Below are 144179 nucleotides of genomic sequence, written 5' to 3'. Positions count from 1 at the left end.
TTGTCACCGGTTGGATGGACCCCTTCTGCGTCCACCTTAAATCCCAGAAAGTCCACCTGTGGCACTCCCAGTAAACACTTTTCCCGCTTCACCTTGAGGCCCGCCGTCTGGAAACGGTGCAGGACGGAGCGGAGGCGGTCCTCAAATTCCTCTGGTGTGGGCCCGGCGATCAGTACATCATCGAAGAAGGGGGTGACGCCAGGAATCCCTTTAAGGAGAGAGTCCATTAGATTCTGGAATATGCCTGGTGCCACGCTAATGCCAAATTGCAGCCGCTTTACTCTGAATGCCCCTCTGTGCGTCACAATCGTCTGAGCCTCTGCTGTGGCTTCGTCCACAGGCAACTGTTGATACGCTTGGGCCAAGTCCAGTTTGCCAAAGATTTTTGACCCAGCCAGGGTGGCGAGGACATGGCTGACCACTGGCACTGGGTATGCATGGGCCGTGAGAGCCTTGTTTATGGTGCATTTGTAGTCTGCACAGATGCGGACCGAACAGTTAGGCTTGACGGGTGTGACAATTGGAGTTTCCCAGGGGGCGTTGGGCACCGGCTCCAGCACTCCTTGCTCCACGAGCCGGTCCAATTCCTCGTCTATGCGGGGTTTCAGGGCGAACGGGACCCGGCGGGCCTTGTGCCTGATGGGTCGTACAGCGGGGTCTAGCTGTAGGGCAATGGGGGGTCCTGTATATCGTCCCAATGCCCCATCGAAAACCCCTGGAAACTCTTTGCATATGGCGTCCACGTCCACTTGTAAGCTAGTGCGGTTCACCCCGGTAACGGCTAGCCCCAGAGGTCCAAACCATGCCAGTCCCAGTAAGCTAACGTAGGGGCCCTTAACTACCAGCAAGTCCAATTGTTGCTTTCGCCCTCGATATTGCACCCTGAAGGTCCCCACCCCCATAGTAGGGACCTTACGTTTCTGGAAGTCCCGGAGGGTGAATGGGGCCGGCCTTAGTTTGGGACCCCCATTAGGGCACAGTTCCCTTAATGTTCGGGCCGAGATTATGGATAGAGTTGAACCCGTGTCCAGCTCCATGCGGCATGGGGCTCCCTCTATCTGTACCTCTATATAAATTTTCTCTGTGCTGGGATGGGGCAACTGGAATACCTGGTAGTCCGTGATCTCCGTTGAGTTGCCTTGGTGCATGGTGCCGTGTGACCTGGGGCTCCTGGGTCGGTCATCTGATGCTTGTCGACGGGTGAGTCGAGCCCGACACACCCGGGCGATGTGTCCCAATTTTCTGCACTGCCTGCACTCTGCGTTGCGGAAACAACAGGTCCTCCTCTCGTGGTTCTCCCCGCAGCTTGCACAGTTCCCTCCTTCTCGTCGAGGCTGCTGTGGTGTGTGTGCTGCTTGAGTGCGCCGCTGTACTCGGTGTACTTCCTCCCTGTCAGATTCGGATTCGTCGGTGAGGTCTTCGTGGTAGACCCTCGGTTGGGATGGCGGGGCCGGTCGTGCCTCTTGCGTTGACCTCTCGGCGGCTTCGGTTGCCAGGGCTTCCTCCAGAGCAATCTGGAACGTGAGGTCTTTTTTGGCGTAGAGGCGTCGTTGCAACATCTCGTCCCTCAGGCCACCGACGAGGCGGTCACGAAGCATGTTCTCCAATTCTGAGAAGTTGCATAACCGGGCGGCTTGGCGGAGGGAGGTCACAAACCCAGTTATGGTTTCCCCCGGGGCTTGCCGCTTTGCGTAGAAGGCATTTCGGCAAGCTACCACTGAGGGCTGTGGTGAGAAGTGCTCCTTCAGCCGTTCCATTATTGTTTTGTAAGAGACGGTAGCGACATCTCTAGGTGCAAGGAGAGCCCGGGTGATTTCAAACGTCTCCTCTCCACAGACGCTGAAGAATGTCGCCCTCTTCATGGCATCGTTGGTGACTTCTTTCGCTTGCAGGAGGAAGTTGAAACGGGCGGCGTACCCTTCCCAGTCTCCTGATGCTGGTTTGAATGGCGAGAAGCTGCTGTTGGTTGCCATTCTGGGTTCCTTGGGTCCTGGAGCTGAAGCCTGGATGCACGGTGCGATGCAGCGGTGCAGCAGGTGGCGGTGCTGCGGTGCAGTGCGTGGTGGCGGTCAGCTCAGCAGGATCCCATCCTCGTCGCCAGTGAAATATACTCGGAGTCGAGAGTGAATTTCATGCTCTTTATTCAGCTCATAGTCATCAAGGAGGAGAAGAGAAGACGAATACTCTTTTCCCAAAACCATCTGCTTATATACATTATTTACACAATGGGCCTTGCGTGATTGGCTACTTCAGGGCTACACCTGTGGGCCAATTATATTGTGGATTGACTTCTGCCTGCAGCCTGATTGGCTGCTCCTACAGGCCAATCAGGTAGCAGATTCACTTCTGCCAGCCGCCTGATTGGCTGCTCCAGCAGGCCAATCCGGTTGCGGATTCACTTCCACCTGGAGTTGGATTGGGTAGCTCCCGCTGATTCTGAATCCTATTGTTCTAGGATTCAGCTCAATACATAACACCCAGGCAGGCAGGAATTATGTAGCGTTACAGCTTCTGGGCAAGGCAGACAAAGGAAGTGATCTCACAGAGTTCTCACTAGGAAATTTACAGGAAAGCTCTGTGAGCCGCTGCAGTAACGTCACACACCCAGGTAAACATGCTTAGAAGCTCCTTTTGCACCTTAATAAGAAACACATGGAGGTTGTGCAGGGCGGTTGCATGGCAGGAAGTACGATGGGGGCAGTATATACATTCCCAGACCCCTAAGGATCAGGCTAAAGCCCTGATTGGGGCTAATATTACAGAAGGAGAGATACTCCAAAGGCTGTTGCAATCTGCCCTTCCCCTTGTCATCATGAGATCTGTCAAAAGTCTTACGCTGCCTTGAGGGAAGACCGTTGCTTCTGCCCTATCCCTCTACAAAACGTTACAGAGGAACAACCATTTGATGTCACACAATTTGACGATATGCATGTTTTTATACTATCCAAGATTCTGGCTCACTAGACTCAGTTATTGCAGTTACTGCAACGATGTGTGTACCATTTATTTTGTGTGTGTGTTTTTAGAACACTGTCGCATCAGTATATTCAAAGGCAGCAACTGCTACCAAACAGCTGTTTGCCCCAAGGAAATGAATCGCAACCACACAAAGGTCAGACAAGGATTTTTCCCTCTGCTAGAAACTATGTTCGAGTACAGAAGCATAGCAATTTGCAGTATTTTGCACATTGCCACTTCCTATGCAACTCGAAATTGGGGAGAGGGGCTGAAGAAAACACAGCTATTATAAAATATTCCAAGTGGGAGCTAAAGTGGCAGTTGTATATTCTTAATTGCCTCAAGACTCCTGGTGCTGCAAATTCTCTATTCGCTGTCTGATACTTCTGTTTCATAAGCTGTTCTTAAGGCACTCACAGATGTTCTAATCAGGGATGGTAAAGGAAATGCAACTCAAAATAACTATTTTTGTTGGGGGTACTTTTAGTTGGAAGTGGTTGCAAAATGCTGTTGCACAGTGATAGCTCTGACTCTGCTAACTGCTAGCTGATTCTGCTGGTTGTTTTTGCCACCCATCTGTCTCAAGAGACAATGGAGTGTGCCTCTGGGGGTGAAGTCAAATGGCTGGGTTAGCAGCACCAGAGTGACCTCCCCAGGGCACAAGGCCGGGCAGTGTGTATGGGGGTCCTGAGCTGCCCAGATGACAAGACCCTTCTCTCGGCCTCACTGACGTGGTCCAAAGTAAATCAGAGCAATACGTTTGTCACCAGCTGGGCTGTAGAAGTTGCCATAAGGAGGTGTTCAAGGTGTCATCCAACTGTCTTGGGGACTCCACTCCAGATTTGTGTAGAGCAGGCATCCCCAAACTAAGCCCTCCAGATGTTTTGGGACTACAACTCCCATGATCCCTAGCTAACAGGACCAGTAGTCAGGGATGATGGGAATTGTAGTCTTAAAACATCTGGAGGGCCGAGTTTGGGGGTGCCTGGTGTAGGGTTTACTCCTTAGCCTTTTCTTCTCCCAAATATATCCCACAAGGCAGCGGAGGTTTAGGATCAGAGTTTTCCTTCGCCTAGATGAGCTACTCTGCTTACTCTACCATGATTAGCAATGGTAGGGGTGGGGTTTTCCCTTCCTGAAACTCTAGATCATAAGTGACCATAACGATGATTAGGACTATGGACTCAGCTAAAGAAAATGTGTCACTAGATGGCACTGTGGAGTATTTCACCAACGTGATTTCCCAATATGAGGTTTACAACAGGTTTTGCTGAAATGGTTTTTTGACGTGTCTAGATCCAGCCCTGCTCTGATCCACCTGCAAAGATGCTGCTATCAGAACACCCCTAGCCCCTAAGTCCATTGAGCGTGCAAGGACTTCATAAATTCTTTTCACTCTTGGGTGTCCCCAAGCCAAAAACATTTCCAAACATTCCAGCATGCTCCCACTGAAATCCCATGACTAAGTCTGCAACAAAATGGTGCAGCGTATGCTCACCACCTAGCAGAGGAAGCTCTTGCTCAGTGTTCCAGCCAGCCTTGATTTCCTCCAACATCATCCATTCAGCTATCACCCCCAAACAGTTCTATGTGTGTCCCACCCCCCAATTTCCAACAGACATGCTATTATGCAGCTATTGAACCTGCCAACCCTCAATGAAGTTTTTTTGAGAGTTTTCTCCTTGGGTTGTACCTTGCCCTTTTTTAAACCCTGGAGTTCCCCCAATATCCAAGCTACTGAAATTTATCCTACTGTTTATGAGAAACGTTCTGAGATTCCTCCAGTAGAATTCTGGGAACATGTGCATGAAATCTGTGCAACAAAATATTCACAAATATATTGATATAGAGGGGGAAATAGCTGACTGCTTTTATTGTATAATAACTACAGCATGCTACCCTCACAAACCTGGTTGTATCATAATTTAACTTCTTAGCAAGAGGCACTGGGAACGTATTTCGTTATTCCAAAACTGCTCCAGATAGTAGCAGTACCATCAGAGGAAACAAAAAATCAGGAGAACAGCTCCTCCCAGAGGCATCCTCAAATAAACAAAGGACCTTATAAATAGGATGGTGGGGGGTGGCATCATTTTTACTGTGAAGCCACTAGATGACAGACAGGCAGACAAATAGAGAAAGTGGTGATAGGTGCTTCAAAAGGAGTGGGTTATAGGTTCTGCTATAAGCCCGTGTCCTCAAAGCAGGCAGGAAGAGTTAACTGTTCATTCTCAGCCAGGAGAAATGGCTTCTGCAGAGGCAGCTGAACTTGGGAGGCAGGATCTCTCCCATCAGTTCCTCAGCACCCCCCCCCTTCTTCCAATTTTTTTTTAAAGCCCACTTCAAGCTGATTCAAAAGGTCACTCAAAGACAGGTCCGCTGCCACAGATGAGGGCATCAGGTGGGCTGGATGCGGGGGGGGGGCTTCATTTCCAGCATTCTCTCTCATTCCCCCCCCCTCAGCCCAAAATCCTTCACATACTCGATCTACCACTACTTGCTCAGCAAAGACTAAGGTCCCTCTCCCCTCCTTGTGCTGTCTGTGTGGCGACCATAACAGAAGGAAAGGGTAGCATCCAATTACAATTGATATCTAATATTCCTGGTGTCCAGTCAAAGCTGAGTATGAGCTATACAAAGAGCTGAAAGTCACATTTCTACAGGTATATTGTGGGCAACCAAAGCAGGCATTGGCAGGTGTACCAATGAACATTGCATCGACAAACCTGGCCTCTTGATCCCAGCCATAACAGCTGGTGAAATTGAGCCAAGGAGGGTTGATCAGGTGTTTCCAGGGAACTGTAAATGCTTCCTTGCATGAAGCAAGGATGTAGTAGTGCAGCCATGACTGAAAAAGCCAGCCCTATACGCAATTGATTGCAACAACTATTGCCCCATCATAAATACTGCCTTCCTGGAGAAATTGATTGCGACGGAACCAACTGCAGACATTTCTGGATGAGACTGATTGTCTGGATCCATGGATTCAGGACTGCATTGTGAGAGGGAAATGAGCAAGGGAAATTATCCACTTCACACCAGAAGACGTGTGTGTTTAAGTGATTTTGATGAAATATATGCTTGGCCTTTTTGGACACCACATTCCTAACTTAAACTCTTGATCTCAAGGTCATGGGTTCGAGCCCCACATTGGGCGAAAGATCCCTGCATTGCAGGGGGCTGAACTAGACAATCTTCACGGTCCTATCCAATTCTACAAGTTATCGTCCTGCTGCAGTGGTACCTGTTTATCTACTTGCACTGGTGTGCTTTCGAACTGCTACATTGGCAGGAGCTGGGACAGGGCAACGGGAGCTCACCCCGCCGTGTGGATTCGAACCGCCAACCTTCTGATCAGCAAGCCCAAGAGGCTCAGTAGTTGAGACAACAGCGCCAGCCGCATCCCAACATTACATAAGAACTGAGCCACCAACAGACTATTTCCAGCAGCTACAGTCACTCGGGATACTGAATAGCACTTTTAGGCTACATAAGAAAACTCTTTGATGCTGCTGAATCCATCAACCAAAATCTAAGGGGCTGAAGTGTCCATATTTCCCTTGCTTCTTTTGATCTGGACCTACTCCACACACATCTGTTTCCTGCCACCACATCCCCTTTGGCAACCCCACACGAGTACAGAACTGAAGCGGGTGGTTCATATAAAGTACAAGTAGATTGGCCTCACAACACGCAAGGTGTATTTCAGTCTGTTTCAAAACGCTGCCTCGATGAACTTCAATGTCGTGCTTTTTTTTTTGCTGAACCACAGTGCCACCCAGCGGTGCAAAGGCAGACTTTCCATATCGTGAATACCTTCTTTTTGAGATGTGTGTAGAATTCAAGTGTATGCCTGCCCAAAGCATTAACATGCAAGAGCGTTCAAGGCAGATCTGTATACAAAAATTGAAACTCCTCACCAAAATAGATTTCCCAAGCCACAATTTAATAAAGCAACAGATAGTAAAAGCAAGAAGAATCTAAAACGCTTCTTTTGCATCATGGGCAGGAGAAGTTTTAGGAACCGATATGCAGCTGAGGCTCATGCATGCGTACTTAGAAATATTTCACTGAGTTTAACGGGACTTGCATCCAGGGAAGTGTGCATTGGGTTACAGCCTGAGACTGCATTCTTAAGCGAACTTACTAGGGAGTAACAGCCTGTGGACACAGTGGGACCAACCTCTGAGTAAATATGCATAGGATGTTTGCTTATTTAATATATTTACATATTCTGCGTAATACTTAATATAGTCTCAAAGCAGTTTACCAAAAAAAAAACAAATACAACAATGAAAAACAAATACAGTAATGGAACTGTGAAACGACAATGCAATGCAATACAATCTCCCAAAATGAAAACATAGCAGCACATTGTGAAACATGTTTAGGGCCATCGATTCCACAGCCTGCCCACAAACTGCAACCCTTGGCCCACTAACAAATACACACGTCGCATCCTAATGCCGCCTCGTATCTGCACAATATAGTATAGTCGTACCTTGGATCTTGAACGCCTTGCGACTCAAACATTTTGGCTCCCGAAAACCACAAACCCGGAAGTGAGTGTTCCGGTTTGCGAATGTCCTTTGGAACCCGAACATCCAACGCAGCTTCCGATTGGCTGCAGGAGCTTCCTGCAGCCAATCGGAAGCTGCGCCTTGGTTTCTGAACAATGTTAGTCCTACTCAGAGTAAATCCACTAGAAGGCGCGCCCTCCACCCCCATCCGTTCAGCCCGGACACTGACATCCAGCTCCAAAGGCTTCTGGTGGTTCCCTCACTGACAGAAGTGAAGCTACAAGAAACCAGGCAGAGGGCCTTCTCGGTAGTGGCGCCTGCCCTGTGGAATGCCCTCCCATCAGATGTCAAGGAGATGAGTAACAACCTTTAGAAGACATCTGAAGGCAGCCCTGTATAGGGAAGCCTTTTAATGTGTAATGTTTTATTATGTTTTTATATATGTTGGAAGCCGCCCAGAGTGGCTGCAGCAACAAAGTCAGATGGGGGGGGCACAATTTAACAACAACAACAACAATATTGCCATGAACCTTGCAAAAGCACTTTCACCATCATTGCTTTAAGGAACACCTGGGACTGTTTAGCAGGTGTCATTAACTTGCTTGCTTACTTCTCATTCTGGGCCGTGTTCTCTTATCTTGCCTTCGCCAGCCTTAATCAGCACTTCTGCAAAGCGCAATCCGCATCAAGCAGCCTGATTGTGCTGAACAACTTATTGACGGACACAAGGAAAGAAAAGTTAAGCAGAGGACGGCTACAGTGTCCTAATGAACGGACGTGGCATCGGACTGGCTGTGATGCAAAATGACCTGTACACAAAAGCCCATCAGAATCCAGCTTTCCATTAACGGCACTGTGGGAAAATTCTCATGCACCCATTAACATTCAGTGGAGGAAACGGGTTATGCCTATCTCATTAATCACTTGGCGCAACAGAAGTAATTTCCGTGAATGCTACTTTGACATCAGCAGATCATTACCCTATAACAAGAAGCTACTCAATCGTCATTGCATCTCGGCTGTATAAGTAATTGGAAGTGAAGTGGCTATTGTGAAATTGTTTTGAGGCACCACATGATTGACATAAATATTTGCTCATTATGGCTCGTTCTCATTATGTTCCATCTAAAGCTGCGGTCGCAGCATCACTGAGTGTTGCTTTAAATCAAGTCTAACTGTTTGGTTAAGCTGGTGGCAGCATGATTAAGGCGAGCAGCTGCGAATGGGAAGGACGACGCATGGATAAATCAGGGGTGGGGGACCCAAAGGCCATATCCCTTTGTGGACAAGTATATCGAGGCTTATTCCCAATGGTGGGAGGGACCAGAAAGCCAAGTGGGAGGAGCAACAGTTGTGACTCCTCCCTTTGTACAGACAGGCTACGTTCTAGCCTCATAAAAGTCACGTGTTTTCTACACGTGAATGTCCCACTCTGCTTCACATTACTCTATCCTCCATCCAGACAAACGATAAGCCATAAATCAAGGGCACAGTCCAGCCGGGCAAAAGTACGGCAGGGTCAGTGACGGTTGTGGCTACAATCTCCTTCCAACCCACTTCTGAAGGAGTGTAACTTCTACAAGAGCACAGGGCACCAGATCACAATAAATGCAAGGGGGAAAATCACTGTCACAAAGGGACATAAATCATCTGCACATACTCAGGAACACTTCACCCAAATGTCCTGGCACTCTCTCATGGGGGCCAGAGAGTTTGTAAACAAAATGTGGCATGCCACAGCTTGCACATGCTCAGAATCGCAAGACTACCATTCAGGCCATTGTATCTGGTGTGGGGGAGAGAGTCCCTTGTGGCTTTGTATATCTTCTGAATGGGACTGGATCCTCTACATTCAAGAAGGCTACAGGTACTACAGTTAGAAAAATTATCTCTGGTGCTTATATTGTTCCAATAGATAACGCTTTCAATACCTGGCTATTATCTGACATCATCCAAGCAAGCTAAATCTAAGGAGGTGTTTAATTTTAGTTTAATTTTCATTGCATTTTACACAGAAGGTGCATTTATCTGATTTATATCTACACTAATAAACATTTTTACCCCCCTGCCTTGTGGGGGCCTTCTTCAGGACAAGAAAAGGCCAAGGAGTAAACCCTACACAAATCTGGAGTAGAGCCCCTGAGATGCATAGGTGGCATCTTGTAGGCCTCCTTCTGGCAACTCTTGAACCCAAGCTGGTGCCAAATGCATCGCTCTGCTTTCCTTTGGACCACATCAGTGAAACCAAGAGGGGGGGCTTGCCATTCGGGCAGCACAGGACCTCCATACACACTTCCCCCGAGAGGGCCTTCTCGGTAGTGGTGCCCACCCTGTGGAACGCCCTCCCACCAGATGTCAAGGAAATAAAAAACTATCTGACTTTTAGAAGACATCTGAAGGCAGCCTTGCTTAGGGAAGTTTTTAATGTTTGATGCTTTATTGTATTTTTAATATTTTGTGGGAAGCCACCCAGAGCGGTAGGGGTATAAATAAATTGTTGTTGTGTTTGTTGCTGAGTTTTTAGAATTACCCTCACAGAGCTACAATTTCCAGAGTTCCCTGTGAAGAGGGGATGGCTGCTGAGCCACTCTGAGAATTGCAGCTCCTCTGTGATCAAATTGTAAAAACAACGCTTCTGCGCGGGAGCTCTGTCCCTGAGCTGGCCTCCTCTTCATAAAACAAATGCACAATTCCCAGACTTCGAACTAGCAAGACTGGACTGCAGCCCTAAGATGGCTTGGGATAGCTCTCGCTCCAAATGGGGAGCTGGAGTTCTAGATTTTCACCATGCATGCCAGATCTCAGAAATACCGGCTTGTGAGTGCTCCAATTGGAGAACAGCCTTTACTAAAGGTGTCATGGGCTTTGAAGACGTTCAAACTCAGGGCAAAAAAGAGAAACATGCTAAGAGGAAGGCACGCTTGGCAAACCCTCACCATGATCAAATCCCACCTAGAAATCTATGTTCCCACTGTGGAAGGACGTATGCATCCAGAATTGGCCTCCGCCATTACTTACGGACTCACTGCTAAGAGTTAGACCGTGTTCATGGCAGACAATCTTACTCAGCCACAAGTGATCACCAAAGAGAGAAGCAGAGTAATACAGTGGTACCTCAGGTTTAATACTTAATTGGTTCCGGAAGTCTGTACTTAGCCTGAAGCATACTTAACCTGAAGTGAACTTTCCCATTGAAAGTAATGGAAAGTGGATTAATCCGTTCCAGACGATGAAAAACACCCCCTAAAACAGCAATTTAACACGAATTTTACTGTCTAACGAGACCATTGATCCATAAAATGAAGGCAATAATCAATGTACTGTACTATAAAATAAATAAGACAGTATTGTAGATGAAGAATATTAACATTTACAGTGGTACCTCGGGTTAAGTACTTAATTGGTTCCGGGGTGCCATTTGTACCCCAAAAAGTACTTAACCCGAGTGGCGATAGCGCACGTGCATGAAGCACCGAAAGAGCACTTCTGCGCATGCACAAAGCACACAGGTCGCTTCTGCGCATGCGCACGCGGCAGAACCTGGAAGTAAACACTTCCGGGTCTGCGGAGTACTTAACCTGAAAGTGCTCAACCTGAAGCATACTTAACCCGATGTATGACTGTAAAAGGCATAGGGCTGAGCCAGTTTCACAGTCAGAAATCAAGGTCAGAGATTGGGATTCTCTGCCATGAAGCAATGTTGATGTGTAGATCGTAGCAAGGGGAAAGAGCCAGTCACAGTTTTCCTGAGATTTTCAGGTAATCCTTTCTCATTTGTCTGACAGTGACACCCGTGCCATTGCTCAAAATTTTGACGGCAAAACTTGGCACAGGAACAAAATTATGTACTTGATTCTCCCCCACCACCAAAAAAAAAGTGATCACTCCGTCAACCCACTTAGCACCTTATTAACCTTTACCTTCAAGCTGTCCATATGCTCCACACATTTTGCCATATGGTGCATGTGAAATGAACATTTCTCAACTGTAAATTTTACACACACACACACACACACACACACACACACACACACACACACAATACTCTCCTGCTCTGGAGGGTAGGATTCGAACCAATAGATTCAAGCTACAAGAAAAGAGATTCCGACTAAACATCAGGAAGAACTTTCTGACAGCCAGAGCTGTTTGACAGTGTAATGGTCTCTCTCAGAAGGTTGTGGACACTCCTTCCTTGGGAGTTTTTTTAAAGCAGAGGTTGCATGGCCATCTGTCCTGAATGCTTTAGCTGAGATTCCTGCATTGCAGGGGGTTGGACTAGATGACCCTCGGGGTCCCTTCCAACTCTACAGTTCTTTGGTTCTACTTTTTAGAATCATACAGATGTACAGCAAATTCCCCCTTTGCAGAGGAGGAACTGAGACTGAGAGGCACATTTATACTAAGCAATTCCATGAATTCATGGCTGAGTCCAACAGGGGAGCCTGGGGGACATGGGTGCTCTACATCTACTTATGCACATCTGGACATGCAGCTCAGTCGAAAAAAAGAGCTCCTGTGCATCAGTGTCCCCATTCACTTCAATGGAGGGGCAGCTCCTCATGTGAATCCCTTTCTGAACACTAAGCTGCCTGCTCAGTTGAAGTAAATGAAGTTCTTGCAAGGGCTGGTCTGGGACATTTTGCTGCCTGGGGTGGAGCAGTGAATGATCCCCACCCCAACCCACAAAGTGCATATCACCCAAAACTGGTCAAGTTGTTTTAGCACTTGAGACAGAAAATCTCCCCTCCTTGGCAACATAAAGCAAATAATAAATACTTTACTATTTACTGTCCTTTCATCACTGTTCTGGTCCCCATCAGTTTCGCATGTGTTCATTCTAGTACTTTTATTTCTATTTCATTCTTATGTCCGTTGCCTACCGAGTTTCTGCATCCATCTGTGAATTTATTTAAATTGCATGCAAAAAGCTCACAAGTTCTTGTACATGTTTTAACATAAAATAGTCACTTTTGGCATGTATTTTACCCTAGGACCAAGGGCGTACCCACCATGCGGCAAGTTAGGGCAGCTGCCCTACTCTAGAAGCAGGGCTGGTGGGCAGAGGCGGAGCACAGCCCGGCGGAGCGCGAGTTCGCCATTCCCGCCGCACCGCGCCGCACCCTCCCTCCAGCTCCCCGGCGCACCCTCAGGCAAGGCCAAGCGCGGCGGGGAACCAGGGAGCGCGGCGCGGTGGGCGGGAACGCCGAACTCGCGCTCCGCTGGGCTGGGCTCCGCCTCCGCCCACCAGCCCTGCTGCTAGGGAGGGGCACAGCCCGGCGGAGCGCGAGTTCACCGTTCCCGCCCGCCGCGCTGCGCCCTCCCTCCAGCTCCCCGTCGCGCCCTCTGGCAAGGCCAAGCGCGGCGGGGAACCAGAGAGCGTGGCGCGGCGGGCAGGAACGCTGAACTCGCGCTCCGCTGGGCTGGGCTCCGCCTCCTCCCACCAGCCCTGCTGCTAGGGAGGGGCACAGCCCGGCGGAGCGCGAGTTCGCCGTTCCCGCCCGCCGCGCTGCGCGGCGGGCGGGAACGCTGAACTCGCGCTCCGCTGGGCTGGGCTCCGCCTCCGCCCACCAGCCCTGCTTCTAGGGAGGGGCACAGCCCGGCGGAGCACGAGTTCGCTGTTCCCGCCCACTTTGTGGCCCCTCCCCTTCCGTGCCTTGGCCCCTCCCCTTGCCCCCCCCTAGTTTTGATCCTGGGTACGCCCATGCCTAGGACACTCATTTCTGTATGCAACAAAACAAAACAAAACATTTCCCAATGCATCTTGGTTTGTTTTTGACGCAGTGAGGTTTTGACTGATTTTGTATTCATTTTAATGCAAATTAATAGTTCCATATTACAGAGTAATATCCAACTTTGGCTGTGTACGCACTTCAAAGCTCGTTTGAAGCACCTTCTGTCCCTCAAAGAACTCTAGGTGCTGTAGTTTATACCTCACGGTTACAAATTCCCAGCATGCCAAAATAACCTACAGCGTCCAGAATTCTTTGAGGGAGAGAATGTGTTTTAAAGGTACCGTGTGTGCCTAGCCCAAGTTGACAAACTGGAATCAATGCACTTCTACCCATTGATTTCAAGGAATCTATTCGTGAGTATGACAAACAATGATCACCTTCTGTACTTTGTTAGCTAAACTGGGCCTCTCACATCGTAAGTTGGCAATTGTGTGATATGCTCAACAAAGAAAATAATAAACATTAACATGGGTAGGAGTATCTCCTGGTGTTTTTAAAAGGGAGCGCAAACCTGATTCTAGAAATCTTCAGAGACTAATCTTCTCTGAACTCAGTTGCACTAAAAAAAACAATTAATACTTAGCAGAATTAAATCACTCTACATGTGCTGTATTGATACATTATGCTCTGGTTCCCTTATATATATTTTTTGCGTAAAAATGCTGATGATGATAAAAATAGGGAAGAAATCTGGGCATGTGATTCTCAATTTGATAATGTTCCAAACCAAGAAGCTCAGTGCTGCCACTAGATGGTAGTACTTCAGAACTGCCACTAGATGGCAGTACTTCAGAACATTGCAGGAACATACCAGGGCAATAGGACCAATGCAAAATTCCTGTTCTTTTCAGTGGCTGCAGCACATTGTTGTAATCTGAAGGGTTAAGGGTGCAGTCAATGTCTACATGAAAGAGGCTGCCACATAGCATCCTGCTCTAATGCAAAAAAAAAAGAACTAAAAAGTATGCCAAGTATATCCGTCCTCTGCTCCACAATTAGGCTTTATTTATTTCGAATTGATGTCACATATTTAGAGGCAAATATTCCTACTGCCAGGGGTGGAGCAAGGTGGGGGTGGTCCTCCCGGGGTGTCACCTCTGAGGGGGGGGTGACAAAACGCTGTGTAGCACTCAACATCTGTGAGAGATGCTGTGGCATTGGCGCGCAAAGGATTCCCCCTGCCAAAATGGTCCCCCTCAGCTGTAGGGCGGCAGGCAGACTCCTCGTCGCAAGGCACACAATCTTTCCCCAAAACAGCTCAACAGCTTTGGTGAATCCAGTGGGTAGATCACTGCCAGATTTTTTTTTTATAGTTGGGAGTAGATCGCTGTCTCTTGGGACATGCCTGCTATAAATAAAATAACACAAGCTAAAACACAATCCATCCTGTAGATTTAAGAATCTATCCACAGTCGCCTACTTGTTTTCAGAGGCCCAGAATCCACATTCCTTTGTAAGAAAATATGAAATAGAGTCAAACATTTTTGCAGGCAAAAAAAATTCAATGGGGGTGGGGATTGACAAAGAAATTTTCTGCACCGGGTACCACCTGACCTTGCTACGCCACTGCTTCCTGCCTCGGGATCCTCTCCAACCCTCAAAGTTCACCCCACCCTGACAACCTGTGCCATGCATCCCCAAACTTCGGCCCTCCATCTTCCCCGACCACTGGTACTGTTAGCTAGGGATCATGGGAGTTGTAGGCCAAAACATCTGGAGGGCCGAAGTTTGGGGGTGACCCTGTTTTCATCAGAGAAATGTTGTAAGGTGTGCACAAGAGGAAGTATTGGGGCTAGTGCAATCTGTTGAGTAACCAGCCATCAGAACCATGCTGGCTTCTCTTGCCCAATTGATTCTGCTAGCACAACTAGTACACCACCAAGTGACTTTAACTTAGCGCTACACGGAATTCCTCCCTTAATTTTCACGGAGGCTCTCACTGAAGCTCTTCTTGATCGCTGTGAAACTATGAAGTTGGGCACTTTCTTGGTGCATGTGCAAAGCTGTGAAATACAAACCTTTGAGTATACTGTACTGTTCTAACCCTCTACTTCCCCAAATGAGGGTGAGGGATTTCACTCACTCACATACCCAAATGGGATGTGTGGTTTTGAAGGTTCAGAAATTCTTCCCCCCAACTATAATATACAATTTTGACCTCAATCCTTTCGAGAACTTGGCAAACACTCCAAAAGGGTTGCCTCAATATCAGTCATGGATTGTTTCAGTGATAGAGGTTAGAGTTCAACCATAGCGGTGCGCTGCAGTCCGTAAACACTAGAATCTCATTACGCGAGGTAATCTGTTTGAATAAAGAGAAGTTAAATCTATCCCTAAGTCACCATATCTGGGGTTTTCCCCGACATTACGAAAGCTGCCAGAAAACATGCCAGACAGTAAACACTGTCAGATTCTCTGCTAGTTAATTGGCACATCAATTTATCTTTCTAATCACCATCCACATTCTTTTCAATGTTTCCTGTTTTACATCGTAACTTCATTTGTGAATAAAGCTCTTCAAAGAAAGCATTTAGCTTGGAAGATCACAGGTCAAATTAGAGGTACAATTCAATCTTCCATATCAATCTCTTCCATTCAGATTAAAGCAGCAAGAGTCTGACCTTCCGTATGAAGTTCAATTGAATGCCAATAATAAAAGAGAAGAAAATGCCTAATGTCCCAGGCAGAGGCAGATTTAGGGCAGCGCGACTGGTTCTGCCACGCTGGGCGCCAAGCCTAGGGGGTGTCGCAGGATGTTGCAACAAAGATGTAGTGAATTGAGCAGAATGGAAAATGAGAGAGGGTGCCAAATTTTGGGCTCGCACAGGGCTTCCCTGAAATTTGAAAGACCAAAGTCTGCCTCTGTCCCAGGGGCTAAACAGCATCTGACACTATACAGTATGCTGTTGGGAGTTTCATTCCCCGTGTGCATTAGAAAATACACCAGGGAGATAGATAAGAGGTAGCTGATTTTCAACAACTGGGAAGGGGGAGAGTTATCCCTTCCATTCACAATGCTGATCTTGATGAAAATGGCTAATGGAATTAGGAAAAATGGTTCCACTGGCCTTGATGGGAGTCCCCCTTTGCCCACTTAAAGCCATCGTATTGGCCCGAATATAAGCCGCACCTTTAAAATTCATTGGGGGGGAGACAATACCCGAATATAAGCCACTCCCTTAAAATTCCGCAGGCACTCACACCTGTTCAGTTTTACCATACGTCTGTTTCAGCAGTGATATCATAAAAGCCAATTTTTGTAAGGTCGCAAATTTAAGCTGTACTTTAACTTTTCACAGTCAGAATTTGGAAAAGAAAAAAAAGTGTGGCTCATATTCCAGCCAATACGGTAATACGGTAGGCAGCATTAGGTGTCAGGACTGAGGCTGGAGTGGGAAGAGTTAAGCACAACCCCTGATATCTGTTATTGCTTAAAAGTGTCTTGTCCAGCTGAACCCCATTCTCACTAATGCCTATATCCCTTGGGGATGGGAAAGGAGAATACTATTGATTTATATATCATATGTATTCACACATACACAAGCAAGCAGGCAGTACTCCAAATGAATTCTGAGCAAAGAGGCTTTGAATTGAATAAGAGAGATTCCAGAACACGCACGCTCAAGTCAGAGATGGAGACCGTCAGACCACCTGCCCAGTGCATGCTGGGCCATCTGCTACTTGCCTGTCTTACACCTGTGCTTCCTTCTCCAAGGGAGTCTGGCCTCCTAGAGGGGACAAGGCTTGACACAGCAATTTCCCGCTAGCTGCCTCCTGCTTACATCAGCTTGCATAGGTTTTCCTGGGGGCAAGGGCTGAATAGCAATGCCAACTTGGAAATTGTGATCTCTCCTGGTAGAACCACCCCTTCAGTACCCCTATGGGTGCCCTTTTTGTTCTTGATCAGTGTTACTTGGCAGGTGGGTTGATCGTGTAGCTATGGATGTGGTTTAGGGTCCCTCCAGACATTCGTTTTATTGTGCATTTGCGTGTTCAGACTCAGAGACCTCCCCCCAAATAAAAACACATTTGACTCAAATTTTAGTTTTGGTTTTTGGCAGGATTTAGGCCAGAACCTTATTGATTACAGAAAAGTGAGTGGTTGCATAGGCTCTAGTTCGACTAACTCCCTGCACCCTTGCAGGTAGCTCTGACCCAGAGCTCTACCACAGGTCAGCCATGGGTGAACACCTGAGGCAGGTGAAAAGCCTGGGAACAGACTCTTTTCACTCCCCAGACCAGGGGTCAGCAACCATTTTCAGCCATGGGCCAGTGCACCGTCCCTCAGACCATGCGGTGGGCCGGACTATATTTTGAAAGGGGAAAAGGAACGAATTCCTTTGCCCCACAAATAACCCAGAGATGCATTTCAAATAAACGCACACATTCTACTCATATAAAAACACCAGGCAAGCCCCACAAATAACCCAGAAATGCATTTTAAATAAAAGGACATATTCCACTCATGTAAAAACACGCTGATTCCTGGACCGTCCGCGGGCTGGATTGAGAAGGCGATTGGGCCGCATCCGGCCCACGGGCCTGAGGTTGCCTACCCCTGCCCCAGATGCTCCCCTGGACTCAGGCATGGGCACAACCCCCTTTCGGGGGTTGACAAAACCAAGTTAAGTCTCTGGATTCCTTTAACGGAATACCCTTCACATAGGAATGGTGAGACCATTCTCTCATCCCTATCACATGAACCAGTGCCTATCCAAATTGTTATGCGGCAGGCGAAACCCAAATGGCCACAGCCAATCAGCCAAGTTGGGAAAATTCCTGCCATGCCCCTGTCCCAATGACAGATGACACACGGCGGCATAAAGCAAGGTCAATCGCAAAAATGCCCTAAAATTAGGGAGAGGTGGGAGGGTGTTCCAATGCACGAGCCAAAAGAGGAAGCTCTGGGACATGTGCAAGGGATTATATAGGTCCCTCGATCCGTTTAGACTGCACCCCATTGGCCAGATTAAGCCCAGAAACGAGGGACCTACCAATCAGGTGTTGTACTGGTAGCTATCCAATAGACCCACCCACAACCAGGTGGTCAGTCTCCAGGTCTCACTGCAACACGTGCCCTCTTTTAGGGAGGACACAATTTATCATGATTTGTGTTCCTGGTGATCTCAGGGTGATCTTGCTTTCGATACTGTTTCCGCCTGCGAAAGTGGGCAGACTTGCTTTGTTCCCAGTTGCTGCAGGCCCCATAGTTTCCTGCTGAAAATTTCATACCACAAATGTTCCACGCTGTGGGTGGGTGTGGGTTTTGTTTCACTATAGCACAAGAGAGACCTCCTCCAACAACAATAATAATAATGCAGTAATACAGGGGAAGTAGTACAGAGCAACAATTAAAGCAGAATGTGTCCACCATCAATGCATTATTTTTGAGTCAATGATATGTTGCAGAATACACCTATAACCAAAAAAAAAAAAACTGTTGCGGAAAACAAATTAAACAATTCACATCCCACAGGTTTTTTTAGTCTTATTAAGTATGTTTTATACTTCAGCACAGCTGCTAGTAATATTCTAAATCCTGCGAAGAAAATTGAACCGAGGATCCTTTGGATGAACTCGAATTGAACTGTGAGCTGAACCTGAAAGCAAACTAGTTCATTTTGCAAAGGGACAAATCTGAATTTGGTTCAGTTCTTTTTGGGACGTGTCAAAGTTGAACTAGAACTAGTTCCTTTTTTGAATGAACTTTCCAAGCTCCGCAATGTTTTTAAACAATAAACTCATTTCTAATGGCAAGGGTGAAAGAGAAATAAATATCCACTAACAACCTCATGCTATTTATCAATTTGTACTGTAAATGGTAGCAAACAAACAAGCAAAACCAGTGTGTGTGTCTTTGTGCTGCGGCAGCTAAAGTACTATACTATACTTGGCAAGTAGGGCAGCAGACCCCAGCTGTGTCCCAATTGCCATTAAAAAAGCAACAACCACCTTTAATAAAAATGAAAGGGGGGAATCTAAATAGCAATTCCAACAGAAAGGAAGAGAGAACTTACAATACATAGAATATTATCGCTGAATAGAAGGAGAGAGAATGACTGCCATACCCAGGAGTCATGACTGCTTTTATGTGGAAACTTATGTTCGTCTGCCTGATGCTTTTTACCTCAGAGCACAGGGAGAATTTTAAAATTAAATTAAGAAACTGTTTGGCCATCGCATCAGCCATAACAAAACAATAATATCAATACAAAATAAAAAAAACCTAAGAATGAGGCATAAAAGAACCAGGATTGGATAAGCAAGATGCAAATTATTGAAATATAATACACCGTATTTGACCAAACTGCGGGAGGCAGTGGAAGACAGGAGTGCCTGGCGTGCTCTGGTCCATGGGGTCACGAAGAGTCGGACACAACTAAACGACTAAACAACAACAATACACCGTTAGGCACCAGGCAAAAACATTCCTCTGTAACCAGGCCTTGGGCGGATTGACATGTTTATACTGTACTGTATTATGTATTTTTTGTTTTTATATTGTGATTTTATGTTGTGAACCGCCCCGAGACCTGTGGGTATAGGGGTGTGTGTGTGTGTGTGTGTGCGCACACACACACACACACACACACACACACACTGTATATTCCTGCGTATAAGACTACTTTTTAACCCAGGAAAATCTTCTCAAAAGTCGGGGGTCGTCTTATACGCTGGGTCGTATTCCTTATACGGCAAGTATATCCCAAATTCTATATTTTAACTGGAAAAGTTGGGGGTCGTCTTATACGCCCAGTCGTCTTATACGCCGGAATATACGGTGTATATATATATTGCTGCCAGAAGCGCCATTTGGCCTAGTGCCTCAGGCTCAAAGGGGGCCTCAAATTATGACACTTGTTAACTTTTTGGCATTCAATAAGTCTCACAACTTGCCTTTATGCACACCAGGCCAAAATGTGACAGAAACCTCCAAATTCAGAAATCACAGCTGTAATTTTAATAGAGAGAGACAGATTCCAACAAAGGTTACCTAGAAGAGCAGAGCTTCCTAATTTATTATTATTATTATTATTAGCAGCGGCAGCACTACTACTTTAACACAGCACAAACTTAATAGAAGCAGGTGGCCTTTTTCTCCCCTCCCTTGACACCTGAAACTCTGAATCCAGAGGTTTTTAATGTCTGATGTTTTAATATGTTTTACATGTACTGTAAGCCACCCAGAGTGGCTGGGGCAACCCAGCCAGATGGGTGGGGCATAAATAATAAAATTATTTTTATTACCCTCCTCAGGGGTCGCATAACTCCATACCCTCCAACATTTCTCCAATGAAAATAGGGACATCCCTAAGGAAAAAGCAGGACATTTCAGGTTCAAATGAGAAACCAGGACGGCTTCTGTAAATCCGGGACTGTCTCCGGAAAATAGGGACACTTGGAGAGTCTTAAAATGTATAGTGTGAATGCAGCCTCTGTTACTCCAGAAAGGCTTCAAGTGCCTTCAGCAAACTTACATCTGGCCTAGAGAAAACAAGCTACATGCCAGCTGGCTGTTTGTTGCTTTTTTGGGATAATTTCACTATCTTTTTTTAAACATCCCAATTAGGAGTCTTAAAAGATTCCTGAAGAATCCTAGAGAGCATGTTGACAGGTAACAAAGACATGAATAAAGCATAACCCTGTAGGTTAACAATATTATCAATTTGGAATTAGCGCCAAGCGCTGTGACAACAGCCAGCAATTAATTCATAATTACTCAGATTGCCATAGAAACTGGACCTGCATCCCAGAAATTATCTGTAATGCCTCACTTCAAACATTCAAGCGTAGTCTGTAATTTACATAGTAATTACAAAGATAGTAAAAATAAATAAAAAACCACAGAAATATTATCAAGTCCGGATAAACCTGTAGCATGACTAAGATAAAGACAAACTAAACAAAAAAAAAAGCATGGGAACTCTCTTTGTGAATCTGGGAGCAGCTTTTCTCCCTGCGTCAGAACGATCTGCAAGAATGTGTTGTCATTGTCTGCCATGTGTATCTATCGCTTGCCATAGAGCAGTATTTGAAAACTTAATTCAAATATTTAAAGACTCTTAATCTTCCGCCCACTCTATCAAAGCTTAATGCCATGATTCAGCTGTCTAATACACCACTGAAAGCCTTTGGGACGTTCCTATTTTCGCCAGATAAATGTTGGGAGAGGATGAGCTTAACGTTTTGCATTTGCAGGCAAAGATTCTGTGAGCAGAGGACTGTGCTGGGGAAGGCTCAGAGCTTGTTAGCAGAGAAGGTGCTTGGCATGCAGAAGGAATCGGGTGCAATCCCTGGGCATCTCCAGGGAGCTGGAACCCTAGAGAGCAGCTGCCAGTCAGAGTAGAGAACACTGAGCTAGACAGATCAAGGCTCTGACTTGATATAGGCCAGCTCCCTTTGTATATATGCTTATCTTCTGGAACAGAAAGTGCATTTCTTTGGGCAGGAGACAATATGAAAGCCCTGGAGGGGTGGAGGTATTTGGATCATGTCTTGAGATGGCAGTCTAAACTCACTTATTTTGTATAGCAAAGGGATGCTTTATCAGCCCAAGGGCAAGATTTTCACATGGGTAACCTTCTGGACGCAGGTGGTGCTGTGGGTTAAACCACAGAGCCTAGAGCTTGCCGATAAGAAGGTCGGCGGTTCGAATCCCTGCAATGGGGTGAGCTCCCGTTGCTTGGTCCCAGCTCCTGCCCACCTAGCAGTTCGAAAGCACGTCAAAGTGCAAGTAGATAAATAGGTACCGCTACAGCGGGAAGGTAAACGGCGTTTCCGTGTGCTGCTCTGGTTCGCCAGAAGCGGCTTTGTCTTGCTGGCCACATGACCTGGAAGCTGTACGCCAGCTCCCTCGGCCAATAATGCGAGATGAGCGCCGCAACCCCAGAGTCGGTCACGACTGGACCTAATGGTCAGGGGTCCCTTTACCTTTACCTTTAACCTTCTGGGTAACCAGGATTTTTTAAAATTACTTTTTTAGTGAAAAGCTTCATTTAATTTTTAATACAATATTATGCTGCTCTGCTTTAAAAAAAATCAATCTGAGTTCTTCAGTACTCTAAAGATGGTCTTCTGGAAGGCTATTATATTATTATAATTGTTGTTATTGTTAGTGTTACAGTCATATCTTGGAAGTCGAACGGAATCTGTTCCAGAAATCTGTTCGACTTCCAAAACATCCAGAAACCAAAGTGTGGCTTTCGATTAGCTGCAGGAGTGCCCTGCAGCCAATCGGAAGCCGTGGAAGCCGTGACAGACGTTTGGCTTCCGAAAATCGTTCGAAAACCGGAACACTCACTTCCAGGTTTCAATCGTTTGGGAGCCGATTTGTTCAGGAGCCAAAGCATTCAAGAGCCAAGGTACGACTGTATTATTATTATTATTATTATTATTATTATTATTATTATTTTGTACCCCACTCATCTGACTGGGTTACCCCTACCCCTGGGGGCACCCTCCATCCACAAACAGCCTTTCCAGGAAGCTTTTGATTGTTTAATGAACATTTAATAATCTTAAACATTAACTTACACTATTCTAAGTAAGAGAAAAAGATGAACACTCACTCACTCACTCATACATGAATATTTAATCAAAGTTCTATCCTCGCCTGGCAAAAGTGGCAGTAAAATATACCCGGCTTTCACAGGGGGACAAATAATTTTTACATACTGGGCAGGGTGAAACACGCCAACTAGAAATTATTATTTTTATAGCATGCCCCTACATTTCATCTTCCAATCTAAACAGGAAACAGATCCTCTGAGAACACATAAAAACTGCTTGGTTGTTGACAATTGAAATTCAACACTAAACCATTGTTATAGGAATTCTAAGTCTCTCATTCATTATATATATATGTTCATAAATTTACAATATATACGTAAGTATATAAACCATGTGTCTGAAATAGTACAGGAGAGCAATCCTGAAACCATTTTGACTCGCCCAGTGACCTCAAATATTCCTCTGCAGTAAGGAAGGAAATGGGGACAGCCTTCCCATTGTCTTTTTGCTTACAAATCTTGTCTTTAGGGCATATTTGTGTATGAATAGGGTGAGCTTGTGACCTGGATTCAGGAACTATTTAGCATCTCAAAAGGAATGGCCAGGCTGCCCAGGTAAAGCAATCAAGTGACCATTATCAGTATCCTGCCAGACAGGATTTCTGTTGTAGACCGCCCCCTGTGATGTATTTCTGCTGTAGACCGCCTCCTTCTGTGATGTATGTATGATGTTTTTGGGGGTGGTCTTGAGCTACAGGGTGGGCAATTTCAAAAGTCTATATAAGGACTTGCACACCATTGTTCTGGGTTCCTCCTCCCTCCTGCATGTGGTGAGTGAGGAATCTGTTGCAAGAGTTAATAAAGATCAGGCTTACTAGCTGCCTTGCTTCTCAATATTCTCTGGATGGCCTCTGTTATTTTCTCCTTCCAATAGGGGACATACGTAAGGACTCTATACGGGCTCTTGGATACCCCATAAGGGAAAAAGGAGCAGTATTTTCTTATAACACCATGGTTACTTCCTGATTTCCATGGAAAATATACAATGCCAAAATCAATTAAGGACTCTCAAAAGACAAGATTTGCCTGTTGATAGATAGGTTTCATATAAGAAATAAGGCACTCCAAAATGAGATTTTGCCTGGATTATCCAGACCACAAGCTAGGATCTGTCTCTCTCTTTACACGTACCTTGAATTTACCACAAGCAAAGGCAACATGTTAAAAAAAACCAGCCAAGCATATCTTTCTCAGTTGAAGGCAAATTGCATGCTTTGCTTCTCTTAATAGCCATTATGTAGTTGTGTAAAACAATTGCTTCTAAGTACAAATGACTGTGTAGTTACATACTGATTACCAACAGCAACTTGTGCTTCTATAGCAAATGCCGCCGGGAGGGAAGGGGATCTGCTCTCATAACTCCCATAGAGCAGTGGGATTACCAACGAGTTTCAGAATCAACAAAACCTAATGCCTGGCATTTCTGAGTTGGATCAACTTAATTTCCCAGGAAGCAATACTCCAAGTCCCCTCGGCTGCAGGCGGCATTATAGAAAGTCTTTGAACTGGGAATCACACTGTGGTTAAGGCTGTCTAGAGAGGAGGAGAAGTAAAGGGGAACCTCAAATATGTAAATGGGAAAACAAATACTATACAGAATAATCGACAATGGTCTGAGATTGCATTTTCTAGTTTACACTGGTTAGCTATAGCATACGGACAGAAGTCCATAACTTTCTAATTGTGTCACCCTTGTTCTTTCTTTTCTACACTCTTAGCACACTTGACACACTTCCTGGTCTATGCCTATCAGCCGTGTGTGTCATTGGAAGCCGATTTTGTGTCTCTGCAGATCTACAAATGGCTTGGTGCACAGAAAGTTTAACATGACATTAGACTTGCTCTTTCTTCAGAAAAATTAGAATATGCAATGATTATAGTAATCAATGCCTTTACTATATTTTTTGTTCTCCCCACCTCTCAAATTGGCTCTGGGAAGTTGGGGAGAACAGTGCTTGGGTGAGAACAGCAGAGACAGTTCAGCAAAAATATCGGTACTTGTGCTGGTGCAGCACTGAATTCCTCCCTCTGAATTCATTTACAAACAAAAAGACTGAGCGTAGGTGAAGACATCCAATTTTAAAACTCCAGTGGAGAGCCCATTGGCCCATATCAGATGTCTAGAGAGTGGCACCCCGGCACCCCCTTGCAATGTTAACTAACAGAGCCCACCACCAAACTCTGCACTCTGTGTCTCTTTGTTTCCTTTGACAGATGCTCACACACCTAACTCGCCCCTTCCCTCTAGCTGGTAACAGTGGGAATGGTAAGGATGAGTTATCTTCCTCAACCATCTCTTAGCCTTCCCAAGCCACTCACGGTTTAATTTCTCTTAACAGACAAACTTGCCCGGCAACTTCTGTTAAGGGAGTCTCTCTCTAGCCGTACGTCTTGCTCCATTAAACCTCTCCTGCCCAAACCCCATTTCCGCAAGGGTATTGCTGTGCTTGAGAGGCCTGACTGAGCATTTCCTGTTCTCCAGCACCACTTAGTCACAGCAGAGAAAAAGCAGGTGTTTGGGGTCCTTGCATGAACACTAACCCCCAGTGGCTGTGACTTTGTCACTTTCTGGGAGAGAGTCATCTGCCGGCGCAACACTTTGAGGGATAGCTTTTCACCATCAAAAGAAGCCCCATGTGCTTACTTTCACACTGGTGCAGACCAAGATAGGTTATGTGCAGCTACAGCAGTTTGAGTGGTTTAGGACCTTGCCATGAAAGTAGGCATATTACACATTCCACTTTGAAGTACAATTGAGACAGGGGATGAATAAGCAAACGTCAACATTTTCTGCTCCCAGTTCCGTCAGAATTCTCCAACATCCCTGCCTGCCATTACGGAAGACGCAAGGCCTTTTCAGTGGTGGCCCCTCAATATCTGAAATTCTTCCTCTGAGAAGCCCTCTGTTTGGCAGTTTTTAGATGGATCCTGGAAACTTTCTTTCCTCCCATCAAGCCTTTTTAAAAAGAAGGAAGGAAGGTTCTGTGTCTGGTTCACTATTTTAAAAAATCTGGTGCACTTTCATGGATAACAGCATTATTTAACAATAACAACAATACAGTAAGGGGGGGTGTAATCCCCCCCAAAAAAGAAGGCTCACAGTCAAGTGTCTGAACCACTCCTTTATCTTCCCTGTGCAATAGATAAAATAAATATAGCTAAAGTGTATTTACAAAGCAGAAATTTTGCATTAAGCATTGTTCAGTAGACAAAGAGAAGGTGGATTGTGGCAGGAAAAAAGGCATCCAAGATACACTTCCCGGCTCTTTAATACGTCCCCTTCTCCTAATCTATTCTAAGGAAAACATGGCATGTGGTTGGTGCCATAAATAGGTCACGGAAGCAAGATGCGTACATGGCATACATGGATGGTACATGCTGTTCTTTTGCCTGCTGTCCAGGAGTAATTGGCTACTTGGAGACAGAAGGATCCCTTGGAATTTGCAGGGGAAATGTGAAGGCTTAGCCAGCAACAGAAGGAAAGCGCACGATGTGAGTCAGTTCCTCATTCAGCTCTAAAATAAATGGGGATGGAGTAGCACTTCCAGGGATGTCCAACCAGTAGATCGTGATCTCCCAGTAGATCCCCAGCTGATCCTGGTAGATCACGGGATCCTTATCATGTACAAAAAGTTAAACTCTTTGTAATCCTCCCCTCAAAAAGCTCAACAACTCTGGGCAATCCACCCACCCCACGCAGGCTCCTCCTCCCTCCAATGACAATCGGTAGATCACTGCCAGTGTTTTTATACTGGGAGTAGATCACAGTCTCTTGGGAGTTGGATATGCCTGCAAGCGCTACAGAAGGACCCTCCAGAGGCTGAAACAAAACATCCCTTCTGTGACAATTCCTCCAGAAAACAAGGACAATGGGGGAGGATTCTTTTAGGTGTCTTCTAAGACTGTGGGTTAAACCACAGAGCCTAGGGCTTGCCGATCAGAAGGTCGGCGGTTCAAATCCCCGCAACAGGGTGAGCTCCTGTTGCTCAGTCCCAGTTCCTGCCAATAGGTACCACTACAGCGGGAAGGTAAACGGCATTTCGTTGTGCTGCTCTGGTTCGCCAGAAGCAACTTTGTCATGCTGGCCACATGACCTGGAAGCTGTATGCTGGCTCCCTTGGCCAATACACACAAGATGAGCGCCGCAACCCCAGAGTCGGTCACGACTGGACCTCGTGGTCAGGGGTCCCTTTACCTTTTAAGACTAAGGAATTTGTCGGTATAAGCAGTGCTATTTTTCTAGAACAAAGAGGTGCTGGAACTCACCACGAATGCCTCCCTTGTTCTCTTATAATAGCAATTATGCCCATAACTGAGTTCCGGCGAGTTCTGGCTGGGAAAAAAAGCCCTGGATATAAGGCATACTTTTAACAAGTGATGCTAGTCACACATGCTTGTCGCATACAAACACGATTCAAATGAAACAGTACCCGAAACTCTGGCTCACCAAGGCTGCAACACAACTACTTCTTTCCTCCCTGGTCCTTTTTTTTTAGTCACACACTGCCCTGTGCTAAGCAAAGGTTTGAGTTTTGGCTACAGCCCATGGTTAGCGAGAAGAGAGCTCAACTATGAGCGTTCAGATGGCACACTAAGCCAAATCTTGGCTTGGCTCGGCTCGGCCCAGCTCAGCACACTGTGGCCGCGAAAAAGGAATGGAGAGGGGCAAAGCGGCTGTGAGTTTCTCTCCTAGAGCCCACACATTGGTGCAGTCTTGCTAAGTCATCATCTAGTGATAATTTGAATTACCCAGTCATGTGAAAAGTAAACTAAGTGCAATAATATTACATATACAGAGAGAGGGATGTGCTGTCATAACAGCAGGGGTGAGATGATGGCTGCCAGCCACCTGTGACGTAATTTGATGTAATGTTATGCTGCAGGGGCCGCAGTGGCGCCCGGAAGCCCCGGAAATCACATCCGAGGCCTTGGAAGTCACATTGGAGGCTCTGCAGTAGGGGGGCCGAGCACCAACAATATTTTTGGTGGATGCCTGGGCCCCCAGGGTCCCATATAGTTGCCACCAGTGCCAACACACCCTCAAGTCCTGCCTGAATTGCATTTCCTCCGCAGAATATCATGTGTTGCCACATGTAGGACTGCCATATTTCATAAAGTCGAAACCAGGACACCCCAAAACTTGTTGAGCTTTCTATAGGAAAACCCTAAAGTTGATTTCTCAGTTTACTTGTGAAAGATCAAGGACAAACTGCTACATTCCGGAAATTCCCCAGGACATCACTTCCACCTTGGAAATCCCAGTAATGTCCAGGAAAATCCCGGACGTATGGCAGCTGAGACATGTGGCATTAGCTTCCTTGGTGCAGTAACTGCCCATCAAGCTGGCTTGACCTTACATCAAAGTTGGCCAAAACAGTGGTGTTGGCTGTTGACCTTGACACTTCCCGATCACTACCATGTTCATGCACCAAAGAGGTGACATATCAAGACAATAAAGGACTACCACAATTTAGCAATATTACAATGGCACCCACTTTCCAGCACTGGGACACGTCTTTCCAGGTTTAGGGTGTTTTGCAGAGGATGAGCAGCTTCCAACTCAGCAAAGACACAATGGAATCCAGGCCATTCGTGTACCATGCTAATTAAATACCAAGGGTAGCATAACTGAAAAGGCCAGGCATAACTGAAGGCTTCAGCAGAATGGGCCTCAATGATTTAGCAAACAGCTCTGGGTGTTTTTCAGAGATGAATCTTCACGGCTAAGGCTGCGTCAGGCCAAACGCACACAAAACTTCGGTGAATTATGAGGCTTACACTCGTGTAGGTGCAAAACAGGCTTCTAAGAGGGGAGTTTCTATGTAATAAATACTGTTCTCCTTGGCGGAGACTCGTTTATCTGTCCCAGGCAGAAAAGAAAGGCCATTGTCCTCTCCGAAAAACGCTACACTGAGAGAAATCCACAGCACTAATTGAGCGAAAGCCCACCGGCAGGGTGTAAATATGAACAGCTTGGAACTATAATTATTTGCATTTTAGATTCCTCCATGAGAATGTCATTCAATAAAACCTTGACACAGCAATTCATAATAGTCTCAACAATCAGAACGTCGGTTTAACCTACCAACCTCCTGGTTGTACTAAAGATTGATTGTGCGTTGACTCGGCTACCGTGCAGCTATCAGTCTAAAATATCAAACCAGACCTGCTTGGCATTCAGAGTGGATTTCAGCACCAGGGCTCAATTTCCCCACCATTTTCATAGGGGATTTATGGGGGCACAGAGGCATGCCCAGGCATAAATGATGGTGAGATGTTCACTGACGTTCACTGTTGTGTCACACTGAGCACACTAGCATGGATGAAATTCATAATCTGTCATTTCCTTAATATTCCACTTTGAGAGCCACTGCAATATAGAACCAGGGTTCAAATCCCTGTGAGGTAAGTCAGGCTGAGACACAGTGATTGACTCAAGGAGAACTTCATGACTGAGTGGGGACAAATTATTACATAATTACCTGTAGATCCGATAAATATACTTCAGTTTTTTGTATACCGCTTCAAGATACCTTCCATATATTAATCAATATATTACGCAGTATAAAAACTAAATAATCAATCAATCTCCTCAAAGGTGATGGCAAGTTAATGGGCAATGGCAACCATGGCAAAGAGTGGATCCCATCCAGGGAAGGCAAGCCATTGGGGGGAAATTTGCCCAAGGGCTCCCCAAATCCTGATGCAACCACTGCCATTTTCCCAGGATTTTTTTAGTTAAGAACAGTCTTCACTGAAGGCAGTGTCAACTGCACACTGTCTTGGCGATTGAAGGGATGCAATTTCATATTGCAGCAATCAAGGCAATGATCTGCTAGATGAGAATGTACAAAAAAGCTGAGCACACAAAGATGACCCAGGTAAGGCTTAGGGCAGCGATTACACCAACTTCAAGTGTTACTTTTTAAAATGTCGATTTACTGAGAGTTATCACTCGCTCTCAGCCTGAAGGTTGAGAGCAGATCGTTTTTTAAAATACTAAAATCCTCTTCCGACAGAATAAGATCCAATCGCATTACAATACCATCAAAAGCCCTTAGCTCTCCGCAGGCTGAACCCTGACCTACCTAAGCCAGCTCAAATACATACAACCTGCGATGCTTCCAAAAGATGTTCTGGCACATCCTTTGGCAAACTGCATCAGAGATGGAATACCTGTCACTCACACCGGGAAGGGTAGAACCGAAGAAAGCTAACTGATCTGGAGATGGAGCTTTGGTCTCCTTTGAGGAATTATAACATCCAGGTGGAAGAATTTTGAGCAGGTATGTTCAGGGGGAGGGTTGGTATCTCACTGGACAGAGAACTTATTTTGCATGCTGAAGATAACTCAGTCCTTAGGATTTCCTGTTTAAAAGATGCATGGAAGTGAGTGCTCATTCACCACAGACCTTGGAGAACCGCTGCTATTTGAAGTATACGCTGCATTTTTTTGTGCTACACATGGGTTAGTGTGTATATAGCCTACATAAACACCTACAGCCTCCTCTGTTCAGACCAGAAGGGTTGAGTGGGTGTCTAATCCTGATATCCAGTGAAATGTGGTCATGCCTGAAGGCCTTTGTAATAAAGGCTGAGCCAGTGGAAACAGGAACTGAGTGGGAAGAGCAAACTATCTGTTGTGGAAATATATACTGAGACTTTTTGCAGGTGCAGTTGGAGTTACTAGTGCATGGATCATTTTTTTGGCTATCCCTGGTGTTTTTTAAAAAATAGTTTTTATAATGGATTGTTTTAATGATAAAGGATGGTCCAGATGAAATGCCTTGCTTTATTTTATTCATCAGCGCTGCTGAATTTCGTCTCTAAACTACTAAACTTGCCATGCCAGTCAACACTGTGTGCTCATTAGCTTTTAGGAGACGCAAAATTTCTTTTTTAAAATAAAAATATTTTTTATTAATTTTGCACAGTAAAAAGAACATACATAACATATCTACTCCCTTCTTCCACCCCACCCCCCACGAACCCCCTCCTGCCACGAGGGAGATCCATGCAAGTGGATAGTCGAAGGCAGTCCATTTTATAATTGGATTAGTCCCCTCCCCCCTCTCTCTCCCCCCCCCCAAGAGCCCCCTTCTAGGAGACACAAAATTTCAAGACAGTTTCTCAAGACTTGTTTGTCTTTCTAATTTCCCAAGCAAAGCCCAGACCTGGGACCCCACTCCTCCCCCATCGATTCTTGGCAACAAGACTACCTATGCAAGAGATGTACACGATTTTACCCTAGCAGCTCCTTTTGAACTGATTGAAGCGTGAATTGAACAAAAGCCAGCCGAGCCTTTGAGGTTAATGTCAACAAGGCCATTGAGTTCTGTTTTCCGCCCTTCAGAAGGACGCAAGCAAAAGCCTAATAGGTTTGTTTTCTTCTATTAATTCTACCCAGGCTGTCTTTGCTTTCTGGAGAGATGGAAGAACACCCAACTGCTGGACTAGAAGGGAGCAGCAGCAATGTACTCTCGGTGTCACGCCTTACAAATGCATCCCTTGCTGTGAGAGTAACAAATGAGTTTGTTTTGTTGCACATGGCAGAACCAGGACAAAGCAGAAAGAACCATCCAAAAATATTTTCTTTTCTTTCTCTTTCTTTTGTTGCTCAAATCTACTGCTGGTGTAAAAAAAAAACATAACTGCAATAAATCACAGAACATAAAACGTATTGTCCAAGGCTCTTTTTTGAAACCTTTTTTTCACTTATATGAATTAATTAAGTGCTTTTAATTATCTCACTATCCTTCCTGGAGTTAAGCACATACTAACCAGCCTTGCCCTTGAGTGATCAACAATATTGAGGCCAGTGTGGTTAACTCAATGCTTTTTCATTTTCTCTGTCACTTGTTTTTCTCTATTTAAAAAAACAACCCCAAAAGAGAAGAGAGAAAATTCAGAAGAACAAATTACTAATTCAAAATCAGAGCACCTTGCAAGACTGTGGCTTATCTGAGACAACATGCTGAACAAGGAAGAAAGGGGTGGTGTTTGAACTGGCTAAACCATAGCTTGTGTTCAGCCAGCAAACCAGAATTGCAAGCCTTGGGTTGAAGTAGATTTGCAAACAAATGGTGTTGAGATAATGGTGGTTTAGTGCCACAGTGTAACGTTGTCATTAGGAGAACAAGTCCCGAACAAAATTGGTCTAAATCTCAACAGAGATATGAACTCTTTGAGTGGACACAGTCAAGCCACCTACAGAACAATCCTAAACCCACTCACCTTAGAAAAAGCCCATTGAACTGAATGAGACTTTCTTCTACACAAACTTTTATAGGTAAAAAGGTAAAGGACCCCTGGACGGTTAAGTCGAGTCAAATTTGGCTATGGGGTGCAGTGTTCATCTCCACTTTCAGGTCGAGGGAGCTGGCGTTTGTCCACAGGCCGCTTTTCCGGGTCATGTGGCCAGCAGGACTAATTCGCCTCTGGAGCAACGGAACACCATGACGAGTGCAAGAGTGCACAGAAACACCATTTGCCTTCCCACCGCAGGGGTAGCTATTTATCTACTTGCACTGGCATGCTTTTGAACTGCTGGCTTGGCAGGAGCTGGGACAGAGCAATGGGATCTCACCCCGTCAAGGGGTTTCGAACTGCTGACAAACTTGTATATCACCATGCAATCAACATCAGCCTATTTCAAAGCTTTTACAAGGACTACATAGATTATATGTAGTTAGGGAAAGTCTGACATAATTACTATATCTTAATAGAAAGGAACATCACCATCATCTGTGGTTTATATTACATTACCATGCAATGCAATAATCTCACAACGAACGACTCGCTTTATGTTTGACCCGAGGATTCTCCACTTATTTGCCTAGATGAAATATGATTTAAACATTACTGCAAATGACACAAATCTCTCTCCCCCCCCTTTTTTTAAAAAAGAAGTTGTTCATTAAATTGAAAGCGGCAAGGCAGGTCATACCACTCTCCTCTGATTCCTTGCGAAAAGAGAAATTTCAGAGTGTGCTATCAGTACAAGGAGACATAGGGAGACATATGTCCAATTAAAAGTGCTTAAGCACTCTGTTATCTTAGCAGAATTCTAAATTTAGATAATGCGATAGTGCACTGCCGAACTTCAGTACAGCTGGAAATAGCCCATGGCAAAACAAATGTTAGAGCAGAGTAATTAGAAAAAAAAGCCAGTACTGTACAGTAATATATTTTCCATTTTCCTTCCTTATCATGACTATTGCTACAAAATAATGCAAATGGAGCTGTACTAAACGAAGCTTAAACTAGACAACCACCTCGCTCAAGTTGGGCAGGAGAAACTTTCTTCTGGAACGCAATTGGAAATGGAACATAAGCAATTTCAAGCCCCCATGAAAATAATATGGCAGCTCTCAGCTGCTGCTAAAATGGGGCAAGGGGAGGATCATAGAACTGTAGAATTGTAGAGTTAGAAGGGACCCTGAGGGTCATCTACAGTAGATCCAAGGATGTTTTATGCAACAGCTGCATGCAAGCTCTGTGATATTAGCTCAGGAAATATTCTCAAGGGAGGACCTGAAGAGCATGGCACATGTATTTGACAAGAGCAGAGGCCCTCAGATCACAAATGCTTTTTCAAAATGTGTTTCCATGCAGATTTTAGAATTGCACAGGGCTTTTTTTTTTAGCCAGAACTCACTGGAACTCAGTTCTGGCACCTCTGGGGAGGGCACCATTGCCATTATAGGAGAACAAGGGAGGCGTTCATGGTGAGTTCTGGCACCTCTTTTTCTAGAAAAATAACACTGGAATTGCAAAATAGAAAGGGACCACAAGGGTCAACTGGTCCATCCCTCTACAATGCAGAAATCTTTTTGCCAATGTGGGGCTCAAAACCATGACTCTTGAGATTAAGAGTCTCATGCTCTACTACTGACTGAGCTATCCGAACTTTGACAAACACACCCTCCTTTGCCAGCAAAGAGCAGCTATTTTTGTCTGGCGAGTTAGAATTCCCTAAGGACAAATGACGACATGGGTCAGGCAAACCTCATAATGCATACGATCTGGCCAATTGCCTTGTAATTAGGGATGTAGGGAGGCAGCGATTTCTAGCCCTTCCTGAGTCCCTTGCAATCAGTGTTGTTTCTGTTCTGCTGCAGTTCAGCTTCCACTAAAATGTTTATCATTCATCTCGCTTTCCACTCTTACCATAAACCTATGTAATTAATGAGGTAACTAATTACATAATTAACTTCAGTGCATCTGAACGAAAGGGAAATGTCAAAAAATGCAGAAAACATAATTATGTATCATTCGAGGATCATAAAAACTAATAGCGAATACCAGTCATACCTTGGTTCTCAAACAGAATGCATTCCGGGAGTCCGTTTGACTCCCGGAACTGTTTGGAAACCAAGGCTCCTGCAGCCGATCGGAAGCTACCAAAGCCGCACCAGACGTTCGGCTTCCGAAAATCATTCGAAAACTGGAACACTCACTTCCGGTTCTCGGTTGTTCGGGAGCCAAAATGTACAAGTTCCAAGGCGTTCGGCAACCAAGGTACAATTGTATTTGCTTGTGTTCCACACCTTGGGATGAACATTGGGATTTCCACGGCCATTTCTGTTCCCGTTGGAATGCTCCAATATCTCTATTGTAATACAGTTGATTGGTTTCCCCTGCTCTAGGAAATAGACTCCCTAGACACCCCTAGATGTTTACTACCATTGAACAGGAGTGACAGCCACATTAGAAGAGGTGGGAGAACTTACATTCCATGTATGAAGGTCATTGTGAAAACCGGAACCTCTGTGTTTATTTTTAGTGAATAAACAAATGAACCAGGACGCTGGGAATCACATCATATCTACCAATATTTCCAGTTCTGCACGAGCCTTAACAAAGCAAACAGAACTGTGGCATCTGCAGGATTGCGTTCAGCCTCTGAATGTAAAACCGAGTATATTTAAATAGGTACTTTATAGCTACTAAGAGGCATGGACAGCAGAGCTTACCAAGCTGAATTATGTATGCACTTCATTATATGTTAATACGCTTTAAAAATTAATAACTTTTTCATTTTGTAGAAGAGAGGCTGTGCCGCCCAGATATTTCAGTTGAGAACAGAGAAGCCATGCTCAACTTCCAAATGTGCCGTTCATTTTGCTTCTAATCATTGTTGCAGCCATTTGGAGACCCTGGTGTCTTTCAACAACAAACATGTTATGTGTATTAGTAAAAGGCTGTTTACGAACATCTTTAAACACCCATGTACTCATGTTTGGGAAAGCTGATTTGCCCAGACTGTTGGGGGGGGCAGTGCATTTTTCTATGTTTTTAACTTCAGCCTTTACATATTTGATGCATAAAGGCTTGCCACAGCAACTGCAGTGTGTAATGCAGCTGTAGGTGATGTCAGATACCACAGATGTGATGCTACAAGTCAGGTTATAACAATCTAGGTTAGTTGATTGCTGCTGTCAGAAGCGAGCCCGCAGTAAATCACACAGAGTAGGTGGAGTTAACTCTTTCTGAGAAGAAACAAGGGCTGTTCAGGGGTGCCAGGCCTAATGAGCGCAGCAACTTTTCTCTGTACATCTTGCCCCTTACAAGGCAGTTGCAGAGAATATAGGTTCCCTCAGCTGCCTAAGTCTCCACTTCTCCAGGGTTTCCCCCAAGGAATCAGACTACACAGGTGTGCCTGCCTTTGCTCCTCCATGTCTCTCCTGGTCTTAGGAGACCAGTGGGAGGGGAGCTTGTTGTGGTAGAAGCAGGAGATCCCTGCACTTTTTCACCAGCCTTACTCATCTCTGCCTCTTGGCCTCCCTCTTCCCCATCCTTTGCTTCTGCCTCTGGTTCTGGACTGCTCTCTGCCACAGCCTCTTCCTGCTCACTAAACCCTGGTACTGCTTCAGCTTCCGACACGTCCTCCTCACAGTCTTCTCCCTCTCACCATTGTCCCACCACCAATCCATGGACTCTGACCCTTCTACCCTTGGGGATCCCCAGCTGGTTCCTCTTACCACTCCTCTGCATCCAACTACTGTAGTCCATGTCAGTTACTGGGATGACGCTATTGGTCTGACCAAACATTAAAAGCTATTATATGCTGAATAGGGGAGCTTCCCAATTATCTGTTTGTCGATCTTGCAAAAGAATTAGACGATGTTGCTATTGAATGAGCTTTCGTTCCGATTTGTTTGCAGCGGGAGGCTAGATGACATTGCATCAGAGCACATTTTACCCCGTACTTTTGGGGAAGCAGGTTTGTTGGCACAAGGCCACCCAATCATCTATAACTGCATGACCTGAATTTGCCAGTATGTGATTGAATCCCACCCCAACAATAGTGACAGTCTGGAAGCACCCTAGGATGCCTCCACTGCAAGCCAAGGTGCCTGGTACTCAAGTTCGGTCATGGGTACCAGTGTACTGGAAGAAGCAAAGATCACCAGTAGAAGTAATGATTCTTCAACATCAACTTTGTTGGACTGGTCATGTTGTGCGGTTGCCTGATTATCATCTTCCAAAGCAACTACTCTATTCTGAACTTCAAAATGGAAAGCGTAGTGTTGGTGTCAACAAAAGAGGTTCAAAGACTCTCTCAAGGCAAATCTTTAAAAATGTAGTATAAACACCAACAACTGGGAAACACTGGCCTGTGAGTGCTCCAATTGGGTAACAGCCTTTACAGAAGAAGAAGAAGAAGAAGAAGAAGAAGAAGAAGAAGAAGAAGAAGAAGAAGAAGAAGAAGAAGAAGAAGAAGAAGAAGAAGAAGTTTGGATTTGATATCCTGCTTTATCACTACCCGAAGGAGTCTCAAAGTGGCTAACAATCTCCTTTCCCTTCCTCCCCCACAACAGACACCCTGTGAGGTGGGTGGGGCTGAGAGACTTCAGAGAAGTGTGACTAGCCCAAGGTCACCCAGCAGCTGCATGTGGAGGAGCGGAGACACGAACCCGGTTCCCCAGATTACGAGTCTACCGCTCTTAACCACTATACCACACTGGCTCTCCAGTGTCATGGGCTTTGAAGACGCTTGAACTCAGGGCGAAAAGGAGAAACGTGCTAAGAGGAAGGCATGCTTGGCAATGTTCAATTCCTGCCAGGAAACTTATGTCCCCACTGTGGAAGGATGTGTGGATCCAGAACTGGCCTCCATAGTCACTTACAAAACCACTGTTAAAACCAGGTTTGTGGAAGACAATCTTACTCAGCTACAAGTGATTGAAGAAGAAGAAGAAGAAGAAGAAGAAGAAGAAGAAGAAGAAGAAGAAGAAGAAGAAGAAGAAGAAGAAGAAAGTCATGAGACAACCTCCCCACCTCAACCACCATCAGAAATGCCTCTTCTCCACTCCTTGGTAGTAAAACCACAACAACTAAGCATCCAACAATCTGATCATGGAATCCAAAATCGCCTGCCTAAAGCCCCTGCTTCATTCTGTACAATTCTAGGACCGGATTGATTGTCACAGCTGCTTACATGTACCTGCCCTTCTTCATGTTATAAACTTGAGATTACACCCCATTGCTAAGAGGTTCAAGGCAGCCGATGCTTTGCTCCTAACGCAGTTCGGTTACAGAGCAACCTTTTCCCAGACAATATTTCCTTGCGGCTGGTGTGTTATTACCGCCAGCTGCCAATGTTTAACTAATGGCTATTATCTGTGACATTTCCATCTTCTCAAAAAGGAAACAAAAATGGCTTTCCTTAATTAGACTTGTGCCCTAAATACCGCACTCGCAGTCAGCTTTATTCCCGATGCCCTCCATAAGGACTATTGAAGGAGCAGAAACCAAGGTAGGCATGTGTGGTTTCTCAAACTCATCTTGTACAAAGCCTCTAATTTTTGCTTCTTGGCCCAGTGCACGCACAAAGCGTTCTGAGTTTCTAGACGGGAAGAAAATGGGCAGATAGCCAGCAATTTATCTTTTTTTAAAGGCCAGAAACCTCTTTCAGTTTTTGAGGCCCTTGAGGAGCACCCTTTATGCCAGCAGCATTTCATTAGAACTGTCAGGAGCGAAAGTGAGTGACAGCTGGAAAACTTCATTATGTGTGTCAGCAGAATCACAGCTAAGTTTCGATTAATATTTAGTTCTTGGTATCTGCAAAACCAACCTTTTTCTTTGCTTTGAAAACTCTCCGGCTAATACCCTGCAGACTTACATTCGTTTATAAAAAACGGTTCCCTTCTAGAAAGATTGCCTTCATCTCTATACACCTGTATCTTTTCAGCTTTTCTTGGTAAAAACATTTTGAATAGACAGACAGACAAAGGGCTGCTGCCCCTGCTCATCAGCCTTCTACTGACTGGGACAGTCGAAACAGAAGCCACAGTTACACTGTGGGGTGAGCAGTTCAGGTGGCTTTGGGGCATGCAGAGAACAGGGAAGGGAATCATCAAGTGAAGACAATTTAGGGTCACCATATTCTGAAGAGCAAAAAAAGAGGACACATTTGCCGACTTCTGCTTTTAACTACAGATCGCCGTGAGGACGATTGTTTTAAATACCCCTACTATATGTAGGCTATTGAAGCGGTGATATATTGCTAGTAGCAATGCTCTTAACTTCCAACAGCAAAATAATAAAAATGCATATTGGTCCCTCCCTTGCCACATGAAAGCATTTGGCCTCATGTTTGCATTGCAGGGGGGTGTTAACTGTTACCCTCCCAGACTCCTTCTCCCAGATCTTGTAGCTGAGCCAGCATCCTTTTAGTTCAGCCACAAGAGAAGGGATTTCTAGAGTATGTGGCTAGGATAAGATGCTGCTCGGTTGTGATTCTCTGCCGCAGACTAGCTTAGCTGGGTGCCTTAGATTTGAGTCTAATGCACCAGAATTTGTTTCTTGGGTTACTGTAAACAAAAAAAACAAACCCAAAAAAAACCCAACCCCTGGACATTTTGCCAAATTTTAAAAATCCGCCCAGACAGAAATTTTAATCCTGAGAAAGAGGACATGTCCCGGGAAAACGAGGACATATGACAACCCAATGCAACTTTCCTGCCCCTGTTTCAGTGTGAACTTCAGCAGGGAAAAGCAACTTGAAAATGCAACAGGAGGAACAACCTCACAATGTTTCAAGCCACAAATGTGAGCATACCTGTGGTTTCCCCCACAGCAATCTTTCTAGTGCACTAGTAGCAATTGGAACAATGTTTATTCACTTCAAAAAATTTCAGTGTGCAGGGGTTTGGTGTTCCGATTTGCCTTATATGGTGACAGGGCTGGATTTACTGCATAATGTCCGTGAAGCGCAATGGAAAAGTTGGCATTGTGAGAGAGCTCACTCATTCACTTGCCTGTACATATATAATTATTGGCCCTTTGACCCAGCCACCGGTCTGAGCAGAATAAAATGAACTGCATTATTTTGTGCCAGGTACTAAGTGTGATAAGTATACAACACAAAACACACTGAATTGTGCCCCTACGCTAAGAAATGAATAATCATTCTGACTATGCAGTGCATTTCCCCCCATATTTTTGAAAGAACGGAACTTCCAAAATTCAAGCTAGAATTCAATGGAACAGATTGTCTCCAAACTATAATCAAATTTCAGGTGCTGTGTATTGTTTACATTAGCGGCATAAGAAGAATCAGCTTGTGGAATACCAGTGAGGACTTCGTACAGAAAGGGTCTTTCTTTATCAAAACTGGAGAAGTGATTGGTTAGGTTTACATTGGAATGTTGCTTCCAGTCTTAATGAAGAGGTTTTACTACAACATCATCATAATTCTCCATGAATTCCCCTCCTTCCCATGTGAACTGACCCCCAAACAACCCAATTAAAATTGTTCAAGGTCGTAACCATTTAACGCCAAGCAGGCCAGCGTTGTAAAACAAGATTGTCTGTATGCTGTGAGAATTGCTTCTTTCAGTAGTAGCAGGAGATTTGGGGGGGGGGGGTTGCTGGTTACTTAGCACACATTTAGATTTCAATGCTTCACTAGGAAGCTAAATAGCCACTCATCAATCACAGAGTACCACCGTTGGTGTAAAAAAGAAAGTATTTGTTTTAAATGGGCAAAACATTATGGCATTGATCATAAGGACATTAGAAGAGCTCTGCTGGATCTACTGAAAGTTATGTTTAATTTGCTTCTAACCATGGCCACCCAAGGTGGCTCTGGGAAATCCACGAGCAGCGCATGAATTTTGACATTTTTTCTTTTTAATTTGTTTATTAAATTTCTCTATTCATCCAAGGACCACAGGGTGGTTTACAATATAAAAACACAAAGCTGCTTAACAGAGTACTGTTATAAGAATTTTGAGGTCATATCTATATATATATAATAATTGTTCATAAAACATGTACATGAATGTACAGAAACATGTCTGAAGCAGCACAGGAAAACAGGCCTGACTGACACCATTTTGACTCTCTCTGACCAGGTGTTCCTCTGCAAGGAAGAAGTGGGGTGGGGGGAACCTTCTCATTGTCTCAGGAATTAAAGTGATAATCCCTGGCATCCTGATACCTGACTGCCAGACAAAAGGGTGTGATTAACTTGGCTGGGAAACAGGGAAATGTAAATATCTCTCAATTTTGTTGATTAGGTTTTGGGGGGCAGGGGGCAGGGTCCAGACTGCTCAGATTACTGCCACCAGACCTCCCCTTTCATGATGTACCTATGATGAATCTAGGGAGGGGGGTCTTGGGCTACACCCCTTCTGTGACATATGGATGATGCTTCTGGGGGGTGGGCTGAAACCAATTTCAAATTTCTTTTTAAGGGCAAGACATCTTTGTTTGGGGGTTCCTTCCTGGTTCTCCTGTGTGAGAGGAAGGACCCTGTTGCAACAGCAAAAATAAAAGTGCCTTGCTTCGTAAGTCCTGGTTTGGTCTCTGTTATTTGGTGGGCAGGAGACGCTTAAATTCGTCTGCTTGCCTGGATCCTTGAGCTCTCCCTGGGTCAAGATCCATCTCTCTGGGTAACCCTCCCTTTTCTAATGTAGCAATGATTGAGTGTTTTGCCAATTCTTTTCTTCCACAGCAAAAAAAAAAAAAAGTGAGGAGTGAGGAGATACAAACAGTAATTTCATTTCTCTTTGGCGCTTCTCTTTAGCTTATAAATAATCTGCTTCCATTTATTATATCAGTTTTTCCATTATGTCTATGAAATTATTCTAACAATAACCAGGTAAAAATTGTTGTGTGAGTGGTAATCTAAATTTTATTTTGTTTTATTTTTGTATCTTTTTTTTTTTTGGTATTTCTACTTTTTCTTTCTGTACATACAAATGTAGCATCTAAGTCATTCTTTCCTGTAAATAATAATAATAATAATAATCCCTTTCAAACAAGATACATGAACCTCAAAGAGAATTCAGAACCACATAAGGAAAATGTTAATAACTTATCGATTGTGTCCTAATTAACAAAATTTTTGTCCTTTGTTTCCTCCACAGCCAAACTAGGTGAAGTAAATTAAACTGACTGAGTAGACAATAACAGCAGTAATTAAATAACTATGATCTTATATTATTTGCAGCTCCCCAAGAAGAAATTTCTAGAATATTCTCCCCTTTCTTGACTATTTATCATGATTATTTTTTAACTAATTATATCTTCAGGCCCCAACCCCCTGCAGGCCTATTTTCAAAAGGATGTTTTACAGGAAATCAAATTGACATTTTATCTCTTTGATCACAACCTAAGAAGGAGGACCTAGAAAGCTATAACGTTTCAGCAAGGTTTAGAAGTGCTGTTATAGAAGTACTGTTAACTTCCTCCCAGTGACTCGAAGGCAGACAAGAAAACCCCCTTGTTGGAGATACATGCAAAAGCAGCAAGAATTATCTCAAGTTCACCTGATTGCCTCAAGATATACAAATGGCGTATAATTAATAATTTGAAGGTTTTGTGCATTATGTGTTATATAGGAATACTGAAATGTGTCAAATGACTTTGGGACAAAGGGGGAAAGTGAATTGCAAGGACATTCTCTCTCCTTGACCTCAAGACTCTGTGCCCTAGGATTTAAAAGCAGCCGGAATTGTCTCAAGATCATGATGGCCTCAAGACATACAACTGATATATGATTATGTTTTATGTTGTGTGATATTCGACAGAAACATTGAACTATGTCTGACAGTATGTTATTTCCACAAGGAGGGGGGGGTGAACCAATTTTGTGTTTAATTGTTTTTTAATGTTTAATGTATAGTGTCCCAATGTTTTTTTTTGTATTATTGCCATGCATTGTATGCCTTTTAAAGGATCAGGATATTGCATAGTCCAGTATTTAGATTAGATCAACTTATGACCACGTTTTCTTGTCCCACCTGGCACTCTGCAGTGTGCCAGCCTTCTTACACAATTTTAGATTGTTTTAAATCATTTTACCAAGAATAAGCCCCAAGATCCATGAAACACCAGATAAATGAAGGTATTTATGTCTTGATTTAACAGGAATGATCCCTTTTAGAGTTAAATTTGACTAATTTGGACATGTTTTATGGGGCTGTATAAATTTTAATTTGGCTTCAGTTCTAATTGGGCAAGTGTATCCAAGGTGCAAGTAGCTTTCTTCCTTTAAGAGCAACTGGGCAACTCCCTACAGTGCAAGGCCAGAGCCTATAATAAAGGCCCATAGAAAGCCCAAGGCAAAGGCATCTCTCTCATGACATGTCCAAACCTGTGGCAGCTATGGTGAGTGCCAGGCGACATGGTCAATATGAAAGCCCTAAGGGGATTCACCAGGGATTGTTGCTGTTGTGCCACGTTGGAGGTGTGCAACCAGAGGAGAGCTAGCTTTTGACACCTGAGAACACACAAAAGGGTAAACAAGCAAACTGCACTTTCCAGTCAATATTGGTGGACCATCCTGTTAAGTGTAATACATAGACCATTTTTGAGAAATGCTTCTCCCAAAGTACTAAAACAACACATCTGGTTATTCTTTTGTGGGGCAACAATTTTTAAGAAAAATTATAGCCCCAAATGGGGAATTGTTATAAGAATTTTGAGGTCATATCTATATATATATAATAATTGTTCATAAAACATGTACATGAATGTACAGAAACATGTCTGAAGCAGCACAGGAAAACAGGCCTGACTGACACCATTTTGACTCTCTCTGACCAGGTGTTCCTCTGCAAGGAAGAAGTGGGGTGGGGGGAACCTTCTCATTGTCTCAGGAATTAAAGTGATAATCCCTGGCATCCTGATACCTGACTGCCAGACAAAAGGGTGTGATTAACTTGGCTGGGAAACAGGGAAATGTAAATATCTCTCAATTTTGTTGATTAGGTTTTGGGGGGCAGGGGGCAGGGTCCAGACTGCTCAGATTACTGCCACCAGACCTCCCCTTTCATGATGTACCTATGATGAATCTAGGGAGGGGGGTCTTGGGCTACACCCCTTCTGTGACATATGGATGATGCTTCTGGGGGGTGGGCTGAAACCAATTTCAAATTTCTTTTTAAGGGCAAGACATCTTTGTTTGGGGGTTCCTTCCTGGTTCTCCTGTGTGAGAGGAAGGACCCTGTTGCAACAGCAAAAATAAAAGTGCCTTGCTTCGTAAGTCCTGGTTTGGTCTCTGTTATTTGGTGGGCAGGAGACGCTTAAATTCGTCTGCTTGCCTGGATCCTTGAGCTCTCCCTGGGTCAAGATCCATCTCTCTGGGTTCATAGGAACCAGCTTAAATTTTACAACAGTACCAAACAAAAACAATACCCTCTCAGTTTAAAAGGCTATCGATTTTTCAATTAGTCAAAGGCCTGGGAAGAAGAGGAATGTTTTTGCCTGGGCCCCAGGTGAACCTCTCTGGGGAAAGCATTCCACAAATGGGGAGCCACCCTCACGGAACAGGAACACAAAGAAGCACCTCAGATAATGATTGTAAGTTCAGGGTCTGTTCATATGAGGAGAGGCAGACCTTGAGATATTGCAGTCCTGGGCCATTTGAGGCTTTATAGGTAAAAACCAGCACTCTGAATTGGGCCTAATGTATTGGCATTACGGGCTCAAACCGTCTTGCACCAATGAGCAACCTGGGTGTCTAATTCTCCACCAGCTGAAGTTTCTGAACCATCTTCAGAGGCAGCCCTGTGTAAACTGCGTTGCCGTAATCAAACTTAGAGGTTAGAAGACAATAGTCTGCTCCTGCTGCTGCTCCTGAGCACCAACTAGTAAAGTATTGTCTCTGAATCTGGAGGTTCTACTGCGCCCAATAGCCAATGATGGCCCTATTCTCCACTTAGCTGCCTAATTCAAAGTCATGCATGCTAACATCGGTTGTGACCAGTTTGCTGCAATGAAGTCCATGACTTAGTAAGAAAAAGATCAGATCCACAGATCCTCTCACACACAAGCATACATGGTTCAGCTAAATACTGGCAGCGCAGCCAGCTCTGGCAGCACCAACCATCTGTTGGAAGAGGTCCTGATACAGCGCCCATCCCAAGGCACATCATCAATTTTGGCAATGCCCATCTGATATAGGGTATAGACACCAGCTCTACTAAAGAGGCTCTTGGTGAGGCCAGAGGGACATCGCCCGGCTGTGAGTCTTGAAGGCCGCTCCCTGCAAGGCCCTTTCCACCTGGCCTAGGGGTGGTGCCCAGACTCACCCAGCACTACTAAAGAGGCCCCTGGGGAGACCAGAGGGACATCTCTATGCCTGCTTTGCTGTTGTTTAGTCGTTTAGTCGTGTCTGACTCTTCGTGACCCCATGGACCAGAGCACACCAGGCACTCCTGTCTTGCACTGCCTCCCACAGTTTGGTCAAACTCATGTTCGTAGCTTTGAGAACACTGTCTAACCATCTCGTCCTCTGTCATCCCCTTCTCCTTGTGCCCTCCATCTTTCCCAACATCAGGGTCTTTTCCAGGGAGTCTTCTCTTCTCATGAGGTGGCCAAAGTATTGGAGCCTCAGCTTCAGGATCTGTCCTTCCAGTGAGCACTCGGGGCTGATTTCCTTCAGAATGGATAGGTTTGATCTTCTTGTAGTCCATGGGACTCTCAAGAGTCTCCTCCAGCACCATAATTCAAAAGCATCAATTCTTCGGCAATCAGCCTTCTTTATTGTCCAGCTCTCACTTCCATACATCACTACTGGGAAAACCATAGCTTTAACTATACGGACCTTTGTTGGCAAGGTGATGTCTCTGCTTTTTAAGATGCCTGCTAACAAATCCTAATTCTTGGATTCTTTTGCCCCATCTTTTTGTGCCTGCCAAACAGCTGTGTCATGCTTATGGTAAGATTTTATTCTCTTGTTAACTATGCTGTTTTAAATGTGCATTTTATATTTGACTTCACTTAGCAATGTTTTCTTTTGAAATGTTTAAGGTTTTTTTGTTAACTTTGTTTGTGTTAAATATGTATTCTGTGGTTGACCTTTGTAATGTTTTGTTTTGAAATCTTGAAGATAATATTTTAGTTTCCTGTTAATTATGTGGCTTTGCCTGTATATTTTATATTTGACTTTCCTCACAAATTTGATTCTGGATTGTTGTATTGATGTTTAATATGCTATAAACCACTCAGATTTTTCGTAAAAATATAAAGCGGTATAGAAATGAAATGAATAAATCATCATCATCATCATGAACCAGTCTTCAGTCACTACTGAGAGTGATGGATGTGGGAGTGTTCGCCCTTTTGCAAATGCAAGACCTGATCCACCAAGCCAAGCCATTCACAGAAATCTGTGCATGGATCATCTTTGCTAAAGCAATACGCTCATAAGATTGCCAACCAACCAGTATTTTGCTAGTCTAATCTGTAAAACCATCTTCTGTCATCTAACTATTACCAGGATGTGTAGAAATAAGATAATCCAGATTCTGCTTCCCAAAATACTTGCCAGATGACCTTGACACCCAAAATCCTGCCCTGGCTCTTTCCCTTACCCACAAGGTTTTGCCTTGGCTCTGCCCCTGACCCAGCTGCTTTTGTCTGTACTGGGCCTGATCCTGAGCCACGTCCAGGTATCCAGTATTAGTAAAAACCAACGATGGCAACCCTAAAATGCTAAATTTCAAAAAATCACTGCCATTTAGGACTGCTTGCTGGTAACTAAAATCAGTCATAATACAGTTCATAGATATGTATTGACTGATGCACTTGTGTCCTAGTGTTATGGGAGTAAGGGCTGCCTCTTCCAGAACATATTCCATAACAGAAATTGCCACATTATGTTCATTAATCATAAGACAGTGACATTTCAAGTAGAGGGCCCAAGGTTATGGGACTTCCTGAAATGGTAAGTGACAATAAGATGTGTCAGTCAGGGAAGGAGGGGGGGGGGATGCAATTCATTAAGCATTCCTAAACATACAGATTGTGTCAATGTGACAGGGATGATGGCATTGTGGCACCGTTCGCACCTATAAGGAGAATATTTCACTGGTTTGACATGATCGCTACTGAAGTTGCAGACAGCACAAATAAACCATACTTGAAATCCGTCTTCCTGGGTTTTATGATTCAGACTGTTGCTAGTGGGAATAGCGGACAGTTTTAGGTCCTGCATATATATGCCTTCATAAACTTAAGGTCATGAACTGGCCAAAGGGCCATCCTTTTTACAGCTCTCCCAAAATGCAGTTGCAGCAATTCAAGGTGTTGGTTTTAGTAAGGGCATGGCTGAGCAAAAGGGCAATTTTTGGGAATGCTTTCATTAGCACAGAAAAGGAGAAAGGTTGGCTGCTCACGAAACACTGCCCTCCAGCTAAATAGATCTTGTTTGCCCTTCCTGACCCTGGTTGGCTAAGTTTGCCCATGTGACCACTCCAGGAAGCATCTCCCTACCTGCAAATTGGCTGTGCGTACCCCCAGCAACATCAGCACAAGCCCAGTATGATTACGGTAGTTGCTTAGCATGATGGATATCGTCATGTTCATAATATGATATGCAACTGTGATTGGATGAGATCCCGTGACCGGATGAATTCCTTATAGAAATAAAATAGAAAGAAGCAAATCATTGTGTGCAGAGAGTAGGGGAATGGCAGTGAACCATTTTGGGGGAGAAAGTTAGCATTAATGGGGGTGTCAGAAAATATCCCCTCCCTCCCAAAGCGCTCTTTTCAACCTGAAAACTGAAACAGGCAAACATTTGTCACAGACTTAGTGTTAATCTCTAAAGCCTAATTAGCTCAGGCTGTAATCCTAAACACAGTTACTTGAGACAAAGGCTCAATAAAACACGTGGGGCTTCCTTCCAAGTAAATGTGCATACAATTGGGTTATAAGGCCCTACATACCTTAATATATCTGCACTGAGGGCCAACCACAATAAGCAAGATTTTACAGGTTTTACTTTTGACTGTCTCATTCATGCAACATGACAAAGCACGTACAGACAAATTTCTGGGGTTCAGCCTCACACTTTTGGGTCCACCTGTTGGAGATCTGCACCTGAACATTTCCCAGAAGTTGTTTGTGTTGATTACCCCTCAATGAGATAATTACATGCTGCAGATTGCTTTGGCTGGGTTATCATATGGTATCTCCCACACTAAATTTAGAATAAGACATGAAACATCTATACAGATAATGTTCCGACGGAAAAAATGAGTGTAACCCAGCAGATATGGAGTTAAACTCGACCCAAAATGATATCATGTCCAACCTTTGCTCTCTTATCAAATGTAAAATGGCATTAACAATGACCAACCTTAGAAGGGTGCAATAAAGTTGGACAGTATTGATGGCAAAGTATTCATCCTATAAAGTTTTATATACATTATTTTGATTACTGTTGATCAAATGCGTTAAAAATGATGCAAACACATTGAGCCTCCTGTATGTAACACATTTATTGTTGACTCTAAACTATTATGGTATGGCTTCATATTTTATTCCCAACCAAGCTCCATTCTCTGATGCTGCACTGCTTTCTTTGCTTTATCACAAAATGTAAGTAATTTGGAAAACATAATTCCAAAAAAATACACGCAAGGAAATCACAACAGGGTAACAAATTATTAGCCAACTTGGAAGGTCATAAATTTATTTAAACAACCTCCAAATAGTCCCTGATCACATAAACAACCCCTGTGAACATTGTTTTTAAGAGCTGGTCTGGTTTCCCATTAACTAATGTGCCAGCCTAATTTGCTCAAATGGATATAATCCTAACTTATGCAACAGCTTCTTCTGTTGGTGAAATGCTATACTGTATTACTTCTCAAGGTGAAACATTATCTCTGAAAAAGATTTCTCTCTCAGATCAATAAATCTTGATACTCCTGTCAAATTCAGACAAAGGGCTTTGTTCTTAGTCTCACTGGAAAGCAAGCAAAAGTTGTAGCGAGCAGAATGCTTCATTGTTCGGTTTCTGCTTGTCTTCTTCGCATTTATGTTGCCAGTGGTTATGCAGAAGAGGAGCTGGCAACCTTTTCAGCTCTGTGGGCACATTTGGAGTTTTGAGCGAGTGCTGTGGGTCACCGGCACTTTGGTCCTTTGTCTCCCCACCCCCAGGCATAAAGAGAGAAAACAAACATGAAAGCTCACTTTGCTTTTCTAAGGGATCTGAGTAAAAGTACGAGAGTTGGAACCAGTAAAATTAATCTGAAAAGTACACAGAGTGTAGCAGCATCCCAGGAAATGGGCAAAAGAATCAGCCAAGGCAGCGGTGGCAGAAAGAAAAGTGGGCGAGAGGGAATGAAAGTGATTCAAAAGATGTTGACTGGATGATGCATGGATAGCAAGGCCACGGTTTGGAGGAAGGAAGGAAGGATGGGATCAAATGGGAAGAAATCCAAATTGATATAGAGCCACACCCACCCCAATAATTTAAAGCACCCTTTAACCGTTATGGCTGTCCCCCAAGAATCCTGGGAACTGTAGTTTGTTAAGGTTCTCAGAGTCCTTTACAAACTCAGTATCTTTTACAAGCTTCAGGAATTTGCATGGGGTTGGACTAGATGAGCCTTGGGATCCCCTTCCAACACTACAATTCTATGATTCTAAAATGGCATATGAGTACTTCAAATCTGGGATAGGTAGGGTTGGCTCAGATTAAGTCAATATATTTCCTGGTTCTTAACCCCCCCCCCTTTCTCTTCTTTTTTTAGGAAATAGTTTGTCTTAATCCAAACTAAACACAATCTGAGCCTGACTAAGCTTGTGCATCGCTTTCACAAAAAATCCCGAGGCTTCTTTGAGAGGAGTCGTGATAGTGACACAGGCTTGTAACACAGAGATGGGCTTCGGGAGCCCAGAGCAGAAGTGTTGAGCCTAAAAAGACAGTAAGAACAGAAACTTATTCGGAGATCAAAAGTTCCTCCATGACAATGACGAAGTGGTAGTTCACCAAGGTTTCCGCATGAGCAAAGTGGCCTCTACAAGCATCATTTCACAAATCTTATTTACATTCCCCTTTTGTTAACATTCATTTGTCATTCACTGTCAACAACCATTTCTCACTTCTGTTCTGTGGGTGCTACCTGCAAAATGGCCCAGAGTATTTGCTGTTCTACAAGTGGCTCAACAAGGCAGGCTTAAGCAGTATGTGGACCGAGAACTCCCAGAAGTGCAAGCTGGATTTCAAAAGGGCAGAGGAACCAGAGACCAAATAGCAAACATGCGCTGGATTATGGAGAAAGCTAGAGAGTTCCAGAAAAACGTCTACTTCTGCTTCATTGACTATGCAAAAGCCTTTGACTGTGTCGACCACAGCAAACTATGGCAAGTTCTTAAAGAAATGGGAGTGCCTGATCACCTCATCTGTCTCCTGAGAAATCTCTATGTGGGACAAGAAGCTACAGTTAGAACTGGATATGGAACAACTGAGTGGTTCAAAATTGGGAAAGGAGTACGACAAGGTTGTATATTGTCTCCCTGCTTATTTAACTTATATGCAGAATTCATCATGCGAAAGACTGGACTAGATGAATCCCAAGCCGGAATTAAGATTGCCGGAAGAAATATCAACAACCTCAGATATGCAGATGACACAACCTTGATGGCAGAAAGCGAGGAGGAATTAAAGAACCTTTTGTTGTTGTTTAGTCGTGTCCGACTCTTCGTGACCCCATGGACCAGAGCACGCCAGGCATTCCTGTCTTCCACTGCCTCCCGCAGTTTGGTCAAACTCATGTTCGTAGCTTCGAGAACACTGTCCAACCATCTTGTCCTCTGTCGTCCCCTTCTCCTAGTGCCCTCAATCTTTCCCAACATCAAGGTCTTTTCCAAGGATTCTTCTCTTCTCATGAGGTGGCCAAAGTATTGGAGCCTCAGCTTCACGATCTGTCCTTCCAGGGAGCACTCAGGGCTGATTTCCTTAAGAATGGATAGGTTTGATCTTCTTGCAGTCCATGGGACTCTCAAGAGTCTCCTCCAGCACCATAATTCAAAAGCATCAATTCTTCGGCGATCAGCCTTCTTTATGGTCCAGCTCTCACTTCCATACATCACTACTGGGAAAACCATAGCTTTAACTATACGGACCTTTGTCGGCAAGGTGATGTCTCTGCTTTTTAAGATGCTGTCTAGGTTTGTCATTGCTTTTCTCCCAAGAAGCAGGCGTCTTTTAATTTCGTGACTGCTGTCACCATCTGCAGTGATCAAGGAGCCCAAGAAAGTAAAACCTCTCACTGCCTCCATTTCTTCCCCTTCTATTTGCCAGGAGGTGATGGGACCAGTGGCCATGATCTTGGTTTTTTTGATGTTGAGCTTCAGACCACATTTTGCGCTCTCCTCTTTCACCCTCACTAAAAGGTTCTTTAATTCCTCCTCGCTTTCTGCCATCAAGGTTGTGTCATCTGCATATCTGAGGTTGTTGATATTTCTTCCGGCAATCTTAATTCCAGCTTGGGATTCATCTAGTCCAGCCTTTCGCATGATGAATTCTGCATATAAGTTAAATAAGCAGGGAGACAATATACAACCTTGTCGTACTCCTTTCCCAATTTTGAACCAATCAGTTGTTCCATATCCAGTTCTAACTGTAGCTTCTTGTCCCACATAGAGATTTCTCAGGAGACAGATGAGGTGATCAGGCACTCCCATTTCTTTAAGAACTTGCCAAAGTTTGCTGTGGTCGACACAGTCAAAGGCTTTTGCATAGTCAATGAAGCAGAAGTAGACGTTTTTCTGGAACTCTCTAGCTTTCTCCATAATCCAGCGCATGTTTGCTATTTGGTCTCTGGTTCCTCTGCCCTTTCGAAATCCAGCTTGCACTTCTGGGAGTTCTCGGTCCACATACTGCCTAAGCCTGCCTTGTAGAATTTTAAGCATAACCTTGCTAGCGTGTGAAATGAGCGCAATTGTGCGGTAGTTGGAGCATTCTTTGGCACTGCCCTTCTTTGGAATTGGGATGTAGACTGATCTTCTCCAATCCTCTGGCCATTGCTGAGTTTTCCAAACTTGCTGGCATATTGGGTGTAGCACCTTAACAGCATCATCTTTTAAATTTTTAAATAGTTCAGCTGGAATATCATCACTTCCACTGGCCTTGTTATTAGCAGTGCTTTCTAAGGCCCATTTGACTTCACTCTCCAAGATGTCTGGCTCAAGGTCAGCAACCACACTACCTGGGGTGTACGAGACCTCCATATCTTTCTGGTATAATTCCTCTGTGTATTCTTGCCACCTCTTCTTGATGTCTTCTGCTTCTGTTAGGTCCTTACCACTTTTGTCCTTTTAAGAACCTTTTAATGAGGGTGAAAGAGGAGAGTGCAAAATATGGTCTGAAGCTCAACATCAAAAAAACCAAGATCATGGCCACTGGTCCCATCACCTCCTGGCAAATAGAAGGGGAAGAAATGGAGGCAGTGAGAGATTTCACCTTCTTGGGCTCCTTGATCACTGCAGATGGTGACAGCAGTCACGAAATTAAAAGACACCTGCTTCTTGGGAGAAAAGCAATGACAAACCTAGACAGCATCTTAAAAAGCAGAGACATCACCTTGCCGACAAAGGTCCGTATAGTTAAAGCTATGGTTTTCCCAGTAGTGATGTATGGAAGTGAGAGCTGGACCATAAAGAAGGCTGATCGCCGAAGAATTGATGCTTTTGAATTGTGGTGCTGGAGGAGACTCTTGAGAGTCCCATGGACTGCAAGAAGATCAAACCTATCCATTCTTAAGGAAATCAGCCCTGAGTGCTCCCTGGAAGGACAGATCGTGAAGCTGAGGCTCCAATACTTTGGCCACCTCATGAGAAGAGAAGAATCCTTGGAAAAGACCTTGATGTTGGGAAAGATTGAGGGCACTAGGAGAAGGGGACGTCAGAGGACAAGATGGTTGAACAGTGTTCTCGAAGCTACGAACATGAGTTTGACCAAACTGCGGGAGGCAGTGCAAGACAGGAGTGCCTGGCGTGCTATGGTCCATGGGGTCACGAAGAGTCGGACACGACTAAACGACTAAACAACAACAACAAGTGGCTCAAAGCAGGAGAGTTCAGACCTACCCCAAACAGAAGAGGAAAGAGACGCTAAACACATGACATTCGCCAAATTTGGCAGGGTGAGGAGAAGCTATTTCATTTAAGTCTTCAGCTATACCTGATTCTGGAGCTTTCATCTGGTTCCTGTTTTATTCAGGAAGCACAGCCTACTAAAATTAATTCAGATCAGCGATTCCCCAACTTTTCCTCCCCCATGGACCACTTGAGAATTGCTGGAGGTCTTAGAAGACCCCCCCTTAATGGCTTTACAGCCTGCCGTCACAATTATAATGCACTGTGCTACGGTAGATGTTTTCGGCTTTTAATTGTATTTTTAACGCTTCTTTTTCTTCTTCTATATTGCATGACAATTGGAATTCAAATTACAATACAGCAAAAAAAAGAAATAAAGGAAGCAATAGCTATTAAAAAATATATTTAATTCCATAGATGTGCCACCTTCCATCTTCAAGCACAAATCCATGGACCACCTGAATGAAACTCACAGAATGCCCGTGGCCTGCTGACCACAGCTGGAGAACCTTGATTTAGATCAGGAGTCCCCAAACTTTTTTCAAAGAGGGCCAGATTTGATGAAGTGAACATGCATGAGGGCCGACCAACGTTGTTGAGCTTGTTTTAGGATTGAAGTTGTTGAGCTTTTTTTACATTTTTACCCCACAGTTGTTGAGCTTTTATTAGGATTTTACCCCAGGACATACAGTGGTACCTCAGGTTACAAACACTTCGGGTTACAGACTCCACTAACCCAGAAGTAGTACCTCAGGTTAAGGACTTTACCTCAGGGTGAGAACAGAAATTGTGCGGCGGCAGCGGGGGGCTAAAGTGGTACCTCAGGTTAAGAATGGTTTCAGGTTAAGAACAGACCTCCGGAACAAATTAGGTTCGTAACCAGAGGTACCACTGTATACTGAAACAGATTTTGGACATGCCTGGTTTAGATGCTCTGATTTTACCCAGGACAATGTTCTCGTTCTGTTTTGAGATTGTTTTCTCATGAGGAAAATGATTGTGGTTTACCTCAGGTCCTATATTTATATTGGGCCCATAAATGTATGCAACAATTTGGCAGGTGTGGCCGAATCCATGAGAGTGATGTTATCAGGCTCCTTTGACTTGGTCAGGTGTGTCTGTTAAGGGCTATTATTGACTCTTAAGATGGAGAAAATGTACCAAGTATCTTTCCGAGGAAAGGGCATCCATCACTGTGAGGAAAACGTTTTGCACAGCGGGTGGAAGAGGAGCTTTATTGTCTCAAGGATAAAAAACAAAAAAAAGAAGGCCACCAGAAGAGAAGTGACCGTCAGGGGAGTAGAAGAGGAAAATTACTAAAGCAGCAGTCTTTTGGACAGGCTCAGGAGAGAAGAGCCAGGAGCACTGCGGCAAGAGAGGAGCTCACATTAATCAAGGGGAGAGAGATAGCCAGCTATAGACAGGAGCTTCACATACATAGAGCTAAATCTGGAAAAAGCAAACCAAAGGAATAACCTCCATGCGCTTTCACTTAGAAGGCCTTCACTTCAGCAGGGTTCACCCCGTCGTTATTTCAGTAGACAAAATCGTTGAGCGGCAGCAAACTTTGCACTAAACTCTCTGAGTAGATAGCGCCGAGGTACACCAGAAAGAAGCCTTCGCCAAGAGCTAAAGGCTGTGGGATATACAGCTATTAATGATAAATTAACATGTGCTATTAACGGAAGATGGGGAATATGCAGGAGAAATGATTTTGAGGGGATGTGGAGGGTGTTTGTAGAATTTGTACTGTTAAAACGGAAAAGGGTCAAACCATCAAAAGAAGTCTTGAAATTTTGGGAGGTTGGATAGTTACAATGGAATGGTCTCGGGAGTGGGGTGCACATTTTTATTCTTATTTATTATCATTGCTTTGTCAAAATAAAAAAATAATTTATAAGAAAAAGAGCTAAAGGCTGCCTCCTTGCATTCTGGAAGTTCTTGGGAGACGCCATCTTCCCCTCTCAGAGCTACAATTCCCAGAGTTCCCTTGGGAGAAGGAGTGATTATTAAACCACTCTGAGAATTGCAGCTCTGAGAGGGGAAGATGGCATCTCCCAAGAACTCCCAACACCCTAACTATTCTCAGTATGATTCTTTGTGGGGAGCTGTGGCTGTTTAAAGTGGTATGATACCACTTTAAAGGTATAGCACGGATGAGACCCCACCCCATTTTCTCTCTATATACACACATATATACATATACACAGAACTCACCATGAATGCCTCCCTTGTAATAATAATAATAATAATAATAATAATAATAATAATAATAATAATAATTTATTTATTTATACCCTGCCCATCTGGCTGGGTTTCCCCAGCCACTCTGGGCAGCTTCCAACAGAAATATTAAAATACAATAATTTATTAAACATTAAAAGCTTCCCTAAACAGGGCTGCCTTCAGATGTCCTCTAAAAGTCTGGTGGTTGTTTTTCTCTTTGACATCTGGTGGGAGGGCATTCCACAGGGCGGGCACCACCACCGAGTAGGCCCTCTGCCTGGTTCCCTGCAACTTGGCTTCTCGCAATGAGGGAACTGCCAGAAGGCCCTCGGCACTGGACCTCAGTGTCCAGGCTGAACGATGGGGGTGGAGACACTCCTTCAGGCATACTGGACCGAGGCCATTTAGGGCTTTAAAGGTCAGCACCAACACTTTGAATTGTGCTCGGAAATGTACTGGGAGCCAAGGTAGGTCTTTCAAGACCGGTGTTATGTGGTCTCGGCGGCTGCTCCCAGTCACCAGTCTTGCTGTTCTCTTATAACTGCGCTAGCAGCGTAGCTGGCAACCCAGGCAGAGCGCTCTGGGAGGAGCCTGCATTGACTCCACCTACCGCCTCCCCCTCAGCCACCCTCCAGCTAAGGGGGAGGTGGCGGGCGGATGCAAGCCCCACACTGCCCTTTCGAGTGGTGCGGTGGCTGCAGGCGCCCAAAGCACCCAGTCACTCCCAGGAAAGACGTGTGGCTCGGGCGCACTGCAAGCTCCGCAGTAGGTGCTGCCCCCTGAGGAAGCAGTGCCCAATGTGCCCTGCCCCCGCCTTGCCCCCTAGCTATGCTGCTGAAAAGGTGCCCACCTGAGAGGTGCCGGAACTGGGGGAAAAAGCCCTGTGTGTGATATATATACAGAGAGAGAGAGAGAGAGAGAGAGAGAGAGAGAGAGAGAGAGAGAGAGAGAGAGAGAGAGAGAGAATACCAAGTATTAGTTTCACCATTTTGGGTAAATTTATCATCTTCTCTTAAATAGGGTAATCGTATCCATGAGTTATGCCCACTGGGGTAAACTGGCACAGGGAATCTCCGCTATCACAACGCATTTGCACCAGCCCCATAAGTAGTCCTGGTCTTGGACCCCAAGTGGAGGTGTCTGGAAGAAAGGGGGAAGCATGATGGGCTAGACTGGAGCTTAGTGGGAACCAGGGGTATCCCTCAACGGGGGATAACTTGACCACGGTCCGCCTGCTTGTGAGGCAAACTAATCAAAGTGTCTCGGGCAATGGGCACAAGGTGTGGCAAACTGTCTACCTCCTGGACACCCTGCTTGCTTGCCTCATGGATGGTGTGGGCCTGCAGAAGTTACACATCTGCAGTCCTTCTCTTGCATCTTCTCCTGGGTTCTCAGGGTAGGGGGGGGGGCTAAACTCCTAAAACAGCAAATCCCTCTCCAGGCATTCTACCCCTCACATGATGAGGAAAAGTGTGAGGATGAATCTGTTGGCCCTGATCCTCATCTCCTGGCCCCACTTCCTTGCACACACAAAAGGCTGAATGGCTCCACAGGGGCCAACGCCATTAAGTCTCCGCAACACCACCTGCACTCCATTTTAAGGCTTTGAAAGCTGCAGGCTGTGTGGCTTTATCATCATACCAAGCTTCCCCTTGCCTGCTGTCTACTCTCAGTTTTGCTCAATGTATAGCTACCGGTAGCTAAAATTTGGAGAACTGGGAAGCTTGCTCATCATGACTTTGTGATATTTTGGTAGCTCCCGAGGGACGTGCCCTTCCATGTGTTTTCATGTCCAGCGTGGCTTTTTGTGTTGTGTGTATGCATCTTGGAGGAGTTTCTGTTTTGTTTTTCTCTTGTATTTTTGCAATCTATTGTAAGCCACCTTGGCAGCTGTTGAACGAAAAAGGCATGGAAGACATGTTCAAAATAGATTATGTGGTTCACATCACACTCGGTCATCTTTATAGTGTTATTCTTCCCAGACATTGACTGCTTTCATTTAAAGCACATCCCTGACCCCACAAACCCTGTTGCTTGTCCCCCCACAAAGCTATAATTCCCAGTGTGCTTAAACTACAGTTCCTAGGATTCTTGGGGGATAGGGAATGCACTTTAAATATATTGTGCATGCACACGAAAGCTTATACCCAGAACAAACTTAGTTGGTCTCTAAGGTGCTACTGGACAATTTTTTATTGTGTGTATGCAGCCTTAGGGACCAAGTGGCCAAGGGTGAGAGGAGAGTATCTTATGTCAGGTTGACTACCAAGCTCATGGCTGAAGTGATATATGAATCATAGAATTGTAGAGTTGGAAGGGACCCTGAGGATCATCTAGTCCAACCCCCTGCTGAAGTGGTACAATCTTGAATCGCAGGGCACACCTCAAGCCAATTGATTCCACACTTGTGTCAAATTCATGGAAGGAAGAGAAAGGGGGTTGTGAGAGAGTAAGACTGAAATGGAGGCTTTTGGAAAGCACATGTAAGTCTATCTACTCATCATACCGTAGTCTATTCATTTAATCTACAGGTTTCCTAAAAAGAATCAAGAATTATGCATTCTCTCCAAAGGATATTCTCTGAGATAGTTGCTGCAGATTTTACAGCAGCCGTTTGGTTGGCAATCATTATGAATCTCAATGTACACCCCAGCAAATGTGGAAGAACCCATGCTGGTGCTTGTTTAATAACTGGCAAAATTACTAGGATAAAGTCTAAGCTGTAACTGTTAACAACCTAGGATTATCTAATGTCTTCTGTAATAGCTCTATATATGCCTAGTCAGAGATGGAGATAAGTCCATTAAGGCTGCTACATACATTAGCAGAGCGGATAGCAAAATCATGTCTAGCCTGAGACTTTTACTACTGTTTGCTTTCAGACTGATTCATCAAGGCATTAAAATGTTCTCATAGGTGGGGGTAATGCACAGTTCAGGCCATTAAAACACAGTTTGATTCTGTAGTATCTTTTCTAAAAGTCACATTAAAAAAATGCTTTATGGAGTTAAATAATGCATGACACTGTTTCAAACCATTTTTAAGGAACTCATTCAAAATTCATCCTAGTATCCTCCAGGTGCTCCCCACTGGAATAGGAGCAGAGGTTTTTTTCCTTCCAAAGTTGTGCAAGGTTTCTTAGATTTCATCTCATATTGCTTTATCTGTAAACCTGTGATGCGCCTCAAACAAACAAGCAAACAAAATCATATTATAACAGAGTGATTTGTTGAATAGTTACAATAGCGGGAAGTCTATCTAAGTCAGCGATTCCCAGACTGTGTGCCAGGAATTATGAAAAGGATGGAAATGTGCAACGAAATAAAAAACCAAGTGCTCCGAGCCTGGTGTTGGCATTGGAAGAGCACAATTGTAGTTTAAGTGCTGCTTGTTCATATTTGCACTGGGACCTTGGCTCATACTGCAACACCATGGCGAGAAGTTCATGTGAAATACTGAGAGATAAATAAACAGCTGTTATTACAGTATACAGTGGGTGTGCATAATGCATACTATAGCCAGAGAACAAACTGCCTGCTTGGACCACAGCAGGAAATTCAAAGGAAGAAAATAAAAGGCTGCTTTGTCATGCTTATATGTACACATCACTCAGTATGTTACGGCCAAATTTTTCAACTACCACCACAGAAAACTATTGCATCTGAGTAGGTATCAGATGATATTAAACACACACAGAGATAGAGAGAGAGAAACATTTTATGGCACTTGAGGCAAGATCCTTGCTTCATAGATGCAAGTCCCAAGTTTTACAAAACTTTAAACGGCTTAGGGCACATTACACTCCAACCACTTTCACCCGAACCTTTCATCTTTGGCCGTTAATAATAAATTGGTTGCTGTGGTTTTCTTTTTCCAATAGGGTCAAAATAGGTCATTGGATAAGTGTTAGGTTAGTTGCATAAATGTTGGAGGGGAATTGTGAAATAGTGTTACAAAGGAGTTGGGGCAACTTGTGTTTTTAAACTGCTTATAACATTTATATCCTACCTTTCTTCCAAGGAGCTCAGTGGTACAGTCTATACACTATACACACAACACACACACCATCATTTTATCCTCACAACCACCTACTGGTCAGAGTGTGAGGGTTTGCCAAGGTCACTCAGTGAGCTTCATCCAATGGCTGAGTGGGGATTTGAACCCAGGTTTCCCACATCCTAATCTGACACACTGAAATGACCGCACCACCCTGACTTCCTTGTGCTATTTGCAGAATTGGAAGAAAACCACACTTTGCTTCAGCAGCTGCAGTAAGAATGACCATGAATCAGTGATATATTGTTTGCAATTAATGTTCCAGCCTCACCTGCCATCAATTAATTAGTCTGAGCTGAGGATCATCTTGAGAGCAATTTGTGTTCTAGTGTTCCAACCCATTTTACAAATCAATAAAAACAATGCAATCCTTCCTTCGCCACTGTTCCCTTTTCAACAGGTTTGTAATTCAGAATTTACTTCTCACCCTTGCAGTAAGGAAAGGCTGTGCCAAATCCATTCCTGGTGTTTAGTTTATTTCAGTCTGCTGAGTTATACCAATAATTACAGTTTGTTCTGTTACATTTTTGGCACGAACTCTCCGGTAAACATTACTGAAACAGATCGGCATAATATCCTATATTCAGGGTGCCTGTATGCTACAAATCAATGCAAACTCACAGCTTAGGACTAGCACCCTCCGATCAATATGTAAGTAATAAGCTATTATCACACAGGGCAACAAAGCATGCTATTATATAATACCGTATCAATGCACAGCAGAGTCTGTTTTTTGGTGTTGTTGACAAAAGGGTAAATCTCCAGATGTATAAACTCCTTTGTTCATGCAGCTACTTGTTCACAGCAACTGAGCTGAACCACTGAGTATGTCCTCTCGTTCTGGCATTTCACAGGAGTAAAGAGCAGAACAGCGTCTCGACATACAAAAATGTCAAAATGACCTTGAACCTGGAAATATCCAACATTACTAATACAGGAACCAGGAAGAGATTTCCTGGAACAAGTAAAAACAAATGTCTTTCAAGTAATCACACAGCCAACGAGGACATAGAATGTGAAATGGAATAAAAAGAGAGCAACAGTTTACACTGTAATGGCTACACAAAAGGTGAGAGAGACTGCTGGGGTCCATCTTGTCTGATTTGAGACAATGTCATCTAACCCAAGGTTGCCGTATTTCAAAAACTGAAAATCCAGACACAAAACTTGTTGAGCTTGAATGACGTTTTTGAGCTATTTTAAAGGAAATTTGCCAAAATCTAGACTTCTGACATGGATTGCAATATGTCCAGATTTTCCCAGTTAAGCGAAACTGTTTGGCAACCCCAATCTGACCTCCCTGCAAGCAAATCAGTATAAATGCTCAATAAGCAGATCACGAAGCACTACCCCATGTCTGCTGACCAAGTGCTGCTAGCTACAAACTGTTGGTGGGCTTCTGTTCTGTCTTTTTATGGGACGCAGGTGGCTCTGTGGGTTAAACCACAGAGCCTAGGGCTTGCCGATCAGAAGGTCGGCGGTTCGAATCCCTGCGACGGGGTGAGCTCTCGTTGCTCGGTCCCAGCTCCTGCCAACCTAGCAGTTTGAAAACATGTCAAAGTGCAAGTAGATAAATAGGTACCGCTCCGGCGGGAAGGTAAACGGCATTTCCATACGCTGCTCTGGTTCACCAGAAGTGGCTTTGTCATGCTGGCCACATGACCTGGAAGTTGTACGCCGGCTCCCTCACCCAATAATGCGAGATGAGCGCCGCAACCCCAGAGTCAGTCACGATTGGACCTACCGTAATGGTCAGGGGTCCCTTTACCTTTACCTATCTTTAAAAATAAAATGAACACGAGTTTGACCAAGCTGCGGGAGGCAGTGGAAGACAGGAGTGCCTGGCGTGCTCTGGTCCATGGGGTCACAAAGAGTCGGACACGACTAAACGACTAAACAACAACAATCTTTAAACCAGATTGGACAGCTCTCAAATAGAGAACCATCCTCTGTAAAGCAGGGCGCGTAACCACCCTAGAGGTTGAGGTGCCTTCCTAACTCCCTTTTACAGTAGTTATGGGATCTGGGAGAACACAGAGGGGCCTAGACCTGCTCTAGAAATATTTCTCCCTCTGCTGAGTGTGGCATTTCCTAGGCAGATACCAAGGGCAGCAGATATCCGCTCGTTCCTTAACAAGATCCCAAAAAGATCAGTCTCATGTCCTTCTGCCGAGGAAAAAAACATGCTACCTGAATGCTAACCACATACCTCCTAATGAGCCATGAGTGGCAGATTACTGATGCTAGTTTGCTTTGCTAATAAATAAAGCCTTTGTTCAGTAGGGCTTTGTTCTTTGGCAGTTTAAACACCTTGTTCTTTCCTGTCATTTACAGAAACTGGGAGATGTGTCACTGGTGATGTAAAAGCAAACAGAGTGACATATAGAAAGCTGCATCACACCAAAGGTAGAAGGAATGAAGCTGAAGTCATGCTTCAAGTCAAAAACAGATTGCAGCCTTCTATGAGCTGTCAGAACACGCCAACTGGGAGTATGGAAAAAATAGGTTATTTTATTTACAGTTTGTATCCCACCTTCCACCATAAAATAGCTTGGTAATTTAGTGCTGATTTTAATTGTTTCAAACCACTTGTTTTTAACTTTTTAATTGATAATGTCTAACCCAGGGGTCAGCAACCTAAGGCCCATGGGCCGGTAGCAGCCCACAAGGCTTGTCTAACCAGCCCATGGTGATCCCTGCCGCCGCCCGCCGCCCCCTCTTACCAGCGTGGCACAGCGTGGGGACCGACTTCCAGGTTGATGGCGCCCATGTGCATGCGCACAGGCACTCCTCCAACCCGGATGTGTGCCAGAAATAGCGGGTGCACAAGCGTGTGGGATGGAGAAGTGGCCGTACACATGCACACACGCTATTTCCAGTGCACTTTTGGGTCGGAGGAGTGCCAGAAATAGCGGGTGCGCATGCGCACGGGTGCTCCTCCAACCCGGAAGAGCATGCATGCACACACGCTCCAGCCCATCCTCCGACGGACCCATCCTCGGATAAAGTTGCCGACCTCTGCTCTAAGCAGTTTACAAGAAGTATTAAAGTTTTGTTACACTCGAGTGGAATAAGTAGGCCACATGGAGCTATGATTCTTCCATTGTAAAATAATAATAATAATAATAATAATCACAGAAGTCTATTCATTCTAAAGAAATTTAATCATAACAAACGGGTGTGTATAGCAGTTCTCAGAAAAGCCATCATTTTCACCAAATACGAAGGACAAGACGTAAGAGTTGTTAGGCATACAAAAATACCATCATCTTAAAATATCTGACAGACAAAAGGTTGTTGGGATTTCTAGACACTACCTACGAACAAGCAGAAAATGTGTTTTAGACATTCAGATTTATAAGCAGCCATTTGATATATTCCCTTCCCCACCACACTTTACAGTGTCAATATTTGGCAGCATTCTGTCAAGACAGTCCAACAGATCATATATCTGCAGGGCCACTTAGCCCTTGACCATAAAAAAAAAAGACACACATGAAGATAAATTACATACATTATTGCAAATGAAACACATCAAAGACGTCAATGAACAGCCATCCAGGAATATGAGCCTAATCCTTTTGTATCTATTATGAAATGAATAGGAGAGAGAGACACACAGACATACAGACCGAGAGGAAGAAAACGCATCCTCTGATTTTAACATGAGGCGAGATGCCACCTCTGCACACATAGCAATCCTTTGAGTGCCCCCAAGCTAGTATCAACCTTCACAACTTATCATTTGCCAGCTAACAATGCTTGAAAGGGTCTTTGGAAACGTAGGTGTTTTAAGGGTGGGCAGGCTACATGAACTATCAACATGAAAGCAAGGTTTTTGAGGAAAGTAGAAAATGAATTTTTTTAATTTTAAAAAAGTGTTTTGCTAAAGAAGCAAGGCAGAAACCATTAATGTAGTGTTTAGGCTGCAATCCTAAAACATAATTACTAGGGGGTAAAGGGGTGGCGCTGTGGTCTAAATCACTGAGCCTAGGGCTTGCCGATCAGAAGGTCGGCGGTTCGAATCCCCGCAACAGGGTGAGCTCCCGTTGCTCGGTCCCTGCTCCTGCCCACCTAGCAGTTCAAAAGCACATAAAAGTGCTAGTAGATAAATAGGTACCGCTCCAGCAGGAAGGTAAATGGCGTTTCCATGCGCTGCTCTGGCTTGCCAGAAGCGTCTTAGACATGCTGGCCACATGACCCGGAAGCTGAATGCCAGCTCCCTCGGCCAGTAAAGTGAGATGAGCGTCACAACCCCACAATCATTCGCGACTGGACCTAACGGTCAGGGGTCCCTTTACCTTTACCTTTAAGCTTCATAGGAGACAGTGGGATTTAGAGAAAGATTGGCTAATGTGGTGCCAGTCAGATGTTGTTGGACTACAACTCCCATCTTCCCTGGCCTTTGGCGTTGTTAGATAGGACTTGTGGGAGTTAGAGTCTAACAACATCTGGATTGCACCGTGTTGCCTATCCCTGTATTAAAGCATACATGCCTAGGACTGCACTGTTGACATCTTGAAATTCAGGGCCACAATCCAGCCCAGGCTGAGCATTCTTACATGCTATAAATTTCAATGGGAGGGTAAACACAGGTTTAAAAAAACAAATCCCACAGAATGTTTACCTACGGCTGAGCTAGGAATGCTTCAGGAAATCAGTTTCTGTGAATTCCAGTGTGAACTAACCAGATCCATGCTTCCTGGGCTCATGTGCTGATCAGAACATAATTACCCATCAGTGAATTTTGCAACACAGTTCTCCCAAAAGCAAACCTAACTGCGTTTTGGAAATCATAAGTTATGAAACACATTTAGAGATGCATACACGGAGATTAAGTTCACTTTTGAGATGAAGTAAGTGCATAAGAATGTTCAAGAAGATAGTGTAAATGTTACAGATCAATGCAAAAACAGGATGGAATAGATTTGTGAGTGAACACAAATGGCATGGAAACAGATGGATCTGTTGTCCCCCAATATGTTCTAAATGTTATCTTAGCTGAAGTTGCCTATTATGGGAGTACATTCAGCAATAAGACCACCACACACACCTTTGAATACACCAAGTTCTGCCAAGTTATTTCATCCAGCTGCTCCATTGTGGCATGGAGGACTCTGGGATGCATGGGGAGTTTTGATCAGGGTTTCCCTGTTCACACCTTGCAATAGCATCCCCCAAAAGTAGCAGGAAATAGGATGTTGTGTCAGTCTTCCGCTGGTATGGTGGCAAAGATTCTCGTGATAGTTTGAGAAAATGCTCGAGAAAGGCTGAGCATCATACAAGTGCTAAGCAAAAAGATCAAGAAGAATGTCCAGTGGGCACCTGGAAACACCTCCTACTTGGGAATGCCGGGGACACAATTCGAGATCTTTCTGCAGGCAAAGCCTGCGCTCTGATGCCCCTGAGTTAGCACCCAAGCCTTACACCAAAACACCCGTTTTAAAGAGTGAAGTCATCAAAGCTGAAATCAGTTGCCTGAAAGCTTCCAACTTCCAAAACACCCACGCAAAATAGAGTTCAATCATTTCAACGGAGATCCTATGGGGGGAAACACTTGAAAACACCACCGCTTTCCTCAGATAGCATTTAAATAGATACAGAGCAGATGGCACAAGCATGACCTGAATTAAGAATAGCTTTGTCTGTCTCTACCTTCCCTCCCCTCCCCAGCGCATATTTCTCTTCTTGAGTACAGAGGGGAGGGGAACAAGCAGCAGCAGCAGAAGACAGACAGACTAGCGGATGGAACACACAGGAGAGACAACTGCTAAAAACAGTCTCTCTTATTCACACTTTTATACACTGCCTTGGAATCTTTTGATGGAAGGTGTGATTAGCAGATATTTTAAATGAATAAAGCTATAAGCAACATCTTTCTGTTATGTTCTATGTATCAGGAGTATTAGAACTAAGTGAAGAGACTTGGGACCTAGAAACAGGAAATGTTGGGACAGGAAGTCAGGGAGGGGCTCCTGCCTGTGTTGTCTCTGCAGCCTGCCCAGAGCGGACTGGATGAATGAAACACTCAAGCACAGTTGAAAGTAGTAATGTTTCTAAATACCAGTTGCTGGAAACCACAGGAGGGGAGAGTGTTCTTGCACTCATGTACAGGCTTCCCACAGGCATCTGTTTGGCCACTGGGAACGGGATGCTGGACTAGATGGGCCATTGGCCTGATCCAGCAGGCTCTTCTTATGTTCTACATGCTTCCAGTGGAGTCAATATGCCTCCATTTATGGCTCATCCATTCTTGCTAGGCATAGGATGTCGTTAAGATGGTCAATAAAGCACAGACGCTATCACAGATATATACCTTGTAAACATGTTTGCACATATCTTTGTTGACCATGAGTCTAGACCACAGCATTGGTTCAAGGGTCAAAGACGGAGTGCTGTTTGCATGCAGGGACATCAGGGATGTTGCAAAATGGCCCTTTGTGTGTCTGCAATGCAGACATGAAGCAAGATCTCAGAACTGGTCCCTCCAAGTCTGCTTTTGATAATACAGGGTCCTCCAGATGTTTGGGCTGCAACTATAGAGCCTTATCCATACATTCTAGTCCAAAACATCTGGGAAGGCTTGGGTGACAGCTCTAAAACCATGACGAACTCTACTTCTGTTAGTTCATAGAGCCAGGGACCTAAAGGAGTTGGCCAATTTCATTTCTTCTTGGGTGCATTTTTTGGAATGGTTAGGGGTACATGTGGAAGAGGTGGAGGAAGAGGCTCCTCAGATGGCTCCCTTAGGTGGCATTTGTTCCCTGCAACAATGCCACTACCTGCCAGGAACCTGGTTTAGTTGACCTTCTGTAATAGTCGCCTCCATAGTGAAAGTGAGGGTTTAGGGCTGGTAAGGCCACCCCTACAACCTTCCTGGCAATGGCAGCTGCAGGAAGAGTTGCTGTGAAGTGCAAGAAGGTACTACCGGTACTTCCAACTTCACCCACCTTGAAACTCCCCCAACCCATTGCTGCTGCTGCTGTAGTGTCAGAAGAGGGCAGAGAGGAGCAAAGACCACCCCAGATTTAGAACAGCTTTGTGAGCAGCTCCTATCCTACAAGTGATGATAGAGGTGGAACCGGGGGTGAGGGTCACTGCCTGTCAAGGAGCCAGCCAGCAAAAAAAAACCACACATGGACTAAGGGAAGTTAACTCTTTATTAGAAGAAATGCCCCTATAAGGCAGAGACTAAAGGTCCTCACCTTCCCTCAGCTGCCTAGGTCTCCTCCTCTCCAGGGTTTTCCCCAAGCAATCTGAGACTCTGCTGACATGCCTGTCTCTGCTCCACCCTCTTCATACCTCTCCTGGTCCTGGGATACCAGGGGAGAGGGGTGCTTGTTGCAACAGAAGGGGGAGACACCCATGACCATTCACCAGCCTGACTCATCTCTGCCTCTTGGCCTCCCTCCTCTTCTGCTTCTGGACTTCTATCTGCCACAGACTCTCCCTGCTATCTCCTTTCAACCAAGAATCTTGATGATGTGGAGAATTCTAATTGTATCCAACTGAATGCAGTTAGCATCCCCTTTCTCACCTTTACACTGAAAAAGTGAAGGTTAGCAGAAACTCTGCTGCATATTGTGCCACTGAAGTTTCCCCACCCCACCCCACCCAGGGACTGATAATACCCTCTCTCATTCCAGCTGATGGAGGGCATCACACTCCTCAGAGATGCAGTTTCAGTCAAGCTAGCAGATTTTTGCTACTCTCCTTGAACTCTCTCCATTCCAGCTGGTGATTACAAGATTTATTAACTAAGAACGAGCACCTAAGTTTGCTCTTTTCTTCCTCCTTCACAACCCCCTTTTCCTTTTATGACGAGTCTTTGCAATTATACGCTTGAGGGCAGGGACGCAGGGGCGTACCCAGGATCAAAACTAGGGAGGGGGCAAGCCATGGTCGTTCAGGGGCGGGGCCAAGGCACGGGAGGGGAGGGGCCACAAAGTGGGAATGTGAGCGGGGCTACAGGGCCAGCAGGCCCGACAACTCTGCGGCAGCGGCTGCAGCCGCTAAATGAACCCCCTAAACTCTCTCACATGAAATTCCCCTGCTCTGAAGCAGGGCCGTCTCTAGGCCCGGGTCAAGTGGCGCGGGGCGCCAGGGGCGCCGCTGCGCCCGCTGAGAGGCGCAGTGGAGGCCGCCCCAGGCGCACCTCTCAGCTGTTCAGTGGCTTCAGGCTGCTTTCCGGAGGAGCACGGGCCTGGGGCCGCCCCCGCTGTGCGCAGGGGCGTCGCAACAGGGGGCGGGCAGCACCCCCTGGCCCAGGGCTGGCCCTACGGCCAGGCTGGGTTGCGCAGGGCTCCGGCCCTCCAGGCGGCAGCCGTGCAGTGAGCTGCGCCCGCCGTGCCGGGAAACGGGGCGGGGTGGGGGCACCCGAGGGATCCGTCACACCATGGTGCCAGGGCGCCAGGTATGCTTAAGACGGCCCTGCTCTGAAAACACCGCTCCCATCCATTTACGGCTAGCTACCCCCCTGAAAACCCCTTTGGGCTCCGCTTTCCCGCCTCCAGGTCCCCCCGAAGCCTTGCCAGTTCCCACCCTATATATCTGGGATGGGGAAGGAGCTCAGAGGTCTGCTAGTCCTGGGGGGGCCATCCCCCTGTGGCCTGGGAGGATACTGGGGGGGGGGGCCCTGCCAAGCTGAGACCCTCAAAGAAGAAGAAGCTGCCACCACCGCCTCCCCATCGCAAGGGAGCAAAAGATGGGAAAGGTGGGGTGGTGCAGCGCAGGCGAGCGAGCCCCCCCCAGCTGCGACACTACGGCGGCGGCTCCCCCGTCCTCAATGCCCCTCTCTCGGCAGGGGCAGCAAAAGAGAGCGGCTGGGGGGGTGCATTGCAAAGAAGGAAACAGCAGCCAATGCCCGGAGAGGGCAATGCACGCAGGGGGAGCAGAGAGCTGTGCCGCCCCCCCAAAGCAGCTCCTTTCCTATTGCCGGGGGTGGGGGGCGGCGAGGAAGGGTCACTGCCGCTGGGCTACTCCTGCCACCGGCAATCCGGTGCAAATACCCCCATGCAGCTTCCTTGCAGCAGCCACGACCACCGCCTTTGGGCGCTGCCCCCCACTCCTCCTTTGCGGGCTTCTGCCCGCCGAGGCTGAACTGGCTCCTGTCGGTGCACTTCCTCTCCCGGCTCCCAGGAGGAGTCTCAGTAGCAACTCCTAACTCAGGGGGGTAGGGGGTGCGGAGGGGGGAAGGGGGTGATTCCCAGCCAGCGGCGCCGACGATCGCAGTGCAGCCTACCGGGAGGTAGAGCGTGGCAGCGGCTGCAACCAATGCAGGGAGCCGCGTCTCCTTCACTTGCCAGCCCAGCAGAACTCTTAGGTAGGAGAGATTGCCGCCCGGCAGGGCTTTCCATTGGGAGGCGCGAAGGCTTTAGTGGGCGGGGATTGGTGCAGATGTAGGCAGGGCGGGCTGAGAGGAGGAGCTGCCACCGAGGAGCCACGGCACCAGCAGTGTTTCCTCCCCCCTCCCCTCCCGTGTCAACAAGCGGGGCGCCTGCGCAGGGTATTTGCTTCCCTAGTCGGGCCCGCGGTTTGGACTTCTGGGGGGGGGCAGCTGCACCCCCCTGCCCCATGCTGGGTACACCCATGCAGGGACGTATTATTGCTGTTGCTAGCCGGAGTGCAGAAAAAATACTTCTAAGAAATAAAGAATTCATGCATTAATTTACTTCACTAGACACACTGCACCCAAACCACTATCATCCACAAGCTGCATTTTACATAACTCAGCAGCACATGAACACACAGCTCACATTTAACCAGCCGGCGAATTTGCAGACGAACACAGGGACTTGTTCAGATGCAAGCTTCCCAATTGAGTTTTCTGAGCAACTTGGATGTCCAAACAGTCACCAGACGCAACCGCCGTTGCAGACTTGCAGCTGCAATGACAGATGCCCATTTTTCAGTTCACTTTCAAAGGATATGAGGCAGACATCCCCTATGGCAGCATCATGCAGAGGCTTAGACATCCCTGCCTCTGAATTCCTTTCTGCGTTCCATTTGAAAATGGAATGTACTTTAATTCATTTCATTCAACATGATTTGGGGTGCCAGACTCCTTCCCCCCCCCCCCCGCCTCCAGATCGTTACAAGTATATACTTTGGGGCAGGAACTGTACCTCAATTTTGCATCTCCAGGCAAAAAGATGAGAAGTAGCAAGTGATGTGAAAATACCCCAGCCCAAAACCGTGCAAATTCACTGATAAATATTAAGTTAGGCGGGCAAAGAATCTGACTTTTGTTAAGAATACAGAGGCCCACACATACATTTGGAAGTTAGTCAGCAACCAAAACAATTCAGCCCAATCCACTACAGTTAGGGATGAGCAAATACAGTGGTACCTCGGTTTACAAACACAATTGGTTCCGGAAGTCTGTACTTAACCTGAAGTATACTTAACCTGAAGCGAACTTTCCCATTGAAAGTAATGGAAAGTGGATTAATCCATTCCAGACGGGTTCGCGGACTACTTAAACTGAAAATACTCAAACCGAGGCGTACTTAAACCGAGGTATGACTAAGTCCATTTCAGCTTCTTTCAATTGCTCGTTTTTTCAAATCTGAAGTTCAATTTTCCACATTTCCACATACAATTTTAAATTCAAGCAATCCCTGTGGAAATTCATCGGCATTTCAGTGCGAATTTCTTTTAACATGCACATCTGTGTGCAATTCCCCCCAACATACACATCTTTTGGCAAAGCAATTTCCCCTAAAGTAATTATGGACCCCTTTACTTCAAGGCATTTCCTTTTTTGTGCACAGTTCATGGCTGGAAAACTGCACTGCAAAATTCAGAGAAGGGCAACTTTAGAAAGTTTGCTGTTTTGGTCTGCATACTGCTTTGGAATGCATGAGGTGGTCTGCCTTTGAATGCGAACTGAATCAAATTTCTTCCCCATCCCTACCTACAGCGGTAAGGCTACCATTTAGCTAAAATGTTATTTGTGACTGAACCTTATTTAAAGCAAGGGGAGTTTAGTCAGGGCCAGATTATAAGCGAGAGTATTTACACAACCATCAATTACATGATTGACTTATTCTAGCAAACAGCGGCCATTGGAAGAACACATCTATCAGGGGTGGGCTGACAGCACGAGAAAGGGGCAAATCCTCAATATGGTTCCTCTGCCCACCCACCCCCAGTGGCTTCAAAACCCACCCCAAACAACCATGCAATTTATTACAGTATTGCACAAATAATGTCACATTTGGTTTAGCTCTTAGTTGCCAAAAGCACTCAAAATGGAGAGCACTGATATATATTTGCCAACCAGCTCTCTAAAAAGTGTTGTTTTGTGTGTTAGTAGCTTTTGAAAAATAGCTCTCGCTCTCTGGTTTACTTTGTAAAATTAAGGGCGTACGATTCCAAAGATGCATAATGGGAGTGCAACGCCGAAAATGGCAAAAAAAGCAAACAAAATAAAAGCTTGGCGAGCCATGATCTCTTTGAAACGTATTTGCAAAAAAATAATAATCCACGGCTCTGCACTGAACTGCTGGCTGCTTAACTTCTAGCATCCAAAGCTTTTCAAAGAAACAAGCGTGCTGCTTTTTTGTGTGTAATTCATCGTGACAGGGAGGAAGTTGCAAGATCAAGGCTTTTAAGAACAAGAGAAGAAATGGAGACAAGCAGCTCCCGTCTCACAATGAGGAATCATGTAAGCATCTTCTGAAGCTGACCTCGCTGTGGAAGACAGAAGTACACAGGCTCATAAAAAAAAGAAAAAATGGCAGATGTCTCAGCAGTAACAAATGCAGACTGTATGACAACTGAAGCAGTGCTCAGAGAGAAAATTTGGACACAGTTGCTGTGTTTGTCCTGCGTGGACGACTGCTTTCCTAAACAGTAATGCAATTATCTTGTACACCACCAACACTACATTATAAATATTCCACAGCTGCTGACGTCTTGCTAAGTGGAAATAACCAACAGCCCCATCTCACCCAGTAAAAACACAAATATTCCGGACAGAAGGTTAACTGAAACAGACCTTTCGTGAGCTCAAACACCGAAAATGTTCTACCGCATTTGTGTGTTAGAAGTTGCTAGTGTATCAACACAGCAAATGGGTTCCTCTCGACTCCTCCCTCCCTTCTTTGTCACATGGCAAAGCGCTGACCCCAAACTCTTTCACCACATGCACACACATTCCTTTTAACCAACAGATGTCCAGTCCTATTAACCACGTCTTGGTCTCCCTGTCCAGCACACAACGGAAACTCATGACTCTGGTTTTGCCAAAGGACCAGGTGTGTAGCCTGGGGGTCATTTGGGACTCACAGCTGTCCAGGGTGGTGCAGGTTAATTCTGCATCCAAGGTGGTTGTCCACCAGCTCCATCTAGTATGCTGGCTGAGACCCTACCTGCCACACACTGCCTCTTGCTTGGACTACTGCAATGCGCTCTACGTGGGGCTGCCTTTGAAGGTGACTTGGAAACTGCAGAGTGCTAATCCAGAATGTGGCAGCTAGACTGGGTGACTGGGAGCTGCTGCCGGGACCATACAACACCAATTCTAAAGGATCTATGGTACATTGGCTCCCGGTAGGTTTCCAAGCACAATCAAAGTGTTGGTGCTGAACTTTGAAGCCCTAAATGGCCTCGGCCCTGTATACCTGAAGGAGCTGCCTTCACATGTCTTTGGAAAGTCATGTAATCATTTATCTCTCTGGCATCTGATGGGAGGGCTTTCCACTGGGCGGGTGCCACTACCGAGAAGGCCCTCTGCTTGGTTCCCTGTAGCTTCACTTGTTGCCTTCAAACTGGCCTCAAGCAGTTTACTAGTAAATACTAGTCGCCTTATGTCTGGTGTTTTATCTATAATACCCTTTTTAAAAGCTTCATTGTTCTTTTTTATTATTATTATGAAAGAGTGGCCTCAGAATTTCAATCAGTGTTGGAGCAGCTATGGTGGAGAAAAGCACGGAGAAGTATATCTGGCACCTTAGAACATTTTTCTTTCAGATGCAAATCATGCATAATCCCAGAAAATGTTCCTGATCAAGAGACAGGGGCAAAGTCTTTTTTTAATTAAAAAAACCATTTCTAAAAATAAAACTGCACATGCATTTGATCAAATGCTTTCAAGTATGATTGGAAATTGAATATTTATTAGGCTTTACATTTCTGTTGCTTAAACATGAAATAAATCCTTCATAAAGATGTGAAGAAGTACACCTGAAATGTCGGCTTATCCAATACCTGGAAGAGGTGTGGTGCAATTTGCTCTGACTCAGGTCAATACAAGCTTGCAAAGTCTTTGTTGGTGCGTTTTGTTTGTATAGAGAAAAGCCAGAAACACAGAAGGAGAAAGGCGGGTGAACATCATCATTTGTGAAGCCTAAGGACTGTATGCCATCAAAGCAAAGGTCACTAATATATTGAAATTCCACTGCAGTCCTGCAACAGATTCATACCGTAGCCTGATAAATACAATATAACAAGAGGCTGTTTGTACAAGAAGAATTCTTACAGTTGCCTGCTACATGGCGTAGGAACTGAAATGTACCTATGCATTTCTCAAGTAACTAAAAATAAGATTGCTACATATCCTCCTGTCGGCTTCCAAGAGACAATATTGTGTAACCAACAGTCAGGCTCACTTTAATTTGAAGAAAACAGTAGACCTGCCCCCTTTAACAGAGACATGTTGAATATTTTACACAGCTTAACTAATGAGCGCTGTGCAATGTGTTCAGTTGCCAAGCCTTGCAATATGGAAAAGGCACCATGTTAAAAAGGGGAAAAAACTGGGAGCCAAGAGAGAAATGGTGACTTCGGAATATATACTCTTGTTGTGCACTGAATCACCCACACAATCCTTTGCAAAAAAAAACACAAAAACAAGCTCACATTTTGTAACGGGCTGAATCTAACTGGGATGATAAAGGGTCACATTGAGAATGTGTGGAACAGCGGCAGGGGTTAGGTCCGCCATGTGCTCACCTGCATTATAAAGTATCAGAAGCTGAGGGAAACAGGGCTTGCCAGTCATACCTGGCACACAAAGTGCGCTGCCTTTCAGCTTCTGAGACAGGCTCCTCACACAGGCAAGACAATGGCACGGGAATCAATGAGGCAGCAGAGACCTGGCGCGTTTCACTCATTCATAGGAGCCATCTCCCAGGAGCTGAGGTTCCTTCACCTCCCCAATAAAATATCCGAGCACACCAACCCCCCTTCAACCCCAAAATTGATGGGCATTGCCATTCAAATGTTGTGTGTATGCTGCGTCTTGTGATGTGCCCCAATATTTTATTCAAGTTGGCATCCCTGCTGCATTTCTACTTGCAGAGAATTTATTTCTTTCCTCTAGAAGAGCATAAACGGTGTAACACACACACACCACTACGCCAACTTCACTCTTAAGGTGGTTCAATACATTCCACTACCTTAGGAGTCTACCATCTCATTCTGATTCATGGGTCAATACAACTGGAGCAACTGAATGTGGAAAAAAGAGTTGGTCCAAGCCAGGGAAACAATGAGGACCATCATCCTGTTGTCCAAAGAGCATCTCATAGGGTCACTCTGCCCAAGCTGAGCATCCTTACCAGCGAAGGGACAGGCCACACCAACCCCAAGTAGTGTTCAGTCAAGGTCTCCTCCCAACATTGCAAGTCACTCTCAGGAGCCAGTCTCATGGAGTTTTGCCTTTGTTTGAGTATTGTGGTCTTAGCCCTACACCTGGAGAAGGAACTATCCTTCAAATAAAGATGAACACTCCAGGTAAGGCCAGGCACCCACCCCATCACATTCAGCCCCTTTCAAGCTTCAGACGTTAAGGCTTTATATAGTGGTTTCCAGCTATATACATGGTTTGTATACAGAAGACATAAATTTGGACTCGTTGCCCCAAATGAGGAAGACATGCAATGCTTTGGGGGGGGGAACCAGCATTTAGTTGTGTGTCGCGTGCAGGCTTAGGATGGCTGCTTACCTGTGCACAGGGCAGGGTTACCAGCTAACCCACTGGAAAGAACGAAGATTCTCATTCCCCATTCCCGTTTCTTCTTCTTCTTAAAAACCATTCTGCATGGATACCAGGCAGATTCCCTCCCCTTCCTTTCTAACCTCGGTGTTTTCTAACTCTTGAGCAGTCACAGTACCATTGTCCCCACCATATATAAAACCAAAACATGCAACTCAATAACATATTAATTACAATAAAAAGGAAACAATGCAACTGCGTGAAAATTAAAATCACACACACACACACACACACACACACACACAAAGGTACAAATGCATTCGCTAGGTAACATGCTTTAAAAAAATTTTTTTTGCTTCATTTATAAATAGCAGGATGTAAAGCAGGATGCATATCCTCCTGTATTGTTGTGGTCACCAGGGAATGTTTGCAGTTCAAGGTGGGGGGGGGAGGATATCCTTTCTGAAGACAAGGAGGCCTCTCCTAAAGCTACAGTTCTCCAAGTGGTTCAACACTCAATCCCTTTTCAGAAGGAACTCTGGGACTTGTTGCTTTGAGGGGAATAAGAGGGTCCCCTAACACAGGCATAGGCATACTCCAGCCCTCCAGATGTTTGGGACTACAATGCCCATCATCCCTAGCTAACAGGACCAGTGGTCAGGGATGATGGGAATTGTAGACCCAAACATCTGGAGGTCCGGAGTTTGCCTGTGCCTGCCCTAACAACTCTCAGCAGCTGTAACAAACTACAGCTCCCAGGATTCTTTGGGGGAAGCCATGACAGTTTAAAGCAGTAGCGTAGTGCTCTATGGTGCGAATGTGGCCGCGCACACACTTTTTACACACTGTTGGTGGCTGTATTGCACCTTCTGTATTCTGCAGGAGCATGCCTGCTTTCCTTCTAAAATCCAAGGCTGTTTCTTTAGGTAGCAGAGGAGGTGCAGCAAGGAAAACTGTCCAGCAGCCTGTTCGTAACCATTGAGAGTGAGCCCACCAGCACGTAAAATGATCTGCGCATGTGCGCTTCTAGGAGACAAGATGCCTCTCCCCCTCGGGTATTCAACTCCCTGGGGAGGGAGATGAACTCTGAAGAATGACAGTGTTAGCAAATCACACTAATAAATTTTAACAAGGCGTCCCCAAGGAGCGCAAGTCAGTCGGGGTGGCAGCAAGCCAGAGACTGCTCAAGGGACAGTCTCAGTTTTCTTTCTGGTTCTCCCTGGTATCTTGGTGGGAACAGGAGCTTATGAGATGAGCAGTGGGTAGGTAGGGCAGCAGCAGAAGGGCACTAGGGAGTAAATGCAATGGCTGTGCATCTGAGATGAACATAGTGCTCTCTGTGAGCTGAGCCCTCAGGCATACTCCCAACTCTTGAATTTCCTAAGCTGCAGCTCTTAAGGTTTTGCCCAGCTGTCACAATCCCCCTCCACTGCCCCTGCAGGAGTTTGCAACATTCTATTATCATCCCAGCACATTTCACGCACTGCTATATGACTGATAGGATGCAAGCGTGAGGTTTCTTCAGAGCAAACCTCCTCCTTGCCCTCCAAGTTAGCAGAGAGAGGCAGTATAGGTAGTAGCAAAGCAATCATACTTATGGGGAAACAGTCCCAGACCCACTTCTCCATGAAGTTCTGTCCCCAGCCCCACACCAAGATACCCCACCACACCCCTGGAACCATCCAGGGACCACCGTTTTTGAAACATTCATACTCCTTAGTTAGCCATTTTCTTAAATTGACCAAATCAGGCTTAAAGCAGTTACAGTCACACTGTATTTATTTCTGGGAGGGAATTATTACACTGTCTGAAAGAGTGAAAAGTAGTGTGTGTGTGTGTGTGTGTGTGTGTGTGTGTGTGTGTGTGTGTGTGTGTGTAAAATGCCATAGTTGTATGGACCAAAGAAAAGAGGGAGGAAGGAAACTTTCAAGTTTTGTATCTCAAAAACGGAGACACTTAGGATTTCCGTATGTCTTTGCAGAGACAAGAGCCGTCAAATATCTGGGAGAGAGAACTGGACTGGTCATAAGCTTCAAGGGAAATAAACATTTGTAAAGAACCACCATTCTTCTGATGCATTTGAAGCTGCTTTTACACTAATACATTGTAAGTACGCGACTACCCCCAAAGAATCCTGGGAATTGTAGTTTGTTAAGGGTGCTGGGAACAATAGCTCTGTGAACATAAACTACCGGTAGTTGCCAGCATTATTTGCAAGAAGCAATGTGCTTTAAATGTACACAAGTGTACACAGCCTTATACTTCATTTCTGGCAGATAAAACCCTGGAATTTATTTCAGTATGAAGCCTCAGCCTTGGAATGCATAGTAGCTCAGAGCACCTCGATTCTCAGAATCTGCAAATACCATATTTCGAACTAAGGGTTTTTTTTAAACAAAAAAATCCCCACTCATTTGTTCAAAGCAGGGAGGGGGGCTTAATCCTGCACCATAGCAAGCATTGGAGAAGCCAACCATGTGTCGCCTTAAGAGTTTTACGGCAGGAGTCTATACTTCTCTTTAGAACCTCCAGATTATGTGCATTGTGCTTGGAAAAGACTTCATTCAGCACAAAGTAAAAATTGTAGATTCTTCAGCTGACCTCCCAAAGAGATGCCTTGACAAACAAAATCTGAAAAGGTCAAAAGAGAGAAGCTGCAGGAGATACCGCCTGACACCTGTCTCTGGCTCTTCAGGTTCAGTTGGATGCCAGACTTCTAACCGAGGACTGGAAGAAGGCAGCAAGCCGAAGTTCTGCATTTATTCCTTTATACTTGCTCCCCACCCTCACTGTAAGAGGACCACAGAGCAGCCAAGGTGGGAGTCCTAGGTGAAATCCCTTCCTTATGCCAAGCCCCAAACCAGTTTAGTTACAACAAGCCAATTTCACATTACATACAGTAAGAAATCAAGACTAGTCACTGGGTCCACTCAACAAGGCAACCCACAGCCAATTCCCGGCCCCCTGACCTATTGCATTCACACTTTTGATTGATTGATATACAGTATTAAATATATATCTAAGCGGTGTACCAAAAATCTGATTCAACTATAACTTGTGAGTTCAAGCAAAGATAAAATCACAGTTTCAGTTCTTGGTTTAAACAGGTCACAGTTCCCCAAAATTGGATCCAATGAAATTAGTTAGCCGTTTTTAATTTAAAAAAACAGCATTAGATGTCAACCTCGGGGGGGGGGTGCAGCAGATGAGGAGGCATGCAACTCCAAGGCTTGCCCAAGCTCATTCTTGAAGCAGGAAACAACATGTCAAAGAGGCTAGAAACGGAGGCATGTGAAAGCATTGCTCAAACCAATCTCTCCACCTCAGAAAACGATAAACCAGCTTCTTCCTCCCTCCACCCAACTGCAGGAGAAAAGCTTCAGCAGGAGTAAAGGTAAAGGGGTAAAGCGATCCCTGGATGGTTAAGTCCAGTTAAAGGCGACTATGAGGTTGTGGTGCTCGTCTCGCTTTCAGGCAGAGGGAGCCAGCGTTTGTCCACAGAAAGCTTTCCGGGTCATGTGGCCAGCATGACTAAACAGCTTCTGGCGCAACGGGACACCATGACAAGTGCCAGAGCACATGGAAACGGCATTTACCTTCCTGCCAAAGTGGTACCTATTTATCTACTTGCACTGGTGTGCTTTCCAACTACTAGGTTGGCAGGAGCTGGGACAGAGCACCCCGTCACAGGGATTTGAACTGCCGACCTTCTAATCGGCAAGCCCAAGAGGCTCAGTGGTTTAGACCACAGCGCCACCTGCGTCCCTCACTTCACAAATCCTCTCCAGGATCCATCCCTCAAAACTGGGGTGTGGGGAAGCTGCAGAGGTGGGTGCATGCTAGGGATGGGCAGAGCCAGGTGCAAAAAGTGGGTGAAGCATCAGGTGTGTATTTCCTCCCTCTGTGCAGTGGACTGTATTCCACCTACACAGGTCAGAGGTTCTACCACAAGAGATTATCTCGCCTCCATTCAGGCAAACAAGAGACATTATCACAGGTCTAGACATTCCAGCCAGAAAAAGCACCCAGAATGCAGAGCAGTGCTGCTCAGGGGGTGTAGCCCAGGAGTAAGGTGCATGGCTGGCAACAGTCCTGAAACCCAGCTAGAGAGGCCTATAAAGGCTGCATCCAGACATCAGACCTGAGGTTCCGTACCCATGCTTTAAAATATTATACAAGCTAACAGACAGTGCTGTTCAGGGTTGTTTTTTTTTGTTTCTCTTAAGGATATGGAAATGGCTTTTCCAACATGAAAGGAACTTAACATTTCATGTGCGCTGAATTAGGAATTAGAAGAACATCTCCTTATTGCAATCCCTCTGGCAACAAGCCTACATGCAAAACCTGCTTAACACCACACGCTCTTGAAAATGACGTTGGCCTGTGGAGAAAAGCAATCAGGTGTGGCATTCTTAAGTGGAGCTATCCTGGCAAACATGATTATAGGTAATGTAAAGTCCACTGCAGGTTTCGGTTGCAAACTGAATTAGGCCACCGTTTGAAGGTAGCAAAAGTGAATTGTAGTGGGTTACAAAACTGAGGCTCGAGAATGGATGCATAGAGCTGCGATTCCCACATAATAAATAACGAACCGATGTAAGTTTAAATACATTGCAAGCAAACCCCTGAGACTTCTTAATGATCTGAAATAAGAAACAGTTATCATATCATATAGAGCAGGGGTTCCCAATTAGCTAAGTACTGAGGAGCCTGAGTTTTTCAAAAGCCAAGCAATGAACCCCTTACAGTACTTTTGAAAAAAAAATTCTACAGTATACAATAGTTTTTGTTATGTGGATGGTGCCACAGACCCCCGGGTGCATTATGCAGACCACCAACAGTGAACCACAGACATAGCACACATATTAATGCAACTGTTCCCATTAAAGAACCCAATAATCAGGACTCTTACCTAGTGAAACTGTTCTCTGGGTACTTCTGTTTTTGCTAATGCAGTAAGCAAGGTAACAGTATGCCATTTAATCACTTTCTAACCTGGGGTCCTGAGCCCCTGGGCCTACCTGGCAGCAAGTCAGTATGTCAAGTCCCCCGTCAATCCACGTATCCAAAGTGAAGCACAGTCCTCACAGAGATCCTGGAGCTTGCAAGCCGAGGCCCCTCAACATGGGTAGCTGAGCAAACACAGCCCCTCAGCTCTGCTTCCTATTTGCACTTTGCTGCCTGCTGATTGCAGCATCTGGGCTTGATGAGGCAGGTGACCCTCACCTGTTCCAAGCCTACTCCAGCTAAGGAATCACAGCCCTCCTCCCAGAGTTAGCGAGCCCCACCTGACCAGCTAAGGAGCTGGGCTGTGGGTCTTTGTCTGCCTTAGCTTCCCACTGCTCCCTATGCCTCAGAGCCTGCCCTCTTCTTGGAGACAGGGCCCCCTCTGGCTCTAGTGATGGGTCCTGCTGCTCTGGTATCTGCGCACTGACTCCCATCTCCTTACCACCCCCCCCCCGTCACTCTGTGAGTACTTCCCTCCCCACCTCCTGCTTGCAACCAGTCCCGGCTGCACCCCTCACCACGTAGTCCTGCCAGTTTATGCCATACATGCACTATGTTGATGAGCTGCAGATAGTTCTAATCACTGTGATAAGAGCTGTGGGATTTTAATTATCCTAGGACCCCTTTGGGTATACGAGAACGCCAAGTTCTCAAACGTTTTGGTAGTCAGCCTCCCTTAAGAGCCCAGCTACACAAAATAGCTAAATTACATACTGCACCCTGAGCTTAGACTGTTTAATGTCAAGCTATCATGGCCACTGGTCCCATCACCTCCTGGCAAATAGAAGGGGAAGAAATGGAAGCAGTGAGAGATTTTACTTTCTTGGGCTCCTTGATCACTGCAGATGGTGACAGCAGTCACGAAATTAAAAGACGCCTGCTTCTTGGGAAAAAAGCAATGGCAAACCTAGACAGCATCTCAAAAAGCAGAGACATCACCTTGCCAACAAAGGTCCGTATAGTTAAAGCTATGGTTTTCCCAGTAGTCATGTATGGAAGTGAGAGCTGGACCATAAAGAAGGCTGATCGCCGAAGAATTGATGCTTTTGAATTATGGTGCTGGAGGAGACTCTTGAGAGTCCCATGGACTGCAAAAAGATCATACCTATTCATTCTGAAGGAAATCAGCCCTGAGTGCTCACTGGAAGGACAGATCCTGAAGCTGAGGCTCCAATACTTTGGCCACCTCATGAGAAGACAAGACTCCCTGGAAAAGACCCTGATGTTGGGAAAGATGGAGGGCACAAGGAGAAAGGGACGACAGAGGACGAGATGATTGGACAGTGTTCTCGAAGCTACCAACATGAGTTTGACCAAACTGCGGGAGGCAGTGCAAGACAGGAGTGCCTGGCGTGCTCTGGTCCATGGGGTCACGGAGAGTCGGACATGACTAAACAACTAAACAACATCCTTGTGAAATCATCTTCATGTAGCTAGACTGGTTTGGGGCTTGGCTGTGCTGGCTGGGGCTTATGAGAGCTGTATTGCTTACCGGTACATGGTTAGTGGGGTGAATAGAAAGGGAGAATAGCCAGGGAAGTGTTGGGAGAGCAAAATGTCTTTAGGCAACAGAGGCTGGTTACGGGCAAGTAGTTTACTGAATGAGATGTGTGATTCCCCCAAAAGACCTGATCCCTCACTTGCAGTCCTAAGTGGCTTGATCCCAATGAGAATGGTACCACGTGATTCTTCCAATTGCCCAGGCTGATTTGAAGTTGGGGGAAATCAATCTGTTTGAGCCTCCTCTAGAGTAACACAGCTTATACAGTCATACCTTGGAAGTCAAATGGAATCCGTTCCGAAGTCCGTTCAACTTCCAAAACGTTCAGAAACCAAAGCATGGCTTCTGATTGGCTGTAGGAAGCTCCTGCAGCCAATCAGAAGCCTCGGAAGCCCCGTCGGGATGTTCGGGTTCCAAAGAACGTTCACGAACCGGAACACTCACTTCCAGGTTTGCGGCGTTTGGGAGTCAAAACGTCTGAGTACCAAGTCATTTGGAATCCAACGTACGACTGTACATGGAATGATACAAAGGACTGGTGAAAGCAGGGCCCATGAAGTATATTTAAAAAATGGATCACAAAGGAACAAACATCGGGGACGACGACAAAAGGGGGGTCATCTCAATGCCTTCTATTAACATATTACTGTACATGTGGCCCAGTCTGCAACTTCTAGCACTGTACTTATTTGGGAACGGACGGAGAATGTGTCAAAAGTCTACTTCCTTGTATACAAAAATTGGGATTTTACGAAGAAGGAAGAGCTCTTCCATGTGCATCAGCTCATGCCTGTATAGGGAAGGCCTGTGTGTCAGTTTCAGAACCGTGGGTTCCCAGGAATTAATTTATGGTTGCCACTTTACAGAATCCAGACTCTCCTCTGTTTTGCCTCAAGAGAAGCAGCCGTGCAAACAGCAATACGATCCTTTTCTTGGGCAGGCTTTGTAATCCCCAGCAAGCAGACGTAGCCTGATAAAAAATCAGCTAAAGTACCCTGGGACTCATTTTCTGTATACACAGGGATTACTCGTTCAGGATAGCAAGGTCAACAAAACCCGGAGTACTCCTGGCTGCCTGAACAGTCTAACACAGAAGCAAGTTTCATGCCTTTTCTCAACATGATCGAGCTGTTCAAATGCCACCGAGTTTCCAAAACCATATCCCCTGAACCCCCTCTTATAGAAACACTACATTTTTGTCAATGGCTGGCAAAGTTATTGGTGAATCGCAGAAAGGAGTTCCTGGGTCAACACTCATCTTGGCAGTCCACATCGTCAGAGTTTTAAAAGGGGGGACAACTTCTCTCGACACAATTGCCTTTAGGAGATAGTCACTTTTTCTGACGTTTTTCTTGACCTGGGTCCCCAGCCACTTCACCCATCTCCCCCTATTCTCCCCCCCCTTCCTTTCTGCAATTGTAACATTTTCACCCTGTTGAACACCTTTGAGGGCAAGGAGGGCAACACTGCTGGTGCATTTGTGCATTCTGTATCATGGCCATATAGCCTTTAGTAGTATCTCACACTTGCAATGATGAATAAAACCTAGATTACGGCTCCTTTGGTGATGTACCTCCAGCTTGTATTCAAAGGGTAGGACACCTGAAGAGAAGTCTTCAAGAACCATTCCGTATGCCACTCACGTACAAAGATCAGCCTTTATCTCAGATTAGGCCATCTCCACTAGTTTCCGCAGCAGAGGTTCTTGACAAATATATTTACTGTGTGCACATGAAACCACATGCCCAAGATTTACATTTTTAAAGTAGCGTTTTGCAGAAGGCAGCATACAGACAAACAGTTTGGCTGGACAGCTGTATATCCTTCCTGGTTCCCTTTATTGCTTCTTTCTTTTTGTGTCCGATTTCAATTTAAAAGAGAGGGGGAGGAAATCACTTAAAACTACAGAAGAAAAACAGAATGCGCATAAACACACAGATATAGATTACATCCAAAATACTTCCAACGCTTTAGAAAAATGTTCTCTTTCTATAACTATGGTACAGATTTTTTAAAACCGTTGTAATTAATGTGCAATTTAAAAGATACAAAAAGAAGCCTTATTAACTAAATGAGATTTTTTTTTAACTTTTCACAAGTTTCTCCATTGCCGCTTAAAAAGAGAAGAGTTACGGTTTTCGCTACGTCTGGAAAAGTACTGGGTTGCTTGCCTTTCCGAATGCCAATGCTTAATTCTACTTGAACATACAGCATTTTGATTTGTAAGTTGACTACTCTGTTAAAGAGAGACAGGGAGAGATTATGTCCTATATCGCTATAGTAGAACCAGCTAAATAGACATCTTTAATCTCGTAACATGATGAAATCATTATAAATTACAGCTCATTTGTTAAGTGATTATGGTGATGCATGCAGCTTTCCTTGGTACTGTTACCAGCGGATAAGCATTGTACGTTTCCCACACTCTACCAACAGGTGCCACTGTCTTTTAAAGTAGACTCTGGACCAGCAACCAGCCTGGTGTCAATGACTCAGTATGGTGGAACAGCGGTCCAAATAATGGCGCTTCATCTCACGGCATCCTGCCACCACCATAACCACCCTCCCAAACCCCCAAAATTGGCCCGCATGGGTATTTGCCGTTGCAGCCACCTCCTTTCAGCCGCAGGAAATCACAGTGAAACGCTTGGAAATGCACGACATGTTGTGTAGGACAATCCCAAGGAGGAAAACCAGGACGCAGGCCACCAGGATGACGGTGCAAACCCCCGACCAGGTGGAGCTTTTCGCAATGCCCCTCCTGTCTTGCTCTTCGTCGCCTCCCTCCTGAGGGACGCCGGACTGCAAGGGCTGCTGCTCGGCTGGGATTGTCACCACAGTGAGAGACTTCTGCTGGCTGCCTGGCAGCAGGCGGCAGCCAATGTCTCCTGGCAAGAGGGACCTCTCCTTGGAGATGGGCAAGGGCAACATGTAGCAGCCGTTGCTGGGAAGTTTGATGAAGACGGGAGTGTGCTCTGAAGTGTGGGGTATCGCAATCACGGCAATGACCTCTGGGTCGTCGGGCAGCTGGGAGACAGAAAAGCCCGGGGGCAGTTTAGTGATGCCTCGGCACCACGGGCACCGCAAGTCTTTCTGGCTGGTCCTCATCTGCTGAAGGCAAACAGAACAGCAGGTATGCTTGCAGTCCAGCAACTTGGGCCTCCGCCGGGGGCTATAGTAATTGAAACAAATCTGACATTCCAGCAAAATGTCCTGGGACAGAGTCTCCATCGCGGTCCAATTGGCGAAAGCAGTGAGATTATCACGTTGTTCGGCAGTCCGGTCTCAAATCTAATTCCTGGAGCAATTCCCAGCCTCCCACGGTGACTAGCTTGTATTCTACCACCAGGCGAAAGGAGATAAGGAGTCCGTAGCGAAGCATCTGACTGGGAGTCCGTCAATATCTGAGAGGGAAATTTAAAATGAACAGAGTTAATCATAAAGGTCTACTAGAATACTGAAGGGGGTGAGGGATCTAAAGACATCCTTTTATTGATGCAGACGAAGAGTAAAGGATAATTGAACTTTGCAAAACTGTAGCATCTTAAGCACAATGCTTATGGCTAATAAATTCCCCTAAGCACAAACATTACCTAACCATGGGTTTTAGCCTCATATACCAGGGACATTGAATAATAAAAAAAACACACCCTAAGTCTTTTTAGACGGTTATAATGATTTTTGAAGACAGCATTTCAGACTAATAGCCTGAATTGCACATTTTTACTTGGTCAATAAGGCTATTTTCATGCAGGAATCAAAAGGACAGTTTGCTCGTTTTCCATGCTTCATGAACAGACTTCATGTGAAAGCTTCAGAAAAGCTTTGAACAAATGGAGAATAACCCAAGATCAGTTTGAAGGCAAAGTGGGAGGACACACACCTATATATTTTTCCTCCCAACTTGACTGAAATTTACAGCATTGCATATATCATTGCAATCACCCTCTGGTTCACATTCAGTGGGAAAGCCCCTGCAAACCTTTAAATGTTGGAGTTCATTTTTAGGAACAGGTTAGGCAGTTGCGAGTCGAGGTTAGACACACATGGTGACCAGGAACACATAGGTATACAGCAAGCGCAGGGTTTATGAAGTACATTTCTTCATGACAGCAATGCTTGGACAATGACACTCAAGAGCTCTGTTGACACTTAAGGCTAGCGCTGCAGAGCCATTTCCCTACTGGTGGCTTCTTCTGTGGCTCCAAGGAATAATGTTACTACAAAACTTTGTGAATAGGATCAAACACACAATTTCTGTCTCCCTGTCCATTGCATTCCTTTCTGGGCAGAATAGCAACCAGGTGGAAGAGTGCCGCAACTGTCTCCAATCCATTTGGCTCTCATATTCTAATACCTACTGGAGCAGCAGGGGAAGGATAATCAGGAATTGGTTCTGCACCATTCACAGTAAACCTGAATGGGGCCTTATAAAGCAACTTTCCCAGGAACATTCTAAGGTTTAGGACCAGGTAGTTCTACCATCCCCAAATCTTACATTGCATCCACTGCAGAATAAAGTATCGGTTGAAACAACATGTGCAAAATCCAAGGCAAAAGTCACAAAATGGGTAAGACAAACACCAAGGATCTGCTCCCGATTATTTTTATAAGGGAGAAGGTCAACGGCCAAACTTCTGCAAATGTTTTTTTTAAAAAACCATGTTGGCTTTCCTATCTCCCTGTTTTAAAACCTCTGGCACAATTGAACTTTGAAGTGTCATCGGGATCGACCTCATTTTCTCTCTGCCCAGTCCTAGAGTTTCGCTCATAGGGTTATCATCTCTCTTGCTTGGCTTTAATCTGCTGCATGGCTAATTACATTAAAAGTTATTAAGAAGGAAAATGCTCATTGAGATAGTAGTGAAGTATTAAGACAAGCAGTGGCATAAATTGCGAGCAGTGTAGCAAAATGGTAATACAGGACGGATCTAAACATTATGTATAGGTAGAGGTAGAGTGGACAGTACGAAGGAAATGCACAAAGTTAAGAGGGATGCAGTAAAGGGAGCCTGGAATACATTGTGCACTTAATAAAGTCTACATGGAACATGCACCTTCAGCACTCATAAGCCACAGCACATAAAAGATTCCAGAAACATTAACAAGCCAGCAGCAATATAATGGCTATGCACAATTTTAAAAATTCCAATAATTGATGGTTATTTTGGTGGCAGTGGTAAGAAGTAGAAAAAACTAAATAGGACAACACTGACTTAAATGTCCTCCCCGCCAATTGCTGATCTGCAGAAATTAACTATGGGGGATGTTTGTGTATGCCTACAAGATTGTGGCATGGCCACACACACATCTGGTAGGTGGGTTCTGGAGGAGCAACCGGGGATGAAAGTTAGCCATCCCCAGATTAAAGTCTGTAACGTTTGCAAACTTTATTTTAAAAAACCATGCACACACGATTGTAACAAAACTTTCAACCAAGACATGCAACTTTTGCAAAGCAAAGTGCTTCCTAACACAGTACCCCTCATTGCTGCTTTCCTGAGTACAATAATTCGTGGAACACTGAATAATTATTGCTACCACATGCAAACCATTAACTCAGCTCTGGGTTTCCTCAAAATAACTGAGCCCCGCAACCCATCTTCTAACGTTATTACGTAATGAACTAGAAAGCAATTTTGCAGGTACAGTGGACGCTCGGGTTGCAAACATGATCCGTGCAGGAGGCAGACGCAACCCGCAGCGCTGCGTCTGCACACGCGCAGGTCGCGATTCAGCGCTTCTGCACATGCACAAAGCGTGATTTAGTGCTTCTGCACATGCGCGAGCACCGAAACCCGGCAGTAACCCATTCGGGTACTTCCGGGTTCAGCACGGGACGCAACCTGAAGCGTCTGTAACCTGAGGTTTTACTGTAAAGGATAATAGACGTCGTCCCTCAACAAACTTGGGGTGCCTTCATGTCCTGCTTGATGGCACTCCCTACAGGAGCATTTTCATACAAAAGGCTTGTAGGTATTTATTTCTTTTATATACATATAGTGGTACCTCGCAAGACAAATGCGTTTTGCGATGTTTTCGGCGCTTCACAAGACGAAGTTTTCTATGGCCACGCTTCGCAAGATGAAATTGTCGCAAGACTAAGCGACTCGCGAAACGAATTACTTTCGTCTTGCGAGGCACCATTGTATACATATAAATTTATTTATGTGGCTCTCAAAGTTTTACAATCACATATCCAACATACTGGTACATACATGATAGAACACCAACAATTCCATGAGTTGTGTTAGACTGAAAAATAGTGGCCAGTGGTTGATCTGAACCTGCCTCCCCAGTCCAACGCTTTATTCAGGCAAGAAACCAAGACAAACCAACAGATGTCTGTGTGCGCACTCACGCATGCGCAAACGCTATTTCCGGTGTTCCTTCTGGCGCGGAGGAGGCGTGCGCAGCATCCTGAAGCCAATGTGAAGCCAGCCAGCGTCACAGAAGGCGGTCCCTGCTCTGCTCCGCGCCGGTTTAGCGCGGTGCACGGGAGCTGACCGAGCAGGCAGCGGGGGTCCCTGAGCGGGTGGAGGGGGTCCATGGGTCGGTTAGACCCCCGTGGGCCGCTTGTGGTCCATGGGCCTTAGGTTGCCGACCCCTGGCTTAGGCTCTGTGTACAGCAGGTTCAGAAGAATACACAGAAGTTGAGAGTGGAGCTGGAATGCGAAATCCCACGAGTTCATTCACCCTGGGCTCTAATGTGAAAAGTGGACTTCCCAATATTCTCCCTTACTGGCATTTGATGACACACTTACTATAGGCATTTGGTTCAATGGAAGGAAAGCTGCTGCTCTATATATTTCTTAATTAACACACAAAAAGGCCAAAGGAACAAGCAAAAAACCTGAGTAACAAGGCAAAGAGCTTCTCCAAAGATGAGGTGAAGATTGCGGTATCCCTCTCTCTCCAACCACAAAGTTTCCGCAACACTTTAGAAAGCCAGCCAGGTCTCATATGAGGGCACAGCTGACTTCAGCAGCAGTCAAAAACATTGTTTTATCATTAGTACTTTGGATTATCTGATGACAGCCAAGAAAATGTTGCTGACAGAGAAGACCCAGAGCTAAAGAAGACTGCCAGGGGTATCCTTAGGACTCTTTAAAGGACAGTGAGAGGGGAGGGGAGAGGGCTGGGAGGCAGCAACACTCAAGTGAGACCAAAAAGACAGAGACAACCAGAATCATGATTAATATCCTTGGCTAGTGCAGATCTGATAGCAGCTGAAAGCTCTGCAGGGCTGAGCTATATCTACTAATGTTAATAAAACCTAACCGAGTATGAAAAACCATGGGCAGAAGACACCAAGCGATAGAAAGAGATGCATTAGCAGCAGAAGGGAGTGGAGAGGGGGAAATCGCTTGCCTGACACATATTTTCCCTCCCTGCTCTTTGATGCTCATGCTCATTGCTAACATGGCTCCAATAAATGAGAGCTGAGAAAAACAGAGACACCGATATTTAACGATGACAAAAAACAGAACAGAGAGAAAACAGAACGGAGAGAAAACAGAGAGAAAACCTGGGCAGTGTTCAGAGAGTGGTGGTGGGAGATGAGTGTTCAGACCCCTGGGCTATCACTTGTGGGGTGCCTCAGGGTTCTGTCCTCTCCCCCATACTTTTAAACATCTACATGCAGCCGCTGGGAGAGATCATCAGGGGGTTTGGGCTGGGTATTCATCAGTATGCGGATGATACTCAGCTCTACCTCTCTTTCAAATCAGTTGGAGGATGGAGGCGGCTAACAGATTGAGGTTGAATCCTGACAAGACAGAAGTACTGTTTGTGGGGGACAGGAGGCGGGCAGGTGTGGAGGATTCCCTGGTTCTGAATGGTGTAACTGTGCCCCTGAAGGACCAGGTGCACAGCCTGGGAGTCATTTTGGACTCACAGCTGTCCATGGAGGCGCAGGTCAATTCTGTGTCCAGGGCAGCTGTCTATCAGCTCCATCTGGTACGCAGGTTGAGACCCTACCTTCCTGCAGACTGTCTAGCCAGAGTGGTGCATGCTCTAGTTATCTCCCACTTGGACTACTGCAATGCGCTCCACGTGGGGCTACCTTTGAAGGTGACTCAGAAACTACAACTAATCCAGAATGCAGCAGCTAGACTGGTGACTGGGAGCGGCTGCCGAGACCACATAACACCGGTCTTGAAAGATCTACATTGGCTCCCAGTACGTTTCTGAGCACAATTCAAAGTGTTGGTGCTGACCTTTAAAGCCCTAAATGGCCTCGGTCCAGCACTGAGGGCCTTCTGACTGTTCCCTCATTGCAAAAAGCCAAGTTGCAGGGAACCAGGCAGAGGGCCTTCTCGGTGGTGGCGCCTGCCCTGTGGAACGCCCTCCCAACAGATGTCAAAGAGGAAAACAACTACCAGACTTTTAGAAGACATCTGAAGGCAGCCCTGTTCAGGGAGGCTTTTAATGTTTAATAGATTATTGTGTTTTATTTTTCTGTTGGAAGTCGCCCAGAGTGGCTGGGGAAGCCCGGCCAGATGGGCGGGGTATAACTAAATTATTACTATTATTATTATTATTATTATTATTATTATTATTATTAAAGACTATCCTTTCTGCAGCACAGCACAGCACAGCACAGCACAGCAAATGGATGAATATGCTAGAACTTGGTTCAAAGGGTTTTTTTATTGAACCTAAGAGTAAGTAAAGTAAAGTATCCCTGAACAGTTAAGTCCAGTCAAATTTGACTATGGGGTGTGATGCTCATCTCTGCTTTCAGGCCAAGGGAGGCAGTGTTTGACCACAGACAGCTTTCCGGGTCAAGTGGCTCAACGGGATACCGTGATGGAAGCCATAGTGCACAGAAATGCCATTTACCTTCCCAGTGCAGTGCTACCTATTTATCTACTCAGTTTAGCGTAGGCATCCCCAACCTTCGGCCCTCCAGATGTTTTGGACTACAATTCCCATCTTCCCCGACCATTGGTCCTGTTAGCTAGGGATCATGGGAGTTGTAGGCCAAAACATCTGGAGGGCCGCAGTTTGGGGATGCCTGCTCTACATATATTAAGTAACATCATCATCCGACCCCACCCCCACCCATCCCCTCCCTGTCCACCTCTCTTACCCTTTTCTTCCTAATGTCTCAACAAATGAAACTGATTAGTAAAAATGATACATGGAATAAATACGAGAGAGAGAGACATTGCACATACTTCTGTAAATCAAGAAATATTTAATTTTTTTTAAAAAAAATGGCTAGCTGTACTTACAATAGAGGCTCCAAGCCTCAGCTGTGTTATCCTAAAGTAAGCAGTTTTCATAACAAACAGGGCCTGTTCTTAGCGAAAGCCAGAGAGCACTTCTGAGTCCCTGTTCTAGCAGTAGGATGCAGGATGCTAGACTAAACGGGTCCTTGGTCTGACCAATCAGTGCCCTTCTAATTTTTCTATCAGAACACCAAGTCAAGACGGTTCAGGCCTTTCTGAGGGCCAGCCTGCAACTGAAGAGATCTTTTCTCTTGGGACATGAAACCATCCAGTGGGTTTTAGCCATTAATTAGATTATATCCCATTGAACTCGATAAATTTTCCTTCAGTAACACCAGCACAACACACATACACGATGCCTACTCTGAGCCTTACAGATGAGATGAGTAATATATTCACAGTACAAGTAAAATCACGCCCAGCTCAGAGTCGCTGGATAGCCCTGGAGAAATCACCTTAAAAGAAAACTCTGCTTCTCCATTTCTATCAGCAGAATGGTCAGTCATGCACATTGATCCTAATAATCTGTGGTCTGACCCTTCTCAGCTGAATTTTTCTCCCCATCAATTCCAATACTTTTAGTTCCAGAACTAATAAACCAAAACCACCCTAGATAGTGAAGTGCTTAAACTAAGAATTAAACCCTCTCTGTCTTTTTTTTGGGGGGGGGGGAGTAAGCTCAAAAGCTTATATCATCCCTGAGCTTCGAAGGCTACCCACCACGCTATGTCTTTTCCATCCGTAACATTGGTTGCTAACATAATCACAACGAGTGCTGAAGTTGCAAACCTCGAACAAGCCTATGCATTTGTATGTATCATCATTCTACAAGGTTAATATCAAGCTTTCAGCTAGGCAACCTATTAGGATGCTTCACCTTTACCAAGGAAGTTTCATGGCGCAAACTCCCCAAACGCATTAAGCATCCTTAGAAACCATTACAGACTATGTATGATTTATGACAGCGTCTGTTGCCCTAAGGCTGCAGTAGCGAGGGGAGGGGAAGAGACATCGAGGAGGGAAGGTGCCATGCGTTCTCAACAGAGAAATTAATTGCCAGAATCACCCACACTAAAATATAAACAGGATGCATCTGTTTGGAACTTTTCAAATTAACAGCAGGAGGAAAATGCTGTAAATTAAAATGTTGCCAACACTTCCACAAATGAGTTTGGAGCTGGAGCTTGGGTTTCATTTATTTTGAAACCGACAAAAGCTTTGCTGCTGCTTTCAGCTCTGAGAGGTTAACTGTTTGCTTTCCTCAAGTACTCTTTGCAAAGAAAATGACTGCCCTTGTTTAGATTTTCCAATGGCTCCAACTGCCAACAGTATCTCAGCGGTATAGAAACACGAAATAATTTATTCCCCTGTGAGAAGGAATTACTACCAATACACAAAACAACAAGAAAGAAGACTTATTTTAGACATTTGGGGGGGGGTTGTTCGGATCCAACTCCCATCAGCCTCAACCAGCAGTACCAATGGTTAGAGGGGATCAGGGTTGCATCTGAGCAATATCTGAAGGGATATAGTTTCCTCAGACCTACTGAAAACAGGCAAAGCTCTGGCAGCGCTGAGCTGAATCATGCGCTTGCCAAACACTGCTTACATCATCTGAATCCCTCACCATCTGAAGAGAGATGGGTGGTAACTAGAGTCATAACCACATCTATGGAATGCCCTCCCATGTCAGAGGGTCATCTAATGTTAATTCTGGCACCAGGTAGAAACAGTTTCATTTGCCCAAGCTTTTAGGAGACAGAGGGGCCTTCTCGATAGTGGCGCCAGCCCTGTGGAACTCCCTCACATCAGATGTCAAGGAAATATACAACCATCTGACTTTTAGAAGACATCTGAAGGCAGCCCTGTTTAGGGAAGTTTTTAATGTATGATGTTTTATCATCATCATCATCATCATCAATTCTGTTGGGAGCCACCCAGAGTGGCTGGGGAACCCCAACCAGATGGGCAGTGTATGAATGAATGTTGTTATTGTTATTGTTGTTATATCGATAATGGTGCAAAGGTTAGTTTTTTCCTCATCTGCTTTGCTAATATTTTGAGCTGAATTTTTATACTGCTGGCCTTCTCTTTTTTGTTTAAATATGACTTTATACCTTTTATAACATTACGTTTTTAATAAAAGAATAAATGGGAGGGTACATTCTGTTCTCTTTATAGTTCTTTCCTTCACTTGGTTAATGAACAGAACAGAGAAAATCCCGCTGTGTTCCTTCTAATCTGACATCCACTTTTGGTATTCTCTCCATAAATACCAGCCCTAAAAGAGAGAGGTTTGAAAAAGAAAACTCATTTAAAATAAGCCACTTTACAAGCACATTTCTCACCAGTACAAATCACCGGATAACAGAGATGGAATTTTCTTGAAGTGGCCAACCTGTTATAGGAGAGAGAACAGCACAATTCTTGAGGCCAAAGTGATTTAAAAAAACAAATCCAAATCTCCAAATGGAACACAATAATGGAGAAAATACTACCGGTAAGGCACTACCACTAGTAAAATGTCCCCCCCCCCTCAAAAAAGAGAGTGCCATTATATATGCTCACCTAAGGAAACAATGCCTTTTAAGATGAGTTTTAATTGTTTGCCACTCTGCTCAGTTTTCCTGTCTGTGAGCAAGGTTTGGTGAACTTGCTCTATCATATGCAAACATGATTTCCTGAGGAAGTGATTTGGTGTGTCGGGGAGTTGGCTGAAGAAAACTTAGCAGTGAGACTCAAGCTTTTTATGTTGAAGGAAACTGCTTGATTAAGCTGGCGACAAGCGACATTTTTTTATCCGTAAAAGCAGGAGCAAGGAGAAATCTGCATCATGCAGTTCACTAAATATTTACCTAAAAGTAGCATGCTGACAGCGAAATAACCTCCCTGCTTTCACCCTATTATTATTATTAAACACCCTTTTGAGTCACCCACTTTTTACCTATGTTTGCTGTACATCAGAATTGGCAGGAGTTACTTTATTGCGCATGCTGGGTAAACCTCACTTATTTGAGCCATACAGAATCAATATCACTCTGCTTTTTAAACTTCATTGATGTTACTTTGCTTGACAATAGTTAATGAACTGCGCTGTAAGCATAAGCATTCAGCACACTGCAATGAGGAAAAAGCAATGATGCAAAAATTAAGGGAAAGCTGCAGAATATTATATTTCACAGAGAGGTAAAGCAGTTGAGAACTGACTCCTAGCTGATATGACAAAACAGAAATCCCGCTCCCAGCAACCAATGAGAATTGCTAAAGGATGAACATGTGAACATGGACAATAGGCATGCTCATTCAGACAGGATTGTGACACGTTTTGTTACAGAAGACAATTCAAGACCGAGAAACTCCAGTTTTTTATACTGAACAGGTCTCTGAAGTGCCCAAGGAACGGCCAGCCCTTTGCAGAATAAAAAGTTCAGGACATAAGTGAGCAACATTAATACTGATAGCTGGTGAAATCCAAGACAGTGTCAAAAGAACTTGCCAAGAGGTCAAGACTGGAGAGAGATGCATCAAACCAGGGACCCAAATTGCATCAATACTGGGAACAGAGGATCAAGCAAGCCAGGAAAGGTCAAATCCAGGGAGTCTCCTACAGGAGCCCGACAAGACTAGCAGATGGAGAAACCAGATAGGCTGTTGCTAGAGCAGTTAGCTGGAAAAGGAGAGAAAATAAGGGCCGTAGAAGAGTGAAAAGTTAAATTTGAAAGTTAAGTGCAAGGAGCAGTTTGTTGGGGAACAGCTTAGTTGTATAATCTTGCAACGGTACTATCCCAGTGTTACAGGAAAATCCTTGGGCTCACTTGGATTACCAAACAAAGGCACCAGCCAGGAATATAGGAGCAAAGATTTCCATCGTGTGTTATGTGGTGCTTTGAGGAGACATTGTGTGTGAACAAAGGGCAACCCTCCCCGCCCCCCATCATTATAAAAATTCCTGTAACACCAGGAACAGTCTGTCTTATGTAAATCTAGGATCAAAATCAGGAAATAAAGATCAGAAGCAGAATAGGGCTGGGAACCAGGAGAAGAAGGGGCTTGTCTGCTACAAATGAGCTTCAGGGTTTGTTTGTTTCGCCATTCAAACTGTACACATCACATTCCAATGCAGTTGTTCATTTCTGTAGAAAAACCAATTAACTAATTCTATAGCTCTTAACATGTCAGCAACAGGGAAACCACCATTGTCAAGGCTAGTACATCGCTACCCATATAGTTTAGAATGAGTCATTTCCAGATCGGTTTATGAAGATGATGGAATATGCATAGATGGCTAGATTACCTGTGAGAATTAAGAAACAGAATGAGGAAAGTGTCCATTGAAGGATGGAACTATTTTGTGGAATTTTCTTTGGGGGGGGGGAAATATCGTGCTTATGTAAAACGTATGCAGGATTTGAAGTAGAGCAGCCAATGAGAATTGGTAGTTCAATAATTTAGAATTAACGTATATAATGGGTAAAAATGTAAGTAGTATAGTGGCTTTATAAGCTATGAAAAGAACACCCTGAAAGGGTGGATGGGAAGTCAATGAATATGAGAGATATGTTTTGAGGGTTGTTTAAAAGAATTTGCAAAATTTGAAAAGTTAATATAATTTTAAAAAAAAGAATGGGTCATTTCCAGATTTAAGGCCCATTTGCAGGCTATTTCCCCCAACCAACCCCCCATCATGTGTTATCAAACCAGATTTGAACACTGGATTTTAGGGCAACAGGGTCTACATAGAAAATGAGAGAAGCGGATGTGGCTGAAAAGCACTTCTAAAGAGGTTTCTGTTTGAAATGCAGTAAATTTGCAACAACCAATCCTTCTAGTAGACCTGAAGGTGTTTTTCAAATGCCTTCTTTATTATTTCGAATAAATAAATATTAATAAATAGCTCCATCCAATGGAGTTTCTTCTCCTTGCCCGTTTGAGATATCACATCAAAAGCAAACTGCATCGCCATTTCCCTGTGAGTTTTATTTGATAAATATAAATCATCTTTGCATTTAACGTATAGTTGCTGGAGAGACTTAACAGGCTTATCAATCTCTCTTGCGCTCTGAAATAAGTTCAGGAAAGCCAGCTGCTCCCAAATTTCAAAGAGCAGGAAGTGAAGGCAGTAGCCTACCTAGATTGGGGTAAGGACCAGGGTCCACTATCCCACAGAGTCATAGCATCATGGAATTGTAGAGTTCAAAGGGATCCCAAGGGCCATCTAGTCCAGCCCCCTGAAATACAGGAATCCTGCTCACAGTTGTCCCTGGGTGGGCTCGAACCACCAACATTTTGGTTAACAGCACCAACCCACCGTGCCACGCTTGGAAGGGCTAGGCCACAGGAGAGTCATTCCCAAAGGCAGCAAGTACGGCTTAGTGCTCTAATGTGCTCAATGACACATAGGAAACACATAAGATGTGAATTATTACAGCTGTTGGTTATAGTCCAATGGGGGGGGGGAAGCCAGCTAAGAATCCTTGCATAGGCCAACAGCTATTTCAGTGGAAACAGGGAGATAATATAGACAAGGTTCGAAGGAGGAGTCCATTTGCACTCCTTTTTTTGCAGCTACAAAGTCTCTCCATTTGTATTAAACCAAACAAGACTCCTCTGCCCACGGTTTGATGCATAACAGCATCCAGCCCATCAAACAAATGCAATCACAGACTGCAATGCTGAAAAGCAGGGCTCTGCTTCCGATAAGGTGTTTGTTGCTGCTGCTGAGAGACTGGTGCCTCCACTGCTTTGTCGTTTATTGAGGAGTTGGGTGATTGCAAACACTTTTGTCATTTGCAGCCGCGTAGATACAGTTCATATCCCAAGAGCCTCGCCTTTCAGAACAGAATCCAGAGTGGGAGAGGCATAACTGAGTGAGGGTCAGCTCGTGAAGTCAATTGGTGTTGACTGGAGACAAATAACAAAAAAAAGCCTTCCTGAGCTCCCCAGTTTGGCAGTCCCATGTACTGTTTTTGCTGCAGATAAACCTACTGCTTACACACACTTTAAAGCCAAAAGCCTCTTTTCCTGAGGAACTCGACATAAAATTGCCACATAAATCTGCAGTCGTGTGACTGACAACTTATAACAGAGGTTCAGTGTGGGTGTTAGGGATTCCAATAACCCTCTCCTTTCTTTCCTACTTGAGAGTCAAGTTCGAACCAATAAATGGGTTATTCTACCCTATATTGTACATTTTTATCTTTTTTATGGGGGAAGGGAATGACTCTGTAAATTCCCTTTAGCCAGATTGTAAAAGATCGGCACACCAATTGTTACTGGTACTCCAGCGTGTATATATATATATATATGGTATTGAGGCGCAGGAATGCGGGAGCTCAAAAAGCACCTTTTCTGCAGAAAGGAAAACCTGCTGCTAATAAATCAATAGTGCTGCGTTAAGCAACAGTGTCAATGCATTTTTCATTCTTATTTTTAAACGGGTAAACACAGCCAAAACACTAAAAGCAGTGGCAGGAGGGGGAGGGAAAGCAGCGAAAGCAGAAACTCGGTATGTGTCGTGTACGGAACACATGCATCAAAAAAGAGACACGCTGGCGACAGAGACAAAAATGAGATGCTTAACTGCTGTGTAATAGGCAAAGAGCTTATGCAGAAAGCAGCCCAGGTTTTACGAGCTACTATGAATCTATGAAAGATTTCAACGGGAAAACCTTCAAAATGGTCAATGAACATGGTCTTGTGGTTTGCAAAAGAGAGCCAGCAAGTATTCTCCACTGTATGTCAGAGTCTGGCAATCATTGATTATAGTTTACAAGTGGCATTTGTTATAAGAATTCTAAGGTCTCAAATATAGAATAAATATTCATAAATGCTCACATATCTAAATATATAAGCCACGTGTCTGAAATAGTACAGGAGAGCAATCCTGAAGCCATTTAGACTCTCCCAATGACCTCAAATATTCCTCTGCAGTAAGGGGAGGCAAATGGGGAAAGCCTTCCCATTGTCTTTTTGCTTACTAATCCTGTCTTTAGGGCATATTTGTGTATGAATAGGGTGAGCCTGTGACCTGGATTCAGGAACTAAAGTACCGGTATTAACCATCACAAGAGAATGGCCAGGCTACCCAGGTAATGCAATCAGAGACCATTCATTATCAGGTATCCTGGCAGACAGGATTTCTGCTGTAGACTATAATATACAGTATGTATGATGATTTTGGGGTGGTCTTTGGCTAAGGGAGTTGAGCAATGTCAAAAGTCTTTAAAGGTTCCTGCACACTTTTGTTCAGGGTCTCTCCCTCTTTGGAAGGAGGGGAGGGAACTCTGTTGAAACAGAAAAATAAGTATCTGCTTTGCTTTCCACTGGAACCTGCCTCCATCCATTCTTCTCTGACCGATCATGGACTTAGGGGACTCAGAGTCTCAAGGGGAGTTGGGCAGCAAAAGCCAAACCCCAATATTTACATTACATAACACAAGCAATGTAAATTCTTTAAAACTCTACCTTGAACTGTCCTGATTTACCTTTCAAGTTATTACATGGATTCTTCTATTATTGGTAGTACAGTATTGACAGGGCATTGGAAGGAACAACAATAACAGATGTTGATCAGGTTTGACCACTATGTAACATAAATGGAGTTACTATTGACCACATTTTAGAGGCAATTCACAGTGCAGATCACACAGTTTCCCAAATGCAATGGGACTGTCTGCTATAAGTAATTCCAATATGCTTTTACTTCCAAGAGGCACTGGTTTACTACCTTTCAATAGCTATGGCGATTAAACGATCTTCAAAATCACTTGGCACTAATACACTATTGCAATCTTTTAACACCAAGCACTGTCTAATGGCTCCCTATGTACACATCTAACCTGCACAGGCAGGAGGTATGCATAAATTTACTATCCATAACACCAGCAGGTTACAAAACAAGGATGCAAAAATCCACAATGTTGCTCAAACCTCTCTAAGCTGCATATATAGTTCTCTGACATAATGATATTCCTTTTCCAGGAACAATATGATCTCAATGTCCTCAATGCAAATAGCATTAAAGCATCGTGCATTGCATTCTTGATCTTTGCTGTCAAAAACTGCTTTCTAAAAACTTAAAAGAAACCGCAATCCCCAAATAACAATCTACTTATGGTATCAATACAATTACCTAAAATCAAAGGAACACAACAAGCAACTAGTCACCATTCTCCAATTCTGAATCCACTAAATTCTGGAAATGCTGACTTAATCGCCAATTGAATAGTGACTGTTCTTATCTCTCACACGCAGATGTCCTCTTCTGTTTCTGTAGGCAAAGATAACGGATTGATCGCATAGATTGAACTAAACGAGTAGACAAGATTTTATTTGGCTCTGGCTTTAGTTTTTGTGGCACATACAGTTTAAAAACAAACTCTAGCTTAATGTGAATGAGCTGTGTGCCCGTGCGTGCTGCTCAAAAATTCCTACAGGACATCTCCCTAGCTACTGCTGGACCACAGAAAAAAATAAGCTGGAGTCTAGCTTGTCATGTCATCCAAAACCCGGGCTTAAAAAGCTTGGATTCCACTAGGTTTGTTTGGAGAGAAGCAAGCCCCAAACCCAGCTTAGCTTTAAACTACAGTTTAATGTAGTGTGCAAACCAGAACATACCTGTCTTCTTTTTGGTACAGTGTAGCAAACTATGGGTTCAGACAAACCCAAATTAAGGCGAATGTGAGCTCTGAACAAAGTCTCTGGGTGTTTTGCAGCTCCTCAACCATATTAATCACCTTGGAGCAATTCAGCTTTCAGAGGTATTAAGTTGCCTTCTACAATCTAGACCAGGCACCCCCAAACTGCGGCCCTCCAGATGTTTTGGACTACAATTCCCATCTTCCCCAACCACTGGTCCTGTTAGCTAGGGATCATGGGAGTTGTAGGCCAAAACATCTGGAGGGCCGCAGTTTGGGGATGCCTGATCTAGACTAACTGTTTTCTCTAATGCTCAGAATGTCGTGTTTCCTGTAAAGGTGACGTTGCTAATAACCTCTTTTTATATGTATAGCCCATATCCATCCCTTTTAGGAATCACACTTTCAGGAAATTATCAAAAAGCTATTTTTTATTCCCAATTCATGCAGTTTAAATGGAAATTATTTGATGTCAAAGTTTTCATTCATGAGTATCTCACTATATGGCAACTATAAACCATACATTTAAATAGGTCCCTCTTCCCCCTCGGGAAATAAGAACTGTGTGTTCACACAACAAAACAAATGGGTTTTTGTAAACTCTGTGTGTGCTGGGGTGGGAAGTTATAAGTTTGTCTTGTGTGTCTTGTAAGCTGCACCTCCCCTCAACCTGTTGATACGATACAAAATTTAATACAAATTTAGGCAGATTGACATTTTAAAACAAGATGGATTAGTAGCTTTTGCATAATTATTTGTAATCCTGGAGAGTGAAGCATGTTTAAATGCATTGTTTTTGATAGGCATTGTTTTCGATGGCCTTAAAAACACTTAATCGTGCTGGATTTGAGAACTCCAGCATTATCAAAAATTCCTCATTATGGGCTCCTCATTTTTAGAAAGCTACTCTGTTACCAGCCCAAGTTCTTAATGCTTTTTAAAATAACTCTCTTAGTTGCTGGCGTTCTACATACAAGTTCCTTTCTCTTGCTACAGAGGTGGGCTGATGGAAAGCTCCTGCTTTCATTTGCATGGCAATAAAGTATCTTTAGAGGTGTCATTGAGAATCATTAGTTCTGCAAAAAGAATGAGCAACAGCCTCAGGGCAATATACAGTACAGTACAGTAGTAGTAGGAAATGGGCTATTGGTGCAGACCCAGAGCCACTGCAGTGTGCTTCTGCATGGAAACAGCAGGCAGTCTAAGTGGGAGGTGGCTTTTAGTTAGTTAGTTTAATTGGAGGCATTCAGAACAAAACATGGGTCGTTTGAAAGAGCCTACTAGAACTCACAAGAACTTGTCTTCTTGTCTGCAGAGTTAACAGTCCCCAGAAACACTCACACGCACCAGCACCCACTTCCTCTGAGTACAAACTTCCTCCACCTCTTGTAATAACAGTCTTTTCAAAATGCTGCATTTCTATAATTTATCATAACAAAATTGGGGAGGGAGGGGCCTAGAGACAGTAGTGTCAAGTAGCATAGGCTTCAAGATCATAAAGTATCTAGGTTCAGCTTCTACGGAGATGAAGCAGAAAAATTGACATGCACGCCCTCACAAAAAAAAAACCACCTCTAAGGCAGGCATGGCCAAAGTCCATTTCGGGGGCCTAATCCGGGCCCTTCGGCAGTTTATTTCCTGGGACAAAATCCTAGAAAAAAAACCTCAACAACTTCAATCCTAAAAAAGGTAATCAACTTTGGTTGGCCCTCCCGGCCCTTCACTTCATCAAATCTGGCCCTCTTTGAAAAAAGTTTGGACACCACTGCTAAGGGGCTGAATGTATGGGTGTGATTGTGCAAGTTTAGCATTTAAAAGGCTTCAGTAAGGAAGGCTGAGGGGTCTGGGCAGGAAGAAAGAGAAAGAGACAATTCATTCAAAAAGCTTTGTGGATGAGGTGCAAAATTTTGCATGTACAGTATATATAAAAGACACAGGACCGTATCCAACACAGCAGTTCCAGTAAAGCAGACTTGTAGCATGTAGCAGGTATTTTTCCTCCTTCTTCACCACTAGCCCCATCCCACCCCATCATCCTCAAAATCACAGTAGATTTTTTTGGTGGGGGGGAGAGAAAAGGAAGCCTCATTGCGCCAAAAGAACTATGGTTTGTATCTGATGAGCAGCCTTAGGTACAACCCATAGTGAAATAGCCTGAGGTACGGGTTGTGCCTCCATATAGTGACGGCTTATCAGTAGCAAATTAGGGGAGGAAACTGCCCATCGTTTGCATATTTGACATCAGGAATCTGAAGCAGAATTGGGAAGACATTTAATTGTTTTATTGTATTAATGCATGTTTGGAAGCATCCTTCCGTAAGATACCAGTCTTGGCCACAAGCTTTTATTTCTAGAGGATATTGTAGGAAGACCACTGCAATGAAGAGCTGCGACCTCTTTGGCCCAATGTACCGTCGAAAGAGCATGTGAAGTGGAAGCGGTGTAGAAATGTTTTTGGGCTAAAAGCATCAGGCTATACCAAGACGCGCCACCTCCCTCATTAATGCATTCTCTCCAGATCTCTTATTTATATAGTACAATCAATGAGCACATCTAAGTTACATGTTACAACCTAATTTCTAGCAAATGAGAAGTTGCACAGTAAGTCGCAGAAAATATAGTTGGTCAAAATGTTTGTGTGGATTTCTAGTCTCCATTACCAAGAACAAGTGAGACATGCACAATCAGAAGAGGATCTGTTACCCTCTCGCATCGTCCTGTCCTAGCCAATTTGCAAAAAGGTGATCTGCAGTCTCTGGGGAGTATTTCAGATACCGTACAAGTTACAGCATATTTTGACAACTGTGTTTGGCTTTTGCCCCAGTTGTATCTTGCCAGCTTGGAAGGAAAGTAATGATATACATTTGATGCGTGCTCCACAAGCAAATTACTTACTGAAGGATGGGGGGGGGGGGGGTTGATACGCTACATAGTGTCAAGAGACCAGGTTATATGATAATTCAGATGACATCTTCCAGAAAGTTTATACGATTTGGCATACCAAAGAATGCTGTTTACTAGTGATTTCGGCTATATTCCCATGCTAGTGTTAAGAGTTACTTAGCCCACAAATGGCAAACCTCAGAATTCTCATGGTCTGTTCTATTCTCCAGGCAGAGATCCAAGGGCCAGAAGTACATTTGCAGCACTAACTGAACTCCTTGTGAAGTCAGGCTCCATAATTAAGCTGGGTCAATTTTTCATCATGGTTCATACAAAATCTCAAAGCAACACACTTAAAGTATAGACTTTGCCACAATTTGAAATTTTCTTTTCAAGTAAAATTATTAGCAATCAGTATATCATACCTTGATTAAAGTTTGATAAGGTCACCAGACACCAAGTGAAATCACTTTAAAGGTAAAGGGACCCCTGACCATTAGGTCCAGTCGTGACCGACTCTGGGGTTGCGGCGCTCATCTCGTGTTATTGGCCGAGTGAGCCGGCATACAGCTTCCAGGTCATATGGCCAGCATGACAAAGCCACTTCTGGCAAACCAGAGCAGCACACGGAAACGCCGTTTGCCTCCCCGCTTGGAGCAGTACCTATTTATCTACTTGCACTTTGACATGCTTTCGAACTGCTAGGTTGGCAGGAGCTGGGACCGAGCAACAGAAGCTCACCCCATCGCAGGGATTCGAACCGCTGACCTTCTGATCAGCAAGCTCTAGGCTCTGTGGTTTAACCCACAGCACCACCTGCGTCCCAGCGTCCCAGCTAATCACTTTAGGTGGCCTCATTTGACCATCTCTTCCTTGGTAATCAGTTATGTTAGGCAGAATGCCATGAATTTGAGGAGGGTGCAACTCTTGCTCTTTGGGAATTCAATGCAGGATCAACCATAAAATCTGCTTACCACCTTCTCTCCAAGGTTTGCTTCTGTATTTAATAGAATACAGAATAGAAGTTGGAAGGGACCACAAGGGTCATCTAGTCCAAACCCCTGCAATGCAGGAATCTTTTGCCCAATGTGGGACTTGAACCCACGACCCTAAGATTTAAGAGTTTCATGCTTTAGCAAGGTAGCATCCAAACAGATATTACAAAGGCATGCAGGGTCTCCCATGCTTTCTCAGTGCAAGGAAATAAATACTGTGAAGAGCCACCGCCCCAATTATAACTTGTTTTGATTTACAGAAGGTAAAGCTCTATTTGTGGCATAAAAAGGTAAAGGGACCCCTGACCATTAGGTCCAGACGTGACCGACTCTGGGGTTGCGCGCTCATCTCGCATTATTGGCCGAGGGAGCTGGCGTATAGCTTCCAGGTCATGTGGCCAGCATGACAAAGCCGCTTCTGGCAAACCAGAGCAGCACATGGAAACGCCGTTTACCTTCCCGCTGTAGCGGTTCCTATTTATCTACTTGCATTTTGATGTGCTTTCGAACTGCTAGGTTGGCAGGAGCTGGGACCGCGCAACGGGAGCTCACCCCGTCACAGGGATTCGAACCGCCGACCTTCTGATCAGCAAGCCCTAGGCTCGGTGGTTTAACCACAGCGCCACCTGGGTCTTTGTATTTGTGGGATACAATATTGGTCAAAACTAACTAGAAGGGCCATCCACTTGGAGGTGCCATTAGCCTTCTACTTAAGAAGTTCTACATTTCCTCTCTCTTGACAGAGCTTTCACAAAAACACATTCAGCTTACCCATCGCCTACTGTAACAAGTAGACAAGATATGTGAATGGTCCTCTGTATTTTTCGCCTCCAGTCATTTTTCATTCGTTCAAATGTACTATAGATGGCCAATCAAGGATCTTCTATTATAGGCTCACAACAATCAATTAGGCACAAGGACCATATATTGGATAGTTTCAATGAAAGTAATGAATACCACCATATACCAGGGTTTCCCAAACCTGCAGCTGTTTTTGGACTACAATTCCCATCATCCATGAACACTGGTTCTGCTAGCTAGGGATGATGGGAGTTGTAGTCCCCCCCCAAAAAAGCTAGAGACCTAAGTTTGGGGAACCCTGACACAGACAGAGACAAAATATCCATGCAGAGAGGCAAGTGGATTTAATCCTAAAATGAAACCCTTTAACCAGCCTCCTTATATTCCAAGGCTGTTTACCTTTCTCGGAAAAGAGTTTTACAATGCAAGTGCTGCTAAAGTGCTGTTCCTTGTAACCATCCCTTTTTACTACAAAAGGAGCAAGTTTCCTGAGCAAGGCCTCCCACATAGCCTCAGGAACTGAGGTGGCTCAAACAGGAAACCTTTCAACACCTTTCAAGAGTCTGATTATTCTTTTCTATTTTTAACCCATTGTGCTGTAAAACTCTTCTTGAAACTTAAAAGTCCCAACCGAACTATCCATGAGGGGGAAAGGGGTCTCAGCACCGCCTTTAACAAACTACATTTCCCAGGATTCTTGGGGGGGGGGCGGGTAAACCATGACTGTTTAAAGTGGTTGTTGTTGTTGTTGTTTAGTCGTTTAGTCGTGTCCGACTCTTCGTGACCCCATGGACCATAGCACGCCAGGCACTCCTGTCTTGCACTGCCTCCCAGAGTTTGGTCAAACTCATGTTCGTAGCTTCGAGAACACTGTCCAACCATCTTGTCCTCTGTCGTCCCCTTCTCCTAGTGCCCTCAATCTTTCCCAACATCAGGGTCTTTTCCAAGGATTCTTCTCTTCTCATGAGGTGGCCAAAGTATTGGAGCCTCAGCTTCACGATCTGTCCTTCCAGGGAGCACTCAGGGCTGATTTCCTTAAGAATGGATAGGTTTGATCTTCTTGCAGTCCATGGGACTCTCAAGAGTCTCCTCCAGCACCATAATTCAAAAGCATCAATTCTTCGGCGATCAGCCTTCTTTATGGTCCAGCTCTCACTTCCATACATCACTACTGGGAAAACCATAGCTTTAACTATACGGACCTTTGTCGGCAAGGTGATGTCTCTGCTTTTTAAGATGCTGTCTAGGTTTGTCATTGCTTTTCTCCCAAGAAGCAGGCGTCTTTTAATTTCGTGACTGCTGTCACCATCTGCAGTGATCAAGGAGCCCAAGAAAGTAAAATCTCTCACTGCCTCCATTTCTTCCCCTTCTATTTGCCAGGAGGTGATGGGACCAGTGGCCATGATCTTGGTTTTTTTGATGTTGAGCTTCAGACCATATTTTGCGCTCTCCTCTTTCACCCTCATTAAAAGGTTCTTTAATTCCTCCTCGCTTTCTGCCATCAAGGTTGTGTCATCTGCATATCTGAGGTTGTTGATATTTCTTCCAGCAATCTTAATTCCGGGCTTGGGATTCATCTAGTCCAGCCTTTCGCATGATGAATTCTGCATATAAGTTAAATAAGCAGGGAGACAATATACAACCTTGTCGTACTCCTTTCCCAATTTTGAACCACTCAGTTGTTCCATATCCAGTTCTAACTGTAGCTTCTTGTCCCACATAGAGATTTCTCAGGAGACAGATGAGGTGATCAGGCACTCCCAAGTGGTATGATGATGCTTTAAATCAGGCATAGGCAAACTCGGCCCTCCAGATGTTTTGGGACTACAGCTCCCATCATCCCTAACCACTGGTCCCATTAGCTATAAATGTATATGGGGCATTAAGTCTCTGGAGCTTTTGCTACTGTCTTTTAGCATAAGGAGCAGGGCTTTTTTCAGCTGGAACTCTCCGGAACTCAGTTTGGGCACCTCTCAGATGGGTGCCGTTGCCATTATAGGAGAGCATGGTGAGTTCCGGCACCTCTTTTTCTAGAAAAATAGCACTGATCATGAGTAAATAGAACTATCTTGGAATGGCAGTTATTAAAAGATGTGAAGCATAAAGATACGTGATGCACAGATCTGTTCACTAATATGGAACTGATTTTTTTTTAAAAAAGATAAATTGCATAAAACCTTTTGTAACTAGCCAGTCTTCTAACAAGTATCATGAATGCAAAACTTCCATTAATGACCTACTCAGTGATTAAAATATCCACACTTGGATTACAGTAAACTCTCTTCGTTTTGGCAGGAGAAACATACACTTAGACAGAAGAGGTCCAGTGCCCTCATGGCCATATCTGTGGCAGAAACACTGTAGGCACAGTGGGGTCTCAAAACCCATGCTGTGTTCAAACAAACCCAAGTATGTCACAAGCAGCTGCAGATTTCAAGAGCAAGATTGCATCAATGCACAATGCTCAGAAGCATGTCATTTGCCTTCGCGTACTACTGGTTAAAAATATATTGGCAATGCACCCTGTCATTGGATTGATTTAAATCAAGGCACTTTGGATCAATGAGAAAAGAAGGCCAATTTAAAATCAAGTTTCCCATTGAGACTTCTTCATGTACTTGCTAAACAATGACAGTATACAACTAGAGCATTATTGACAGCAGGGTTTCTGGACTACAACTCCCATCATCACTAGCTAGAAGGCCCTGATTTACATTATTGTTAACATTCTTACAACCAGGCTGGCTGTGCAGCTCCTTCTTGCCTAGAGGGGGGAAATGTATTTAAAATACAGTCATACCTTGGATCTCAAACGACTTAGTTGCCTAACGTTTCGGCTCCCAAATGATCGAAAACCGGAAGTGAGTGTTCCGGTTTTCGAACTTTTTTTTGGAAGCCAAACATCCAGTGTGGCTTCCGCAGCTTTCAATTGGCTGCAGGAAGCTCCTGCAGCCAATCGGAAGCTGCACTTTGGTTTCTGAACGTTTTGGAAGTCAAACAGACTTCCAGAACAGATTCCATTTGACTTCCAAGGTACGACTGTATGCCCAAATGGGAGCTCCTTTTACAACCTGAACCCAGGACAGTTTATTTATTTACAAATTTTAATTCCCACACCTCTGACAAAGATTTATGTTCCCAGGGTGGCTAACAGAGGTGAATTATGCACACTTTTGCTGACAGTTTTCACTCCTTTCCAGTGTTGCTCCTTTCCACTTCACTCTGCCTTGGCCCAGCACCACCCTTGCAAAACTAAAGCCACAAACAAAAATGAAATGCTCGTGACTGATAGGCAGAAGTAAAGTCTGATAGTTACTGTGCAGACCAGAGCACTTTATTCTCATTAGATGTAAATGAAATTCCTGCGTCGGCAGGTAGAGTACAAACATCCCTACCTGAGAAATGATCAAATTCTCCATTTACACTGAAATGTATCTTTTAACTCAATGCATCTTGTAGGCATTGGCTCAATTTAGAAATTAGTTGCAGGGCTAATAAGATTATACCCAGATTATTTAATATTAATTTAGTTAAGCCAATACAGAATCATAGATCGTAGAACTGTAGAGTTGGAAGGGACCACAAGGGTCATCTAGTGCAATGCAGGAATCTTTTTGCCCAACGTGGGGCTCAAACCCACGACCCTGAGATTAAGAGTCTCCTGCTCTACCAACTGAGCTATCCCAGGGACAGATTTTGTTTCAGGCAGCTGGTGCCAACCCAGCAGTCACCTGTACTCCACTCAGCTGCCTCCCACATCCCCCCAAAAGAGGACTGACTTCTCACTTAGAGAGAAAGCCTGACTAGCACCATCGGTAACACATACGCATCCTGTGGCAGAGAAAAGGGAGAGCAATTTCACCGCAAACCACATCAAGGTTATCATCACCCAAGGTGTCACAAGGCAGCGGGAGTTCTGCCACTCACTTTGGGTGCTTTCAGTTGCTTGCTCGGCTAGAGGTTTCGGCACCAACAGCGATTATGCCGTGCTCTGCCATTTGTTAGGAGTGAGCAAGAGGCTCTAAAGTGAGCAATGAATGTTTCTGATTCCTGAACAAAATATAGGCAAACAAAATATAGGCAAACATTCCTGAATGTTTGCCTATATCACAGTAAGGAAGCGTCCTAAACAAGCTTGCAACCAGGAACATTGAGGGTCAGCAACCTCCAAATCACAAGCTCTCTTACCATCATAAAAACCTTTCCAGACCTTTTGTACCAATCACTCGTCTCCCAGAACCAGAAGAGGTATGAAGAGGGTGGAGCAAATGCAGTCAAAGAAGTCTCAGATTGCTTGGGAAGGACCTTGGGGAGGAGGAGACTTAGGGAACTGTGGGAAGGCAAAGACCTATAGTCCCCACAACTGTCTCAATGGGACAAGATCAACAGGAAGACTTGTTGTGCTCATTAGGCCTGGTCTCCTGAGCTGTCTTGTTTCTCTGAATAAAGAGTTAACTTCACTGAAGTTGTATGAGTTAATGCTGACCTCATCCTGGCACCCGCTCCTGACAGCAGGTAGTATACAAGCTGTATAATCTTTCCCTACTGTTATAGGAAGCAACTGCATAAACACTGGCAAAAAAAATTGAGCCTGCCAAATGTGCTATCATCAGTTTTAGCCTAACCTAAGTCAAAATAATCCTCTCTTTTTTGGCACACTGCCTTCTCCATCTGTCAAACTAGGAAACCGTGGGTTGCATTCAATTAACTTTTACTCAGGTTAGGACCTATCAAAATTCACAATGTTAGGTCCATTCATTTAAATGGGCTGACTCTGAGTAAAAATGGAATACAACCCTGTATTAAAAAAAAACACTTTCCATGACAACTGTGATGGTGTGGCACAATCACCCTGCCCAGTCAACAGAGGAAACCAGTTGTTGGGTTGCCGCCAGAGAACTCAGGAATCAAAGTTGCTCAGGAACAGACACACCAGGCTGAGTCTTCTTCCATCAATAATTATTCAGTTTCACTAGATCTGAAAAAGGACCAAAATAGTCTCTGGACAGGAACACTGGATGCAATAGGGTCTTTAAATTCTAACAACAGGGCAGATAAAGACCAGAAAATTGACGGTAGGAGGTTGCAGCACTAATAGGTTTGGGCATCTGTCACAGTTTCAGTTTAGAGAAAGTTTATTTTTTAAATGGCCCATGCAATGCATTTTCTAGCTGCATGGAAAATTAAGTATTTGTCTACATTACTAGAAGTAAGAAACTAAAGCCAAATAGTTGCAGGGAGTGTTGGCAACTGGAAGGTAAAGACTGGATCTAACATAGCATGTTCCCAAGGACTTGGATTTGGCAGGATGCTCAGAGCCTTCACCTTGCATAATGTGGAAGAGGAGGCAAAAAAAGAAGTTTTGTTTTATTTACAATTTCAGAATACCCCAGAAAAAAAGGAAAATGTGGTTTTGGGCATGCTCCTTCACCTCTTGTTGCATGGGAATAAGTATGCATAATAAGGCACATTAGAACATGCTAAGAAATTGCCTCCCTTCAAAATGCTAATGCAGAGCAATGCATCCTCACCTGCACTTTCCTCTCTACCCGATGCATGGTAGAGCCACTGAAAGAATACGGGATACAAATTAAAAACGGGCTCTATTAGGTTTCCACTTCCCTCTGCAGTTTTATAATCCTCCCATCCATCAAATTTGAAAGAGTATTAATACTGACACTGGCTGATCCCCGCTTCATCTGCTGAGCTAGCTTTTTCTGAAGTTCACTGCCACAGTCTTTCAGGATCCAGAATAGTTTCTGAAAAGTCCCGGCTCAAATTTTTATTTGTGATTCTCCAAGGCGGATAGTCTGTCTCTGCAATGGTATCATGAGAACAGACGCACAAGACGCAGAGCGCAGGTTGTAAGAGAATTCTGACGCTTAGCGGCAAGTGTGGATTTGAATTTTTATTGAGATCAGAGCTTGACCCTCCCGCCACTCAGCCCAAATCACAATTCGTGGTCCGTAATAAGGTCAAAGGGAATGTCAGAACTTTTCTAGGATACCATTTGTGCATCAAGGACATTGTAGGAAAGCTGTCTGTGGACAAACGCCGGTTCCCTCAGCCTGAAAGCGAGATGAGTGCTGCAACCCCATAGTCAAATTTGACTGGACTTAACCGTCCAGGTATCCTTTACCTTACTCATAAGTAAGTCCTACTAAGGTCAACAGGCTCACCCAACTAAGAGTCGGACACAACTAAATGACTAAACAACAACAACAACAAGCTTGTTAATGTTTTAAAAATGTGACCTGTAGGTTTGCTGTGATTCTCACATTTTATACAATAAATCCTGGACAGTTCTTGATGGACAGATACTTGACTTACTTTACCTGTTACTGTGTAGGGTTTTACAATGGAAGCTTTAATTAGGTGATCAACTAAAGCTTTCTTTGTTTAATTAAGGAGGGCTGAGTGTTAAAGAGCACACTTGCGTATTTTATGATGCTGTTTGAGTTCTAGTGAATTACTCTAATGTGGAATGTAAAGGATCATTATTATTACTGTATCACTATATTTTTTTCCATGTAACAATTACGGGTGGCTTTTGCTTAATACGTTCCAAGTTTCCACACTCCTCTTCTGCATCAAAAAGCCATCTACAAAAAAATGCTTCAGCAATATGCAAATCCATTTAATCAGGTAATTTATCGCTAATCAACCGAGGAAATTGAGACAGATGATTTAAATAAGCTTTAGCTTATTACCGTGGTATTGTCCTTAGAAAATTACAACTTGCCTAAAGCTATCCCTTCAGCATACTTCTGACCATGTTATTACAGTGTTTTGTTTTTAATCAAGGTCATTTCAACAGCAGACAGGAGATTTCCAAAGGGCTCGAACTTTGTCAAACTAACAGTGCAATCCTATGTTTCCACTTAAAAGCAACTATCGCTGGGTTCAAGAGGACTTAACTCTCAGGTAAGCTGGTATTAGATTTCAGCCTAAAAGTCTTCTTTCTTGGGGGGGGGGCATCGATCACCAAAGCCCCAGCATTAGATTTTAGCACCAGTCTGTGTTTACACACCAGTGTCTTCTGCAGAGAACTTTATAGCAACAGACTGTGTTTACATCCCACTCCCCTGCAGGGAGTTCTTACAATAGCTATCAGCAACTGAAAGCCTCTGGGATAACACCCACCCCCAGAGAGTCACCAGCTGACTTTCCAGTGTTGCCAGCCTTAGGAAGCACCATAACAACAGCACCAAGCAGGTGGAAGGCCTGGCGGACTTTCCCCCAAGGAATCCTTGCCCCTTCCCCTTCTAGCCCAGGGCTAAAACCAATCCGAATTGTATGTAAGCCAAGCTGCTGTGGACTCCTTGGACTGCAGGAAGACTAGAGCTAGTCCCGTGGTTCTCTCGCTTTTTTTCTCTGGGCCACACTTTCCGAATAAAAATTCGTTCACACCCCACCAACTTTTTTTATTGATAAGAAATGGGTTGGAAAACAAAAAAAGATGCAACTGGCAGTGCTTGATTTACAACATAGAACACAACTAGGATATGATTGCGGGGCATCCAGATGGTCTAAAACAATCCCACTACATAACAACATGAAGCGTTCCCCAAATATAATACTGGTTGTCCTTGAATCTTCCTGCCACATTTGCCATCCTCTCCTGCCACACCCTTTGGGGACCACTAAACTAGTCAAAGAGATTAAGCTTTCATTGCATTTTCTGAATTGAGAGTTTTGTCTTATGCGATGTCTTGCAACAAATTGTTCCCCTCCACACACACAGAGGGAGAGAGAAATGTCGTGTATTTTGATGGTGCTTGTTGTGAGTTCAGGAAGGTCGTCAGCTCAGTGGTAAAACATCTGCCTTGCGTGCAAGAGAAGTGAAGTTCAGTAGGCTACTTCCTGCTTCCAAGCAGTGGCGGAGGAACCCTCTCCGGCACCTGGGGCGGCGCAGCCTGTACGGAGTGTGCATGTACAACAGCCCATACGGACGCTGTGCAAGCGGCATCCCATATGGACTGCATGTGCGGCGGCCGTATGGGATGCCGCTCACATGTAGCGGCCATACGGGCTGCCACTTGCACGGCGGCCATACAGGCAGCGGTGGCAAACGGATCCGATTCCCCCCCCCCCCGTGGACGGATCCCGCTGCCATCGGTACAGTGCTTGAGTGGCGCCTTACGTGTGCTGTAAGTACAATGCACACTACGCATGCACCGGCGGGCGGTTTGCCGATGGCGCCGCTTGAGCACCGTACGGGCAGCCGCAGAGGGTGCAGCCACGTGTGAAGGATCCTCCCTTCACAGTTGCGGTGGCGTGATGGTGGCGGCGCGCGGGGGACAACATTCTTGTCTCCCCCCAAGATGGAACCCAGGGCAGCCCGCCCCCGTCCCTCCCTTGCCCCGCCCCTGCTTCCAAGGTAGGAGGAGCCTAATGGCTGGGATGTCCTCAGTTGTCCTGCTGAACCATGGTTTGGCTTTGTTTAGTTCCCCAAACCAAGGCTCATGGCAGTTCGGACAGCACACTAAGCTGGGCTATGGCTCCACTCAGCAAAGCAGCAGAATTACAGGGGAAGAGCAAATCAGATTACCTTTCTCAGAGCCCACACTTCCATACTAAACAACGGTTTGGCTTAAGTGTGCTGTGATCCTCATACAGGTGTTCCCTCCAGGCACAGAAAAGCAACATGGAAGTAATAAGTGTTTATTTATTTATTATTACGGTCGAGGACCAGTTCGGAGTAATAAGTGAAAATCTTAGGTGCAGGTCCACTGTCCTCAGAGGGAATGGGAAACGAGTTGTTGAGCAGGCAGGTACAGAGCCAAGGGGAGTCATGTACTACGGTAGGCCTGAGCTAAGAACCAGTTGCACTCAGGAGTGCATCTCCATGCCACGTGTTTTTGATGTGGGCACCAATATAAATACAAGAAACATGTCTGCTGCAGTAACGTATGAAGCAGTCCTGTGTACAGTGGTACCTCGGTTTATGAACACAATTGGTTCCGGAAGTCTGTTCATAAACTGAAGCGTTCATAAACTGAAGCGAATTTTCCCCACTGAAAGTAATGGAAAGTGGATTAATCCATTCCAGACGGGTCCACGGAGTACTCAACCTGAAGCGTACTTAACCCGAAGCATGGGTGTAATTGGTTCCCGAGGTCCGTTTATAAACTGAAGCATTCATAAACTGAAGCGAACTTTCCCATTGAAAGTAATGGAAAGTGAATTAATCCGTTCCAGATGGGTCCGCGGTGTTCATAAACCGAAAATTCATAAACCGAGGTGTTCATAAACCGAGGTTCCACTGTACATGCAAATGCTAAAGTTAATACCATGGCTGCCTGGGGTCAAAAAAGTGGGTATATGCCAGCTAGATCCAGCTGCTCTTAAGTTTTTATTATCTGAAGATTTGCTCTCTCACCACTGGATAGCTCAGTTGGTTAGAGCATGATGTTTATAATGCCAAGGTTGCAGGTTCGATCCCCATATAGGACAACTACATATTCCAGCATTGCAGGGCCAAAATATCAGCAAGGTCCCTTCCCCACTCTACAATTCTATGGTTCCAAGCTCTCTTGTGCAACTGTAGTTCTTTCACTTGTTTTTTCCCCCTCTTTCACTCAAGTGATTAACAGGGACAAAAACTTTGGCAGGAAATTCCACCCTTGGAAGACTGGGATTCTTAAAGAAAACTTTTTCAAGTATTGTTTTTGAACAGCAAACACACATTGGTTATTAACAAAACAATAGGTAGTGCAGCAAATTGGCTGGGATTAAAAGGAAGCCAAAGAACTCCCAGTAGTGCTCTGTGATCTACAAAACAATCTCTGTAAATTGTTAAGAGAAGGGAGGAGCAGAGAGAATAAATTCATCCTCCCTTAACCCCAAGACCATGTCTATAGCTCAAAGCCTTCCTTAAAATGCATTTCCAAGTATTTCATGAGAAATCTTTCCTGTGGTTGAACGGTGATTATCTCCCTATAATTATGCCAATCTCCTTATAATTTGTCAGTAAGGAACCGATAAAAATTTAATGACCTTGGAAGAGAAACACAAGCAATAGCAGATTAAATGGTATACTATTAAGGCTCTAAACAAATTTTACTTAAAACACACACACACACACACACACACACACACACACACAATGCCAATAATAATAGTAACAGGGCACATAGTGTAGACCTGCTTTGAAAGATGGCAAAGAAAATGTTTGTTTGTTTTTAAAGACCTTCTTGCACTGACCCTCCAAAAGCTAAAACAAAGATATGAAATAGCTTGAGCCTTAAGAACTGGCTGGCAGTATTCACTCCACTGCTGTGCAGTAAATATAATATGTTTTAAGGCCTGAAAAAGAGGAAACCAGTGAAGGTAAATTAAGTTATATATAAAAAAGTTGCATCAGTGCAACCTTCCAACCTGCTTCAAGGCAAATGGGTATTGGACAGAGAAAAAAGAAACAAGTCAACTTTCCATCTACGTCCGCCCCAAATTAAGGCTGTGTTCCTCATCTGAGCCTGCGTAAAAGCAGCTGAAAAATAGCATCGCTGACCCTTTTACTTAATTTAAAGGGGTGGCAGCAACAGCAGCCCCTCTCTAGTCCCATTATCTTGGGGGCAGGGAATAGGAGTGGTGGTCTTCTTCGGGTTATACACTGGCCTACAAAACAGATTGGGTGAATTGACTTGTTCCACCTTCCACACCACAACAGGAATATTCAATCTCCCTGCACAAACTGGAACGGAACTGTTAAGCCAGTCTGGCACAACATTCTTTGTCAAACTGCAGCAACAATCACACCAGACCAAAGGCTAGAGGTTGATATTGCTAAATAATAATCTGACTCCCTGATATCAAGGGGCGTGTGGAAGAGGGGAACAAGCTTGGTATTCTCCTGCTCTGGAGGGTAGGATTTGAACCAATGGCTTCAAATTACAGGAAAGGAGTTTCCGACTAAACATCAGAAACAACTTTCTGAGCTTTTCGACAATGAAACAAACAATGGAGAGGTTTTGGACTCTCCTTCCTTGGAGGCTTTTAAGCAAGAGGTTGGGTAGCCATCTGTCATGGATGCTTTAGTTTAGATTCCTGCATTGCAGGGGGTTGGACTAGATGACCCTCGGGACCCCTTCCATCTCTACAATTCCATGATTCTATGACACTTGTATTGGACTTCACAGAACTGCAGCTTGGGCTTCAAGCATCCCAGCAAACACATATTTCTCGAGGCTACAGCTTTTAATGCTTCCTTCTCCACTCAGCTACTTAAAATGTTGAATTATTCTCTTTCTACTGCAGGTTGAAGCAGATCAGCTGCTGCAGGTTCTCATTATCAGTAAGCTCAAGACCGCACACATTTCTAGCCTTGTGCTACAGAAATGCCTACAGGTGTTCTGGCTAGGCCTAGCATTAATTTTCAGTACATATTAGTTACAGTAGGTATTAAAAAGCAAATTAACTGGCGGGCCAAGGGTTTTGGGAGAATTGCCAGATAGGATCATCTGTGCTAATTTGCCAGCCTCTACCCAATTCACAGCTACAGAAACCTGCTCTCTTGTTTTAGTTGCTAATGGCGGGTTGGTGGGGTATTTACTGAACAGCAATGCGCAATACTCTCTGGAAATAAAAATCAGTTGCTGTTCAGAAATTACCCAGTGGATTACTCTCATTAGAAAAACCAGGTCCTACTTAGAATGCAGGTATGGGGACCCAGGTGGCGCTGTGGGTTAATCCACAGAGTCTAGGGCTTGCTGATCAGAAGGTCGGCGGTTCGAATCCCTGCAACGGGGTGAGCTCCCGTTGCTCGGTCCCAGCTCCTGCCCACCTAGCAGTTCGAAAGCACATCAAAGTCCAAGTAGATAAATAGGGACCGCTCCGGTGGGAAGGTAAACGGCGTTTCTGTGTGCTGCTCTGGTTCGCCAGAAGCAGCTTTGTCATGCTGGCCACATGACCCGGAAGCTGTCTGCGGACAAACGCCGGCTCCCTCGGCCTATAGAGCGAGATGAGCGTCGCAACCCCAGAGTCGGACACGACTGGACCTGATGGTCAGGGGCCCCTTTACCTTTACCTAGAATGCAGGTATTCAGACAAGGAAGTGGAAAGGGAGAACTGTAGCCGATGTTAGACCTACACAGAGTAGACCTGTTGAAATTCAATGGGCATGACTGGCTTAGGTCCTTTAATTTCAACTGAGGTTATGTCTCTTGTTGCCACCTATAGCTTTTATCATACTGCACCAGACACACAGGCCCATCCTTCCAATATTACATACAACTGAGTTTCCTTTTGTTGTAGAAGTCAAAACTTCAGCTTACCCTTCATCCTTCTAGCCCTGCAGGAGACTGCGCACAGAAAAATTACCCCATGACCCAGGGGAGCCTGAGAGTGCTCAACTCAACACTGCAGAAAGAAACAGCGTTGAGGCAACGGATACATAAGTAAAAATGTCCCTGACTAACAAAACGGTCTTAACAGTTTGTACATGAAAATGGTCTTTGAATCGCTAACAATGTGCAAGACGGCCTTGGCCTACGTTCTCTCAGGGCAGCTTCTCTGCTGTGGTATTTCCAAAGACAAATGCCCTATAACTAAAATTACAACACAGGTCACACAGATGGGGACAGAGATCTGATGGGTGTTAATATTCTCACCCACACGCCTTTCCAAAGGCTCCTGGCAGGCTGGGGGCGACATTGCTGCTGCCATGAGTGCTGGAAGGAAGACCTGCTCCCTGCTGCAAGACCCATTTCCACCTGGCCTAGGGGCGGGGCTCAGGCTCACCTTGGACAGCTAAAAGGGACTCCTGGGAGGACACTGGGACATTGCTGGGTTGGGACAAATGTTTTAAACGATTCCAATTTTGGTTCCTTTGGTTTGTTTTTGTCAGGTCAATGTTGGTTTAGGGGATTGGTGGTTACAGTGGTACCTCGGGTTACAAATGCTTCAGGTTACAGACTCCGCTAACCCAGAAATAGTACGTCAGGTTAATATCTTTGCTTTATGATGAGAACAGAAATCATGCTCCGGCAGTGCAGCGGCAGCAGGAGGCCCCATTAGCTAAAGTGGTGCTTCAGGTTAAGAACAGTTTCAGGTTAAGAACGGACCTCTGGAATGAATTAAGTTCTTAACCAGAGGTACCACTGTATTTTAATTTGAGTATTGTTGTTATTGTTATTTGTATTTTTGTTGTTTTTGTTATTGGTTTTTATTGATTTATTGGTCTGTTTGTTGCTTGTACTGTATAGGATATTATGATGTTTTGTTGTGTTTTTGTACATGTTGCAAGCTGGCCAAAGTGGCTGGGAAGACCCAGCCAGATGAGCGTGATATGAATTTAAAAATATTACTGGTATTAATTTTAATATTCCAAAGGTGAGAAACCACTGAATAAGATTTTGGGAATGTGCAGGGGGGGGGGTAGAACAGTAAGTGGAATTGCCACTGTGTCTGCAGAACTGCACTGTTACTGCTTTTGGGATGATCAACGTATAAAATTAGATACTGCCCACATGACATTTCACAGACTGGAATAGGATGCTTGGAGAAAGCAGGAGTTCTAGCCCTGTTCACTTATCCTTTCCTTAATTTTCCCTACTTCAGTCCTTCCACATTTCCCTCACTTTCTAGACATGGTACCATCAGCTCACTGGAATCTAGACACGTATTAAAAAAGGTTGTGAAAATGCTTTTTTTAAAAAAATTGAAACATATATTGAATTTGCCATAGCTCACTATCCCCATCTAGTGTCGCATTCACATAATGCACTTTACAACACACTTAAAATGTTTTATTTGCAGCTGTATAGCTGAGTCCTGTTTGTCCTCTGAAGTAGGAGCAAGCAGGAGAGCTGAGCAGTTCCACACAATCCATGGAAATGCAGTCCCCACCTCCATGCCACACACATTTATCCCATGCTCACTTCTCTTGTATGCACAGTTGTCAGACCAAGCAGAAAGACGAGCAAAGTAAGGCACAGAGATATATTAACCCTCCAAACCATTTGTTATCAATTTCGAGGGTACCAAACCCCAACCAGTGGCATGTGACCAGATCTGGTTCACTAGATATTATTTTATGTGTTTGTAAACATGTTTATATATCTGTATCGGTATCAATATATCATCTATCTATCTATCTATCTATCATCTATCTATCTGTGTTTTACAACAGTTCTACATAACACAATGAAAATCATGTAACAATTTTAAAATCAGCTGTTATGGAAAGATGCATTCTCATCCACATAAGCCACAGAGAATAAAAAATAGCTTTAAAAGTTGAAGCATATATGTAGAAGCCCCAAGCAGACATTCACCTAATGCCTGCCAAAATGCCTGGAATCAGTTCTGGAATATATTCTGGCTCTGTTCAGTGGGAAAGAATTTATTAACTGCAGTGGTCAAAGAACCCATCCTTATTGTCTAAATAAATAAATAAAAACTTGCAGTGGTATAACAGTTAGAGGGGAGACACAGGTTCCAAAGCTCACTCAGCCAAAAATATCAATGGGGAACATTGGACTGTGCCACATGTGGTATGGCAGTGATGGGCAACCTTTTGAGCTCGGTGTGTCAAAATTCGCCAAAAAACCGAGCATAACTCGGGTGGGGTGTCACTTGGAGAAAAAAACCATAATTTCATGATATTTATAGTCTAAATAACAAAAAATGTATAATTGTTTCCCCTTAAAAAAGGAAAAAGGGGAGGTAAAAAATTATTAAAGTTTAAAAAAAATTAAAAAGGAAAAAAATAAGGCAAAACCCAGAGGTCTTTCCCAGTAGGACTCTGGGCTTAGGCCTTCCTCCAACGGATCTGCCACTGGGGATGTGGGCTCGGGTTGGGCCTGTGCCTCCTCGTAGCCCTCTTCCTAAAAAAGCTCAACAACTTTTGACCTGAACCCCCCAAAAGGGGGTAGATCACTGCCAGTTTTTAACTCTGTGAGTAGATCGCAGTCTCTTGGGAGTTGGCCACCCCTGGAATAGAAGAACCAGGTAACTTTTTTAAAAAAGGCCAATTTTGGGGAGCTTCGCATAAAAGTTGTTGAGTTTTTTCAGGGAGGAAGTAAAATTTTGAGATTTTTTAAAGGGGAGCCACATCTGTTCAGCTTCTTTGGGGGGAGCCAATGATCTACCAGTGATCTACCGCAGACGTCCAGTGTTCTACCGGTAGATCATGATCTACCTGTTGGACACGCCTGTCCTATTCCCTTGCCCAAATATGTATGGCTCAGAAAAGAGTCACCAAAAGGATTGAGGCAATGAAACAGCTCTTCTGTGAGGAAAGTCCAAAATGGCTCAGATGGGGGGGGGTGCATCTTCAGGGTGCACAAGTCTACAGATTATTTTAAAAGCTATTTGACAAAAATCTTAGGCTTGAAAATAAGGGGAAATGAAAACTACCTATTTCTGGGGACGAAGTCACACGGTCCGGATGACAAAATAGAGACGATGAGTGCAGCGCTGGCCATGACCAGGACCGAGAGGGCACGCTGGGTCATGAGCTGGTTGCGCTCAGACGGGGCAGGCACAGTGGTGGCCACGCTGCCCACCCCACTCGCTTTGCTGCTCCGTGCCGCCTTGCCATTGGGGGAACCGCTGCTTCCCAGGGTGGGTGCGGCGGCATGGCTGCTGGGCACAGCGGAGGCAGAGGGTGGCGGTGGCGGCGCTGCCGGCGAGGATGGCAGCGGCAGTGGCCTCAGGACCCCCTGAGCTGGGAGCGCTTCCCTGCCCCACAGCGTGGCCAGCAGCAGCAGGGGCACGCGCACCGAAGTCCAATCTCTCCCTCCACAAAGCGCTTGACGGTGCTGCCTTCCGCAGCCTGCTCTTGGGCGGCCAATCCCCAGCGCCTGTGCGAAGTGGTCGGATCAACCAATCCAGCCGCCGCCTTGAAAAACGCGGAGGGGGATTGGCTAGGCGAGGTTGCTGACGCGCCCAACGCACGCGCCGCCCTTCTCGGTGCTGGGAGGAAAGAGAGGAGTGGCACGGAGCTGCCGAGCATGCTCGCTGGCAGCGGCTGAAGCTGCGCTGCCCTTAAGTTGCCCTCACTTGCCCGATACCTGTTTCATCTCGGCACGCGGCCGCGTGTCACCTAAAATGGCTATGCGTGTCAGTGGTGACACGCGTGTCATAGGTTCGCCATCAGTGTGGTATGGGGAACCTCTAGCGTTGCATATGTTGCTGAACTACAACTCCCATCTTCCTCTGCCATTGGCTGATGAGAGTTGTAGTTCAGCAACATCTGGAGGACCAAAGGTTTTGTCAAGGATCAGATTAGTCCATTTGGGGGCCTAATCCAACCCCTGTGAAAGTTTATTTCTTGAAATCCTTTAAAAAACTTCAACCTTAAAAAAAGCTCAACAACTTTGGGGTAAAATCATAGGAAAAACTCAACAACTTCAATCCTAAAAAAAGGTTAACAACTCTGGTTGGCCCTTCAGTCGGCCCTCACGGCCCTTCACTTCATCAAATCTGGCCCTCTTTGAAAAAGGTTTGGACACCACTGGATTATAGACATCTCCCCTATATATATAAAAGATCTCTACACAGATAAGACTAGGATGTTCTCTCCAATACAATTTGTTTTCTGTATATATCTATTTTCCTCCACATGCAGACAGCATTCAGGCACGTGAGCCTCTGCCTGCAGCGGTATAGGTATAAATTCAGCCCCAAAACGTTCCCCCCCCCTCAACAAAAGAGTTATCTACCCTGCTTGCCCACACATGCATCAGTGTCAATCTGAGGGTCTGGAGCAGGAGAAAAAAAGGACTAACTCTCTCCCAATTTACAAGAGCTTCCCCTCCTGATTGCCTACGGGCAATTCTTACCCATAATAGTCAACCAGGAAGAGTGGCTGCTTGTAAGCCTGGCACAGTCCAACAGTTTAGCATTAAGAATGCAAAGTCATCTTATCAGAATCTGAAAATGCAGGCATGACCTTATATAATTTTAGAGTTTGTATGCAGCATCCCTCCACTCTGTCACAACATTTAAGTTCTGTTTACAGAAAGGGCCCCCTGAGCAACCGGCGACCACAAACACGAAAAACTGCAATCTTCCAAGTGGTCATTCCTGCCCAAAACATTGCATTGGTCAACATTAATCTTCGGTGCTCCCGGAATTTTTAACATTGCAGTTGTGCAGGCCTGCTGTTCTGTGTTTCAGCCAGCCATGCCTTCCTGGGGCAGACAGAGAATAAAGAACAGGCATCGTGCACCATTAAGAGGAACTTCAGCAGGTATAGATTGTCATGTTGTACCTCTTCTACACAACTATTAAAGGTGTAGGAGCCAGAGTCCTCCCTATGCCTTACTCCAGTACACTCCAATCCATTCTGCCCCCTGCCAGCTTCCAATATTCCACAGCCGCTAAATACATTCAAGCTCCTGTTTTTGGATCTCCCCCTCGGGGTTTCCCCTGAAAGGTTTTTGTTGTTGGTTGGTTGTTGTTTTGTAGTTCTGCAAACTTAGGCTTCCCTAAGCCAGCTTGTACCTCTCTCTTGTGTATAAGCAGTGTGCCCTTTCGGCTACTTAATAAGCACCAATCACAGCCTGTACATCGGAAATATGATTTGCACTTAACCTGATGTAAAAAGAAAAGAGCTTGCTGTGAAAATTGTGATCGAGAAATAACTAAGCTATCGCCCCCTGAGCTATCACTTGCAAATGTTCTTTCTTCACTGAAGTAACTTTTGTACCTTGCAATTAATTTTTACTTTCAGGATGAGTCAACGTTTGAAGAGAACTTCCTTGAAGTGGCCTGCTGGTGTTATTCAAGAACAGCATAAGAAGTTATTATGGGTAGGAACAGCTCTGAGGTTTGACAAGAGGACATTCCAATCATACAAAATTTGAACCACCGCTTGTGTTTCATAGATGGATAAAAATCTATTACATTTTGAAGCTTAAAAACTTCAAAAGTATTAACTTTAATAATAATAATAATAATAATAATTTAAAACTGATTTTTAAAAATAGCCTTAAAAAAACTAGTTCAAATTAAAAGGTTTTTTCTTGCAAACTTGTTCAAGAGAGTTATGCAGATGTTAAACCTGAATCAAAGTTTTTTCCACAGATCGTTTTTACACAAAGACAAATCACACTTCAAAACTCAGTCATGATATTGAAGCCCATTCTGTGAAGGTTTACTCAGTTTTTAAGTCCAAAATTAATTCAATCGCTCCCAACATGCATAGGATTGAAGCCTAAATTAATGCTTTAAATTGCCTTGCTTTAAAAATAATAATAAAGCAGTCCAGCCTAATATGCAGAAGAATCCTCTAATGGTCTTCAACAAACAAATCGTTTTCGCTTAGGGTTTACTTATTTTGCACCTTTGCTCCCAAAGGATCCAATAGCAGCAAACAAAAAGTGTTAAAAACAAAAACAAAAAATGATTATAAAACCAATATAATCACCATACATAGCAAAGGCAAAGCTACCCACTCTTGCTTCTCCCACTTTGCAAGCAATAACTCTTGTTGCCTGGAATGTCTGGGAGAAATTGTTCCGCACTTCCTCCAAATTTGTTCTGCAGCTTCTCAACTGTGCCTTTGAAAACCAGTCCTCCATCTCATCACAACTTCCTTCCTCTTTTGCCCTCACTTCCACCTCTCTGCCTCGCTGTCGGCATTTTTAAAAACCCACCATACTTTAAAACATGGGTAGGCAACCTAAGGCCCAGGGGCAGGATCCAGCCCAATCGCCTTCTCAATCTGGCTCACGGACGGTCTGGGAATCAGCGTGTTTTTACATGAGTAGAATGTGCCCTTTTATTTAAAATGCATCTCTGGGATGTTTGTGGGGCATAGGAATTCGTTCATTCCCCCCCCAAAAAAAGTATAGTCCTGCCCCCCACAAGGTCTGAGGGACCTACTGAAAAAGTTTGCTGACCCCTGCTTTAAAAGGTACTCTAGTGAGGCAGCGATTCCAAATTAGTCGGAAGGCTTTGGCTACTGTGAAATATTTTCCCAGTTCCAACTTTGCTCGTTCCCAAACACTTTCAGTCTTAAGACTGTATAAAATGTCAGTCAGTCTACTTGTACAGGGTACAGTTGTTACCCCAGAGGATTAGTGTGGTATGTACCCAGCTCTACACCGTGAGAGATTATTTGAAAGAGGTCAGCTCTGCAGCAGAATCACAGTAGCTAATACTTGGGAAACATCACTCATCTTTTAAAATCTCTTTCTACATAATTAGTTTAAGAAGCTGGAGCTTTTCAGTCGGAGGTTTACATACATTTCACTTCATGCAGTTTCCTTTGATAGGCGGTGCAAAAGGGTTTCAAAGCCTCCTGTTAGCCGAGCAGTCTGGGATCAAATCCAGCCACAGAGTTTTTGCAGACTGTAGGATTTGCATGCACGAAAAAGAGAGAGACAAAAAATCTCCAAACTCTGCTACTTGCTACAACCTGAGGTAGACTTCTACCCGTAAGAGCAAATACTCTGAACTAACAACAGGAACTCTGTGAAGTATGGTATGTTTCATAAACCGAGCAGACATGTGGGGTGACCAAATTTGCCAAGATCATTCCCTGGAAATCTTCCAAGTTGTTGCATGTCTCCATAGTCCACGAGCACATCATTTCTTTGCAACATCTAGTGTAAACACTGCTCACAAATTGGGGGACAGAGTGAAAGGGAGAGAAGGCAAAAGTACCTGTATATGTAATTCCAAAACTCTGTGCTAGAGTACCCTACAAGAGAACTCCTAGCACAACACAAGAAATAGAAGTTTCTGGGAGCCCAAAGCCCACTGCACTTCTGAATGGGTCACTGCTGTTGTGTTGCCTACTCCCCATCAGTTTATGTTGGACTGAATAGTTCAACTCCCTTTCTGTGGATGAATGGACCATTCAATCACACTCAATATATAAAGCAGAAGTACCTGTCCCAGAGGTGGCTTCTGGTATCACTGCTCAAGCCTTGTCTCTTTTTCCAGTCAAAAAGCACACCCAGATCAGGAAGCTGTGCAGAAGAAGCACACAGACAGGCAGGGAGGCAAAAAGAGTAAACTGACCCAAGGGGGAACTTGCAGAGGAGAACTGGTAGGGTGGAAGCACAAGAACTCCTTCCCACCTGCTAATCCTCTCCAGAAAAATTTCCCTGCCCTGCATTGGCATCACAAGGCAAACCCAAAGTTGGGAAACCTGTGTTTGCCACATAACAAACAGCTCCAATCCCATAACAAACATTTTCAGCCCCATAACAAACAGTTCCAATTGCATACACACACACACACACACACACACACACACACACACACACACACGACAACCAACGCATGTGGTCCGGACAACGAAACAGCCCAGCATACATTTCAAGTTTTAGACAGGTGATGAAACAGGACTGAAACAGAAATTATGTGCTCGAGTGACTTCCGTCCTCGCGCAAAACCTGAGAGTTGTGCAAGCAAAGTTTCTTACATCTGGGGGACAGCTAAACCACAGCGAGTCTAAAAATGTTGAAATCAAGTTAGTACAGAGTCAGAAAATAAGCTATGGCCTCATTTACACTTAGGCCTTGGTTGCACATTACAGTAAGCCAAATAAGGGGTTGCCACGATTCCATGGAGCCACTACGTCTGCTATCTGGTCTTTTTCCCTCTCACACCACCATCAAGATTTGGCTTACGATATAATCAAAGCACGGCAGAAGTACAGACCGGGGAGGCTACCAACTCCTCTCTGAGCACCAGCACATTCCTGGTGTAGCACAGTAAGCCAGTTTAGTATTATGAGGATCTGTAACAGCGAGCCATAGGTTTGTATGCCTTCCCTGCCCTTGGCCACTCCACTGGGCCTCCAGAGAGGGAGTTCAGAAGGTCTCTCCCACAGATTAACTACAGTTTGCTGTGACATGCAAACCCAGATAAGAATGGCTCACTGAAACAAGCCAACTTCAAGCCAAAGTTTAAAACGGCTGGCTTGTTTCAGCAAACTGTAAGATCAACCATGACGGACATAACGTTCAACTGTGGTTCAAGTGAAAGCTCCTCAAGAGGAGGAGGAATGTGAGCCAAAGGTTCACTGTGGTCAGTGGCAGACTTGGGGCTCTCAAATTTTGGTGGCGCCCTGTGAGACACTACAATTTGGCACACACACACACACACACCACCTCTCGAGTTCTGTCCTACAACGTTGTTGTGGCGCCCCCTACAGTATGGCTGCCCTGGTTGCACCACCCTAAAACCACCTCTGCTGCGGCTCATCTATGGCTTAGCATCACATGCAAATGCAGACTACGACTTATGCACTCACCCTAAACCACAGAAGCTCTTACTCTAATATTTCTCTTGCACCTTTCTTCTAGCAAGCTCCTGCACAAAGCTCCTAGGTGGTGTCCCATCCAGGCATTGGCCAGATCCAGAACTGCATTAGCTTCAGCTAGGTTGCTGCATTGTGTGCTTTGATGACCTTTAATTCCATTAAAGTTAATGGAAACCACATCATGAACTGTGAAACGCAACCATTTTCAGTACAGGGTTTCATCTCTGCATTATGTGAATTTTTACAATTTGGTGAACTCTCCACAGACCTCGTGACTATTCAAAGAACCCGGAGACACACCAGGAAATGATGCCAGTCACCCGGATGAGCTTGTCAGCATTCACTAGTGATAACCGGGGGGGGGGGGGGTTGTGGAATAGGAAAATAGGTCTGCTTTCAGACATTCACAAAATTCATTTGAGATTGTTGCCACTGAGATGTGAACCTTCACACCAAGTTTTGGACTGCCAATACATTCCCACAGCACAAGGTTACTGGTTTTCATAGAGCTCATTACAAACTACCTCCATATTTCCCCCTGAACACTTTCCAGTTTGGACCATATAATCCACTAAGAACAGGTCCCAGGCAGGTCATAGTTATTTCAATGCCTAGGAGCAGCGCATTACAGATTGCACCCAAAGTTTTCTCTCTCTCTCTCTCTCTCTGCTTTCCTTGACAGCTGTAGAAATGTCACCTTGGAAAAGCGGCAGCTGTTACGAATTATCCACTTAGCTAAGCTCTCCCCCGAGTTCTTTAATTTTATTGCAAATGAAGGCACAAGGTGGGAAAGAAGCACAGGAGGAGTGGGGGAGGGGGTGGATCCAGGTTCTGGTTGCAATCTTATTAATGGTACATTAATTTATTTTAATGAAAATGTTGCAAGACTCCTCAATTCTCCCCACAAAAAGTTCCTAAGAAAGAGCAGTAATTTTAAAAAAATGGACCAATACAAGACTCAGTGTGTGCAGAAGCCCAATGACAAGAATGGTACTGAAAAGAAAATCAGCGAGAGGAGATCTGGTGATAATCCCTTGGAGGGAACTGTGACCTCAACCTGGGTACAAAGGTTGCAGAAGACCCGTATACATAGTGAAGCCTGCAGATTTAAAAAATATGTATGTTACAGAATCATGCCAAGGAAATAATTCAAAAGGCATGAGCAAGATTCTTCAAACCTGGAACCGTCGGTTGAGGAAGGACAAAGAGAAATAACAAATCATAAATAATTTGCCAAGACAATAATGAAACGCGTTTGTGAATTCAAAGGCTTGACAGCTTAATTAACAAATAAAAGCTCAGCTTTCTTTGTTTTTATTTCCTTTACCATATATAGGACAAACACACCCCTTGCATTCCCCCACTCTCCCACCCCAACTTTGCTGCATTCAATTTTTTTACCAATTTCCGAGCCTATTCCAGCAAAAGATTGAATTGTTTCCAAAGAAAGTCACTTCGGTGAAATTGCCTGTTGGAACAAAACACCACAGCGACTGTCATCGGTTTACCTTTTAAAATCCGGTATGCTTTCTCTCAGCAACCTTTCCTAATGAAACAAAGTATATCCTCCTCCCCTCCCCCCCCCCATTTTAACAAAACCAGAATTTTGTTTCCATAAATAAATGGACAAGGAAGAGAGATTTCAAGTTGCTTTCATTTCTTTGCCATTGTCAAAGCAGAAGAGCTTTTGGGGGGGGGGGAGCAGCCCATCAGGCTGCTGAACATTTGCCTCCTTTGACAGGCATTTTAAGAGGAAGAGAGACCAGTCTCTACTCCAGCTTCATTTACGGTACGTGTTAATGAACTGTATTGCATTGCTCAGTTAAAAAATCAGCGGTGATGCAACCACAGACACAGAGCCCTGAGTTCAACAAGATCTCTGCGCATGGCGTTGCTCAGAGATAGCAGCATTAACGCAGCAACAGATACGGAACGTATTTTCGGTGGCATTACCTGAATCTCTCATTGCGTCTCGCTCATCCTTTTCTGCATGATGATATCAAGGAGGCGAACAGTTCGGCCGCTTACAGGCGGGAGGCGACAGCCAGGAAGCACAGTTTGTGACAGAGCTTTGTTCTGCCTGCAGTGAATTACAGGAAGCCAGGGTTAGACAACAGCAGCAGTAGGCAGCAGCAGCAGCAACAACAACAAATTAAAAAACCAAAGTGTCCCTTTTTCAGCCTGGATTTGCACATATATTGGGAGACGGAGGACCAAAAGGGGCGGGGGGGCAGCGGGGGGGGGGGAAGAGTCATGAAATGGGACTGATGGGAGACTATTCCATTGCATGTTTGCCGATCTCTATTTAATGAGCAAGCAAGTTAAAATCTTCTCCGTCGCTCTTTCATGAAGCAGCCTACCCTTTGGCGACCCCCCCCTCCTCGCCAGCAAGAGAAACAGACACCCTGTAGCTATTACAGATTAGACTTGATGTGGACAGAATATAGTTGCCTGCCTGGGTGAAGCTGTATATAAATACAGCCGCTGATCAACTTGCATAATCAGACTGTTCTGTCACCATCACCTCCACTCCCTAGCAACCCAACTCACCACCACCAGCTCTCCCCCCCCCTTTAAAAACAAATAACAAAAATAAAAGGCAAAAAGGGTGCGTGGGTTTTCAGAATGGCACAAGGCACAAAAGCCTTAACCCCCCCCCCCGAGGATAACACGCAAACCCTTTTCTGTCTCTTTCTTTAAAACAAAAACAACCCCCTCCAAAAAAAAAACAACCAGCCCGCAATGCTTCATATACCCCAAGCTCTTGCTCTTTTGCCTTGCCCTTCCAGCTTCACCCCTGACAAGCAGAATCGGCCAAACCAAAAAAGAAAGGGGGACACACACACACACACACACATATACACACACACAACCAAACATCTGTCTCTTCTTGTGCTGGCCCCTCCTCTAGGAGGTTTTTTTTTTTTTGTGGGGGAGAGAATCCATGCTGGGAGGTACAAAAAGAAAACATAACACATCCACAACCACCACCACCCCCCCAAAAAAAGATGCAACTGGGTGGCTTATAAGCTAGCTAGCTTGCTCGCTTGCATTTCTTTTTTTGCTTTTAAAGTAGGGAGTGATTTCATTCATATCCTTACTGTTTCTAGAGAGTGAGCAGGGTGGGTGGGGAGTAGGGGCTTGCTGGTTCGCAGATTTGGCCATTGCTCCAGAGAAGGCATCTAAGGACATATTGCATCGCACCAAAACCCTTCTCTCACACACAAGCAACTTGCCAGCACTCAAACCCCACTGCACGTGCCCAACGCCCCCCCCCCAACTCCCAGACCACACCACCACCCCAATGCCTATGAGCGGAGTAACCCTGTATGCATGCCTCGTCAAGGGATAAGCCCTGCTTGAGCGGGGCTTACTCCCAGGTAAGGCTCGCTGCAACCCCATGTCCCGCTTACCTGAGAGTAAGCCCCACGGAATTACTTCCGAGTAGACAGGGCTAAGGTTTGGCTCATTAGTTGCTTCTGCAAACCCTTCAAAACCTGAAACGCAGAAAACCTGAGAAGGAGAAGAAGGAAGCAGAGTTTTTAATATATATATATGTATATTTCCCCCCCCCTTTCTTGGAAATTGCAAAACAACTCTCCTCCACAAACACACACACCCTCTTGCATGACAATTCAGACTCTTGCTGCCTTTGCTGCATTCAACAGTTAGGATGGGAAGGCTAAAAGGTTAAAGGTGGGGGAGGGAAGCCGACGCTCGCTGGCCCTTTTCTGCATAGATGTCCGAGATGCATAGTGTGCGCTTATTTCTGCCGCCGCCGCCACCCCCGGCCACTCCCCCCCTTTTTTTGTCCAAATGCAGCGCATGCCCCCCCTGCTAGCAAGCTGGGGCAGGCTTGAAAAGGGATGTGACTTTGGAGGCTGGTTTTCATATATAAATATATATAATGGTTTTAAAAGCAAGCACACGTTTTGCATAGCTCCGCAGCAGGGCTCCTACCCATTCATGCAGCCTGCAGCCTCTGAAATCTTGCCTGATCCGCCGTCGGCAGCAAATTGAAGACGGAGGAGGCGAGGGAGGGAGGGGGATGCTTGCTGGAGAAAGCCTTGAATGTACAAGAAACAGGAGGCGGGACGGGAAGGACCCGCCCCCTCCCTTATCGTTCCGCCCCTTTCCTGAAATTCCCCCCCCCCGCACCTCTCTCACCTTCCCTCTCCGTTTCCTTAAAAAAAAAAAGACCCACTAACGAACCATTTCCCGCCCATCAAACTCAAGCTTCCGCCCGCAAGCTTTTGCCAGCGACAAATAAGCCACCGCTAGCTGAGGGAGGCAGAGGAAGCATCTCAAAAGAGTCGCGGCATTGTGGAGTCGGAGGGGACACCGAGGGTCATCTAGTCCAACCCCCTGCAATGCTGGAATCTCAGCTAAATCATCCATGACAGGTGGGCATCCCACCTCTGCTTGAAAAGATCCAAGGAAGGAGAGAGAGAGAGAGTCCTACAAGTCTTGTGGCAGGTAGTTCCAGTGTCAAACACCTCGTGTGGCATCTTTTTTTTTAAAAAAAAAGAACATTTTTATTGCAGCGTAATAAGCTTCCGGGGCCAGAGTTCAGTTGCACAAGGTGTTGCTCTACTCACAGATGCCAACGACAATTTTATGTGGTGTGTGTGTGTTTCTGTGTGTGCAAAAATGCCAACAGGCTGCAAACGCACAGCCTGTGACCATCCTAAAAACCATCATGTTATATAGTTTGCTCATTCTGGGCGATCATAAAAGTACCAAGGACTATGAGACTCTTAATCTCAGGGTCATGGGTTTGAGCCCCATGTTGGGTGAAAGATTCCTGCATTGCAGGGGGTTGGACTAGATGACCATCAGGGTCCCTTCCAATCAATTCCATGATTCGGCAGTAAATCGGTGGCTTTGCTGTGTAGCTGGTTACAGTGGCTGGATCAGGACCTGGGGAGACCAGTGTTCAAATTCCCACCCAGCCGTGAAGGAGGATGGGGTGAGGAAGGAGAGCCCTATGTACAACACCGCTTTGAGCTCCCTGTAGGAAACGTAGGATAGGAATGAAATAAATAAATAAGGGAAGTTTTTAATGTTTGATGTTTTATTCTGTTTTTAATATGTTGGGAGCCACCCAGAGTGGCTGGGGAAACCCAGCCGGATGGGCGGAGTATAAATATATTATTATTATTATTATTATTATTATTATTATTATTATTATTATTGAAATATACTCGGAGTCAAGAGTGAATTTCATGCTCTTTATTCAGCTCATAGTCATCAAGGAGGAGAAGAGAAGACGAATGGCTCTTTTCCCCAAACCATCTGCTTATATACATTATTTACACAATGGGCCTTGCGTGATTGGCTACTTCAGGGCTACACCTGTGGGCCAATTATATTGTGGATTGACTTCTGCCTGCAGCCTGATTGGCTGCTCCTACAGGCCAATCAGGTAGCAGATTCACTTCTGCCAGCCGCCTGATTGGCTGCTCCAGCAGGCCAATCAGGTTGCGGATTCACTTCCACCTGGAGTTGGATTGGGTAGCTCCCGCTGATTCTGAATCCTATTGTTCTAGGATTCAGCTCAGTACATAACACCCCTCCCCTCTAAGTTCCAGTCCTGCCCGGGAAGTTGCATTCGTAGTCCCCAAGGTCTGCTGGCCGCCTCCGTGTGCGTTGTGGCCTGGGGTGTTCCTTGGTCAGGGGTTCTGGTTCTGGCTCGTGTTCCGAGGCTGCTGGCTGTGCCGGGGCTGTCTGGTCTGGCGCCACTGAACCACTAGGTTGTAGCCCTGGTTCCGGTGTCCTTCCAGCCTCGGGGCGCCCCTCTGTGCCTACTGCTTCTGCTTCCCCTGCCCACCCCTCTCGCTCTACAGGCCTCACTGCCCTGCTGTCCCCTTGGGACCCCTCTGTCCCGCTCTCCTCCCGGGTTCCTCCTGGGAATCGTTGCCGTAGCTGGTCGCAGTGGCGGCGCCAACATTGCCCCCCTTCTGTTAGTACCTCGTACGACACGGGACCGGTCACCTTGGTGACTGTGGCGGGTACCCATGCTGGGCCTGCCCCAAAATTCTTTGCATACACTGGGTCCTGGGCCACAAATGTCCGGGGGTTCCTGCCTTTCCCCACCACTACCTCATCCTGAGCTCTGTCGGGGTGAAGTCGGTCCAGTCTAGTTGCAAGGCGCCGGCCCATTAGTAATTCAGCTGGGCTCCGGCCCGTCGTTGTGCTTGGGGTGCTGTGCTAGAAGAAATGCGGCAAGGCGGTATTCCCAGTCCCCTTGTGTCATGCGGCGGAGGCTGTCCTTGGTGGTCCGCACCATGCGCTCCGCTTGGCCATTGGTGGCAGGGTGGAATGGTGCTGAGCGGATGTGGCGGATGGCGTTCTGCGCTGTGAAGGTCTGGAACTCCTCTGACGTGAATGCGGTTCCATTGTCCGAGACGAGGGTGTCAGGGAGCCCGTGGGTCGCAAACAGCTTACGTAGTACCCGGATGGCTGCCGCCGTAGAAGTGGATGGTACCAGTGCGACCTCCAGCCATTTGGTGTAGGAATCCACCACTATGAAGAATGTTTTTCCCTGGAAGGGGCCAGCGAAGTCCACGTGCAAGCGTGACCATGGATGTCGGGCGGACTCCCAGGGCTGGACTGGGGCCCTTGGGGGATCCGGGCGGGATTCTTGGCAGGTCTGGCAGTGTTGGACCCAGGCCTCTATCTCTCTGTCAATTCCCGGCCACCACACATAACTCCTGGCAAGGGCCTTCATCCTCACTACCCCTGGGTGTGTCTCGTGTAGGGCTGTGAGGACCCTTTTGCGGAGGGGCTGGGGAACAACAACCCTGCTTCCCCATAACAGGCACCCCTTGTGGGCCGACAGTTCATGTTTGCGGTTTGTGTAGCCAGCGAATTCTGGCCCGGGGCTGCTGCTGGGCCATCCTCGCCACACCCAGTCCAGGACCCGGGAGATGACCCTATCTTTTGTGGAATGGTGCGCAACTTCTTGTGCCTGAATGGGTCGGTCGGGAAGCAGCTCCAGGGTCATAACCTCTTGCGCAGGCGCTGGGTCGGGGCCTGTTTCTGGTAGTGGTAGCCTGCTGAGGGCGTCTGCGTGGCCCATCGCCTTCCCAGGGCGGTGGATTAGTGCATACTGGTAGCCGGGAAGGAAAATTGACCACCTGAGGACACGTGGAGACAACACTTGGGGGGTCTGCTTCTCAGGGGCAAACAGGCCAAGCAACGGCTTGTGGTCAGTCACTATGGTAAAGGGCCGCCCGTACAAGAAATCATGGAATTTTTTTACGCCCTTCACGATTGCCAGACCCTCCTTGTCAATCTGTGAGTAGTTTCGTTCGGCTGCAGCAAGCGTCTGGGAGAAGTATGCCACCGGCACCTCTCTTCCATCCGGGAGTTGGTGTCCCAGGACAGCGCCGATGCCATAGGGAGAGGCGTCGCATGCCAGCACCACTGGCAGCCTCTCGTCGAAGTGTGCTAAGACCGAATTCGAGACGAGCAAGTCCTTGACTGCCTGGAATGCGGCCCTTTGTCGCTGGCCCCCCACCCAAGGGGCCCTTTTATCTAGGAGTCTGTGTAGGGGCTCCGCTACCGCTGCCTTATGGGGAAGGAAGGCATGGTAAAAGTTCAATAGTCCCAAGAATGACTGAAGTTCGGGCTTGCTCTTGGGCGCTGGGGCCTCACAAATGGCCCGTACCTTGTCACCGGTTGGATGGACCCCTTCTGCGTCCACCTTAAATCCCAGAAAGTCCACCTGCGGCACTCCCAGTAAACACTTTTCCCGCTTCACCTTGAGGCCCGCCGTCTGGAAACGGTGCAGGACGGAGCGGAGGCGGTCCTCAAATTCCTCTGGTGTGGGCCCGGCGATCAGTACATCATCGAAGAAGGGGGTGACGCCAGGAATCCCTTTAAGGAGAGAGTCCATTAGATTCTGGAATATGCCTGGTGCCACGCTAACGCCAAATTGCAGCCGCTTAACTCTGAATGCCCCTCTGTGCGTCACAATTGTCTGAGCCTCTGCTGTGGCTTCGTCCACAGGCAACTGTTGATAGGCTTGGGCCAAGTCCAGTTTGCCAAAGATTTTTGACCCAGCCAGGGTGGCGAGGACATGGCTGACCACTGGCACTGGGTATGCATGGGCCGTGAGAGCCTTGTTTATGGTGCATTTGTAGTCTGCACAGATGCGGACCGAACCGTTAGGCTTGACGGGTGTGACAATTGGAGTTTCCCAGGGGGCGTTGGGCACTGGCTCCAGCACTCCTTGCTCCACGAGCCGGTCCAATTCCTCGTCTATGCGGGGTTTCAGGGCGAACGGGACCCGGCGGGCCTTGTGCCTGATGGGTCGTACAGCGGGGTCTAGCTGTAGGGCAATGGGGGGTCCTGTATATCGTCCCAATGCCCCATCGAAAACCCCTGGAAACTCTTTGCATATGGCGTCCACGTCCACTTGTAAGCTAGTGCGGTTCACCCCGGTAACGGCTAGCCCCAGAGGTCCAAACCATGCCAGTCCCAGTAAGCTAACGTAGGGGCCCTTAACTACCAGCAAGTCCAATTGTTGCTTTCGCCCTCGATATTGCACCCTGAAGGTCCCCACCCCCATAGTAGGGACCTTACGTTTCTGGAAGTCCCGGAGGGTGAATGGGGCCGGCCTTAGTTTGGGACCCCCATTAGGGCACAGTTCCCTTAATGTTCGGGCCGAGATTATGGATAGAGTTGAACCCGTGTCCAGCTCCATGCGGCATGGGGCTCCCTCTATCTGTACCTCTATATAAATTTTCTCTGTGCTGGGATGGGGCAACTGGAATACCTGGTAGTCCGTGATCTCCGTCGAGTTGCCTTGGTGCATGGTGCCGTGTGACCTGGGGCTCCTGGGTCGGTCATCTGATGCTTGTCGATGGGTGAGTCGAGCCCGACACACCCGGGCGATGTGTCCCAATTTTCTGCACTGCCTGCACTCTGCGTTGCGGAAACGACAGGTCCTCCTCTCGTGGTTCTCCCCGCAGCTTGCACAGTTCCCTCCTTCTCGTCGAGGCTGCTGTGGTGTGTGTGCTGCTTGAGTGCGCCGCTGTACTCGGTGTACTTCCTCCCTGTCAGATTCGGATTCGTCGGTGAGGTCTTCGTGGTAGACCCTCGGTTGGGATGGCGGGGCCGGTCGTGCTTCTTGCGTTGACCTCTCGGCGGCTTCGGTTGCCAGGGCTTCCTCCAGAGCAATCTGGAACGTGAGGTCTTTTTTGGCGTAGAGGCGTCGTTGCAACATCTCGTCCCTCAGGCCACCGACGAGGCGGTCACGAAGCATGTTCTCCAATTCTGAGAAGTTGCATAACCGGGCGGCTTGGCGGAGGGAGGTCACAAACCCAGTTATGGTTTCCCCCGGGGCTTGCCGCTTTGCGTAGAAGGCATTTCGGCAAGCTACCACCGAGGGCTGTGGTGAGAAGTGCTCCTTCAGCCGTTCCATTATTGTTTTGTAAGAGACGGTAGCGACATCTCTAGGTGCAAGGAGAGCCCGGGCGATTTCAAACGTCTCCTCTCCACAGACGCTGAAGAATGTCGCCCTCTTCATGGCATCGTTGGTGACTTCTTTCGCTTGCAGGAGGAAGTTGAAACGGGCGGCGTACCCTTCCCAGTCTCCTGATGCTGGTTTGAATGGCGAGAAGCTGCTGTCGGTTGCCATTCTGGGTTCCTTGGGTCCTGGAGCTGAAGCCTGGATGCACGGTGCGATGCAGCGGTGCAGCAGGTGGCGGTGCTGCGGTGCAGTGCGTGGTGGCGGTCAGCTCAGCAGGATCCCACCTTCGTCGCCAGTGAAATATACTCGGAGTCAAGAGTGAATTTCATGCTCTTTATTCAGCTCATAGTCATCAAGGAGGAGAAGAGAAGACGAATGGCTCTTTTCCCCAAACCATCTGCTTATATACATTATTTACACAATGGGCCTTGCGTGATTGGCTACTTCAGGGCTACACCTGTGGGCCAATTATATTGTGGATTGACTTCTGCCTGCAGCCTGATTGGCTGCTCCTACAGGCCAATCAGGTAGCAGATTCACTTCTGCCAGCCGCCTGATTGGCTGCTCCAGCAGGCCAATCAGGTTGCGGATTCACTTCCACCTGGAGTTGGATTGGGTAGCTCCCGCTGATTCTGAATCCTATTGTTCTAGGATTCAGCTCAGTACATAACAATTATTATTATTATTACAAATCTTATTGCATTGTAAATCAGGTTGCTTTTGCAAATGCATGCAGGTAACAATCTCCCCATCCCTGTTTTTCGTTTGCGGGCAAGGGGAGGAGGAAGTTCCTTAAGTTCCATTTAGTATTGGGACGTAAAGAAGAAGAGAGTGCCTCTGAGCATGTCTGACACGCACCACCTGCAGCAGTTGCACACGGAGACTGTGACTATGCTGCTAAAATACCCCTCTGTTCAGTCAGTGGAGCATGAGACTCTTAATCTCAAGAGCCTTGGTTTCAAGCCCTGAGTTGTGCGAAAGATTCTTGCATTGGCCCTTGTGATCCCTCTTTCCAACCCTATGATTCTATGCACAGAGGCAAAAATTTTACTGGTTTCTCACTTTTCACCCTCAATCATTCACCAGCTGCATCCTGCAGCCAGGCGTTCAACAGGTGATGCTCTCCACATCACTACCCTTCCTTGCTGCTGCCTGTTGAATTTCACAGAGCTCGACGCCATCTTTAAAGAATCCCCACACCCTCCTGGCAGCAGCCTGGACCATCCCAATGGAGACAACATAGATTCTCAACAAGATGGCGGCCATCGATCTTGTTCAAAATGTTATCGCTGGAGTAGGGGCCACTTGACACTGGGAACTTGTGTCTGACGCTTTCCCTGCCATCAGGTGCAACATATCGTTGTGGCAGAAAAAAACAAGAGCTGCAACCTTTGTTTAACTCTTCGGAATACTTTGATTCAATACCTTTGTTCAGAATTGCAGACCTCCACAAAATGTAATATTTGTAATCGTTATATATGCAATCACCCCTAAGCGCAGAGAAAATGGAACGAATTCTGTGCGTCTCTGTTTGGATGCAGCGGGGGAGTCGGGACCGGTGCCCATGAGGACTGGTACGGCACAAGGCAAGGAGGCCAACAGTAGGTGTGGAGCCAGAGCCAACTAATTCTGGGTCTGTTCCGCTCTGCTCCTCTCTGTGTTCCAGAAAGGCACCATTGAGACTAAGGAGGAGAAGGCTGGCATGAGGTGGGGGCTGGTGATGGGCAAATTGTGGTTGGAGGAGGCATGCCCCATTTGCCCAGCAGTGAACCAGCCCCACAGAATGGAACTTGCTTCTGAGTTACCAAGCAGAGCATTGCGCAGAGGGCTCTCATCCAGATAGCCTGTTAATTCAGCATTCGGCCTGATTTGCTTGCACAATGCGGTGGTTAAATGGGCTGGCATTCAACTAAGTTTTACTCACAGCTGATGTGTAATGGTCGTAACATAGTCATGATTAGTCATTTCGTGGAATAATAGAGTTGGAAGGGACCCTGCTGATCATCTGAGCTCTGCGAGTGCGGCTTTCTCCCGATTGAAGTGCAGAGTGTTCGAGGACCGGGACATTCGCAGGGAAACCAAAATGCTTGTTTACAAAGCTATTGTGCTACCAACCTTACTATATGCTTGTGAAACATGGACCCCTTGAAAGATTCCATCAACGGTGTCTCTGAAAAAAATTACACATCACTTGGGAAGACAGGCGAACTAATACCAGTGTACTGGAAGAAGCAAAGATCACCAGTGTTGAAGCAATGATTCTTCAACATCAACTTCGTTGGACTGGCCATGTTGTGCGGATGCCTGATGATCGTCTTCCAAAGCAACTACTCTATTCCGAACTTTAAAATGGAAAGCGTAATGCTGGTGGTCAACAAAAGAGGTTTAAAGATTGTCTCAAGGCAAATCTTAAAAAATGTAGTATAAACACTGACAATTGAGAAACACTGGCCTGCGAGCGCTCCAGTTGGAGAACAGCCTTTACCAAAGGTGTCATGGGCTTTGAAGACACTTGAACTCAGGACGCAAGGGAGAAACGTGCTAAGAGGGAGGCATGCTTGGCAAATCCACACCGTGCTTGGCAAATCAACTCCCGCCCAGAAACCATTTTCCCCACTGTGGAAGAATGTGTGGATCCAGAATTGGCCTCCACAGTCACTTGTGCACTCATTGTTAAAACCGTGTTTATGGAAGATACGGTGATCACAGAAGAAGAAGAAGAAGAAGAAGAAGAAGAAGAAGAAGAAGAAGAAGAAGAAGAAGAAGAAGAAGAAGAAGAAGAAGAAGAAGAAGATCATCTAGTCCAAACCCCTGCAATGCAGGAATACGCAACTTGCAGGGATCGAGCCTGCGACCTTGATATTACCAGAACCACGCTCTAACCAGCTGAGCTATCTGGAAGCTCATTGGGTCTACTGTGAATAAACCTTCGTTGAATGCCCCCCACTGTGTCTGCTTTTTATTGCCCATATGGGGAAGTCATAGTACCATAAACATTCATCCTTGTTTGCTTGTGGGAGATTTACACATCTTCCTGTTAATCATTTGTTCATCCCACACTTCTCAGTCCAGTTTCCCAGTCACTTTCCTAACTGCAAGACTTCTGGGTGTATTTTTAAAATAGATTTGTTTGAGCTTAGGGTGACAGAGCACTTTAACTGAGCCAACTCTCTCATAAGGTGGTGGACTCTCCTTCCTTGGAGATTTTAAAGCAGAGGATGGATGGCCATCTCTCTGGGATGCTTTAGCTGAGATTCCTGCGTTGCAGGGGGTTGGACTAGATGAGCACCACCAGAGGGTCCCTTCCAATGCGACAATTCTATGATTCTGTGATTCAGCATGTGCTTGGATCACTCCCACAAAATAGTGCACAGAGAGAGAGAGAGAGAGAGAGAGAGAGAGAGAGAGAGAGAGAGAGAGAGAGAGAGAGGGAGAGGGGGAGGAGAGAGAGAGAGAGAGAGAGAGAGAAGGGGGGGAAGAGATAGGAAGGAACACACTCAGTAAAGTATTAGTGTGTGGTAGCTGTCATGGAAGAATTATAGCATTGCTTGCTACTACAGGTTGTGTTTATTCTGGATTTGGCCGCACAGTGTGGGAATGAAAGTAGAATATGGAATGGAAAGATAGGAGATGTGTCAGCAGAAAATATGGAAGAGAAGCAAATGCTGGAGGTACCAAGTCCATATGTTTTGTGGACTTGGCAACAGACCTGTCAGATAAGAGCAGAGGGGCAGAACTCAAAGCAAGTTATATATAATATTCTGAAGCCTACATATGCACCATAAACCAGCATGCACACACACACCCCTGAAAGGATCTTGGAAACTGTAGTCTACGTCTCACGGAGCTACCATTCCCAGCACTCTTAACAAAGTACAGCATTCTTTGGAGGGAAAAGTGCTCAAAATAAATACAGTATGTGTGTCTCTCAGCAAATATTTAAATAAGTGGGCTAATCTGCTAAAATAAAACTATTTCAGAAAACTATAGGGGGTGTTGGGCTGCCAAGAGTTCGTTCGGATGCTGGATGTTTGCAACACCTTCAGTAGGGCCTGTTTGCAAGATCGTTTATCCTAGTTCGCCCTGAATTCATTTTAATGTGTACACATGTCCAATACGCAAGATTAGTGGCTCTATCAATTTATGACCCGTGTGTGAGCTTTCATGTAATAGCCGCAATGTAAGAATTGGCCCTGGATCGTAAGAAGAATCAAGCTAGCTCTTTGCCCTGCTTTGCATCCCATTATTTGTCCTCGTATCCATTCAGGTTAGTTGGAACAAATGGAATGTGGAATGTGCCAGCCAGCCATGCAGCCATGCCCTCTTACAGGATACTCCATTCTGTTCCACCATCTGCCCCAAGTGTCAGTCAGCATCCTGCACACCTGCAGGGGGGTTAATGGGTCACTGGCCACAGAGTGGTGTTGTTTAATTTACTGGATATTCTATGGAAATGGTAAATCCAGATTAAATGTATGGATTGGCCGGGGGGGGGCAGGTGCAGACTGGGATTTTGACATCAACTAGGAACAATTTAGGGATGTGGGTGGCGCTGTGGTCTAAACCACTGAGCCTTGGGCTTGTCGATCGGAAGGTCGGCGGTTTGAATCCCCGCAACGGGGTAAGTTCCTGTTGCTCAGTCCCTGCTCCTGCCCACCTAGCAGTTCGAAAGCACGTCAAAATGCAAGTAGATAAATAGGTACTGCTCTGGTGGGAAGGTAAACAGTGTTTCCGTGCACTGCTCTGGTTTCGCCAGAAGCGGCTTAGTCATGCTGGCCACATGACCCGGGAAAACTTTCGGCTCCCTCGGCCAGTAAAGCGAGATGAGCATCGCAACCCCAAAGTCGTTCGCGACTGGACTTAACTGTCAGGGGTCCTTTACCTTTTAAGAAAAAACTTGCATGCGTGAGCCGCACCAATCCCACAATAAACATCCAACTGCATGCATCCTCAGTCAATAATAATAATAATAATAACAACATATTATTATTATTATTATTATTATTATTATTATTATTATTATTATTTATACCCACTCATCTGGCTGGGTTTCCCCAGCCACTCTGGGCGGTTTCCAAAAAATAAAATAATTGATTAAACATTAAAAGCTTCCCTAAACAGGGCTGCCTTCAGATGTCTTCTAAAAATCTGGTAGCTGTTTTTTCTCTTTGACATCTGATGGGAGGGCATTCCACAGGGCGGGGGGGCACTACCAATGGGCTGTTTGGGGGATTTCCCCCCACTCCCTGAGGGTTTTGTTTTCTTTTGTTGTACCTTAGGACACCCCCCCCCATATCTCCCTCCTGTGTGTGGCTGTCACTGTTTTGGCTACATTAATTATCACCTCTGAATACCAGAAATATCTATTCAAGTTAGTTAATACTGAGAAGAGCTACTTCTTCTCTGCAGAGTTTCATTAGCCAGAGAGCTGATTAAAGAATTAATTTTAAGACTATTTGTTTTGTCATAAAAACTTGGGTGTTTGTTTTGTGTTCGTTCTCAAGGAATTGAACATACTTGAGTGACCCAGGAAAAAAGGAGGAATGATTTCTCTAGGGCTTGACCATAACCCAGACAGAGATATTTTTTTAGTTCCTTTTTGCTTTCACATTTCCAACAGAACTACAAATAAATATTGCATGAGCAATTTGGGCATAATTCTCTTTTGGAAAGACAAGGTAGCAGGTGGAAGATTTTTCTAAAAAATATTTTACCCAGAATGACTGGAAATCTAAAAGCCACTCGAATGATTGGCAGCACCATGAAACAGACTATTGAAAACATTGCTTGGTATTGAGTAACATGAAAGTTCTGACTATGATGTCTACTCAGAAGTAAGGTCTACTGAATTCAGTGAGACTTACTTCGTTGGAATTGCAGGCTAATTTCACACTTCCAAAGTCACTGCTTGCCATTGCAGTTACTTAATGATGAATATGTATTTGTGAACTAACCCTGCATTATACTGAAACCAATTGGGCATGCATCCATACAACACAATGGAAGAATTTGACTGTTCTAGGACTTTGTTTTGAGAAGTAATCAGAAATAATCACTTGCAGTCCCCCAACTCTAGAACTTTCTGAGATTTGTCAAAGCCTGACTTTGAACATCATTCAGGGAATGTTCTCTGTTTGGTGATTATTCTTTCCATAGGAACAACATTATTTTAGTGGTGTAAATCTTAAAGGTAAAGGTAAAAGGACCCCTGGCCATTAGGTCCAGTCGCGGACGACTCTGGGGTTGCGGCACTCATCTCGCTTTACAGGCCGAGGGAGCCAGCGTACAGCTTCCAGGTCATGTGGCCAGCATGACTAAGATGCCTCTGGCAAACCAGAGCAGCGCACGGAAACGCCGTATACCTTCCCACCGGAGCAGTACCTATTTATCTACTTGCACTTTGACGTGCTTTTGAACTGCTAGGTCGGCAGGAGCAGGGACCGAGCAATGGGAGCTCACCCCATCCCGGGGATTTGAACTGCTGACCTTCTGATCGGCAAGCCCAAGGCTCAGTGGTTTAGACCACAGTGCCACCCACGTTTCCCGCAGTATTTATTGTCAAGGGGAGTGATCTATCATCAGGCCTGACCATTGGCAGTGTCTCTGAATTACAGAATGGATTTTCATTATGTTTGATTCAAATATCCATTTGTTTTATTTCGTTATTTGATGCCACCTATGAATATCTGGTCAGCCCTGAATATTTTGTTTTGTTATGAAAAAGGTGGCCAGAATGTAATTTTAGGCTGCAGTCCTATATACACTCTTTTCTCTGAGTTGGAAGAGGAAAGGTTTCCAATTAAAGTGTCCTGACAGTTGACCCAACAATCACCAAGCCTGAGCCTCACTGATTTTCCAAATAAGAGGAAATGACTTTTGGAGCCATGAGCACCAATTCCCCTCCCCCCCCACATCTCCAAAATTAAACTCTGGGCAGGTCTAACGATCCAATCCTGCCATACACAGGGAGGTTATTGCTTGCTCAGAACAGCTGATGTCTGTTCTGCATTCTGATTCAGGATCCCACTGTGAGCAACAAAACAGAGATTCTGCACTGATGAGAAGGTCTACTTACATATGCATAAGACTCTGTGTGCATGGAACAAGGCAGATTGGGAGGTGAGGTACAGCAGATGAGTGATATACAGCGTGCTTTCAGTGTCATAGGTTGAGTCTCTGGCATCTCCACCTGCAAGGAGCTGTGTTTATTTTGTCAGATAAGCAGAGATGACTGAGTTAGACGGAACATGGTTTGTCACAATATAAGAAATCTACATGTTTGGAACCTGGGTGGGCCATTTACCCCTGATCTCTGTGGCATCAGACTGTTCGTATATGCATTTAGTATCAGAGTTGCTACGTGCCTCTGAATAGAGATGTGAATGGTTGTCTGATTCCTACAACAAAAAAATCATAGAATTATAGAATGGGAAGGGTCCCTGAGGGTCATCTAGTCCAACCCCCTGCAATGCAGAAATCTCAACTAGATTTTAAGCCATCTGCTTAAAAACCTCCAATGAATGAGAGAACACCCTCTATAGGGAGTCCGTTACACTGTCAAACAGCTCTGACTGTCAGAAAGTTCTTCCTGGTGTTTAGTCGGAATCTCCTTTCTTTGTAACTTGAAGTAATTGGTTCGAGTCCTACCCTCCAGAGCAGGAGAAGACAAGTTTGTTCCCCTCTTCCATGAGATAACTCTTGAGATAACTGAAGATGGCTATGAAATCTTCTCTCAGACCTCTCCTATCCAGAATAAACATACCCATCTCCTTCAACTGTTCCTCATATGGCTTGGTTTCCAGACCCTTAATCATCTTGGCTGCCCTCCTCTGCACACCTTCCAGCTTCTCAACATCCTTCTTAATTTGTGGTGCCCAGAACTGGACACAGTATTCCAGGTGTAGTCTGACCAAGGCAGAATAGAGTGGTACTATTACTTCCCTCGATCTGGACATTTAGTAGTGGGTAAAAGTGTTTTGTGGTGCAGAGATTGCACTTTCTAGGCCTTTTCAAAATATGAATTCAAATACCTGGAAATAAATAAAATCTTAATTTTGTCAAAATATTCAATTGATAACTCCCTAAAATGAAATAGAAAAAGACAAATGCTAATTGATTATAGACAAAGAAGTTTGTTTTAACAACAACAACTACCATACTACTACTACTATTTTAAAATACCCAGGGTTTTCTTCAACATGCATGCACACACACACTACATCCTTAGAAGGAGAAAGACAAGTAAATCCTGACACAGGATTGTAAGTCCAGAAATGCACTCATTTCTGAAAAACTCTGAACAGAGTTTGACAAAAAGCCCATGGCTCTATAGAACTGACATCACATGACACGGGTCATGAATTCTGTGCAATCCTAACAGTTGCTTCCATTTCAGCTGCAACAGAAAAAGAAAACAACACAACTTCCCAGCAGCACGAGCGTCTGCTGGAGCAGTTTTGCACATGAAATGAAGGGTCATGGCTTTTACTAGTTCACTAAAGTCATATCAGTTGACATTGATCAGATATGATTGCATGCCATGAAATATGCTGAAGAAATCAACATCACCAACCTTTTACAGACCTGGCTGCTATATCAGCACAAACCCAAGATTCATTTCTTCGTCTTTCTACTTGTCAGGACCTACCAGCTCTCAGAGCCTGAGTTGGCTGGGATCTTTTTTCCGAGGAGGAAGGAATCCCCCTCCCCAGGGGCGCCAAATTGCCCCCCCCACATTGAGGGGGCGCAGCCACATGACATGCCACACGACGCTGTGTGCCACATGCGCTGAGCCGAGGCAGGACGCGTGGAGGGCCATCTTCACACTGCCGCCCTGGGCTCTTGGGCTCCTGAGCTGCTGGGCGGATGCTGAGACGAGCAAAGCAAAGATCTTGCTCGTCCTAGCCGCCATCCGGTTCCTGGGCTGCCAGAGGATGGGGGATGGCAGCCCCCTGCCTCAAATTATTGGGAGAGCTGAACCCCCCCCCCCCGTCCCCATCCCCTATACCTGGCTTGCCTGCCTCTCCCCATGGAGGTTGAGAGGAGAAGGAGAGGGTACCCCGAGACAGCTACTACAAAGGATAAGTCACCCTGTATGGAAGGAATCGAACAGATACTGTCCATTCAGGTATATGGCAAGAGGTACCGTATTTACTTGAATGTAATGCTCCCCTTTTTTGGCCCAATTAAGTCGTGAAAATGAGGGTGCGTATTAGATTCGATGGCGCATTACATTTGAGTAAATACTGGTAAGTATCCCTTCGTTTCTTACCGATAGGCCCACAAAGTGGGAGCTGAAGGAAGATGTCCCATTCCAGCTGCAGGCATAGCTGCCAAGTTCTGGCCTGAGAAATAAGGGACTGCCGCCATTTTGGAACTGGGCAGAGCATGCTCAGAAGCTACTTTTGATGCTGCTCTGCCCTGTTCCAAAATGGCCGCCGCACCAGAAGTCACACTGCAGCCATTTTGGAACTGGGCAAAGCAGCATCAAAAGTCGCTTCTGAGCATGCTCCGCCCAGTTCCAAAATGGCCGCCGCACCAGAATAAACCGGGGGGAAACAAAAAAAACCAGTTTTTTCGGCTGGGAACAGCTGGAAAAATGGGGGTTTCCCGGGGAATACGGGAGACTTGGCAGCTATGGCTGCAGGATGGATGTCGGTCAGGAGGAGTGGGTGGGAGAAGGAAGCGGATAGTTTAGCTCATGCTTTTTAACCCTGCAAATGATTTATTTTATCCCAGGGTGCCCAAATTCGTACGGCTAAACCAACGCCCACTGCCCGTTTGGCTCTCTTACAATACAGTGGTACCTTGGGTTACAAACATTTCGGGTTACAGACTCCGCTAACCCAGAAGTAGTACCTCGGGTTAAGAACTTTACCTCAGGATGAGAACAGAAATCGTGTGGTGGCAGCGGGAGGCCCCATTAGCTAAAGTGGTACCTCAGGTTAAGAATGGTTTCAGCTTAAGAACGGACCTCCAGAACAAATTAAGTTCGTAACCAGAGGTACCACTGTATTGTTGTTCATAGGCCTTTCGTCAATCCTCAGACAATTTTCTCTCCCCCCCTGTCTTTTTTCTTTTTTAAAAAAACCCCTTTCTCACTAGTTAATGCCCACCACTGGTGATAGGTATCTTATACTAGTTGCCTTCCTTCCAGGAGGCTCCAAGCAGCTATTCCCCCCTCATGAATATTTCAGCTTGCACAAATTCCACATGGGTGACACAGAAATTATATGCAGGTCACATCTGCAATGTTCTGCAAACTGACAAGACCATATTTGGGGATTGTGGCCATGTTCAGCGCAACCTTACAGACTTGCAAAGAGTTAATGGTTCAAAATGCAGATCCCGGGGCCATCCAGAAATGATAAGAAAGTGAAAGAATTCTAAGCATGCTGCTTTTATGAAAACCAACCCTGCCTAAATAAATTCTTACATGCCGTTTTGTTGTTATAAATAGGAGGCAGCCTGTGTGTTTAAGAACCCATTTATGCTTCGTATGGCTTTAAAAGGGCTAGGCACACAGCATAGCATGACAGGGAGTATAAACATTTTATAATAACGAGGAAGCGAGTCAGGAATTTGCCCGCAGGCCATTCCCTTGACTTGTTTATGTTGCATATTAAGGGCCTAAGTAGTGGCTTATAATAAAGAGCAGGCCCAAACCCATAAGACTGTTGACTCTTGTTTTTGACAACATATATGTGCAGCTTTTAAAAACCCTTGGTCAATGGTCAGCACAGTGCTGCTATTGCTTTTAGCTCTTTTTGCAACAGCATGCATGCTTGATACCTCCATTTCTATTTACCCAAGCAACAACACACGCTTTGCAGAGCCCCGACTTAGCGGGAACCAGCAAAAGCACAGCCCGCCGCCGGCTTGGAGCTCGAGCTGGCAAAGGCAGCAGCGCGCGCTTTGCGGAGCTCCAAGCCGGCGGTGGGCTGCTGCCTTCGCTGGTTCCCGCTCCGTTGGAGCTCGGCAAAGCGCGCGGGAGCCGACTTCCGGTTTCCTCGCGCTCACATCGGACGCGCTCTGCGGGAGCTCCGAGAAAAGCTTCGTGCAC

The 144179-nt window shown here is 45.3% G+C and overlaps 1 protein-coding gene and 1 long non-coding RNA gene across 7 annotated transcripts; one reads left to right on the top strand and one right to left on the bottom strand.

The window, feature by feature from the left end:
• The first annotated feature begins 37475 nt into the window (after positions 1-37475).
• Positions 37476-60840, top strand: LOC132592561 (uncharacterized). Its single transcript, XR_009558067.1, has 3 exons — positions 37476-37540; positions 59268-59482; positions 60748-60840. It is a non-coding gene; the product is annotated as an uncharacterized LOC132592561 (long non-coding RNA).
• Positions 60841-82307: 21467 nt separating this feature from the next.
• Positions 82308-127726, bottom strand: RNF152 (ring finger protein 152). 6 transcript variants are annotated; one of them, XM_035125469.2, is made up of 4 exons: positions 127600-127726; positions 127053-127152; positions 125593-125719; positions 82308-83266 (listed from the first exon to the last, which is right to left on the bottom strand). In XM_035125469.2, the coding sequence occupies exon 4, from the start codon at positions 83091-83093 to the stop codon at positions 82482-82484; it is 612 nt and encodes a 203-aa protein (XP_034981360.1). In that variant the 5' UTR covers positions 83094-83266; positions 125593-125719; positions 127053-127152; positions 127600-127726; the 3' UTR covers positions 82308-82481. The 6 variants fall into 6 exon arrangements, with proteins under 6 accessions (XP_034981360.1, XP_034981361.1, XP_034981362.1 ...); XM_035125470.2 differs by lacking the exon at positions 127600-127726 and adding an exon at positions 127259-127405; XM_035125471.2 differs by lacking the exon at positions 127053-127152 and having other exon boundaries at positions 127600-127709.
• Between the last annotated feature and the right edge of the window lie 16453 nt (positions 127727-144179).

The sequence above is a fragment of the Zootoca vivipara genome, chromosome 8 (genome assembly GCF_963506605.1).
Source record: "Zootoca vivipara chromosome 8, rZooViv1.1, whole genome shotgun sequence".
NCBI lineage: Eukaryota > Metazoa > Chordata > Lepidosauria > Squamata > Lacertidae > Zootoca > Zootoca vivipara.
This window is presented reverse-complemented; position numbering and strand designations above follow the sequence as displayed.

Excerpts from the sequence above, each read along its gene's own strand:
- RNF152 (XM_035125469.2), bottom strand. The coding sequence starts at position 83,093 with ATGGAGACTCTGTCCCAGGACATTTTGCTGGAATGTCAGATTTGTTTC.